General features: G+C 39.6%; 5 protein-coding genes across 6 annotated transcripts in view; 1 reads left to right on the forward strand and 4 right to left on the reverse strand.

Moving 5' to 3' along the window:
* The first annotated feature begins 5612 nt into the window (after positions 1–5612).
* On the forward strand, positions 5613–67887 carry CDC20B (cell division cycle 20B). The gene is made up of 12 exons (XM_060007042.1): positions 5613–5675; positions 5957–6019; positions 30640–30859; positions 34969–35099; positions 38299–38392; positions 45063–45179; positions 49615–49811; positions 50893–50987; positions 53012–53237; positions 61419–61544; positions 62050–62167; positions 67787–67887. Exons 1-12 carry the CDS (start codon positions 5613–5615, stop codon positions 67885–67887), a joined length of 1551 nt encoding a protein of 516 aa, XP_059863025.1.
* GPX8 (glutathione peroxidase 8 (putative)) lies at positions 12508–17207 on the reverse strand. Of its 2 annotated transcripts, XM_060007040.1 has the most exons (3): positions 17004–17207; positions 16144–16405; positions 12508–13110 (listed from the first exon to the last, which is right to left on the reverse strand). In XM_060007040.1, exons 1-3 carry the CDS (start codon positions 17205–17207, stop codon positions 12947–12949), a joined length of 630 nt encoding a protein of 209 aa, XP_059863023.1. In that variant the 3' UTR covers positions 12508–12946. The 2 variants fall into 2 exon arrangements, with proteins under 2 accessions (XP_059863023.1, XP_059863024.1); XM_060007041.1 differs by lacking the exon at positions 16144–16405.
* A 4937-nt stretch (positions 67888–72824) lies between the features above and the next one.
* On the reverse strand, positions 72825–80026 carry LOC132422241 (granzyme A). The gene is made up of 5 exons (XM_060007043.1): positions 79948–80026; positions 77227–77365; positions 75660–75801; positions 75138–75407; positions 72825–73025 (listed from the first exon to the last, which is right to left on the reverse strand). Exons 1-5 carry the CDS (start codon positions 80015–80017, stop codon positions 72864–72866), a joined length of 783 nt encoding a protein of 260 aa, XP_059863026.1. The 5' UTR covers positions 80018–80026; the 3' UTR covers positions 72825–72863.
* Positions 80027–90319: 10293 nt separating this feature from the next.
* LOC132422242 (granzyme A) lies at positions 90320–99586 on the reverse strand. The gene is made up of 5 exons (XM_060007045.1): positions 99526–99586; positions 97633–97780; positions 95550–95691; positions 91563–91835; positions 90320–90472 (listed from the first exon to the last, which is right to left on the reverse strand). Exons 1-5 carry the CDS (start codon positions 99584–99586, stop codon positions 90320–90322), a joined length of 777 nt encoding a protein of 258 aa, XP_059863028.1.
* A 43198-nt stretch (positions 99587–142784) lies between these two features.
* The window catches only part of GZMK (granzyme K), an 8418-nt gene continuing 7023 nt past the window's right edge, over positions 142785–144179 (reverse strand). The window contains exon 5 of the mRNA XM_060007046.1: positions 142785–143145. Coding sequence (XP_059863029.1) covers positions 142984–143145 — 162 coding nt within the window. The 3' untranslated portion in view covers positions 142785–142983. The remainder of the gene's footprint in view (positions 143146–144179) is intronic.

Below are 144179 nucleotides of genomic sequence, written 5' to 3' on the forward strand. Positions count from 1 at the left end.
ACACACACACACACACACACAAGCTGGAACTAAGTAGACAAACAGTACAAAAGATATGCTATGGAAACTTAGGGAAGAGAAAAGAATTCCAACTAGGAAGATCTGAGAAGGGTTTTTGGAAATGGGAACTGAAATTTCATGGATAAGATTGCCAGGAGAAGATAGGGAAAAAGAACCCAAAGGTGAGGCAGCCTTAGCAAAGGCCAGAAGGCAGGAGAGTCCTGGGCATTCCCTACATTGTGGGGGACCGGAGATGCTGGTGGGATTGTGAGAGAGGATGCAAGAAAGGTAGAGAGATGTTAAAATAATAGAGGACTTTTATGTGAGCTAGGAAGTTTAGAACTTAATTCTATGTGTAAGAAAGATCCTTTCCCAGATTTAGGGCACGGGAGAAATATGATCAGCGCAAGATCGTGCTTATTGCCTTCTATAGTTTTGTCACTGGATCTCCACTACTTTGCCTAGTGCGTGGCACTTGCTGGGTGCGAATAAACATGCTAAATGAACGGACTAGAGGAGAATAGACTGGAGGTTGAATTATCAGTTAGGTTCTTGTAATCATTGACGAAGAGGGCAGATGTAATCCGTACTACAGAGGTGAAAATGACTGTCTTTGATAGTTGGATTTGGGCACATGGGAAAGAGGAGTTAAGGCTGGCTTTGACTTTGCTGTACAAGGAAGATAAGTGATACTGGGAACAAGGTGCATGCAGAGGAATAGCTGGTTTGGGGAGAATGGGAATAGGGAAAGATTCCCAATTCTGTTTTGGATTATGTTGTATTTCAAGTGCTGGTAGGATATCTAGTAAAAGGATTATCAGGTCTAGAGCATTTATGAGCCCTCTTTTGAGGAGGGTACCATGTTCATAAGCCTGACTTCATCAGTTGTTTTATACAGATATGTACTCATTTCAGTTTGATAGTTTCCTTACATTCCTTAAAATCATGGGGAGGTAGCTTAGTACCCTATGCAAGAGCTGTACCACAGAGAAAAAGAGAAGGGGAAAATGCTTGAAGTGGTTGGAGGTGAAGTGATATGATTTTCATACTTTCAGCTGGGCAGACTTTATTCCCCATCTTCATTAATTGGGGTATGGATGGAGAAGACATTTTATTTTATTTATTTTTTTGAACAAAGTGAGGGCACATTTATTGAGAGACAAAATGAGATCTGCACAAAAGAAAAGTCATCCCACGTTCTCGGATGGGAAGAAATTATGTTACAATATGTAATTATCTCTAAATTAATATATACATTTAGTACAATTAACCTAATCTCTAATGCTCTCTAAATCTAGTTATTGAAAACTTTAGAAGTACTTCATAAGGTAAGAAGGTAATTAGAAAGTGTCAGGACAACAACCTAAAATATTTTCTAGTTATTATTGAGTTACTTACAAAGTTACCCAGACATTCTCATATCGTGAACTTCTGCTCAGTTCTGGAACTTTCTGGTGACTGTGGTGAGAGTTTTACTGCAATACCTCATAAGTTATTGGGCTCACCATATATTATTTTGTATTGGAGAAAGACATTTTAAAGGATAGACTACTTAGAAATCATTCAGTAACGGGACAATATACGTATACACAAACTACTTATAATTGATAAATAATAAGTCATGTAACCAGAGGTGACGTAGTTTATTGACTGCTCTTCTGACTGAGGCTTTTTTACGTTGCTAAAACCTTCTCAGGTTACTTTTTTATTGTCCTACTGAGTCTGAATTATAAGAGATTCACTGATTCCTTCCCCAGCGCTATTTTGAGCTATACATTCTGGGGAGCAGTCCCGCTCAGAGAGTTTATTAGTCCGGGACACGATGGTCTCCTTCCCTTCCTTTCCCCTCACTCCTCCGCAGTGAGGGAAGTCCCCCTTCATCCAGCGTCCCCACCTGTCCCACGCAGGCTGGAGCTGGATACATCCCCATCAGCTGGCGCTTTTCCCACCCACCACCCGCGGGGCACGTGCCCCGGGGACCGTTGGAGCGAACCCCAACCGTCCCTTTTGTCCAGTAAGGAGCGCGCAGGGAGGGTCGGGCTGGCGCGCGGGAGCTGGGGGCGCGAGCCGGGCTGGCTGGCGCAGGGGAGGTGGGGCGCCCGGGGGAGGTCCGGCCGGGACGCGGGACCAGCCTCCAGTCCGGCGGGAGGAGCAGCTGCCCGAGGGACGCGACAACCGACCGTTGGAGTTGGGGATGAGGGGCTCTCCGGTTTGCATTTCTGGAAAGCAACTGAAATCAGTGAAGTAGAAAAAGCAAGTTGCAAAACCGATAAGTATAGTAAGATCCCATTTATGTAGAAAGATTCACAGCGCCAAATTATCTATGTGTACGTATGTAAATGCACTGGAAGGGAGGGAGCTTACTTTGTACATTTCTGAGCTACTTAATATTATTATTATTTAGCATGAAAGTGTGATCATGTAACTGAAAAATAATCTGCATTCGGGAAGCTTGGCTATCCTTTTGCTTCCCATAGGTAGGGACCTGCTCAGACTCAGAGCACCGACAAGAGATGAGTCAGGAAAAGCTTCTTCCCACTCGCCCTTCTCTCTGCCTCACTACTCTACCTGTTTCCCCCTCACCTTCTTATTCAAAGTCTTTCCAAGTGGCCTTTGCCCTTTGCCGAGGAGTCCTCACAGCCTTTCTCATTATTATAAATCTACCTTCCAAACCCACTCTCAAAGAGGAAACATTTTGAAAACAGGTAATTACTCACAGGCACCTGAACATTTGAACTAGCCATTATTCCTAAAACATATTTGATACAAATTAAGATAAAATGTTTATAGAATATATCTTTTTTCTCCTAAACAGGTGTACCATAGTTTTTCTATTTGTATGACCACATGATGTTAATTTTTTTATTTTAAGTTTTCATTTTGAACTAACTTGACTTAGAAAAAGTTACAAAAATGGTACAAAGAATCCCATTGTATCCTTCACCCAACTTCCCTAAATATTAACACTTAACCATAATAAATGATTATATACAGGAAATTAGCATTACTATTACTCTATTAACTAATCTACAGATATTATTCACATTTCTACAATTATTCAACAAATGTCCTTTTTTTTTTCTGGTCTAGATTTCAATCCAGGATCTCATAATGCATTCAGTTGTCATGTCTACTTAGTTTCTTCTGATCTGTGACAGTTTCTCAGTGTTTCTTCATGACTGACCCTTTCGAAGAGTATTACTGGCCAATTATTTTGTGGATGTCCTTCAATTTGGGTTTGTTTAGTATTTTCATTATTCAAGTTATAATTTTTTTTTGGCAAAAATATTACAGAGGTAATATTGTACCCTTCCCAGTACATTATATCAAGAGGCACATGATGTCCGTGTGTCATTAATGGTGACCTTAATCGATTACTTTGTTAAGGTGGTGTCTGCCAGGTTTGTCCAACGAAAAGCTGTAATTTTTCTTTTTGTATTTAATCATAGGAGGCAAACATCCTCATCACATGCACACCAATTTTAGCATTCATGGTTCCTGACTGAGACAGTATGTGGTGTTTGCCAAATGGTGATTTTTCTGTTGACATTATTCTGATGTTAAATTTCAATCTGAATATTTAAATGCACAATAACTTTTAAAAGGAAGATTTTGACTAATATTTTTCTACTTTACACTAGGGGGGAAAAGGCATTTGGAGGCTGTGTGATATGCCATGGAATTAGTGGCTAAAATAGAATTGTTGAATGTATTACTTATAGATAACTGAATTCTAAATGAATAATTCACTATTCTTAGTACTTGTAAGGAACATGGGATCTGAAATCCCAATTTACATGAATTTACAAGCTCATTAATTGAATTGGTTTTTATTACTCCCATGTTTGTACCCATTCTTATAAATGGGTGAATATAAAATGGTATTTTAAATAGAACTAAGATTAGAAGTTTTTAATTTTATTTCAATGTATTGCTACTTTTAGTTGGTATTGAAAACTAATCCTTTAAATCAACAATACTTCTGACTCTCATCCAATGATATTTCACTTTACTTAGCCTCAATGTTTGCTGAAAGGATTTACTGGAAGTTGGAATGAGTATCCTTTGAATGCACTGCAAGGAAAGTGGAATTCTTGTGGGTGAAACTTAGAGGTCTTTTAATCTGAAGGTTATTTGACTAGCAAGCATTTTGATAAATCTCATTTGAAGATTAAGTTACCCTGTGCAGCATTTCCTCTAACCCTTTATCATGTAAATGGAGAACTGGCCTAAGATTGGATCTTAGCCTTGAGGCCATTTTTATTTCAGTATGAAGGAAAGCAGGAGAAATGAGTTTAGATTTTAAAACTCACTGACCATTTTGACTATCTGATATCTATTAGCCCTTCCCCCTCCCCAATGCACAAACCCACATGTTGCATTGGAGGGAAAGCAATCCAATTTCAATTGTGGGGGGGTGGTGGAGAGGAGGGAGGAGGTAATGAGGGGGGAAAAGCAGACTGCTAGACTGTCAGAGGTTTCCCAGACAGTTTCCCCCCATGCCATACGGCACAGCTCTCCTCTCCTGGCAGCTCAGGTGTGCACAGCCCAACTGGCTTATTTTCCTCCAAACCCCTCCCTCAACCCCGAATATCATCGTCTCCTTTATCACTTAGCCCCCAGTCTGCTCAGCTTTCTTGCTGGGTCTTCACTCCCTATCAGGTCCTCCCCGTCACCGGCCGTTTCACCAACTTTCACTAACCATTGTTAGGAGGGAAAGCTCAGAAGCCGAAGTGAGAGAACATGACCACTGCCAAATGGTTAGAGCAAAGAAGAATTTCTTGAATAAATATGTCAATGATTCCCCCCTTTCTCATTAGCATAGAAATCTTGCCACGTTTTCTTGTCCGTTTGAAAGTGGAGGAAGAGCTGATGACACGTTGAGGGAACACGCCTAGACTCAGTAGCTTAAGCAAAGGGTGATTAGCGTCAAAAGAGAGGAGGCCGGAGAGTTATGCACCCCTCCGATCCCTCAGAGGCAGAGGCAGGATGATGGGGTTGGAGAATGAGAAGTGGGGGCCGAGGAAAACGGAGCAGAGTTCGTTATTACAGAACATTTTTGTTTCTAAAATGAAAAGAACGTGAATTCCCAGAACCCGCTTCTTCGCCCGCCAACGGCCTTGCCTCCTGCAGCTGTCCAGCCCTCCGCTCCTGGCCCGGCTCAGGCCCGCCACCGCTCGCGGCAAAGCTTGGCGCTCCTGTGCGCGCCTCCGCGGACAAAGAGCTGGAGGCTGCGGGGCGCGGCCGCCGGCCGGGAGGGGGAGAGAGAGGGAGAGAGAGAGAGAGAGTGAGGACCCAGGCGCGCGCAGGGGGAAGCCCTCCCGGGCTCTGACGTCACCGAAGCGCCGGCCAATAAGAAGCCGGAGAGGGGGATTCCCGCTCTGGCTGCCGCCCCGCCGGCTTTTTAAACCGTACCCTGGGGAAAGCTCGCTGAGAGCGGTGGGAGGAGTGGGGAAAAATGGGAGGTTAGGAGTTAAATATGATCGTCCTGGGGGACAAGACTCCAGAGGTTTGATGATTAAGAGTCAAGACTGGCTTAGACCTGGGGGGCAAAACCAAAAGCGGTCGAGGAGAGGCTACTCTCCAGCCAGGTAGGGCAAACTCCTCCAGAGATGGAGTGGAAACTTGAGCGCACCGCCCGGAGGAGGGTCCGGACCGAAGAAGAGATCCTATGGGTGAGTAACGCCCTTTTGTTTCCTCGCCCCAACTCCCTAAAGGGACTTCTTGTCGAAGGCACCGTTTATAATACCTGTTTAGGACCAAGAGGTAGTTCAAAACTCTAAATCCTGATTTTAATTTTGAGTTGTGTAATTTAGTTATATTCTGGCGGTGCCTGTTTTCTTTCTAAGAAAAGTGAATGTAGTTTGACTAAGTAAGGATCTAGAAACATTCCACGCCTAATATTATGATTTTCCTAAACAGTTTATATTCATATATGTTGTCTGTATTTTCAAAGGAGGAGGTCATGCGGGTGCTCGCCAAAGACATGAAACAGAAGAGAGCTCAAGATTCTCCCAAGGTGAGTGTCCAGTGCTTACTCCAGTTCTCTGTCTTGAATATGACCTCGAACAAACTAATTCTTGCTAAAGATATTTGCTGGAAGTATGAATTGGTCTGAAAATACGAAAAATTTAAAAAATCTCATACTATCACTAACTACAGTCTATATATTAAAGAGTATATATTGAAACATTTTTGTAAGAAACTGAAGATCTCTGACTGACAAATAATGGTAATCATTTTAATCTGAATGTTACGTTCTAGTTTTTGCCTCTACAGCAAAAGATGAAGCTTGGGTGTGTCAGGTAGGCAGTGCATCTTTAGCTGGCTGTTATAATTTCATTTTAACAGTTGCTAGTTGCACTCCCCTCTGTTGTGTTCATAAGCTTGCCCCCCAAAGAAACGGAAATGGTGCTATCTTGTGGTCAAGAGGAGAAGTGGCATAATCTACGGCCCTTAGGTTAGTAATTTAACAGTTGATCCCATGTAGTACTTTTTCACCTTGAAAGTCCAAACCCAAAGGCCTTTAGCGTCTCTTGTAATCAGTGTAAATAATTATCAGGATTCACCTTGCTTCTCTCTAGGCTAAATAGTTCACATTCCTTTAGTCTTTACTTATAGATTTTAGTTTCAAAACCATCACCAGTTTTATAGATTTTTTTCTAGACCTTCTTTAAATTTTTCTGTATTTAATTGGTGACACAATAAATTGAACACATAACTTTCAGAATTCAATGACTAATAGCCTTTGTAGCCAGAGAAAACAAATGACATTTGACTCCTAAAATTCCCTAAATACTTTAATATTTATTTTTCCCAAACAAAGCTGAAGATTTGTCTTGCCTACCTTTTGTATCACCATGGCTCCTAGATATTTGACTACCTGATACACACAACTGGTCTTTTCGTCAGTAAATAGAAGTAATGGGAAAAGCTACAGTTATGTATAACTTTGTTAATTCACTTGTATAGCAGTATCCGAGCCTTTAATTTGTAAAACCTAAGTGGAAGTATTTTGAAAGTTTTCTTTTTAAGTTTTTGCATAGATTAAAGAAAATATTGGTTTTATTTCTTATAGTATTTTTGGAGGAACAGGTTTTGCCTGTAAGTTTTCTTTAATGTGACTATTAAGATGAAAGTTCTGCCACTGTTTCATGTTACAAATTTAGCCTCAGTGACTTTATGGGCCATGAAAAGCAGCGGTGACCTGAATCAGGTAGGCAGTGTATTGTTAGCTGGCTGCTTTGGGTCAATTCAGCAGCCACAACTACCCTGCCACTTGCTTCTGGATAAATTCTTCTTGTTAACGAAGTACACTGGTTACCTGTGTGTGATGGGTTGGCAGTGTATTGTTAGCTGGTTGAATATGTGAATGGCATCAGCTAACATGCAACTGCTATCTCATTGCATGTACAATGAACATCAGAGTATAATTAAATCTGTAAGTAATATGTGTGTATGTTTGTGTGTATGTGTACTTTTTGCCATGAACCGGGTCACTCTTTACCATAATGTTTATTACTACTTTTCAGTTATAATACAACAAACAGCTTTATAATGCTGAAGAAACTACTCCAATTAATTATTTTAAAAATTTCAGGTAATATTCTGGAGTCTCTAATACTTGTAGACAGTATTAAAGTATTTGTGAAATTATATATTTATTTTAAATATAAAATTTAGAATATAATGACAATTTGGAATGGAAAACCTAAAATGTTTCCTCAAATTTTCAACTTTCAACTAAGTCTTTAGAATTCTTTCTGGATCATTAGTTTCTTAATTTGACATTAGAGTAGGTTTCAGTTACCAAGGGTGTGTACAGCTAAAGGGAGAATTGAAGTAACTTTCCAGATGAGTCAGTCAACTAAAACATTTTCACTTGAATATCAAGAGAATTGGGGATTTTGGGGGTTAGGGGATGGGGCTAAATTGTTTGGAAGATTTGCCTTGAGTCTTCATTTTCTGTAAAATCACAGACTCATACAGTGTTTGGAAGAGAGCATGATATTTAGCTTGTGAAGGGGGAGAACTGACCGCACAATATAATTTAAAATATTTTCTCATTCCCTTGGAGGCCATTTTGACTCATGGAGCCGTGTCAGGTGTGTGCTGGGTCCCAGACACACTGTGGTTGTATAAACATTTGCAGCAAGTTCATGGAACTGACTTTGGTGGTCTGGTCAATTATTTACACCCTAAATGAGAAGTGAGAAATGTATCACATTCTCTACTGCATTGGACTATAAGTTATGGGTAAAATTAAATTCTTACCTTATTTAAATGTAAACATTTCTAGAACCATGGGTTAAAGAGGTAACTATAATTTGATTCTTACGCATATTGTTACTTTCAAATCTCATCCTCTTTTTGTTGTTGCCTAGTATCATTCCATTTCAGCATCTTTGTGTTTTAAGTATTCCTTTAATGTAAATATTGTTTTCATCTTTTTTTAAGGTTAAATTTCAACATGTTATTTTCTATAGAAAATCACTGATCTGTTGATAAAAATAAAACCTACTAAATTTAGAAGGCTTGTCCTTTGTGTTTTACTTAAAAAAATTTTTTTTAAAGAGCAAGACATAAAATGCCAACATTTATACTCAATAAAAAGAATACATAGTTCAGTTCCTATTATTGAGATGATGAGAAAGGAAAGAAAGAATCGAGTGTAGTAAAGATAAACAAGGAGGTCAATGGGTAAGGAGGTGATTAAATGTTTAAATTCAAAAAGAAAACGTTTTCGTAAGAGTGGAAGGAAAGAGAGGGATCCACACTTGGGATGTCAGAGGAAGAGAAGATGGAAGTGGGTTGAAAAAAAGAGGAGGAGGGAGGCAAAGCTGGTTGGAAGTATCTTCTCTGGGGGCAGCCACTGCTGTTCACTGGTGCTGGGGATGTAATTGCTTCCCATCACACCCTCTGGAAAATGTCCGAGTTTCTCAGTGCTCTTTAATGGCTCTCCCCCACCAGCCTCTGCCCCCAAAAGAGAATGCTTCCCTTGGCAAGGTGTGGCCTTAACCGTTCAGAGGGAGGAGGGAACAAGAAGAGTGGGAAGAAGTGTGATGTATTAGTTTCTTGGTATAACAGTTATTAGGATTTTATTATTCCCTGGGGAACATGAAGTCAAGCTGAGGGATAAATACAGAGCGTCCCCATGTTAGCTGCACCCAAACATGACATTTTTCTTTCAAAGGAACACGTTAGCAGGAATACACATGATTTTGTACAGGGATCACCCAAGACCTTCCCGCTCACATCGGGCAGTCTTGAAACAGTTAATATGTTTAAAGAAAATAAATGTAGAGAACTAGTTTTTGTTTTCCTTCTTAGACTTTGTCTCTCTCTCTCTCTCTATATATATATATATTTTTTTTTTTCTTATTTTTTACTGGAGTGTTTTCCTACTTGAAATTACCTGCAGGCAATCCAGTTACGTCGTTAGATTATAGTGTGATTATACAGTTATAATGTTAGCAGCTTTTCATAATTCAGTATAACTGCATATACATCCACATTTATATATAACCTGTCAAAATAATATATTTGTAATAAAAATAAAGAGTATATGTGATATGTTTTTGCTTTAGGTTTTTCTCTGTGGAGATCCTTATTACCGTAAGTCTGATTTTAAAAATTTTGTTGTGCTGGAGCCAGCTTGTCCTGGTCTGTGAGAATTGATTGTTAAATTTTCAGAAATTTTACAAGCCAGTTATCAAACCATTAGTAGATTAAAATTGACCATGTGGGAGCATTCACACCATAGAAATTGCAAATGCTGCAAATTGGGACGACTCCTCCAGAGATTTGGTTGTTAAACATTTACCAGTCATCACTGTATATATGCTATATATACTATAGTTATTAAGAATCATGTATATGTACATATATACATACTATAGGTATGCTATAATTAGTACGCAATTTCAAAAATGAAGTACAATTTTTTGGGAATATTTCAGGCAAATTCATATTTATTCCACTCTCCAACACTCTGTATTTTTACATCTGCCATAAGATGATGATCAGAAGTTAGTAGGAAGTACTCCTCTCCACTTCCCAAATAAAACAAACAAAAACAAACTTTGTCAATGAATTATTAACCACAGATAAAAGCATTTGATTTTGTCCCTTTCCTTTGTCAGGAGGACAACTGCTGAATACTCTTTTATGGGATGCCTACTATTTTTGTTATACTTCTCAGTTCAGGCAGTTCGTAGCAGTTTATGTCCCAGACTTTTTTTTTTTTTTTTAGCGGTACGCGGGCCTCTCACTGTTGTGGCCTCTCCCGTTGCGGAGCACAGTCTCCGGACGCGCAGGCTCAGTGTCCGGACGCGCAGGCTCAGCGGCCATAGCTCCAGGGCCCAGCTGCTCTGCGGCACGTGGGATCCTCCCGGACCGGGGCAGGAACCCGTGTCCCCTGCATCGGCAGGCGGACTCTCAACCACTGAGCCACCAGGGAAGCCCTGTCCCAGACTTCTTGATGCTGAGATAGGGAAGGTATTGTGCTTAGTTCAAGAAAAATGCATTTTTTTTCTCTGTGTGTTTGCCTGACGGTATTCATATGAGACATTTGAGGTCTGGGTGGCGGCACATCAGCAAATGGCTCTCCTCTCTTTCATCACACATAGCCTGGTTGTTACAGAACCCTGAATGGACACCTGTATGACACACTTTCAAATCCCTACCTGCCTTCCCTGCATACTCAGAGGGGCAAGAGGAGAGAATCAAGCCTAACCTAGCAGAAATTATAGGTTGAATAAGGCAACCAAGTTTGGAGATATATAAGTGAAAAACCCACTTTTTATGGCTTTGGAGAGAACTAGTGATTTGGGGCAGGATGGACACCTCAACTGCGTTCTCTGGGACAGTCCTGGTCGTCCCCCAGCTCATTACTCTCTATCTGGCAGTGGGGTGTCTACGTAACCTCTGTGGTGCTGGCAGATACACTTCTGCTCACACCCTGACTGTGAGCACATAAACACCCCAGCCGTCCTGGAGCGCTGATATGAATTCATGGAAGTCGTAAGCGGGGGTAAACAGCAAGAGTGCTCCAGAAGCAACACTTGGAGGGATTATCCTAAATAAAATTTTGCTTAGAGGCCCAGAATTCAAATTGCTAACAGGCATTTTTGGGGCAAGCTTGCAAAAGACAGATAGACTAGTGAGGTGGCTTCCATTTCTTCAACAACAATCCAGGTTAGTACTGATTCCTGATCACTTGAAAGCCCTTGGGAACTTGGAAGGGGCTTTTTGTTCACTTTGACCCCACCCCCAATTTATAGGTGAGGAAACTGAAAAGTAGTCGAGCTTGGCCCAAGGACCTGCCGCTGGTGAGAGGTAGAAGCGGGCTTTGCTCACACAGTGACCACCATTCTTTTTTTTTTTTTATGTCTTTTTTATTGTGGTAAAAGTCACATAATATAAAACATACTATTTTAACCATATTGACTGCTATTCTTGAGGTGCCTCTGCACATCCTCTTGACCTGAGGGGAACCACACCTCCACCCCCATCAGAGAGCTTACTAAATACATTCAGAGCTGGGGGTTGGACATCTATGTTGAAGTAGAAGGTATTCCGGGAAATATATTTGATTTTTTTAAGAACTTTAAACACTTTTGCAGAATTACTGAGGTGGCACTACTGATTTCACCATAAAAAAAATATCTTCACTTTCACTCATCAGGTCAGAATTGGAGAGCCAATTCACAGTTATTTAGATTGGGTCTTCCTTCTTAGCCAAATTCTACATGACTGTTTTTTCACACTGGTTTTTGGCTCCAGTATTCCTGTTTAACTCCTTTATGAAATGAATATATATTTCATGGGGCAATAATTAACCTTCATCAACTTGGCAGGTTGCTTTTTTTCCAATAATTAGAAGGCTGACAAAATGTAAAGATCAGGACTTTGGGAGAAAAGGTATGTTGTGGCTCTATCGAAAGGCTCAGTGGTTGCTGATGTTTCTAAGACTCATGTAGTTGCAATCACTCCCTTTTCTTCGTTAAGAGTTTTGACTGTTTGCAGTTGATTCTTCTTACTACAGCCATGAGAATGATGCAGCATTGAATTCTTTCCAAATGGCTAATCTAGTCTGACTAGATTAGCAACCAAAATTAACCTGTAAGGAACCTGTAAGGAATTAACCTGTAAAGAATTAACCAAAACCTGTAAGGAATTAACGTGTAACGAATTTATCAAAATTAACCTGAAGGGGAATCAAGCTGAATGATCATATACTCATGGCTTTTTTCTTACACTTGGGATTTTCACTCAAAAATACAGACTGACTCAAGTGTTAATATTCTAATTATGGAATTTGAGTTGCTTCTAGAAAATAATAAATATTGAGAAAGATGAAGGCTTTTTCAAATGTTGTGATAATGTCACTTATAAGTGACTATTTGGCCAGGTGTAGTAAAACATACCATGAACCTGTACTTAAAAAAACCCCCAAAATCCTGTACCTGAAACAAATGAAAATACATAAGGATTAGAATCTATATTTCACATTTTCAATGTTTATTTTGTTTTTTATTACATAAAAATAATCATTTATAATTAGTTACTCTGGAAATGTCACACAGTGTCTTGAATTCAAACAGTGGTCTAGTGTGTTGGCATTTCCATCAAGAATGATACTAGAAAATGTCAAGTCAGACAATAGGATATTGAAGCACATTGGTGACTGTATTCTGAATTATTTAGTGTGGTCAGATGAAGTATTTAATATATTTCATTTAGAGTCTTTGGCTACTCTTCATTTTTGCTTTAGGTAACATCTCTATCGTGGGGACATTCATTACCAGTCACTGACAAGATAACATAAAAGGAAAGTCATCCTTCAGTGCCACATTTAATTGTCAGAGTATTTAAAATGGGATCAAACCCTCACGGAGACATTTCTGTATTCTGACTATTGCCTTAGAATGATTCAATGGCATTTTCATAGATCCTCTTTCTTTTTTATGATCATTTGTCTAATCAGAGCTGCTATCTCAGGCCTGATGATTTCAATGGGTTCCTCTGGCCTCCAAGATTTCACAACTTGACCTTCAGGGTTGACCAGATACTTCCAGAAATTCCATCTTGGTTCCTTGTTTGACGAATCTAAAATATGAGAATATATTTTCATGAGTAAATTCTTTTTCAAGATTTTCATTTTTGTTAGTATCTGCATAAATTACAACTTTAGAATCAAGTTCTAGTATTGTCATCATTTCAAAAACCAAACTAAACAAAAAGCAAAACACCCAAACAAAACAACTCAAAGTTTGTGTAAACAGATTTATAGAAATACTTGGTGACTTCCCTGATGATTCTACTGACCTAGAATCAAGAAATGAAATAAATTAGTTTATTTTAGATTTGTTGATCTCCACCACAAAAAATTTACCCTGTCACTAGGTGAAAACTTTCAGTTTCTTAACATTTTTTTAAAGATAAAGTGATGTTCTAAATGTCTTTGGTAATAGGAATGTATGGATTACTTTTTATAGTAAATATATATATGTTTTTAATATTGTTGTATGTTATATAGTAAGGAATTCTAAATAATTGTAGATATCCTTTGATACATCTTAATTTAGGTAAGAAATGTAGAAGTTTTTTTCTATTTATATCATACAGGATTTGTGTGCATTATTATTGACTAACATGAGAAAAAATATAATTATTATGTGCCTAGTAATGTATGCTCAGTGCTTTAAATGGATCCTCTCCTTTAATCTTTACAGCAACCCTGTAAACATTGGATATTATTATTATCCCCATTTTGCAGATGAGACAAATGGAGGCCTGGACTCACAGTCACATGCTAGTGAGTGGTAGAGCCTGGATTGATATCTAGACCTTCCTATTTGCAGAGCTCGTGCTGTTAAAATAGGGAACATGGCAAAGCAAACAGATTTTAGGAGGAAGATGACAAATTCATTTTTGTACACAAGGAGATTCAGGTTATGTGGGACACCCAATCAGAGGAGGCTTCGGAGCTTAAGAGCAAGGGCTCACCCAGGGAAAGGGGACAGAGTAAGGAGAGCCCATGTGGATGTGGCAGAATCCTGAGGATCAGTAGCGTTAAGGGTGGAGGAAAAGAGGAACCTGCAAGGGAGGAAGAGAAGGGGCCAGAGTAGAAGTCACAGGCAGCGAGACCCCCCAGGCTCAGGAGAGTTATGGAGTGAGTCCAAACACAGTGATCTAAGAAGGAAGCAGAGACAGGGAAGTGGAGAAAACAAATGTTAACTATCCTTTCAAAAACGTTGCTGATGAGGTAGGTAGAAGGAACACACTGCCTAGAGTTTTTAAAATTGAGGGATACTTTGCTTTATGCTGGGGAAAGAACAAATGCGGGAGCACAGGTTAAAAATAATGAATGAAAAGTAGCCTAATATTTACTTATACGTGTTTTATTCTGTGTACTGTGCCAAGCATTTACACTGGTTATTTCATTTTTAATAGTGTTGCTGATTAGCTCAAACATCAGTGACTTGGTATGAACATCATATTATTAACTAAAGCCTTCTTAAAATCGCTTTGAAAAATAGCCATTTTTATGATGGAAAATGTGTTTTTAAAGATAATGCCCATCAGGGCAGGGCTCTCTCTAGTCAGTGTAACATCTTCGTGTGAATTAGAAAAAGATACCCTTCCAGGTGGGGACAGTCCCTCGGCACATACCTTGCACTTGCCTGTGTTTCAGCCCCCGTTTGCCTCCTTACTCCTGTTTAGTGGACAACCTGTACACCTGTACAGAGCCATCTTGTTTGTGAGTGCATGATCAGGTACTGTCCATTGTGGCCAGTTTTCAAAGATCTAATTTTCATTTGGCCGTCAACTTATAATCTTTGTCTCTGGAGCTTCATCTAACTTTAGTGAAACCTTAAATCACTGTTATGTTTTGATCACACAGGGTAAGTGGAGTTTCAGAAGCTTTCTTAGTGACAAAGGGGAAGAACCTAGGAGCTATTGTGCCCAAGTTTTTGCCTGCTGTAATTGAGAGATGATTACAGGGCACATGCTCTGGCTTTTTTTTTCCCGTGCACCCTGGAAATAAAAGGAATGAAGACCTCACTCTAGTTGCTATTTGTGGTGTTAGGCATTATATTGACTTTCCCTAGAAACTGAATATAATGTTTTTGGATGATTCTGATTTCATACTTAAATGAAATATTATAGGACATCATTAGCTGGTTTGTTTGATTGGAAGCTTGATTGCCTGGATGAGGTCATGGTTTTAGCAAAACTTAAATTACCCACAGTGAAAATGACTGAGGCTGTTATCTATATAAGTTAGATGAGAGGACATGAGCTGAATGTCCTTTAGAATAGTGTCTGCCACAGTGTAAGCTGTATGTGAATAAGTACTTTACTTTTATTATTAACACACTTAATCCTCCAGGCAATCTTAGGGGGTAGATACTATTGATAACGTCATTTTACAAACGAGGAAACGGGCACAGAGAAAGTATGTGCCTAATGCCACCCAGCAAAAGTAAAGGAGCAGGGGTTTCAACACAGACTGGGGCCAAAGTTTGGCTTTTAGTCACTATACTGCACCACGTTTATGCTGGAAAATCTTTAAATAGGTTTCTGTAGCTAGCTTAATTACAGAGATAGACTAACACTACCCTCCTCCAAAAAAAATCAAGATATATTGTTTTGAATTTTGCCAAAAACCACCTGGCAAACAGATATTATTTACCCTTGAGGATAATATCTTAGATAAGTAAGGCAACATAAAAATAACCACAAAGATAAGTTCAACTAATAACGCTCAGCAAAATTGATGTGGGACGTATAGCTTTAATATTGGGGAGGGATATTTGCCCACATGTTAGTTAAATGAGAATTGAAATATTTTGTGAAAATAGCCATGACCACACTTAAAGTAAATTCTTCAGGAAAATGATCATAAAAATAAAATACACTGGAGTAGATTTATTTTGCCATCCAAGATGTTAAAACATTGATTTCAGGGAAGCATAACTTATAGAAAGTCACAAAGGATGAGAATCTAGCTCTTTGATAGTTTTATAAAACTTTCCCACTAAAACATTTCAAATGAATGTATAGTCCTGGTATATTTGTTTTAAAAATGAAAAGCAATTAAAAACATTAAATTGGTGAGACAAGGTAGATATTTACCAACAAGAAATCTAAATGCAGGTTCTGCTTCAGGTCCTAGAATCTTAATCTTGTGGAAGATGGGGAACGTTACTCCGAAGTTATTTCTTGCAAAAGATACTACTTCCTTGCTTGGGTGGGGCTCCGATTCTCCAAACTGATTGCATGGAAAAGCCAAGACGCTGAAGTGGAATGGTCCAAACTCTTTGTGCAGTTCCTGCAGTGCTAAGTAATTTCTGTCTGTGAGTTGGCAGTCACTAGCCACGTTTACAACTAGTGCAACCTCCCGGAAAAAGAAAAAATCCAACCGGAAAGTGAAGCAAATAAAAGATTAAAAAAAATATTTGCAAGTAGTTAAAATCCTAAACCATTTTGGAGGAATACAACCTTTGATAGATGGTTATCTCATACTTTTAGATATACCCAATTCTGCTGAAAATCATAACATGGATGCATGAGTTAAAACTCTGAAAAATCACGACCATTGAAAAAGCCCTATGTACTCAACTAAAGTTTTTTTTTAAAAAATAAAAGATAAAATATGATTATTGATAGAGTACTTTTTAATGTTGTTAGATTATGGAATTAATACTTTCATATTCACATTATATGGAATACTCCATATTCACATTACTAACTCTAAGAATTTCCTAAGCAACTTAAAGTATTGATCCATCACTTAAAGCAAACAGTTAACATAATCAGTTATCAGTTAGAAGTATATAAACTGAGAGCTCTGATGGCTAAAGTGATATACTAATAACATTACATTGAAGACTAAATTATAATATGACCGTTTAACAGTGAAAAATGGACTATTAAGAGAATAAGCAGAGAACACGGACAAACAACAGAAATAAAAATCAGAAGATACAACTTACTTTGCCTTTAAACTTTTCCAGAGAAACCGTTCTTCCATTTGCATCTTTCACTTCAAATGTATAAAAGCTGTTGATTTTAGGTTTTAGGAATTTTAGTTGTAGAAGAAATAACATTACTGTACATAGAACCATAGACAGCAAAACTGCAAATACCTTTGCTTTGGGCCCTGAACATCTCAGAGGGTAGGCTGTGAGAGGCTCCATTTTGGATGATTCTAGAGGGAAGTCTCAGCAGGCTGGAATTCAAGGAGGAGCTGAAACTTGAAACCAGCCTAGTGTAACGGAAAGTCAGGAAGGACAGACTAGCTCCTCTCACTGCTGAGGAATAGAAAGACCTTTCTCAGATTGGGAATGGAGTGAAACTCCTGAATGAAGTAAAAAGCTCTAAAGAATATCAATGTATATATGATGTCAGTTGCAATTTTTGCTTGAAAAATCAGGACATTTTTTGGTAGTTCTTTAATATCGGCCCAACAAAGAAAATATTTCACCAGAAGATGGTGCCCTTGTAACTTGAAAGCTGTGAGGTGCTCCCAGCAATTGACTGGATGTAGGGAATTTGGTGTATAATACCCAGGAATAGTTCAGAATGTCAATTAAATTGGTCTATTAGTATGACACATGATCTATAGGAATTTAATATTATATGTGTATATATAATGCATATGGCTTAAGCATGCTATATGAGTTCAAGGAATTTATAGTGGAAAGGGCAGTGAAATTTCTGAGAAGGCTACTCGCTATGACCTTATCTAGCTAAGGCAATGCCAGGTGAATATAGTAAAAATAAATAGATTAAAAACAATGATGGCTCTAAAAAAACCCTCCTCTACCATAAAGCAAGCTATAGTTCAGTGATTTTTCAAATTTTTGATTATGATGCATAGTAAGAAATGTACTTTACAATATAGCTCAGTACATAGACAGGTGTAACTGAGACATTTCATTAAATGATACTTCCCCTTTGAACTGCGTTGCACCCTGGTCTACTGCATTTTTAAAACAGCCTGGTTCTGAACCATGAAAATGATTTCAAGGTTCACCAATGGGCTGCAAACTGTAGATAGAAAAATACTGAGCTGTATAATAAAGCAGGACTTTAATAATTAAATAAGATATTTCTACACTAAAGGCAAAAACACTCCATCCCCCATCCTACTTGGGTACATCACCTAGTTGCTTATTATCTTCATTTTTTTCTGTGGCTGTCACTTTCTACAGGAGGCCTAATTTTGTTGAAAACTTTAGGGGCAGATATGGAAAGGGAATTGAGGGCTGCATATCCTGAAATCCATGGTTCCTTTAGCCACCTTAGAAAATGCCCTGTTTAGAGCACAAAGCAAGTTTTTTTTTTAACATCTTTATTAGAGTATAATTGCTTTACAGTGACGCGTTAGTTTCTGCTTTATAACAAAGTGAATCAGCTATACATATACATATATCACCATATCTCCTCCCTCCTGCATCTCCCTGCCACCCACCCATCCCACCCCTCTAGGTGGTCACAAAGCACAGAGCTGATCTCCCTGTGCTATGAGGCTGCTTCCCACTAGCTAATGATTTTACATTTGGTAGTGTTTATATGTCCATGCCACTCTCTCACTTTTTCCCAGCTTACCCTTCCCCCTCCCCGTGTCCTCAAGTCCGTTCTCTAGTAAGTCTGCATCTTTATTTCTGACCTGCCCCTAGGTTCTTCATAACCATTTTTTTTTTTTAGATTCCATATATATGTGTTAGCATACGGTATTTGTTTTTCTCTTTCTGACTTACTTCACTCTGTATGACAGAATCTAGGTCCATCCACCTCACTACAGATAACTCAGTTTCGTTTCTTTTTATGGCTGAGTAATATTCCATTGTATATATGTGCCACATCTTCTTTATCCATTCATCTGTCGATGGACACTTAGGTTGCTTCCATGTCCTGGCTATTGTAAATAGAGCTGCAATGAACATTGTGGTACATGACTCTTTTTGAATTATGGTTTTCTCAGGATATATGCTCAGTAGTGGGGTTGCTGGGTCATATGGTAGTTATATTTTTAGTTTTTTAAGGAACCTTCATACTGTTCTCCACAGTGGCTGTATCAATTTACATTCCCACCAACAGTGCAAGAGGGTTCCCTTTTCTCCACACCCTCTCCAGCATTTATTGTTTGTAGATTTTTCGATGATGGCCATTCTGCCTGGTGTGAGGTGATACCTCATTGTAGTTTTTTTTTTTTTTTTGGTACGCGGGCCTCTGACTGTTGTGGTTTCTCCCGTTGCGGAGCACAGACTCTGGATGTGCAGGCTCAGCGGCCATGGGTCACAGGCCTAGCCACTCTGCGGCATGTGGGATCTTCCCGGACTGGGGCACGAACCTGTGTCCCCTGCATTGGCAGGCAGACTCTCAACCACTGTGCCACCAGGGAAGCCCCTCATTGTAGTTTTGATTTGCAGTTTTCTAATTATTAGTGATGTTGAGCATCTTTTCATGTGTTTGTTGGCAATCTGTATATCTTTTCTGGAGAAATGTCTGTTTAGGTCTTCTGCCCATTTTTGGATTGGGTTGTTTTTTGATTTGAGCTGCAGGAGCTGCTTGTATATTCTGGAGATTAATCCTTTGTCAGTTGCTTCATTTGCAAATATTTTCTCCCACTCTGAGGGTTGTCTTTTCGTCTTGTTTATGGTTTCCTTTGCTGTGCAAAAGCTTTAAAGTTTCATTAGGTCCCATTTGCTTATTTTTGTTTCCATTTCTCTAGGAGGTGGGTCAAAAATGATCTTGCTGTGATTTATGTCATGGAGTGCTCTGCCTATGTTTTCCTCTAAGAGTTTGATAGTATCTGGCCTTACATTTAGGTCTTTAATCCATTTTGAGTTTATTTCTGTGTATGGTGTTAGGGAGTGTTCTAATTTCACTCTTTTACATGTAGCTGTCCAGTTTTCCCAGCACCACTTATTGAAGAGGCTGTCTGTTCTCAATTGTATATTCTTGCCTCCTTTATCAAATATAAGGTGACCATATGTGTGTGAGTTTATCTCTGGGCTTTCTATCCTGTTCCATTGATCTATATTTCTGTTTTTGTGCCAGTACCATACTGTCTTGATTACTGTAGCTTTGTAGTATAGTCTGAAGTCCAGGTGCCTGATTCCTCCAGCTCCATTTTTCTTTCTCAAGATTGCTTTGGCTATTCAGGGTCTTTTGTGTTTCCATACAAATTGTGAAATTTTTTGTTCTAGGACACATAGCAGGTTTTGAATGAAGGTACTTTGTTCCGCTAGGGCCTGACTGTTGGTGTTGTGGTAAGTTTCCAGAAAGTGCTAGAAAAGTGCACAGAATGATCTGAGAAGCTGTGAGAGTCCCTTCCCATCATCGTTAGGTATTTGGAGCTTTAGAGGACATGCTAAGGAGGCTATCAGCCCTGCTCTGGTCCCTGCTCCTGGGGTATGTGTTTGGAGGTAGCTGAGCAAAGCCCACGGCTTAAGCACATAAACCTGTCAGAGAACATAAACCACTTCACTCCCACTCTTGGGACCTGATAAGAATGGATACAAAAGAAAACTATTCTCTTGTAAATATAATTTCTAGTAAAAACTAGAAATACTAATACAAAATGTATTATAGCACTTCTTAACTGTGATAACTTTACTTTGGTGCTCTCTAGCTGAGTTGTTGAAAGAGACAAAGTGCCTGTGTTTATATTACCTCCGAACACTGCTACGTAGCTTAAATTCTCTGCCCTTGCTCCTCCAAGTCAGGTCCTTGTCTGCAGCACTGCCATCGCTTGGGTGCTTGTTAGAAACACAGCCTTTCAGGCCCCATCCCAGCCTTTTTTGAATCAAAATCTGCATTTTTACAAGATACCCTCATGACTCAAAGGCACATTTAAGTCTGAGAAATTAGACCTCAATCTTTTTCTGGTTTGCAGAGTAACAAGCTTCTTTGGTTTCCCTTTATCTTCCACAGTAGATGTGTTTCGTGTCTCTGTGTCTACACTAGCTACTTTAACTCCCCAGGCTGTTTAAGCAAATAGCTTTAAAAGTTAATTCATAGAACCTGTTGTAATTTGAACCATGTAAACTCATTCCATTATAACTGTGCTTTGAGGGAGGAGACAGAGGGATAACTCTGGAAGGGATGTTGACTGACCATCTCCCAGGCAGGACTCCATAGGGTGATATTATTTTGATAAAATCATTATGCTAGCTTCTAGTCCATTGTTTTCTATGAATCTCCCATTGAGTGATCCAGAGCTGAAAGGACTTGAGAAGGCCAATATTATGCTATATGAACTTACGAGAGATTGCTGTATAAGCATGCCAGTTTTTACAACCAGAAATAAAACAATTGTGCAGACCTGATGTTTCCTGTTCGTTTGACCAGAAAATTCACTCTATATGAAAACTACTTGGAAAGCTTAAGTAAGTCTCTTATCAAGGACGAAATCAGATCAGAGCCAGTTTGTTAATTTTATAATTCTTAAGGCTTAGGAGCATGAGATATAAATATAAACATATGTGTATATATATATCTATGATATCTAAATATCCATACAGGCCCATTAACCAAACATTTAAGACAGTAGTTTGGAGAACACCCACCCTAGACAGTGGTGACCACAGATAGATTTTGGACCTTGCTAGAGTCTTTCTCTGTATATATTTGATTTCATCATCTCTCAGCTTTCTGGGGATCATCATCATTGCTTACATGTTCTGTCTATACTAAGACCATCCTCAGATTATAAATAAATCCACATTGCAAATTACTCTGCTTAGGGGATCATATGTTAGAAAACCCACCAGTTCTCTTTCAGAAGCTCTAGGAAGGCTTCCTAAAGGAGGGGAAGACATTGATGAGGTAGAAGGTCAAGGTTAAGGGAAGCTACTGGGTCAAAAGTGGGATAAAGCAGTGGACTCAGTCAACCAACTAAGGCACTGCAGAAGATACAATAAAGTGTAAGTGATGTAAGCAGCCTCACACAAGTATGAAATCAAGCTTGGAGACAAAACACACATGAAACAAGGGAACAATTATAAGGCAGCAAATAACCAAGTGCTAAAGAAATGACATGTTGGTAAGAGCTTTGTACTACCCATGATTCTAAACAAATAACATGTTTGTAGAAAGCTATTTTTAATATTTAGTATATAAATATGCATATATTTATATTACAGGGGATCGAGTGTAGTATAAAGCTCTTTACAGACATTATGTAACAATTCTTTGAAATATGAAGAAGTTAATAACTCACCCAGGATCACAGAACTAGTAAGTGGGACAACCAAGACTAGAGTTTAGGACTTTCAACTTTATAACCGAAATTATTTTAATGACATTAAACTATTTCTCTGTGATAGACAAAATATGTTTACTTAGAAGAAAATGTGATATGTGAGATTGCTGTAGTACTCTGGTGAAGGGGTTTTATTCATCACTAGATATTTAGATTTTTTTAAAGATTTTTTTTTTAATGTGGTACATTGTTTTTTAAAAGTCTTTATTGAATTTGTTACAATACTGCTTCTGTTTTATGTTTTGATTTTTTTGTTTGAGAGGCATGTGGGATCTTAGCTCCCCCACCAGGGATGGAACCCGCACCCCCTGCACTGGAAGGTGAAGTCTTAACCACTGGACCGCCAAGGAAGTCCCGACATTTAGTTTTATAAGAAATCACTGTAAGGGTCTGAAGAGGGGAGGGAATGGAGAACAACAAACAAAACCTTGGCCACGTGTACTGAAGTTATGTGGAAGGGGTCAGAGCCTGCAGAGCAACAAGTCAAGCTGAGAGATGATAGTGTACTTAACGAAGGCAACCTTGATGAGGGAGATAGAAAGGGAGGGGTAGATGCTAAAGACACTCTGGAGCCCCCAGTGGCAGGTGTTGGCAATGCAGAATAAAGGATATCTGACCTTGATTGTTTTTGCTTGGGTTGTATTGCTCCCTAGGATGAGGGGGCATTGGAAGTTAAAAAATGAGACGGTAGATATTTTGTTCTTCACGATCAATTTTAAATAATATTTAGACCCTGATTTCGAAATGTCCTGTGGACAGAATGCTGCCGTGTTGGGCTGCTGCTGGTGGGGCAGGTGGGAAGGGCAGACATTCAGAGGCTAAGGAAGAGGGGTTGGTGGGATATGCCTGAGAGCTAAGGACCATCTTTGTTACTTTTGTCTCTGCCATAAGGTTCTAGAAAGACCCTGGCATCACCAGCATGTCTTTCCTTGGAATGTCTAGGTTTTTCCCACCCACTGAATATTTGTGTGTCAGATTATTTATCACTAGATATATATTTGTTTCTGTTTTCCCAGTTGTTTCATTTTGTTACTTCCTGACCTTATTTTTAACCTCTCTAGGTTCCTTTCTATTTATTTTTTGGCCCCGGTGCCCTGAATTCCTCCCGATTTAGTGTCAATATGTTGTGAACTCTAAAGGTAAACAAGGCACACTGATGTGCTTGGAGTATCAAGTCATTCATCCCTTTTCCCTTCTTTGTCTTATTTTCCTTATCTCCCTCTTCCTCTCTATTAATAAATACTTGAGTCATTTAAAACTATGCGACAGGCATTTCCTCAGCAGGAGATAGATCCTGGAACAGAAGTTTAAAAACATTGAAGATGAAATACCACAACCTACAGCAGTGTTTCCTAAGCTGTAGTTATTTGCATACTGCCTCAGTGATTTGCCCTGTCTGCATACCATTTGTTAGTTACTTAACTTTTTTTGTCCAAATCGAGTCACTTATTTTACTCAAATTAATTTTTATAAGGGAAAATTTTCTATCAACAATGAAAAATTTAAAACATTAAAAAATGCACGTTAAAATACATAACTATTAAAAAATGTTCCTCTGTGCCATTACAGACCATATGTCCTTAGTGGAGGGGCTGACTGAGAACAATATATTCAAAATGTTACGAACAATTGCGTTCTAACTCTTTGAACGTTCTTTGTGTTGAATACAGACTTGCCTCTTCCTATGCATTGATCCTAGTTTTGTCATAGGGAGCAACACAAAATAAGTTTTGCTTTTTTGTCATAAATTGCTTCTCTTTAAAGAAGACAGTTCCTTTTGGGTCTCCTTTCCTCTGGACTAGATGCCCCAGGTGCCCTCACTCCATTCACGTGTGGCTCTTTTACTGTGTGTTCCCTGCCTTCCTATCACTGCAGTCTCTTTCCTCCAAATAAAATCAAGTTTTGAATCCTGGCTTGTCCATCTCCTTCCGAAAGAACAGTTCTGAGACTGGCCACGGTTCTCCAGATGAGTTTTGACCGGTGCAGAGATAATCAGATTTTGCTTGCTTTTCTTCTGGACACTGTTTTTCTCTTAACAAGGCCTAGAATTGTACTACTTAAAAAAAAAGGAATTGCATTATACTGTTGACTCGTATTCTGGATGTGGCTGTCTAATACTGCCCATCATTTTCACTTCTTATCAGTTCTTTCCCATGTTAGGCCTGTGCTGTGAAAAAAATCTAAATGGGAAAAATGTTCACATATTCTTATTGAATTGAATTTTGCTGATTTTGGTCTTTGTCCCAGACTTTATTCTGAATCCTACTCTGTCCTTTAATATTTTAACTCTCTTCTCACCTTAGGAAAAACCATTTCGATAAATAAATTTCCATTCAAACTACTGATAACAAACTCAACAGCATTAGGCCAGGGACAGAACCCCTTCTGTACATCACAGGTGGATTCATTCAGGCCAACATGGATCCAGTAAGACTCGTGTGATCCAGGCCACTGGTGACAAAAGCTACTTATTTCTAGTTACTTGTTCTTCCTATTGGAAAACCATGGAGAACACTTGTCTATCTAAATTTGAGGGGGGGAGGGCATTTTCTCACTTGTCATCATAGATCACTAATCAGTATCCATTCTGGAAGTGTCGTCAGTGTTCTGAGGTTTCATTTATCTGGTCCCAGAGACTTGAACTTATTTAAATTGCCCAGATGAATATCTATTGCTTAATTAAAACTCACTCTCCAGTTTCTGCAGAAATGTTTATTATGTCCTGTCCAATTTGACAATCATTCTTCTTAATGGAAAAGAAAGAAAGAAAATAGCTTATTTCCTTGCCTCTGAATTCTTTCTTAAATCCCTTGTGGTTTTTTAGGATTCACTGCCTCTGAGGGAAGAGATTCATTCATTTATTCATGAGCTCCTAGATGCCCTAAATGTCTTATAATCTGAGGATAGTAAGAGAAAATACAAAGTCTCTGGTCTTAATGAATTGATAATATAGTAGAAGGACATAAAAATAATCAGAAAAGTGGAAAATAAGCCATCTTAGTCTTTGTGGGCTGCTGTAACAAAATACCATAGACTGGGTAGCTTATAAACAACAGAAATTTATTTCTCACAGTTCTGGAGGCTAGAAGTCTGAGGTCAGGGTCCCAGCATGGTCGGTTGAAGGCTGTTTTCTGGGCTGCAGACTTCTTGTTGTACCCTCACATGATAGAAGGGGCTTGAGAGCTCTGTGGGGCCTCTTTTATAAGGGCACTAATCCCATTCATTAGGGCTCTGCCCTCATGACCTAATCACTTCCCAAAGGCCCCACCTACTCACACCATTACCTTTAAGGGTTAGGATTTCAACATGATTTTTTTGTGGGGGGAGGAGGGACACAAGCATTGAGACTACAGCATGAGCAGAGGTGCTAAAAGCACGGGGACTGAATCACTTTGTGAGTTTAAACCTTGGGTTACCCTGGTTGGTTTTGAGGCTGTGCACTGCATGCTCCAGGGGCTGCCATTCATAAAGGCAATGTTGTGTACAATTGTGTGCAGTGGTCTGAATCCTGGATCCGCTACTTATCAGCGCTATATCTTTTCTCAAGTTATCCTTGTTCAAACCTATTAACCTTCACTTTCTGACTCTGGAGAATGGGGGATATAATTGTACCTATCTCATAGGGTTGTGATGAAGTTTAAATAAAAACCCTCTAATACATTTATCTCAGTGCTTGGCACTTATTGAGTGCTTGATAAATGCTGTTATTATTAATAAAATGTGACCAGGCTCTATTGGAAGCACACATAGTGAGCTATAGAAGCACAGGAGTGCTGTGTATTAGTGTCCAATGACTGATGTAACAAATTACCACAAATTTGGAGGCTTAAAACAGGACACATTTATTCTCTCACAATTATGGAGGTTAGAGGTCCAAAATCAGTTTCCCTGGCATAAGGCAAGAAATCAGCAGGGGAGGCTTTAGGGGAGAAGCCATTCCTTGCTTTTTCCCGTTTCTGGTGAACCAGCATTTCTTGGTTGTGCATTACCCCAGTCTCTGTCTCTGTGGTCACATTTCCTTCTCCTCCTCTGTGTGTAGTCAAATCTCCCTCTGCCTCCTTCTAGAAGGACATGTTATTTCATTTAGGGGTTACCCAGATAATCCAAGATGTTCTCCCCATCTCAAGATTCTTAACTTAAACACATCTGCGAAAGCCCTTTGCCATAGAAAGTAACATTCATAGGTTCTAGGGATTAGGATATGGATATCTTATGGGGCCATTATTGTATTAGGATTTCTCTAGAGAAACAGAATGAATAGGATATATAGATATAGACAGAGATATAGTTATAGGTATAGATATAGACATAGATATAGATAAGAGGCTCATGAGGTTATGGAAGCTAAATCACACAACCCTGACATTTGCAAGCTGGAGAACCAGGAAAGCTGGTGGTATGATTCAGTCCAAGTCCAAAGGCCCGAGAACTGGGGGACTGCTGTTGTATGTTAAGGAGTCTGAAGATCTGTGGACCAGGAGCTCTGATGTCTGAGGCCAGGAAAAGATGGATGTCTCAGTTCACAAAGGGAGAGAATTTGCCCTTCCTTTGCCTTTTTGTTCCATTTGGGGCCCTGGTGGTTTGGATGGTGCCCACCCATATTTGTGAAGGTGGATCTCTTTACTCAGTCTACTGAATCAAATGCTTCCAGAAACACCCTCACAGACACATCCAGAAATTACATTTTATGAGCTATCTGGGCATCTCTTAGCTCAATCAAGTTGATGCATAATATTAACCATCACAATTATATAGCCCACCACAGGCTGCCCAACCCAGTTTAGAATGCGGAGGAAAGGAATGTCAGAGACACTTTCCTGAAGGAGTTGGTGGCTGACCCCAGCCATGAGGGTGGGCTAGAGAACTGCTGAAGAGCATCCCAGGTGGGGAAACCGTATGGAGAGAGTGACAGTGGACAAGCCAGAGAAACATGGCTCATTGTCAGTTCAGTGTGAAATTTTTAAATCATTTTTCTTAGCTGACACATCAAATTCTTTATTTTCCCTCTTTTAAACTCAGGATTATTTTGTTTTTAAATGTATATTTAAATTTGGGACTCCAGGAAAACCTTGATCAAGAGTATCATGTTTGTTGCAAGTTAAATATATCTTCAAATATGGTGGCTGCTCCCTTTCTTGCTGCCTAGAAGGGTGAGGGCTGCTTCGCTGGTGTTTGCAGAGGTTGCAGACCTAGCCCAGCCCACAGCCTAAATGGGGCCCACAGACATGCTTTGCTTAATCCCACGCGTTTTAAAATTTTTGAATCACTTGAAAACTTTGAAAAGTAGGGAAATTGATAGGAAAAGTCTCAATTTATAACTTCTGTTAAAACATGGGACAACGTACCCCTCTGACTATCTTTCTTGCTGAAACACGAGCATTCTGATCAGAGAGAGATTCCCACCACCCAGTCTCCTTCTGACTGGGGCTGAGTCTCTCCAGTCTTTGAGCTGGATCTGTGGTTTCCTTGTCTGAGAGAAACCAAGAAGTAGGAGATGAAAGTCTGAGTGGGCCACATTTCTCCCTCCAGGCCCACTTCTGCCAGCTCCTTCCCTGCTGCTCCCTTGTCTGGGCTTCTGAGGATGAGACGCCAGATTTACGTTTCCAGGGCTCTATCTTTCCCGCTTTTCAGCTTTTCCTGTTCCTACTCAAAAACAAGAACAAGGGTAGAACAATCGAAAGGCAAAAAAATTGACCCCAAACAACACTGTTCACAACAGCAAAGGCCTCGGGCTCCTGACTTCTCTTTTTCTGGAGAAGGTGCCCTTTTTGGTGCAGTTTCTGGAGGAAAACAGAGTAGCAGTAGGGGAGAGATCTCCACCCACCAGCTGGAGTGGCTGCAGGCCACCAGGTGATCACCTTACACACACTTACTAAAAAACCCAAACAAAACCAATATTCACTGCCTTAATGTTCTGGCATATTTCCTTCCTATCTTTCATTTATAGATAGGAAGTAAGACCACATTGGAATACTCTTTTATGGTGTCCATTTTTCACTTGGTAGTATAGTATAAGCATTTTTGTGTTTTATTGAATTTAATTCTATCTTTAAAGATTTTTAAATTGAGGTGAAATCATAAAAATTAAAAAACATGAAATTAAACATAAACATTTTCAAGTGAAAAATTCAATGGCCTTTAGTACATTCACAGTGTTGTACAACCACCACCTCTATCTCATTCCAAAATATTTTCATCATCCCAAAAGAAGACTCAAAAAAAAAAAAAAAAAGACTCCGTACCCATTAGGCAGTTTCTCCCCATTTCCTCCTTCCCCCAATCCATGGAAACTACTGATCTGTGTTCTGCCTCTATGGAGTTACCTATTCTGGATATTTCATATACATGGAATCATACAATATGTGACTTCTTTTGTGTCTGCTTCTTTCACTTTTCATAATATTTTCAAGGTTTATCCACATTATAGCATTTTATTAGTACTTCATTCCTTTTTATAGCTGAGTAATATTCATATACACATTGTTATACAGGCATATATATACTCCATTGCACACATACATTCCCCCTCAATTTGTTTATCCATTTCCACCTCTGGCTATTATAAATAATGCTGCTGTGAACATCTGTGTACCTGTAGTTGAGTGCCTGTTTTCATTTCTTTGGGGTATATACCTAAGAGTTGAATTGCTGGTCATATGGTAATTCGAGGTTTAAATTTTTTTTTTTTTTTTTTGCGGTACGCAGGCCTCTCACTGTTGTGGCCTCTCCCGTTGCGGAGCACAGGCTCCGCACGCGCAGGCTCAGCGGCCATGGCTCACGGGCCCAGCTGCTCTGCGGCACGTGGGATCCTCCCGGACCGGGGCACGAACCCGTGTCCCCTGCATCGGCAGGCAGACTCTCAACCACTGCGCCACCAGGGAAGCCCGAGGTTTAAATTTTTGAGGAACTGCCAAACTTTTTCCACAGCAGCTGCACCATTTTGCATTCTCATAAGCAATGTACAGAGGTTCTGATTTCTCCACATCCTCACCAATAGTTGTTATAGATAGGTCGACTGATTGACTATAGCCTTCTTAGTGGGTATGAAGTGGTGCTTCATTGTGGTTTTGATTTCATTTCCCTAATTTCTAATGGCTGCAGAGTATTCCCTTTTATGGATGCCACATAGTTTACCTAGTCAATTCTCCACTGGTAAACACTGAGTCCCTCTCATCTTTTTGCCCTTACATATATACTTCAGTACACACCCTCACGTTCTCAGTTGAAAGCATGGACTGTGGAGTCAGACAGATGAGTTTAGGGTATAGCATCTCCGTTTACTCCTAGTGTGGTCTTAGGCAATTCACTTAACTTCTAAATCTCAGTTTCTTCATTGGTAAAATGGGAATAAATAACAGACCTGCTTCACCAAGTGTTTCAGAGGATTAAATATGAATGTGCATAAAGCCATTAACATATGGGTTTGTATGTGGTATGCAATCAATAGTTGCTGGAATCTTTGATTTCTTCCTTAAATTCTTAGAGATGACATTGCTGGGTCAGTACAGGTTAGGCACATATTTGAGGGCTTTTGACACACATTGCCAAATTGTCCTTTCCAGATACTAATTGACATTCCACCAGCACTATATGCCAGTGTTTGTTTCTAGAACCTTCAACATTGGGAATTGTCATTTAAAAAATCATTGCTAACATCTCAATATTGTTTTAAATTTGCATTTTTGATTATTAATGAGCTTGAATATATTTGGGGCATTTATATATCTCTTTAATGTATTGTCTTTTTATGTCCCATGCTCACTTTTCTCTTGGGATGATAAACTTGTCTAAATTTCTATAAGAGCCCTTTATACAAAGATATTAACCTAACATGCCTGTCATTTTGTTAAAAAATAATTCATTTTCTGTTTGTCATTTGCATTTTAATTTCACATAACTACATGGCATGGCTCACCACTAAAGGATCTGTAAATACCAAACTCTTGGTGTTTCTCAGAGGGGATGGACAGAAGTTGAGCAAGTTAGGCCTCAGTTTTCCCATCTGAAAAATGGGATTGGACTAGAAAATTGCTATTTATTTACAGACTTTATGATATTTTATGCTTTTATGAAATTTTATGATTTTATATTAACATCTTCTATGATCAGTATATAGTGTTATTCAACTTCATATTTTATATTTGTATGTAATAGTAATAAGCATAAACATAATTACTCCTGAAACTGCTTTGGAATGTCTTCAGACCCTTGAGCAGAGGCTCTAAGTGTGGTATATATATATATACATACATATATAAAATGTACTAGGTGAGTTGTTTATAATTCTCTTTTAAGGAATTTTAACTTTTGTATCATTGAGGCTACTATAAATCATGTATCTGTTTGTTGTTAAATAGGTATTTGATGCAGTTAATCCAACATACTCTAACTTCAAGAGCAACTTTGCGAAGAGGCTATCGGCTGAAGTTCCTGTTGCCAGTAGCCCAATTACCACAAGATGGCGGCAAAGCCAAACCAGGGATGTGGCAGCCCATTCCTTTGGGGGAGAGCATTCAACAGCTGACCTCCCAGAAACTGTGCTGAAGATAACTCCTGAGAAAGAGACCTTGATTCCAGGTGAGGTAATAAAAATGCCACAGGCCAGTTTTGAAATCTTAAAAAAAAGATGTATTCCTGAGAGAATCTTTGTCTTACAGAAATATCTGATGTCACATTTAGTCAGCTGCTTTTCTCTTTTTCTCCCTTTGAATAAGAAATTTCCAGGGGCAGGGGGAAGGGGAGGCCTGAAACAAAACCAGAAGAAAGTATGTTGTATTTTAAGTGTGTCTCTGAGATTTGCATTGGTAGATTATTGCTTTTGTAAAGACTTTAAGTATGTATAAATATGTGTATGTATACATATGTATACACACAAATATGTTTCTCTTATGTTTTGTAAAGTATAGAGTTTTTGATGACTCTTCAATTTTGAAGATTCCTTGTCTACAACAGTCAGGAAAAAGATGTATTAGTAATGAAATAATTAGGTATGAAATAGAAGAAAAAGATGAAAACAGGAGAGGATGAGTGGAAGAGAAAGAAAAGGAAGGAAGAGGAGAGAGATGGAGAGTACAGAGGAGACAGAGAGAGAGAGAGGAGGAATAAGAAGAAGAAAGAAGAGAAGAGATGAGGGGAGTGGAGGGAAACAAGAAGAGAGGGAAAGAGGGAAGAGGGAAGCAAAGAGAAGGAAAGATGAGAGTGGGACAGTCTAATGCCTGCCTGGGACAGAGATGGGGAATGGGCAGCAAAGCTGTGATCTGGTGGGCAGGGATCCAGGATTAACCTGTCAAAGCTTTGAAACACAAGCTCTCCTTCTAAAATATGTCTCATTAGCACAACTTAAAAAAAAATGTTCCCAGCTTTATTGAGATTTATTTATTTTGGCTGTGCTGGGTCTTTGTTGTGGCATGGGTTGTGGCATGTGGACTCTTAGTTGTGGCATGCATGCAGGATCTAGTTCCCGGACCAGGGATCAAACCCGGGCCCCCTGCATTGGGAGTGCTGAGTCTCACCCACTGGACCACCAGGGAAGTCCCAGTTGAGAAATAGTTGACATATAATACTGTGTGGGTTTAAGGTGTATGACATGATGACACAATGCACTTATGTATTGCAAAGTGATTACCACAATAGAGTTAGTTAACATTGCCATCACGTCACATAATTACCATTTTTTTTGTGGTGAGAACATTTAAGATCTATTCTCTTAACAGTTTTCAAGTGTATAATACAGTATTGTTAACAATAATCATCATGTTATACATTAGATCCCCAGAGTTTATTCATTTTCTAATGGGAAATTTGTGCCCTTTGACTGATACCTCCCCATTTTCCCCACCCGCTAGCGCCTGGCAACCACCATTCTACTCTCTCTTTCTCTGAGTACGGCTTTTTTAGACTCCAGGTATAAGTGATATCATACAGTATTTGTCTTTCTCTGTCTGACTATTTCACTTAGCATAATGCCTTCAGGGTCTATCCATGTTGTTGAAAATGGCAGGATTTCCTTCTTTCTCATGGCTGAATAATATTTCATTGTATGTTTATGTACCCCATCTTCTTTGTCCATCCTGTTGATGAACACTTAGGTTGTTTCCATATCTTGGCTACTGTGGATATCTCTTCAAGATCCTATTTTCATTTCCTTTGGATAAGTACCCAGAAGTGGAATTGCTGGATCATTGCTGATAGTTCTATTTTTATGTTTCTGAGGAACCTCCATACTGTTTTCCATAGTGACTGCATGAATTTACATTCCCACCAATAGGAGCACAACCTGTTTTTTTTTTTTTTAACATCTTTATTGGGGTATAATTACTTTACAATGGTGTGTTAGTTTCTGCTTTATAACAAAGTGAATCAGTCATACATAAACATATGTTCCCATATGTCTTCCCTGTTGCAGCACAACCTTTTTTATTCCCATCCTTCAGAAGCAAAACTTGACACTTAGTGATTTAATTTCTGTTCTTCCTTTTTAAAATCCTAGGCAATGTAATTCATTGTCTTATCAGCATGTTTAAGACAAATGGTAACTTACTGCTACTCTTTTCTCAATGACATTAGACACAGTGAGGCACCATAGTCCTGCAGATGGAAAGGGAGCTCAAATCATTTTTTTTTTTTTGATAGGTAAGAAGTGGATTTATTTAGAGAGAAACACACTCCACAGACAGAGTGTGGGCCATCTCAGAGGTGAGAAAGGCCTCAAATCATTTTTAAACCAATGAAATTTTCCTGTAATAGTAAGTATCAACACAGAAAATAGCTGATTGAAACAGTAGGAGATAAAGGGTTGTAAGAACGGTCATTCTTATGGCTATCTTCTGAAAGATGTTTTAATTGAGGGGTGATTTTAATGCTAATTGTATCAAGGAATTTCTGGCTAAAATTAAGGCTCCCTTTTCCTTCATAGTTCCTTAATTAATTAATTATTTTCAAATAAAGCATTGCATGAGAAATTCAGAATTCTAAGAGAGATTATCAGTCAAAATAATTTTACAAGAAAGTATATTTCATTTTCTATTAAGTTAATACTGCATATTAATCAGAAACATTGGTTTCTCAATGTTTTGCTGGTGGGGTTTCTTTCTTTTTGTTCCAGAAGGGTGAACACTGAAGACCCTCCCATCCTAAAAGGGATGTTTGCAGAGAGGTTCATTTGCAGTCATGCTCTGTGAACAAAACCTGAGAGGTCCTGGATTCCTTAGGCTGGTGGACCTGACCTCTTTGTTGATAACTGGGGTGATTGTCAGTACTAGCATCCAACTGTAACGTTTTATTTCTCATTTGAGGTTCAGAGAGACAGCTTCTTCTCCTCTTTACTTGTCTACAAATAGGACAAAACAAGGATGCATAATTTTGCAAGACAAAGAGTAAGATGTAAAACGTTGCAGAAGGGGCTTCCCTGGTGGCACAGTGGTTGAGAATCCTCCTGCCAATGCAGGGGACACGGGTTCAATCCCTGGTCCGGGAAGATCCCACATGCTGCGGGGCAACTAAGCCTGTGCTCCACAACTACTGAGCCCGCAAGCCACAAGTACTGAGCCTGTGTGCTGCAACTACTGAAGCCCGTGCGCCTAGAGCCCGTGCTCCACAGCAAGGGAAGCCACTGCAATGAGAAGTCCGTGCACCGCAACGAAGAGTAACCCCCCCTTGCCACAACTAGAGAAAGCCCGCACGCAGCAACGAAGACCCAGCACATCCAAAAATAAATAAATAAATAAAATACATTAAAATAAAAAAGCCTTTAAAAAAAATAAAACTTTGCAGAACATTTCATGTTTTCATCCCTCTTTCCTCCTTGAAATTAGATTTTGGATTCCTCCTTCCTCTTAGACTTTGGATAGCCCAGAAATTGAGGTGTTGGGCTCTAGGAACATTAGTGACAGTTTATCTAGCACACATTTGTCCAAATGAAGAAGGGATTGTCATATTGCAAAAGGCCAAGTTACTTAATCTAGTGGTCCCTTGGTTCCGCTGATGAACAAGTGATATAGCAGATATTTAGCTTTAGAAGATGACTTGTCAAAGTTTTCAGTGCAGTTAAGTATGGTAAAGGGCTTTCTCAGTTGTGAGAAGAGAATAGAAATGGACAGTAACAATGTAAATAACGTTGACTCTTCCATGACTGTAACTTAGGAAGTATTTTACTAAAGTCATCTCAAACTAGCTTTACATCTTTGTGCAATAGGAAGAGGGAGAGGCAAAGTGATTTGCTTATGATCATGTAGTGAACGTCAATGATTGGAAAGCAAGCATCCCATAGTGTTTTCCTGGCAGGATGATCACAGCCTGGGCAAACCAGGTATGCTTCGCTCCATCATTTTAAACTATTGAACTGTTTGTATCCATTCTTCAAATCTGCAAATGTGTCCTTTCCAGGCAGACATAAAGCATTTCTGCTGCTGCTGCTGTTGGGGTCAGGTCTTTAATCTTAGCATTTCCTCCCGGTTTTGGAAGCCATTGAGGCACTTTCTTACCCAGCGTTCACTTATGAACCCAGTGCTCTGCATAGGCCCTGTGCTGCCCTCTCCACCCCATCCCACCCAGGATTTTGCAGAGACCAGGGCCTGTATCTTCACATTCTGTTCTATGGTACATGCCAAGGGCTGACCTCCAACCAAAGGTTTAAAAGATTATATTGTTTTAAAAACCAAATTCAAAGCTAAATTTTCTTCTGGCAGGATCCTACAAAGAGCCACTGAAGACCCCCAACAAAGGAAGTTTTGAAACAAATAGCTCTGCTCTCCATTTTTGCAAGGCACCCCATGCACTGGACGGAGGCAAGAGGAAAACTGTTGCCTCAAAAGGCCAGGTAGGTAAAGAGGGAAAACTGAAGATCCCACATCTTGAGAAGCTCAGACAACTGAGTCCCAAATGTGAGGTAAGAGCTGGCTTAGCTGCTATGACAAATCAGTAAGAAAATGATGGGTTCCTAATAGAAAAAAATGAGTCTGTGAAGGACATGAAAAGAGGCATTTCCAAAAAGAAATAGAATACCTGGCAAATACACAAAAAAGTGTTTAATTAGCATCAGTCAAAAAAGTGAAAATGAGACTAATCATCAACAAGGTAAAGACTAAAAATAGAATAAAATTATACGTACTATGGTATGTTTCCTCTCAGCCCAAAGGTCTCTTGTACGATCATTTCCCAACTATTTGGAAAGTATGTGGTGACTTGGTCTGCCCTTTGGGGTGTCTCAGGATCAGTTTGACTCTTCGTCTATAAGATGGTCTTTTAAATATTTCCCTTATGTCTTTGTTGTTTTTTAGTTTCTCTACTAAGTTAATTTAATTCTTTTAAGTATCTTATTTATTATGGTTTTAAGATCATAGGAGTCTGCCCTAAATCCTTTGTGCACATTAAATATCAGTAGCATGTTTTTAGGTTTATCAAATCGCATGAAGAGCCTCTGAAGAAATCAATGTTTCATTTAGAAAACTTTGAACTAGGAATGTCATAGATTCTCAATTTAGGCAAAGCTACTACTCATTGAGTGTGTGCTTCCTGTGTTTGGCATATATATCTTGCTGGAGGAACAATAAAATATTGTGAATGTAAATTTTAATTATTTGAACTCATATGCAGTTGGAAACAAATGTTATTAGAGCAGGTCTTTTGCTGGGTGCTTATTGTTGGGTAAGGGTTTGGGGTGGGTGGATGGCCAAGGGGTTCTATTGAGGTAACTATGGGTGCTGTTGAGCTCATGCCCAGGCCCAGCTATTAACACACCTGTCCTTTCCACCCTCTAGTGCTGTTTGGAGTTTTTACTGCCCTGGCCATCACAACTTCCCTTTTCCTTCCCCTTGTGCTGTCTGGTAACTCGTGGCAGCAAAGTTGGTGGCTCTGTCTGTGGGGTCACGATGGTGTTGGCAAGTTACTATTGTTATAGCAATTGTTATCCAGCCAGAACATCATCCCAGCATCACTGAAGAACCTGGGCAGGGAATAATGGAAGCCTTTTTACTACTTTATGTAGAGCATTTGTTGTCACGACTAATTGGAAGTCAAACATCAGCAAGAACGGTGCAGATATAAAGTGAGGTCTTTTATGTTGACAGTAAACGTGTGTCTTCATGTGGTCCTTAGAGATCACCTGGGGGGTGTTTCCGCAATGAGACCTGCCTAACTCTAGAGATTTCAGAATTCTCATATCCAGTCGGCTCTATGCCAAGTTGCTCATTAAAGTATTGGGTTGGCCCAAAAGTTCGTTTGGGTTTTTCCATAAGATCTTACAGGAAAACCCGAATGAACTTCTTGGCCAACCCAATAATAAGTGGATCTCACCTAGGGAAGAGTATCCCCGGGTATACTGAGCACACTGTCTGGGCAATGCCTTGGTCAGCTTTGAGGTAACTATGGGATTCTGAAGAAGTGAATCTGTGAAGAGTTACATTGAGCTATTGACCATCAGGTCATTGTAGGAATGTTATTTTATACCACTGCTTCTCAAAGGAGGGCTACTTTGCTCCCCAGGGGACATTTGGCAAAGTCTGAGAACATCTTTTTTTTTTTTGTGGTACGTGGGCCTCTCACTGTTGTGGCCTCTCCCGTTGCGGAGCACAGGCTCCGGACGCGCAGGCTCAGCGGCCATGGCTCACGGGCCCAGCTGCTCTGCGGCACGTGAGATCTTCCCGGACCGGGGCACGAACCTGTGTCCCCTGCATCAGCAGGCGTATTCTTAACCACTGCGCCACCAGGGAAGCCCTGAAGACATTTTTGATTATCACAACCAGGGATAGGTATCTAGTAGACCACAATAATGCATTACCTGCCAATAGTTCTGAAGTTGTGAAGCCCTGCTTTATAATTAATTGTTTTACTTTGAATATCTAAAAACCCATGATTCATTGACTGGCAGTGCCTATTATGTGATACAATATCTGGGAAGAAACCCAAAATATCAAAATGATGCTCAGCAGAGAGACTTCTGTCTGAATTATGGTGATCCAGTGATTAAATGTATTGTTGTGAAAGAGGTAAAAGAGAATCTTCTCTGTTTTAACTCTTTACTATTGTATTTCTAGAATAAGTACTTTTCCTTCCCTTTTTACTAATTTGCCCATCTGTTTTTGATTGGAGCTGGAAGTAAGAACATCAGGAGTGCTCTTTTTATACTGGCCCAGAGAGATAGCAATCAGAGTTTTGTGCTCATGGAAATTTAGGCAATTTACTTAAGCTGTCTCTGACTTGATAGTCCCAGTTCTCATGGGTAAAGGTGTTAGTGGAAAAGGACCTTTAAGATAATAAGTTTAATCCCAACATATTACAGATGAGGAAAATTGAGGTCCAGAGAAAATCTCAGTAACAGACTGAGAGACCATCTCTGGGTTGGATGCTGAGAGGCACCCTTTGAAATAAATCTTTCTTGGGGAAAGCATTCTTACTAATACTCAACTTTATTGTTTTTTTTTTCGGTACGCGGGCCTCTCACTGTTGTGGTCTCTCCCGTTGTGGAGCACAGGCTCCGGACACGCAGGCTCAGCGGCCATGGCTAACGGGCCCAGCTGCTCTGCGGCACGTGGGATCTTCCCGGACCGGGGCACGAACCCGTGTCCCCCTGCATCAGCAGGCGGACTCTCAACCACTGCACCACCAGGGAAGCCCTCAACTTTATTGTTTTGAGGAGGTCTTTTAATTTCAGAGAGTACTAGAAATACGACATTTCAGTTCTTGCAGGCTTTGATGATGTCACTGGCATATGGTTGGTTTGTGGGCTAAAAGGATTTTTAGACCAGAAGAATAAAAGAGGATTTTATTGTAGCTGAGTGATACCCTCCCTCTGGAGTTGTTGGGGAGATAAGAAATAATATAGCAGTAAAAGGTTCAGCACTGTGTTTATTACACAGTGGTTAGCTAATAAATAATGGCAATTATTCTAGTTTTGGTTTCGGTAATGTGTAGACTTTGAACTTTGTAGTGAATTAGCAGCTTTAATTCTATACCATGCAACACATCTGAGATGTACACATATGTTTCTAAATAAGTAATCTCTTTGTGTCTGTTTTCAGAAATGCTTAAACCAGCTATTATCGACCCAGAAAGTAGCTCAGCAGATTAATGAGAAAATGCAGCTCTGCGAGCAATCCCAATGCATTTGGAAAGGTATGGACCAAAGATTTTCTGTTTGTCCTTCTTTCCTACCCTCCTCTCTCCCTGCCTCCTTCATTTCTTCCTTATCTTAAAATATTTTATTTTTATATTTATTAGAACAAACTCAACATAATTGTAAAATGTAGATAATTCTCGTGATCCTCTGTCTTAACCATCCCTACCAACACTTCCTATTTCCCAGAGGCAACCACCCTTAGCTCTTCCAGCTATACCCCCTGCTATTTACATCTATGTTCTAAATAATGTTTGTAAACTGCTTTTTTTTTTTTTTACAATTTTAGACTTTATCACAACTTTCTAGCATAGTAAGCACTTAGCTCTCCTCCTGTTTCATTCACCTCCCTCAGTCTATTTATATTACACTTTTAAAGAGTAAAATTAGTATTTAACATTTACATCATATTACTATAAAACTATTATTTCCTGTCAAGCCAAATAGTGTACTATAACTATGCCTCTTTTCTAGTATAACCTTTTTTTCCTAGACTTAAAAAGTTGCTTTATATTTTCATTTATTAGATACCTGTGAAATTATGACTGTTTTCCCTAAATGCTCCCATGTTTTGTTCCACAGCCATCAATAACATTTTCCACGTACCCACCCACATCAGTTCTTGTTTTCCTTGGTGGCCTCCTACCCAGAGCCTGCTGAACACGCTGCTCTCTTGGCCAGTCCCACAGTTGTGATTCTGGGACTCTCTTCTCTGATGTTAGATCCGCTATTTCCAGGCAGCCATGTTGTGCTCCTTCTGGGTTTGCTGGTCTGAAAGTGTGCTTACTCTACTTTTACACTTGATTCATAGTTTGGCTGGCTACAGATTCTAGTTTCACTCAGAATTTTGTGAATAAAGGTATTGCTTTATTGCTTTCTGGCATCCACTGTTGCTGCTGAGAAGTTATATGATGTTGTGACTTCCTGTCCTTTGTATGCCACCTGCTTTTTCTCTCTGAATGCACATAGAAAAATCTCTTATTAGTGTTTTAAAATTTCATGATGATAAAGCTTCGTGCAGAATAAAAAAAAAAAAAAACCTCATTATAACTGACAAGCCCACCGGTAGATCTTTTCAGTCTTGGAGACCTATGTCTTTTAATTCTTGGAAAGTTTCTTGAAATATTCTTTAGTAATTTCTTCACCTTTGTTTCTTTCTTTCTGAAATGTTGACCATAATTGTTGGTCCTTCTGGATTAGTTCTCTTATTTTTTTCTATTCTATTTTTCATCTCACTTTTTCTTCTACTTTGTAGGTGGTTACCTCATTCTGTCCACTAGCCTTGAGATTAAAGTTTTTATTTTGGCTATCCTAGTTTTTATTTTAAAGTTTCTTAGACACTGTCAGGCCTCTCTTTCTCTCTCTCTCTCCCCTATACCCCTTCCTCCCTCCCTCCCTCCCTTCCTCCCTTCCTCCCTCCCTTCCTTCCTTCCTTCCTTCCTTCCTTCCTTCCTTCCTTCCTTCCTTCCTTCCTTCCTTCCTTCCTTCCTTCCTTCTCTCTTTCTCTCTTTCCAGCATCCTGTTCATGCTTCATGTATATACTATTTTCTCTTATTTCTCTGAAAAAATTTCACATACAGTTTTGGAAGGATTGCTCTTCTTCCTGAATTGTCTTTCTTTGCTTAGCTCCTCCCACAGTAGTTTTGGTTTCCCTCTTTCAGAGTGAAGAAAGCTTCAGTGAAGCTTCCTGAAATGTGTGGTGTTCTGGAAATAGCACTAAGGTAAAGACCTGTGACCTGCCAAATTCACTATGACAATTTTCACTCTATCTGTTTTTGCTGGTGCTCTTGAGTTAAGAGGCTGTCATTTTTTTGGTTTATTCAGGGAGTAAACATCTGGTTTCTTTTGACATGTGCACATGTGTGTATGTACAGGGTGTTTGTGTGTGTGTGTGAACTTGACAGTCTTAAAACCAAACTCATCTCATTCTAAACCTTCCCTGTGCCTCTGAGCCCTGACCCCTTGTGGGGTTTCTGCAAGACAAATCAGCTTGCTTCTCTTCACCACGGCCCCTCTATAGGCACTTGAGGGTCATTTCTTATGTTCCTCCTGGTCAGTTATCAAATCTTTATCAGTTTTGCAGAAAATTACTATAATGTCTTCGTACTGCTATTTCACTCCCATACTCTTTGTTCTTATATCTTCACACCTTAAAAAAGTCATTTGCTGTCATTCTAGTGAGGTTGAAAATAGGAGGCAGAGGAAATACACTTATGTGGCCATTCTTCGGACTTGACTTGCAAGTCTGTTGCTCTGCTTTAGATAGATGACTTTGGTGGCAGCACTGAGGAAGATTTGAAGGGGCGGGCTGTTGGAAGCAGAGTCTAATTGAAAGGAATGTTCTATGAAGGGCTCTGTTCTTAATTCTTTTAAGGGGATTTAAAGTGTGAAACAGATTCCACATAAGCCAGGTAACTACTCTTAGGCATGTGGATCACTGGGACAAATTTTATCCAGGTGCTGTGCATATGAAGTATTTCTTCATGCCTCACCCATATTTGCTAAGACTCTGAAACCTCACAGTAGGCACCTCCTGTGCCTTGTAAGTATACCTATCGGGGCCAAAGCTGGTAGAAATCTTTGGGTGGTGATGTCATGTGTGCATCAGGGCGACTCTGCAGCCATGCAGTGGGGAGATATTGCTACTGTGGCAGTTTCTAGAAGGTCCTCCTTCCATGCTGCATTCAGTGCTCCCAAAGTCAAATTTACCCTGCACCCCATGTGTTCTCCTTCCTACTTCCTCTTTCCATCTTGGAAGCCTTTGTGTCATTCATGAGATTGTTATCATAGTTGGAAAATAATTGATTAGGAGCCTAGCTCTGTGAGAGAAACTTAAGAGAACTAGTGGTTCAACTCATAAATGCCAAGGAAACTTGCCTGTTAAATTTCCCTCTGGGATAAGATAACTTTGTGCATGTGTATTTTTCATGCCTCTGTTTCCCAGCAGTATAAAAGGGACAAAAACAGAGTTAGATGCATAAAAATAGGCACAAAAAGTTTCAGGCCTGCTGAATATTCTTTTGGGAGGTTTGGGAATGTACAGTTGGATGAATGATTGAAACTTATCCTTTACTTCTTTATTTTAGAGTTATAATTTCTTAAAAGCAAAATAAAATATCTGGGGACACGTCTTACCTTAGCTCTCCCATTTCTTCTGATCTGATCAGCAACAAGTTTGTGTTTCTGTAACATGCTGAAGATATGATGTAGAATAGAAATTGTATATTCTATAAAGGCAGAAAGAATGTACCTGTATTATTTTGTTATCCTAGGAAATCTATCTATCTCTGTATATCTATGTATTTATCTATCTGTCTACAATCTATCCATCCATCCATCCTATTTTTTAGGAAGTTTTGATTCACAGCAAAATTGAACAGAAAATACAGAGAGTGCTCCTATATCCCTGCCCCAACACATGCACAACTTCCCCCGCTATCAACATCCCACACTAGAATAGTACATTTGTTATCATCAATGAACGTACATTGACACACTGTTATTGCCCAAAGTCCATAGTTTACATTAGCTTTCACTCTTTGTGTTGAGTATTCTGTGGATTTTGACAAATGTGTAATGACACGTAGCCACCGTTATAACAGCACGTAGAGTAGTTTCACTGTTCTAAAAATCCTTTGTACTTCACGTATTCATCTCTCCCTCTTCCTCTAACCCTGGCAAACTTTTCACTGTATCCATAGTTTTGCCTTTCCTAGAATGTCATTTAGTTGGAATCATACAGTGTGTAGCCTTTTCAGATTGGCTTCTTTCATTTAGTAATATGCGTTTAAGTGTCCTCCATGTCTTCTCATGGCTTCATAGCTCATTTCTTTTTAGCACTAAATGATATTCTGTTGTCTGGATGTACCACAGTTTATTTATCCATTCACCTATTCAAAGACATCTTGGTTGCTTCCAAGTTTTGGCAATTATGAATAAAGCTGCTATAAACATCTGTGTGAAGGTTTCTCTGTGGACATAAGCTTTCTACTCACTTGGGTAAATACCAAGGAGTGCGTTTTCTGGATTGTATGATAAGAGCATATTTAGTTTCATATGAAACCTCCAAACTGTCTTCCAAAGTGGCTGTACCATTTTGCATTCCCACCAGCAATGAATGAAAGCTCCTGTTGCTCCACATCCTTGCCAGAATTTGGTGTTTGTCAGTGTTTTGGATTTTGGCCATTCTAACAGATGTGCAGTGGTGTCTCATTATTGTTTTAACTTGCAATTCTCTAATGAAATATGATGTTGAGCACATTTTCTTATGCTTATTTGCCATCTTCTTTGGTGAGGTGTCCAGATCTTTTGCCCATTTTTAAATTGAGTTTTTTGTTTTCTTATTGTTGAGGTTTAAGAGTTTCTTTGTATGTTTTGGATAACAGTCCTTTATCACATATGTCTTTTGCAAATATTTTTTCTCAGTCTGTGGTTTATCTTCTCATTCTTTAGATATGTCTTTTGCAGAGCAGAAGTTTCTAATTTTAATGAAGTCCAGCATATCAGTGATTTCTTTCATGGATCATGCTTTTGGTGTTGTATTTAAAAAGTCACTGCCAGGGAATTCCCTGGCGGTCCAGTGAATTAGGACTCAGTGCTTTCACTGCCATGGGCCCGGGTTCAATCCCTGGTCGGGGAACTAAGATCCTGTAAGCTGTGTGGTGTGGCCAAAAAAAAAAAAAAAAAAAAAGTCACTGCCAAAACCAAGGACATCTAGATTTTCTCCTGTGTTATTTTCTAGGAGTTTTATAGCTTTGTGTTTTACTTTTAGGTCCACGATCCATTGTGAGTTAGTTTTGAGAAGGGTATAAGGTCTGTGTTTAGATACATTTTTTTAAATTGAAGTATAGTTGATTTATAACATTGTGTTAGTTTCAGGTGTACAGCAAAGTGATTTGATTATTTTTTTTTTCCAGATTGCGTGTGGATGTCCAGTTGTTCCAACACCATTTGTTGAAAAAACTAACTTTTCTCCATTGTATTGCCTTTACTCCTTTGTCAAAGATCCGTTGACTGTATTCGTGGGGCTCTATTTCTGGGCTCTCTATTCTGTTCCATTGCTCTATTTGTCTGTTCTTTTGCCAGTACTACACTGTCTTGATTACTGTAGCTTTTTAGTGAGTCTTAAAGTTAGATAGTGTAGGTCCTTCAGCTTGGTTCTTCTCCTTCAATATTGTGTTGACTTTTCTCCATATACGCTTTTAAAATCAGCTTGTCAGTGTCCACAAAATACCTTGTTGGGATTTTAACTGGTATAGCACTGAATCTATAAATCAAGGTGGAAAGAGCTAACATGTTAATAATACTGTACCTGGAATACATGTACCTGGAATATGTCTTCATTTATTTAGCTTTTCTTTGATTAGAGTTTTATAGTTTTCCTCATATAGATCTTGTACATATTTTGTTAGATTTATACCTAAGTTTTTCATTTTTGAGGTACTTATATAAATGGTATTGTGCTTTTAATTTTAAATTCCAATTGCTTATTGCTGGTATATAAGAAAGCAGTTGACTTTTGTATATTAATCTTATATCTTTCTATAATCACTCATTAGTTCCAGGAGTTTTTTGTTGATTCTTTGGGTATTGCTTTTTTTTTTTTTAATATAGAACATTATGTTAGCTTCAGGTGTGCAATGTAATGATATATTTGTATATATTGCAAAATGATCACCACAATAAGTTTAGTTTACAACTGTCATCAGATATAGTTACAGAATTTTTTTCTTGTGTTGAGAACTTTTAAGATCTACTTTTTAAGCAACTTTCGAAGATGCTGTACATGCTGTACATTAAATTCTCATGACATTTATTTTGTAACTGGAAGTTTGTACTTGATTTTTTTTTGAACCTTTATCAGCAGTGCTTGAGTATGTATTTCTAGTAACCTTGTAGTTCTGCCCACAACTGCAGGTTTTCATAGCTAACGTTGCAACTATGAGTAACAATCTGGCTTCTTGGTATAGCATTGTGAAGCTCTCATTCTTTTATTAGAAACCATGTGGTCCTAGGACCACAAGTTACCTGGGTGGGGCTCATTTCCTGTTGATCATGTCATTCTCAGTTTGATTACAAGCCAAGTGGTTGGAAAGATGAAAAGACAGTGGCTTATGGTTTAGGCTTAGTGGGGTCATTTGATGAGAAGTAAAACTGAGCACAGGATAGAACCTTGAATTCAGATAGTCATGGGTAACACTAGCCAAAAGTAACTCTGTGTGCTCTGGTACAGAAACAGAGAGAGAAAGAGCCAAAATCAATGACTCAACAGTCTTATTGACAAAGACTCAGAGTAGGGCTTAGGTCTATTAGATAATTGTTGATGTTATAGATACATGGATATGTGAACATTACTTTGGTTTTAAAATCTCAAGTGACAGAATAAATATTCAAAGCATGATGTAGTGTCTCTGTGTGCTCCCCGCAAAATCTGTCATTACATTTAGGCCTGGTATTCATGTGCTTTTTATTAGAAAATGTCAATGAATATTTTTTAAAAAATTGTTTAAATTAATACTGAAGTCTTTTTCTTCCTTTCCTCCCCCTGCAACTTATAATTCAATTTTATCATGATGACCACTTTGTTTTTCACCCACTTATCTCTTAATACCTGCAAGGATAAAGATTTTGTTTTCAGGATTATAGTGTAGAACTGTTCATTTCTTGTAGGCTGCAGTGATGGAGTCAGAGATGAATACTTCCACATTCAAAGGTTCAGTGATATAAACTATTCCATACTCCAACCAGAGGTGAAGATTCATCTTACCGCTCTTCGAAATGACTATTGTAAGTTATTGCTTAGATCATGAATTGAAAAGTTGAAATGACAAAATGTATTCTGTGCTCTGGCATAAACTTGAAATTTTATTCTGGAAGAACCAGATGGCCTTGTGCCTCATGCTTAAATGGTGTACCATCCAAATATGGTTAATATAGTGGTTTTTTCATTGTGGAATTTTCATGTTCAAGAATGGGTATTGTTGGTCTTGGTGAGGCACAAGAACTACACATTATGTTTTACTGTATTAGAATGAAGTGTATACTACCAAACGTAAAATAGATAGCTAGTGGGAAGTAGATGCATAGCACAGGGAGATCAGCTAGGTGGTTTGTGACCACCTAGAGGGGTGGGATAGGGAGGGTGGGAGGGAGGGAGACGCAAGAGGGAAGAGATATGGGAATATATGTATATGTATAACTGATTCACTTTGTTATAAAGCAGAAACTAACAAGCCATTGTAAAGCAACTATACTCCAATAAAGATGTTAAAAAAAAGAATGAAGTGTATAAATGGTGGCCTGTTCTTATTCTTATATATTATTTATTTATTTATTTATTTACACTCACAACTTTTATTTTTTATTAAAAATTTTTTTTTATTGGAATATAGTTGATTTACAATGTTGTGTTAGTTTCAGGTGTAGAGCAAAGTGAATCTGTTATACATATACATATATCCATTCTTTTTGCTTATATTTTAAACATGGATAAATCTTGTCAAACAACCACATTGGCTCTTTGTCTCTAGCTTCTTCTTATGTCACTAGCTTGTGATCTAGTTGGGAAGATGGGACTAACCCACATTGACCTGCTACCAACATGCCAATGTAGAGTATAAATAATAAATTGTGGGGTTTAAGGAGTTATAAGGACTATAAGTAGTTTGCTGATCTTTGGATTTGTTCAGAAAGGTTTTGTGGAGACATTCAGACTTGAGATGGATCTTAAAAGATGAGTAGGACTTGGAGGAGTGGAAGAGAGAAGACAGAGCATCTTCAGTGGTGTTAACAGCATGAACAAAGGCAGGATGTTGGTAATTCATGGTAATTAATGGCAATGAAGAGGATACACTAGGGACTAGTGAATAGGAGGTGGATGCAGATTATGGATATATTTCAAATCCTGATGTAGATTTTTAGATTTGTTGTGGGAATTCTCAACTAGGAGAGATATCAAAGGAAAATTCATGGCAGAGTATGCAGAATGCATTTAGCAGGAGAGCTACCAAAAAGTAAGGGACTGTTTTCTCTCCATGAGGAAAACTATATGGGAAGAGGGACAAGTTTAAGATTATTCCACGTTTTGAAGCAGGGGAAGGATGGTGTCACTGAGAAGACAAGTTAGCAGGAGAAGTCATGTGAGGAGGGAAGATTATTCTTGCAATATTACACTTGAAGAGACAGTGAGATATACAAGATTTTCTGGCAGGTTATTAGAAATGAGGTTTGTAGTTGAAAGAGGGGAAAGGCTAGAGTGTAGGTCAGATGAGTATGATTGAAGTTGAGAGCCCTGGTGAGCTCTCCTGGTGAGGGAGAAAGGAGCAGAGGGAAGAGGTCTGCTTCTCGGGAGCATTCACAGAGAGGAATGAGCAGGAAAAAGCAAAATCATTAAAGGGAACAGTTCTCCTACCATTCTCCTCCTATACCTTTAAGAGAATTTATTGCCATGACTAATAAAAATTGAAGAATTCATTTCAATAGATGTTTAAAAAGCACAACACTCATGTTAAAAAAAAGCAAACAAAAACCTTTTGTGCCTACTTCCCCTTCAGGCCATAACCCCTTTTGTCTCCTCCCTTTGACAGCAAAACTTGTCAAAAGATGTCTATATTCACAATTTCTTATTTCTCTCCCCATCGTCTTTGAATCTGCTTTAGTCAGTTCTTAAATCTCACCATTCCACTGAAACTGCCCTTCCAAACATCACCCAAAACTCTTCATTTCTAAATCCAGCAGTCACTTCTTGGAGCTCATTTACTTAACTCTATCAGCCACATTGGAGACAGTTGGTCACTCCCTCCTGCTTGATATTGCACTGTCTTGGTTTGCCTCCTAGCTTTCTGTTCACTCTTTCTTAGTCTTTTTTTTGCTGGTTTCTCTTCCTCTTCTATCTCTCTGCCTCCTAAATTTTGGAATGCACCAAGTCTCATTCCTTGGACATCTTTTCTTTTTGACTTCTATTCTATTTTAGTTGATCTATTGGCTTTCTGGCTATATCTCCTTGTATTATGTTTTTAGTTGTAGCTCTAGGGATTGCAATGCAATCTAAACTTTCTCAGTCTACTTAGAATTACTATTGCATATTTCACACAATATGTAAAAATCTTGCAGTCATATGTGTCTCCCCAGCCCCCAACTTTTTTGGGAGAGTTACTTTAGTTGTCTATGTTTTAAATCTACATGCATTGAAAACTCCACCATCGTTAAGTTTTACTTTAAAAAGCCATACGTATTTGTGTTTTAAATATTTTAAGAGAGAAAAAATTGTCCTTTATATTTACCCAAATATTTACCAATTACAACATTCTCCTTCATTCCTGAAGATCCAAATTTCCCTCTTATATAATTTCCTTTCAGTCAAAACTTCTGTTAGTATTTCTTGCAGATCAGGTCTGTTGGTAAAGACTTCTCTTACCCTTATCATGATATTTTTGCTTGATGTAGAATTCCGGGTTGTCAGATGTATTTTTTCAGCACTTTAAAGATGTTCCACTGACTTCTGGCCTCTATGGTTTCTGGTGAGAACTCCTTTGAAACCTTGCTCTCTTGCTTCCAAGACCTGACTCCAATTACACATATGTTAGATCTGTGGATATTATCCCACAAATCCCTGAGGTTCTGTCCATTTCTTTAACATTTTTTTCCCTTCATATTCTTTATTTTATTTAATTAATTTATTTTTTAAATGTTTTTATTGGAGTATAACTGCTTTACAATGGTGTGTTAGTTTCTGCTTTATAACAAAGTGAATCAGTTATACATATACATATATCCCCATATTTCTTCCCTCTTGCATCTCCCTCCCTCCCACCCTCCCTATCCCACCCTTCTAGCTGGTCACAAAGCACTGAGCTGATCTCCCTGTGCTATGCGACTGCTTCCCACTAGCTATCTATTTTACATTTCCTCCATGTTCTTTAGATTGGATAATTTGAGCTTTCCCTGCACTTACAAGATTTGGGGTTAGGCTGAGATGTGTGTGGGTTTATACACTCACAATTAGAGGATGCCTTTCTGTGGCTCCCCTCCCATCCCTCCCAGGCTTTCTCCTCACACTTTGGCCATTTCAGCCTCCTTTCTCTGGTTTCTTTGACTAGCGACATGGTGGGCTTTCTGTCAGAGTCTGAGCTGCTGGTGTTACTCCATGATTGGGGCCCACCCTCAGGGTAAAGCTGTGTGAAGAAAAAAATGGAAAACTCACCCCTGGGCAGGTTGCTTCTCCAAGTTTTCACTCCCTTACATGGTTTACCTGCTTTTGCTGATTTTCCAGAGTTCTCAGGTATTTGTTTTTTGAATTTTGTTCAGAGTTTGTAGTTTGCATCAGTGGGAAGGATGAGTTATAGGGGATTAGACTGCTCTAGTGAAACTGGTGTGCTTCATAGTTTTGTACTGATATGTGTCAATCAGGATAGGAGTTTCTGTCTTATAAGAAATAAGATAGGGTACAGTTTAGTATGTGGTCATACAAATATGGTTTCTCTGAGCAATCATATGATTTTTATAGAGTAAGATAGAGAATACTACTAAGAACTTCTAGATATAATAAATAAGCCAGAGATCACCTCTTCTAGATATACTGTAATTGGGTTGCCTTTTGATTAGCAATGATGGTGTCATCTCCCATATGTATATTCTAGGTCTGAGGATGTCTCCATAAGAATTACATGCTTTTAAATTTTAATGATCTGTTAGATGAAATCCATTTATATTTATAATGGTAGATGAAACTGCCAAGTTTTCTAAATGCCTCTAAGTAAGTATATAAGAGCATAAATGGTAAGTGTTATTGCTTATTACACTGTGTATCTTTTTTTTTTTTTTTTTTTTTTTGTGGTACACAGGCCTCTCACTGTTGTGGCCTCTCCCGTTGCGGAGCACAGGCTCCGGACGCGCAGGCTCAGCGGCCATGGCTCACTGGCCCAGCCGCTCCGCGGCATGTGGGATCTTCCCAGACCGGGGCACGAACCCGTGTCCCCTGCATTGGCAGGCGGACTCTCAACCACTGCGCCACCAGGGAAGCCCTACACTGTGTATCTTGATACAAGATTCTATTCCAACTTTCATTTTTGAACTTCTCATGGTCTACTTGGATCCATGATTCTGTTTTCCAGCCGACCATAGGGAAGTTATCAATCTTTCTCCTCTACCTATAAATAAAGTTATTTGAAAATATTTTTATTTGACTGTATAATCACCCTAATTTGAAATGCTTTTCTTATAGATCTGAATATCCTAGACTGGAACTTGCATAATCTTGTTGCTATAGCCCTTGTATCTTCTGTATACATCTGGAATGGGGATAATCACAATAGGATTGAAAATATAGACTTAAGTGTCACTTGTAACTATATATCTTCTGTGTCCTGGACAAAAGAGGGAACCTGCCTGGCAGTTGGCACCAGCGAGGGAGAAGTGCAAGTACTGGTCAGCTTTTTCTTTCTCATAATGTGTTCTGTATAGTTGCTAGATAACTGAGATTGACTTTTAATAACAGCTTATTATAAAATAAAGAAACTATAGTAGATGTGGTACTTGAAGCTATGAGGAGTAAGAGGATATACCATTTTGGGTCTTTTCTGAATGGTGTTTAATGAGGATGTAGGGGTACTCTGCTTAGTTTTTTCACACAAGCTTTCTTTCTGTCACATTTCCTTTTTCCCCCTCCGTTCTTTCTCTCGGACTAAAGTTGGACTTAGGAGATCCCCAGTTTTAGGACTTTGGAGAGAAGAAAACAACCTTCCAGTCTTCCTTTCTCACCTTAAGCCATGATCAGGAGTAGAGTTACTTAAAATGAGTGAATTTTTTTTCTAATAGGCTCTCTGAAATGGGAGCTTACCAAGTTTCCATCAATCTATCTAATTTCTCATGTACCGTTATTGTTATTGTTATTTATTAGCAATAGTGTAAACAGTATCGCTCAGGTGTTCAATGACTTTGGAGGGCCACAGATGGCTCTACTGTTTTCTCATCTCTGTAATGATACTGGATACTATGAGGGTTATGTCGTGATTTCTTCTTATGCCAAAGTTCTCATTCCTAATATGGGTCAGAATATCATTGATAGCTGGCAGAAAAGGAGTCTCTTAGCAGGAAATAGAATTCCTGACTTTACAAAGTGTCTAGGCACTCAAATTTTATTTGTTGATAACTATAGGTGAATTTCCAGGTTTGGAATTCCCACAGTTTGAAGGAACTAGAAGTGTCATAGTGATTCTTAACCCTTTGCAGCCCACTGACTTCACCTGGAGAACTTTAAAATAAATGCCATATCCCCAGGCTCTTACTCCCACCATTAAATCAGAATGGCTAGCACCCATAGCCTGCTCCCTCAATGATCCTAATATGCAGACAGCATTGAAAACTGCTGACTAGGGTTAGAGGTGCTGAACTTTCACTTAGCATAAGGACTGGCTATATCAACACTAGTTGGCTATCAGGCCTTTGAGAAGACCGTGGGTTGTGAAAATGCTACATAACCATGCTTGTTCATTTTTTTCAGTTATGGGATGTGGTCACTAAAAAGCGACAGAGAAATATGCTTGGTCATTTGTCAGTAGTTGGGGCTCTAAGCTGGAATAACTACATCCTTAGCAGGTGAGTAGTGTCTTACTGGAACCAATTATATTTGCATCACCAATTGACTATGGGTGCTGAGTGAACAGAACTGCAATATTTAAAACCAAAACCAAAGTAAAACAAAGCAGACATGATTAGTAACAGTTATGATTCTACCTGTCAGGTATTCAGACCTGGTGCTATAAGCAGTCCAGTGGCCGCGTGTACCATGGTGGCTCTGTGCCTAAAGCATGTACTCATACTGAGATGTGACGTTCAGGATTCATTAGATTGTTCAGATAAAATGTAAAACTCTGTTTAAGCAAAAAGTTTCTCTGTACCAAGTAATACCTACTAGAGGGATATTTTTTTGAAATGGGTATTTATTGATATCAGTATCACTAATTTGGAATATGTTAAGCTTTCTGGGGGGCACATTTCCAATTCACAGACCCACAGAGGTTAGAGCTGGAAGGAACCTCATAGATTAACCAGTTCAGTGATTCTCAGACTTGAGAGTGTGTCAGAATCCCTGGAGGGCTCCTCAAAACCCAGATTGCTGCTCTCACTCTGGGAATTTCTGATTCAGTAGGTCTGAGGTGTGCTGATAATATGCATTTCTAATTTCCCAAGTGATGCTGACACTTTATCACTTTTGAGAACTACTGATTTAGTCATCTAACTGCTTCTTTTTGACCAGGAACGTTAAGCGACTTGTCCCTGTGAGCCTACATAATTGGTCTAAATACGTATTTAATAACAGTCATTCATCTTCATACTGTATTTCTTAAAGTAGATTTAAATTTAAATAAAATTTGAAGCCTTTTACAATTTCTTTAAGTAGCACAGATGTAAATTTGGTATTTTAATACCTTGTGATTATAGGCCAGACTTAAAACTACTTAAGCAAATTGCTCTTATATAGACCTAAATATTTACCCTGTGAAGTTGTTGTACTCTGGTCAATTCTATACTCGAGTTCCTTTTACAATCTATTTACATTGCTTAAGTTTAGTTTCATTATCCATGAGGAACATGAACAAACACTTTCTTATAATCATAGCAGCTAACATTTTAGAATACTCTGTGCCAGGCAATGTGCTAACTCTTTAGGTGTGTAATCACGTTTTAATCCCTGCAATGACATTATAAAGTGGTTTATATCCCCCCACCCTCTTCTTCTGAGGAGTAGACTGAGACACCAGCCTGAGGTCACATGGTTAACGTAAGGGGAAGAGTCAGGCTTCGAACCAGGTGGTCTGGCCACAGAGTCCATACTGTTCATCAAAATGCTATCTGGGCTGTGCCTAAGTTGTTTTTAAAAATCTGATACTGCGCTTTGAGAAACTTCAGAAATAATTGTAGGCAGTTATTTACTTTCTCCTTGGAGAAAACTAGTCCAGAAAGAGTTCATTATCTTTGTGAGACAGGACCCTTATCATCATTTGGATCCAAATCACTGAGAGTGGAGACATTATCCAGTGATTTTGAATCATATTGCAGTTTGCTGTGACATTCAGATAGTTTTATATTCTTTTTAGATATTAGTAGCATGAGCAAACTAATAGTAGATCTGTAGATTAATAGAAAAAGGAAATAATACATTTTTATGTCTAACACATATATCATACACATATGCCATTTCATTAAGATAATATGAAATATTCTGAATTCCAGAAAAGTAATATTTCCTGGGTTCAGTACATAAACTACTATCTGGGAAAATATGATAATCTTCTAAATTTATTTTTTCCATGCCTGCATTAAAGCCATTAAAGTTAAAGCCATTAACTTTAAAGCATCATATTAAAGCCATTAGAGTTATCTTTCAAAATATATCTTTTAAATATCCAGTTTTGAAACTCTGCCAAGCACATCTATTTCACTTGTGGGAAGAATCACCCAGGCAGAATACTCCATCCTTATTAACTCAAGAAATGTCTATGTTTTGAATCTGTCCTAAGGGGTCTTTCAGGAGTTTGAACAATACTTTCTGCATAATGCTTATGCAGCATTAGGGCTCAAGTTTTCTGTCCTAAACCTGCCCCTTTACCTCTGGGCAGTGGGTCGAGACTGGGCCGTGTTTATCATCACGATGTTCGGGTAGCCCAGCACCATGTTGGAATTCTTCACCACAAGCAAGCTGTGTGTGCCCTGAAGTGGTCGCCGGGTGGCAGGCTGCTTTCCAGTGGCTGTAGTGACGGACTGCTGACTATATGGCCCCATGATCCAGGTGTGAATGCACAGGGTCACCCGCTAAACGTCATACCCCAACCTACAGCAGTCAAGGTAATAAATCCAACAGTTTTGAAAGGTGTGCTTGCGCTGGAGGTTAGTTAAGCATGGGGCATCTGGTGTAAAGTTAGTTAACATATAGTTTTGCTGAAGTGACAAGACAAAAGATCTGCAGAGAGCTGTTACCTGGAAAGAGCTGCTTACATTCTTCGATGTCTTATCAGAAATACATTGAATTGAACTAAGAGTTTCTGGAGACCTGGGCAAGCCAAACCTTGTGGCAGCTACTACCTGGGGAATCATAAGAACAGTCACTAGTGTAAATACTTTCACACTCACCACCGACTAGCCAACTAGTATAGCAGGAGCAGCAGCAGACTCAGAGGTTGACGTCTGTGTGATTTCTCTCATGATGGAGATTCTAGTTTTGCCAAAACAGCGTGTTTATAGTAAAAGCTAACTGGAAGTAGGGTATTGAAGAAAATGATTGCTAATAAACACAAAGATACTCTCTAAAAAACATAAAAATATTCTATGATGAAACTGGGATCCATGGGCTCAGGAGAATTTCTCAGCCTTTTCAAATTGTATGCAAAATTTTGTGTTTACTGAAATAACCCTCTTATCCAGCCCAGTCAGGGGTGTAGCTGAATGGTTATTTAAAAAAGACTACTAAGGTAGGTAACCATAAGATATGATACATTATTTTATTATCTCTTATGGTTTCTGGGGGTCAGACTTTGGGAAGGGCTCTTCTCAGCAGTTCTGGCTCAGGGTCTCTCATGGGGTTGTAGTCAGACAGTGACTGAAGCTAAAAGTGCTGGGAGCTGGCGCAGCTGTTGGCTGGCTAGTCATCCTTCCCTCTTCATGTGGTCTCAGAGCTTCTCCACATTGGGTCACTTTGGGCTTCCTCACAACATGGCAGTCTTAAGAGAGTTGGACTTTGTGGCTCAGGGCAACAGGGCCAGTGCTTCAGAGAACAAGGTGAAAGCGGCATCACCTTTTATAACTAATTCCACAAGTGACGCAGTGACACTGTTGGTGCATTCTGTTGTTTGTAAGCCAGTCACAGCCCTCCCAGATTCAAAGGGAGTAGAATGAGATTCCACATATTGATGGAGGATGTTGGTAAAGGGTATGTGGGATGGGAGATTAATTTTTAACTCCAATTAAGCTTAAACTCAGGATGAGATTAATGTACTCATTTGATGCTGGTGTTATAAAAAGTTACAACTATTTGAAACCTATATCAGCACTTCTGAAGCTTGGAATTTACCTAAAAAAATAATATATGAGAAACAAAAGACATATGCCAGAATGTATTTATTATAGTATTCTTTTTTAAAATTTTTAAATTTTATTTATTTTTTATACAGCAGTTTCTTATTAGTCATCAATTTTATACACATCAGTGTATACATGTCAATCCTAATCTCCCAATTCATGACACCCCCCCACCCCCAATTTCCCCCCTTGGTGTCCTTACGTTTGTTCTCTACATCTGTGTCTCTATTTCTGCCCTGCAAACCAGTTCATCTGTACCATTTTTCTAGGTTCCACATAAATGTGTTAATATATGATATTTGTTTTTCTCTTTCTGACTTACTTCACTCTGTATACAGTCTCTAGATCCATCCACGTCTCCACAAATGACCCAGTTTCGTTCCTTTTTATGGCTGAGTAATATTCCATTCTATATATGTACCACATCTTCTTTATCCATTCCTCTGTTGATGGGCATTTAGGTTGCTTCCATGACCTGGTTATTGTAAATAGTGCTGCAATGAAGGTTGGGGTGCATGTGTCTTTTAGAATTATGGTTTTCTCTGGGTATATGCCCAGGAGTGGGATTGCTGGGTCATATGGTACTTCTATTTTTAGTTTTTTTAAGGAACGTCCATACTGTTCTCCATAGTGGCTGTATCAATTTACATTTCCACCAACAGTCCAAGAGGGTTCTCTTTCCTCCACACCCTCTCCAGCATTTGTTGTCTGTAGATTTTCTGATGATGGCTATTCTGACTGGTGTGAGGTGATACCTCATCGTAGTTTTGATTTACATTTCTCTAATAATTAGTGATGTTGAGCAGTTTTCATGTGCTTCTTGGCCATCTGTATGTCTTCTTTGGAGAAATGTCTATTTAGATCTTCTGCCCATTTTGGGATTGGATTGTTTGTTTTTTTAATATTGAGCTGCATGAGCAGTTTATATATTTTGGAGGTTAATCCTTTGTCCATTGATTTGTTTGCAAATATTTTCTCCCATTCTGAGGGCTGTCTTTTCATCTTGTTTGTAGTTTCCTTTGATTTGCAAAAGCTTTTAAGTTTCATTAGGTCCCATTTGTTTATTTTTGTTTTAATTTCCATTACTCTAGGACATGGATCAGAAAAGATCTTTCTGTAATTTATGTCAAAGAGTGTTCTTCCTATGTTTTCCTTTAAGAGTTTTATAGTGTCCGGTCTTACATTTAGGCCTCTAATCCATTTTGATTTTATTTTTGTGTATGGTGTTAGGGAGTGTTCTAATTTCATTCCTTTACATGTGGCTGTCCAGTTTTCCCAGCACCACTTATTGAAGAGTCTGTCTTTTCTCCATTGTATATCCTTGCCAACTTTGTCATAGCTTAGTTGACCATAGGTGCGTGGGTTTATCTCTGGACTTTCTATCCTGTTCCATTTACCTATATATCTGTTTTTGTGTCAGTACCATATTGTCTTCATTACTGTAGCTTTGTAGTATAGTCTGAAGTGAGGGAGTCTGATTCCTCCAGCTCCATCTTTTTCCCTCAAGACTGCTTTGGCAATTCGGGGTCTTTTGTGCCTCAATACAAATTTTTTTTTTTTCCATACAAATTTTAAGATTTTTTTCTTCTAGTTCTGTAAAAAATACCACTGGTAATTTCATAGGGATTGCACTGAATCTGTAGATTGCTTTGGGTAATATAGTCATTTTCACAATATTGATTCTTCCAATCCAAGAACATGGTATATCTCTCCATCTGTTTGTATCATCTTTAATTTCTTTCATCAGTGTCTTATAGTTTTCTGCATACAGGTCTTTTGTCTCCTTATGTACATTTATTCCTAGTTATTTTATTCTTTTTGTTGCAATGGTAAATGGGAGTGTTTCCTTAATTTCTCTTTTAGATATTTCATCATTAGTGTATAGGAATGCAAGAGATTTCTGTGCATTAAGTTTGTATCCTGCTACTTTACCAAATTCATTGATTAGCTGTAGTAGTTTCCTGGTGGCATCTTTAGGATTCTCTATGTATAGTATCATGTCACCTGCAAACAGTGACAGCTTTACTTCTTCTTTTCTGATTTGTATTCCTTTTATTTCTTTTTCTTCTCTGATTACCATGGCTAGGACTTCCAAAACTACGTTGAATAATAGTGGCAAGAGTGGACAACTTTGTCTTGTTCCTGGTCTTAGAGGAAATGCTTTCAGTTTTTCACCATTGAGAATGATGTTTGTTGTAGGTTTGTTATATATGGCCTTTATTATGTTGAGGTAGGTTCCCTCTGTGCCCGGTTTCTGGAGAGTTTTTATCATAAATGGGTGTTGAATTTTGTCAAAAGCTTTTTATGCATCTATTGGGATGAGCATATGGTTTTTATTCTTCAATTTGTTAATATGGTGTACCACATTGATTTATTTGTGTACATTGAAGAATGCTTGTATCCCTGGGATAAATCCCACTTGATCATGGTGTATGATCTTTTTAATGTCTTGTTGGATTCTGTTTGCTTGTATTTTATTGAGGATTTTTGAATCTATATTCATCAGTGATATTGGTCTGTAGTTTTCTTTTTTTGTAGTATTTTTGTCTGGTTTTGGTATCAGGGTGATGGTGGCCTCATAGAATGAGTTTGGGAGTGTTCCTTTCTCTGCAATTTTTTGGAAGAGTTTGAGAAGGATGGGTATTAGTTCTTCTCTAAATGTTTGATGGAATTCGCCTGTGAAGCCATCTGGTCCTGGACTTTCATTTGTTGGAAGATTTTAAATCAGTTTCAATTTCATTACTTGTGATTGGTCTGTTCATATTTTCTGTTTCTTCCTGGTTCAGTCTTGGAGGGATATACCTTTCTAAGAATTTGTCCATTTCTTCCAGGTTGTCCTTTTTATTGGCATAGTGTTGCTTGTAGTAGTCTCTTAGGATGCTTTGTATTTCTGCGGTGTCCATTGTAACTTCTCCTTTTTCATTTCTAATTTTTTTGATTTGAGTCCTCTCCGTCTTTTTCGTGATGAGTCTGGCTAAAGGTTTCTCAATTTTGTTTATCTTCTCAAAGAACCATCTTTTAGTTTTATTGATCTTTGCTATTGTTTTCTTTCATTTATTTCTGCTCTGATCTTTATGATTTCTTTCCTTCTACTAACTTTGGGTTTTGTTTGTTCTTCTTTCTCTAGTTCCTTCAGGTGTAAGGTTAGATTGTTTATTTGAGATTTTTCTTGTTTCTTGAGGTGTGCTTGTATTGCTATAAACTTCCCTCTTAGAACAGTTTTTGCTGCGTCCCATAGGTTTTGGATTGTTGTATTTTCGTTGTAATTTTTCTCTAGGTATATTTTGATTTCCTCTTTGTTATTCAGTGATCTCTTGCTTATTTAATAATGTATTGTTTAGCCTCCATGTGTTTGTGTTTTTTACGTTTTTTTCCCTGAATTGATTTCTAATCTCATAGCATTGTGGTTGGAAAAGATGCTTGATATGATTTCAATTTTCTTAAATTTACTGAAGCTTGATTTGTGAACCAAGATGTGATCTATCCTGGAGAATGTTCCGTGTGCACTTGAGAAGAAAGTGTAATCTGCTCTTTTTGGATGAAATGTCCTATAAATATCAATTAAATCTATCTGGTCTATTATGTCATTTAAAGCTTGTGTTTCCTTATTAATTTTCTGTGTGGGTGATCTGTCCATTGGTGTAAGTGAGGTGTTAAAGTCCCCCACAATTGTTGTGTTACTGTCGATTTCCTCTTTTATAGATGTTAGCAGTTGCCTTATGTATTGAGGTGCACCTATGTTGGGTGCATATATATTTACAATTGTTATATCTTCTTCTTGGATTGATCCCTTGATCATTATGTAGTGTCCTTCCTTTTCTCTTGTAACATTCTTTATTTTAACGTCTATTTTATCTGATATGAGTATTGCTACTCCAGGTTTCTTTTGATTTCCATTTGCATGGAATATCTTCTTCTATCCCCTCACTTTCAGTCTGTATGTGTCCCTAGGTCTGAATTGGGTCTCTTGTAGACAGTATATATATGGGTGTTGTTTTTGTATCCATTCAGCAAGGCTGTGTCTTTTGGTTGGAGCATTTAATCCATTCATGTTTAAGGTAATTATCAATATGTATGTTCCTCTTACAATTTTCTTAATTGTTATGTGTCTGTTTTTGTAGGTCCTTTTCTTCTCTTGTGTTTCCCACTTAGAGAAGTTCCTTTAGCATTTGTTTTCGAGCTGGTTTGGTGTGCTGAATTCTCTTAGCTTTTGCTTGTTCATAAAGCTTCTGATTTCTCCGTTGAATATGAATGAGATCCTTGATGGGTAGAGTAATCTTGGCTGTAGGTTATTCCCTTTCATCACTTTAAATATATTGTGCCATGTGCCACTCCCTTCTGGCTTGTAGAGTTTCTGCTGAGAAATCAGCTGTTAACCTTATGGGAGTTCCCTTGTATGTTATTTGTCATTTTTCCCTTGTTGCTTTCAATAATTTTTCTTTGTCTTTAATTTTTGTCAGTTTGATTACTCTGTGTCTCAGCATGTTTCCCCTTGGGTTTGTGCTGCCTGGGGCTCTCTGTGCTTCCTGGACTTGGGTGGCTATTTCCTTTCCCATGTTAGGGAATTTTCGACTATAATCTCTTCAAATATTTTCTCGGGTCTTTCTCTCTCTCTTCTCCTTCTTGGACCCCTATAATGCAAATGTTGTTTAACTTTGTCCCAGAGATCTCTTAGGCTGTCTTCATTTCTTTTCATTCTTTTCTCTGTATCCTGTTCCACAGCAGTGAATTCCACCATTCTGTCTTCCAGGTCACTTATAGGTTCTTCTGTCTCAGTTATTCTGCTATTGATTCCTTGTAGTGTATTTTTCATTTCAGTTATTGTATTGTTCTTCTCTGTTTGTTTGTTCCTTAATTCTTATAGGTGTTTGTTCCTTAATAATTCTGGGTCTTTGTTAAACATTTCTTGAATCTTCTCGATCTTTGCCTCCATTCTTTTTCCAAGGTCCTGGATCATCTTCACTATCATTATTCTGAAAAATTTTTTCTGGTTGCCTATCTCTACTTCATTTTGTTGTTTTTCTGGGGTTTTATCTTGTTCCTTCATCTGGTACATAATCCTCTGCCTTTTCATTTTGTCTATCTTTCTGTGAATTTGGTTTTGTTCCACAGGCTGCAGAATTGTAGCTTTTCTTGCTTCTGCTGTCTGCCCTCTGATGGATGAGGCTATCTAAGAGGCTTGTGCAAGCTTCCTGATGGGAGGGACTGGTGGTGGGTAGAGCTGGGTGTTGCTCTGGTGGGCAGAGCTCAGTAAAACTTTAATCCGCTTGTCTGCTGATGGGTGGGGCTGGGTTCCCTCCCTGATGGTTGTTTGGCCTGAGGCAACCCAACACTGGAGCCTACCTGGCTCTTTGGTGGGGCTAATGGCCAACTCTGGGAGGGCTCATGCCAAGGAGTACTTCCCAGAACTTCTGCTGCCACTGTCCTTGTCCCCGTGGTGAGCCACAGCCACCCCCTGCCTCTACAGGAGACCCTCCAACACTAGCAGGTAGGTCTGGTTCAATCTCCTATGGGGTCACTGCTCCTTCCCCTGGGTCCCGATGCGCACACTACTTAGTGTGTGCCCTCCAAGAGTGGAGTCTCTGTGTCCCCCAGTCCTGTCAAAGTCCTGCAATCAAATCCCACTAGCCTTCAAAGTCTGATTCTCTAGGAATTCCTCCTCCCATTGCCAGACCCGCAGGTTAGGAAGCCTGACCTGGGGCTCAGAACCTTCACTCCAGTGGGTTGACTTCTGTGGTATAAGTGTTCTGCAGTTTGTGAGTCAACCCCCTAGCAGCTATGGGATTTCATTTTACTGTGATTGCGCCCCTCGTACCATCTCATTGTAGTTTCTCCTTTGTCTTTGGATGTGGGGTATCTTTTTGGTGAGTTCCAATGTCTTCCTATCGATGATTGTTCATCAGTTAGTTGTGAGTCCAGTGCTCTCACAAGAGGGAGTGAGCACACATCCTTCTGCTCCACCATCTTGAACCCTATTAAAGTATTCTTTATAAAAACAAACAACAAAAACACAATCCCCCCAAATCCACTTCTTTTCAAAAAACTCAGCCCAAGCCAATGCAAACCAAACCAAAATAAGATAAAAAATCAACCTGAGTCCAGAATTAGAACAAACATTAATTAGAGTATAATAACGTGATGGAATATTGTGGGATTACTAAAAATGATAACTATGAAAAATAAACATGGAAAGCCATATAATAAGTGAAAACAACAGAAAAATAAAATAGTATATACATCATGCTTAGTACTTTATAAAATACTTTTACATATAGAAGATAATATGTAAAAATGAGAATAGTTGCCAGGATGATTGATAAGGATATACAGATAAATATGACTGAAATATTTGTTAAAATGTTTTTTAAAGTTACTGTTATTAGTCATTTCAATTATCAGTATAAATATTAAATTCTGTTTTTCAGAATTAACAATAACAATTTATAACTAAAGAAAAGGCAATTTTATTTTCTAAAATGTATTAAGATTTGAAATACATCAGATTTTCTTGTGTTGTGAACAAGCATGTATAGCTCTCCATTCTTTTCTATTCCCTCTCTGACCTAGAACCTAAGGACACAGGTAGACAAACCAGAGGAAGACTGTATTTTATAACCAGATGCTAGGGGCACATGTCAACTCTTCCAGCAGCAGATTTTTGCCCCAGAGGATGTGTTGAATGAAGTTTTTCAAACATATTATTGTGTGGTTTTTCTATGTTTAAAATATTTGCAATTGTTATCTAAATTTGAAGAAGGCACCAATATGTGATTTCTAGTCCCTGAGAAGTAATCTCTGGAGAGTAAAGTAGCTCTTGCCTTTGGATCAGAGGTCCTGGAAATCTGCCACAGGGACAGAGCTCTGGAGCTTCTGCTTATATGCGTGCAGCTCATTCATGATTTCACCTTCTCCAAAGCTGACCTGCCTGTGTAATTATTTGGAACTTTAAAGGCCATGGATTGGTGTCCCTGGCAGTCTGAAATCCTCGCTGTTGGAGGAGGAATGAAGGATGGACACTTACACATCCTGGACATCAATACTGAGCAGAGCATCCAGACCCCAAGCACAAACTCACAGGTAAATGTCTCTCAGGGAGTTTACCTTCATTCTGGTCTTCCAGAATCTTGTGAAAATAACTTATGATAGAGCATAGGACCCAAACACACCTCTCTTTACCTGCTAAGTCTACAGGAATTTCAGTTCTTAAGAGTTTCTTTTTGTAAAACCTTCTTCATCTGTGAGTTGAAAGTTAATTTAACTTGTGTGTCCTTTCTTTTTCATTTCCCTTCTTTCTCAGCACTGCTTTGACTGAGAAACTTGAGAGTAGTCTGACTGTTCCTGGACAGTGATCATAGCCCACTTCAGTTCATAGGTTCATTGTGCCTAAGCCTATTTGTATATTTAGTCTTTTGTTGCCTTGGGATAAACTTTCCTAGAACTAACATAATTCCTCTAATAACCTAACCCCACGTATGGACTGGAGGATAGACGTGGACAGAGCACACTGCCTAGAATCAGTTTAAAATGCATTCAGTGAATCAGAAATTGCCGTAATTCTATATTTTGGGGGTCATTATTACAGATTTGTTCCCTAGTCTGGCTACCTAAGACAAAGGAGATCGCAACTGGTCAAGGGTCTCCTAAGAATGATGTGACTGTGTGGTCCTGTCCTGCTCTGGCCAGGTCACGTGGGTTTTTTGGTAAGTAAATAGGTAAGTAAAATTCCATGTCCCTATTGCAAAGTGAGCTGCTACTGGTGGAAAAGTCCATGAATGGAAGACTTTCTCCTTCTGGTTCTTTGAAGTATATATTTTATCAGAGGAAAAAGCCCTACACCCACCACACCTCTGGTGTGAGTGTTTCTGAATTTGATTGTTCGTCACTTATAACTGTCATGTCTTCTTGCATTCGTGTATGCAGTGATGATTGTGGACAGTTTTCAAAATGTGTTTCCGAACTCTGGAGTTAGCATTATGACTCATCTTACCCTATTTTGCAGAAGAACCAGCAGAGCTGAAATGTGTGGGAGATAAGGAAGTATGAAAAGGGCGAGACATTGTTGTATGTGGGGAGACCATTCCAGACTGTGAGACTCTGGGGAGCCTCTGCCCTTTCAAGGCAGACTGCTGTTCTTTGTCAGAGTAGTTCTGTAAATGTTTACTGGTTACTTCTTGAGAGCAAGACCCCATGATGGAGAACAAGACCCGGGCCTTGTCCTCAAGAACCTTAAATGCTCTTTGGTGCAATCTGAAATGTTAAAGGGGGCTTAGGGAAATAGGGAGACAGAAGTGTTGGCTAATGAAGGAACAGAGCACTGGCATCCAGTCTCTTGTAGACCTCTGATTACATATTCTATCTTCTTCCTCTTGCCACTCAACTTGTCTTCTGGTCATCCCTGGAAGTTATTTATTCAACATTTATTTATTTAGCATCTACTATGTGCCAGGCACTTTTTATGGCACTGGGAATACACAGGTGAACCAGACAGACAATATCCTTGCCCTCATGGAGCTCACACTTTTGTGGGAGCAGACAGACAAAAACCAAATATATACAATATTAGGTAGTGATAATACCATGACTCTCTTTGGAGAGTCTGAGAATGTTATTGGCCACAACAAAACACCCTTAACAGAAAGACTTCCTGCTTCTGCGGTCAGGCTGGCTGGAGCTCAGGTTAGCCTCAAAATGAGTATATATCCTTCAGCTGTTATACTGTGTGACTAGGTGAATAAAAATACAGGCACACTATGGAGAACAGTATGTAGGTTCCTTAAAAAATTAAAATAGAACTACCATACAACCCAGCAATCCCTCTACTGGGCATATACCCTGAGAAAACCATAATTCAAAAAGAGTCATGTACCACAATGTTCATTGCAGCTCTATTTACAATAGCCAGGACATGGAAGCAACCTAAGTGTCCATTGACAGTTGAATGGATAAAGAAGATGTGGCACATATACACAATGGAGTATTACTCAGCCATAAGAAGAAATGAAATTGAGTTATTTGTAGTGAGGTGGATGGATCTAGAGTCTGTCATACAGAGTGAAGTAAGTCAGAAAGAGAAAAACAAATACCATATGCTAACACATATATATGGAATCTTTAAAAAAAAAGGTTCTGAAGAACCTAGGGACAGGTCGGGAATAAAGACGCAGACCTACTAGAGAATGGACTTGAGGACATGGGGAGGGGGAAGGGTAAGCTGGGAAAAAGTGAGAGAGTGGCATGGACATATAAACACTACCAAATGTAAAATAGATAGCTAGTGGGAAGCAGCCGCGTAGCACAGGGAGATCAGCTCGGTGCTTTGTGACCACCTAGAGGGGTAGGATAGGGAGGGTGGCAAGGAGATGCAAGAGAGAGGAGATATGGGGATATATGTATATGTATAGCTGATTCACTTTGTTATAAAGCTGAAACTAATGCGTCATTGTAAAGCAATTATACTCCAATAAAGACGTTAAAAAAAAAAATACAGGCAGCTCTTGACAGAGCCACTTCAGTACCAGCAAGAGTGCAGGAGAAGCATGAGTTGGTCCTTTGCATATATTTAATCACAATTCACCAGACCTTTTCAGTTTAGACAAACACTTAAAATCAAGCCTCAAAACCCAGTTCTTTACAAAATTATAATTCCAGCAGCTAGATAGGTCCATCAGCTAGGTGGGAGTACTGATAGATACTTGAACCATTTGCTGATGCTTAGAATAAGGAATGTACTTAGTGCGTTTTTGTTTCTCTGTCCTTAATAAGTTATACTTTTCTAGTTTTAATGACTTGTGAATTTTTTTCATTGATATTAGAGAGCTATCCAAAGGTACATTTAACCTTTTCTCCTTCCTTTAAAATGCTTTTGGCTGGAGAAGTTGCAGTTAATTTTGAACTTTTAGACACTAATTTTCATCTCTAACTCAGTAGTTTCTGCTGTGTACGAGATTTCCCCAAAGTGTTTAGCAGGAAGATTGTTTTACAAACACACATCATGTGGTCAGATAAATTTGGAAATTCTGGGTTAAACAAGAACAGTTTTTCCTTCCTAAGAATGTCTCAAAGCCTTTGATACGTTATGTGTTTTGGGAATCTCCAAGAGGAGTTACAGCATTCTCTGTTTCCCAAATTCATCTGGGAAATCTTTGTATGGGAGCATCTTGGGGTTCTTGCTTGGTGAACATGCTTCAGGGGGCACTGCCACATGGCATGGGGCTGCTGAGGTCTTCAGCTTCTATGTGTTTTTACTGTCTGTCAATGTTTCCATTGTGGGTCAAGATCAGCACTGAAAAAAAAAAAAGAAATAGAATGGTATAGAATGGAAAAATGGAAAAGTAGGTATTATTTTGTGAATAACTTTTGTCATCGTTATCAGTACATTTGCATGTCCATGTATGGGGTCACTGCATAGAATGTAGTTTTGACAATGAGTTGTGGTCATAAAGCTGGAAAAAAGCTGTTCTAGATTGTGGTCATGCCCTTAGTAAGTCTCACCCTGTTACCCACAGTCATAATTCTCTGGGGGAAAATTTTAGTTAAAGAGGTCTCACCCACCTGACTACAGAAGAAAGATACCTTATAATTCCCCCTCCTATCCACCCCCCCCGAGAGTTGTAATTTCCAAGGTTTGAAACAGCGGTAGGTAACTTTCTAGTCTATAAGTGAGATCTGGCCTTTGACTGGGTTTCATCAGTCCATTGCACATACGTCAGTATGTGGTCTCATTTATGGATGCAGCTGCATAAAGAAAACCAAACTTTGAATGCTTTCAGTGACAGTACTCTTGGCACGTGGAGATGTAAATCCTAAAAGAGGACCTTCATCTGAGATAAGGTGGCATTTCTCACTATCTAGTAAACTAAGATTGTCACTAATGTGAAAAATGTATTTCAAGAATGTTTTTGTTTCCATCCAAATGCCATATTCCTAACAAGTTCTAGAAGCAGCTCTCCATTTTTTAAGTCAAGATATTTTTCAAAGCCTGCTCTACAAAACATGTGGGATTTTTTCCCTGTTATTCCTTTTTCCACTTTCTCTTCCTCCTTCCTCTTCATCTTAACACATCATAATAAAGAATGAAAGAGTATTTATCACTGATTATATTTATTGAATAGGTTTAATTTTAAAGCATTGGTTTAATGATCTATATTTTCCTAACTAAATTAAGTTGCTTTTCATTTATATGGCTCAAATTAAAAAAATTTTAATTTTTAAAAACTAATGGATACTGGCCTTCATTAGAAAAAGAGATTCTTCTTTGCATTGGATTTGGAGCGTGGTAAACAGTTAAAGCATTGAATTGGATTCTAGTTCTGGCTCTGCCATTAATCAGCTGTGTGACCTTAAACAAATTGCTCGATATTCTTAAATTTTTTCTTCATCTGTAAAATAAGAAGACGGCATTATATCTATAAATTTAAACATTTTTAATGCACCAACATGCCTAGGGCCAATCCCATGTCTCCTTGGTGGTGTGTCTGTGCACGTGTGTATGTGTATGTGCGTGTGTGTGTGCATGAAGGAGAGCATTGGGAGTTATGTGTTTAGATGGAAAAAGCCCCAAGTATCTAAGAAATGTCTCCTTTGGGAGTGGGATAGTGTATCTGCACTCCTGGCTGTTGAGAATCTTGTGTCAGAGAACAAGATTATTTCTGAAATTCCAGCTCTCAATTGAGTTGTAAGCAGTACTCCTCCTATGAGGGGGTGGCCACCCACCTCATTTGATTTTAGTTGTGCCTCCAAATACCTACCCAGTCAAAAACATATCCAACCTCTTTTTTCCTCTCATCTTCCCAGTCCCAGCTTTCTTTCACGGAGTCAGCTTTGTGGATTTTGGCCTGAAGTTTTTGATCGTGAAAGTTACTGTTGGATTAGGATAGATTTGGAAAGTATTTTCCAAGGAACCCTAGTAGTTTGAGATGTTCAAGTCAAAAGGACTCTGGTGAAATAAGTTTCAGAAATGCTGCCTATTATAGCCTCTTCTTCCAAATATTTCTAATGCATATAGCAGTTTTGAAATAAGGAATCCTGTATAATTTTCTTAACTTGGAGCTTCCAAATTAATGTGAACATTAAAGACTCTTTTCATTTTTAATACCTATCAACCTCGTATAGAACTATTGTTCCACACAGTGTTCTTTGAGAAATGATCAGATAGATAATAGAAAGAGGGTATTGTCTTCAGAATTCCATATGAAAGACTCATGTATGTTTTGTGAGACAGATTTTTGGGTCCTTTTCCATTAAGCTGCATCAGTTTATTTGATTAGTTTTTTTTTTTTTTTTTTTTTTTTTTTTTTGCGGTACGCGGGCCTCTCAACATTGTGGCCTCTCCTGTTGCGGAGCACAGGCTCCGGACACGCAGGCTCAGCGGCCATGACTCACGGGCCCAGCTGCTCCGCAGCATGTGGAATCCTCCCAGACCGGGGCACGAACCTGCATCCCCTGCATCGGCAGGCGGACTCTCAACCACTGCGCCACCAGGGAAGCCCTTGATTAGTTTCTTGAAACCAAGATCCCAAAAGGATGACTTTCAGGGAAGGATAAGAAGAGAGATAGAGTGTGTGGTAGGAGCACAGCCATGGTAATCCCTGGGTGTTGGTGGGTTAGAGAAGATAGAACTAATAATGGTATAAGGCATGAGGGGTGTGGTAAGCTAAAAACTGGTCCACGTCAAAGCTATCCACGTCAAATCCCAGAAACCTGTGAGTGTGACTTTATTTGGTGAAAGGGTCTTTGCAGATGTAATTAAGTTGAAGATTTTGAGATGAGATCATTCTGGATTATCAAGATGGGCCCTAAATGTAATGCCAAGTGTCCTTATAAGAGGCACACAGAGAACAGACACACAGAATCAGAGATGATGTGCCCACAGAAGCAGCGATTAGAGTGATGTGGCTACAATTTGCGGATGGCCAATGACTGCCAGAAAGTAGAAGAGGCAGGGAATAGAATCTCCCCTGCTTGCCAAATCCTTGATTTTGGACTTCTGGTCTGTGAGAGAATAAATTTCCGTTGTCTTTAGCTGTGCAGTTTGTGGTAATTTATTACAGCAGCCTTAGGGAACCAAAACAAGGGGGAAGAGCTCTGAAGGGCAACAGTGAAGCAAAACCTTAGCCACTTTAGGGTGTTACCCAGAGCCCTCCCTGACTGGTGTTTTCCATGGTAAAGGCGCAGTGGGAGCACCAGCCCTGAATGTGGCAGGGGTTTGGAGAAGCCCTTTATCCTGGATGGGATTCCTGGCCCCAGCTTAGGTTGCTTCCCTGTCCTCAGCAACAGCCCTTGACATGTGGAACGTGAGCTGCCTGTCCTTCTTCCCACAGGCCACCGAGGCAGAGTGCTGCACCTGGCTTTGAGTCCAGACCAGACCCGGGTTTTTTCTGCCGCAGCTGATGGCACGGCCTGTGTGTGGAGTTGCTGCTAGTCACTCAGCCCCTCTCAGCTTCAGCTTCCTGATTTCTATGTGAGAATAATGATGTTGGCCTTGCCTTCTCCATGGTGGTGTCCTGAGGCTCAAACAAGATGACGTGCTTTTCCTGAGGTGAATGCCTGTTCTCCCGACCTTCCTTCTCAGGTTACTTCACTTGCTCTGCTTCGTTCCATTGCATTTCCCAGACACCGTCTCTGACTCTATGCTTCTCTCTCTGATTTCCCCCTCCTCTTCCCCTTTTCTTCTTCTTCTCTCTCTGTCTTTTCCTCGTTAGAGGTGCATTTTCACTGCTATAGTCACAAGACTATCTACAGCAAAGATTTCTAAACGCTTCTTTGTCACTCGGCTTTTCTCCCAAGCTCCAGCCTCATACTTGTCTGTCTCTGGATATTTCTTTTCTGAGATACTTTTTTTGTCTTTAGCTCAAACTCAATACATTAAAAACACAACTTATTCACTTGAAAAACATTGATTAAAGTGCTACTCTATGTTAAGCATGCGTATTATTTCCTCTCAAAAAGAGGACTTCTGTGGGACTCCCTTTTCTCTTATCATGGTGTCATCTTTATCCTGGTCCTCCCATTACTCAGGGAGCCTCCTGGTTGTTCAGTTTGCCCCTTGTTCTCTGTTTGTTGTTTTACCCTTGTAATGTCCTGCATACCTGATGACCAGTTTGTAGTAATTGCCTTCTAACTGGCTTCCTGTCTTTATTCTTCATGGGTCTCCACGTTACTGCTAGGTTACATTTCTAAAAGCATCGTGCTGGTCCTCCCGTCCCCTGCTCATAGACTCTCAATGACTCCCATGACCTAACCCCCCAGGCCTCCACCTCGGAGTCCTGAGCCCAGAACCTGAAGTTGGGGACCTGTACCAGTTATGGCTCAGCCATAAACTTGCTGAGTGACCTTGGATATGTCACAGCATTTGCAAGAATAGGAATTTGGATTTGATAGCTGCTAAGGTTTCTTCAAGCTTGATCAGGCCACTGTTCTATCTTTTTTTTTTTGGGGGGTACGCGGGCCTCTCACTGTTGTGGCCTCTCCCGTTGCGGAGCACAGGCTCCGGACGCGCAGGCTTAGCGGCCATGGCTCGCGGGCCCAGCCGCTCTGCGGCATGTGGGATCTTCCCAGACCGGGACACGAACCTGTGTCCCCTGCATCGGCAGGCGGACTCTCAACCACTGCGCCACCAGGGAAGCCCCACTGTTCTGTCTTTTTAACGTTAATCCTCACTCCTTCCTGTGTTAACCCTGGGCTAAGTCTTGTGATTTCCTGCCTTATGCTTTTGTTAGACCTCTTCTTTCTAGTCTGGAATTCCTGCTCCTCTCTTCTTTTGCTTTGCACCTTCACATAAGTCCTGACCTCTCCAGGAAGTGTTTTGAAATGATGTTACCTGGCTTTAACTCTTGACATCAGTCTGTATCACCTACTTTGTGTTAATATAACTATTCTAGTTGTTTTAAAAAAATCTTTTGTTACTATGTGAATCTTTGTTTATTTAAGTTTTAACATGCTTATTTCTTCCGGACAATTCGATTGAGGAGTTGAGGGATATTGGCCTTGCCTTCTCCATGGTGTTGTCATGAGGCTCAAACAAGATGACGTGCTTTTTAGTGTCAAGATGTTATATTTTTTAGTGTCCTTTGGAATGTTTTGCATGTGTCAGCTAACATATGTTGATTAATTTATTTGCTTTGTCATAATAGTTTTTACCAATACATACACACTCCCGTAATACCCCTCCTCAAAAAAAAAAAAAAAAACCAAATAAAAGCCTTGATAATTGAAAAGTGGAATAGTAAATACAAGGGGTGTTAGGACTCTCCTGACACGTTGCCATACATTCTGTTCTTTTCCCTGTTTTTAAACTCAGAAAATCTGCTTGGTAGTGCTAGTAATTTTTACCTTATAAAATTTTAGGTCACCAAAAGCTGCAAATATGCTACATTCCCGCAATACACACTCTTCTTCTTTAAGAAAATGGGTTTCATTTGATCTTCTTCTTATTTAGCCAGGTATAAACTACAAGAAAAAGTTTAGCAGGGAAAGGAGCAAAATGGTGAGGCCACTTCCAGTGTCCCCCACCATTCTGACGTGGTTACTTCAATCTTAACAATCTCATGGCACTATGACATGACCAAAGATCACTTCTCTCAATTAATACTGGTGTGTGAACTAGGCTCTCATTTAAGAAAAATAGCAATTTATCTTTTACTACTGTTAGTTTTGGTGGAAGTCTGGAATATGGTTTCAGTAAAGAAAAAAATGAACTTACAGATAATACACAAAACAGAAGCCTCTGCTACAAAAATTTTGTGATATAAAACTTTTATTGACTAATAAGTCATATAAAGCACATAAATCTTAAGTGTACAGCTCAGTGAGTGTTTAATTTATGAATAAGATCAAGATCATATGAATAAATCATCCAGATCAAGATGTGAACATTTCTTTCACCCCCAAAGACTACTTTGTGTCCACTCAGTCAATACCCCTCCATTATTCTGACCTCGGTCACCATGAATTAGTTTTGCCTCATGCCAACCTTCAGATAAATGTAATCATATCGTAAATATTCTTTCTTTCTTTCTTTCTTTTTTTTTTTGGTCTGGTTTCTTTTACTCAACCTTAGATTTGTAAGAGTAATTCATATTGTTGCATTCATGCATGACACAGGCATGTAGTTTGGTCTTTTTCACTGCTGTGTAATATTCCATTGTATATACAACAATTGTTTATCCATTTTATTATGAATGGATATTTGAGTTATTTTCAATTTTGACTTTTAAGAATAGAGCTGCTATGGACATCCTCAAACACGTATTTGGTGGAAAAAAAGCCCTCATTTCTGTTTGGTATATACCCAGGAGTAGAATTGTTAGGTCATAGCATATGTGTTCATTCAGTTTTAATAGACACTGCCACTTTTCCTAAGAAAAGCTCTACCAATTTACACTTCTACCAGCAATGAACAAGGGTTTCATACAACTCTTTTTAAGTGGACTTCAAAATCTGTAATAAATGTTGCCAGTAGGGAATACGCCATCCATCCTCTTATTGCTATTAAAATCCTAATTAGGGATTATAGCAGGCATCTAAAATATCCTCTTAGAGCATCTCTTTTAGATATCAGCATGAGACTTCACTTTCTAATATAGGGGTTCTCATCCCCAGCTGCATATTAAAATCATTGGGGAGCTTATAAAAAGAATACTTTGTCTTGGTTCTCATCAAGTTAAATAAAAATTTCTAAGGGTGAGACCTGAGCATTGGTCATTTGAAAGAGCCTGGTAAGTCTAATGGGCAGCCATGGTTGAAAACCAAAGGACCAGTATTCTGGTCAGTCTTTAAGCTATGTTCCTTCATTTGTTTTAAGAAGCTGTCTCTTAGTGTTGCTGTATGTTCTTAGTTTGGATATACCGTGTGTGTGTGTATGTATATGTTTATGTATGTATACATGCACACACATATAAGATTTATATTCCAAAGGGAACTGATGGAAATCAGAGGAATCTGTTCACATAATCTCATCTTCAAGTGGCTACTGGACTGATGACTATCCACTAAGTTCAATACGCTGAATAAGTATCTTGAGTTTTTTCCCAAAGGAAAATTTCAGGCCACGATTCAACACTCACTCCCTAGTATGAGATGGCAGTCACTGTAACCACCATGTTGATTAGACCTACCCAGACTCAATGACAAGGGGAACCAAGAAATCACCTAGATAATCCAAGGCTTAAATTCAAACTACTGAGAAAGGAGGCTGACTTTCCTTGTATCCTTTTTTTGGCTAGCTAAGTGCCTCATTAATATCCCCTAGAATTTTAATTTCTGTTTCTCACCTGCCTTTGGAGAATACTGTAAGGCATTTTCTGTTTCTACTTCTCCCATCGACTCAGGTTCTTACATATAAATCTGAATAGCAGGTGTTGATGTGGAACAATGGCCTTTGAAGGGCAAACATTTCCTTTTAATCCAAACGCTCCAGACTGGCTGTCTCTGTTTCTTGCAGAATTGCTGAGCCCTTCACTGTACTTGTTACTAGACAGACTGACCTTAGTGTCCCTCCTGCTGGGCCCCACTGAATTAGTGAAGTGAATATTTCAAGCCAAGTTTGCATGTCACTTGTCACATGGATGACACAGGTGACATTGGTCCCTGATCTCTCCTTTGCATTATCCGCAAGGTCTCTATATTACTCTGGTTCACTTTGCTGGTGGAGATCTGCCTGCTAAAGTTATAGGAGAGCAACAAGTACAGTGATACAAATTGATTTTATTTATGATAAAATTAAGACATGACAGCAGTGGGCATATACCTGGAGAAAACCATAATTCAGAAAGATACATGCACCTCAGTGTTCATTGCAGCATTGCTTACAATAGCCAGGACATGGAAGCAACCTAAATGGCCATCAACAGAGGAATGGAGAAAGAAGATGTGGTACACATATACAGTGGAATATTACTCAGCCATAAAAGGAACAAAATAATGCTTTGCAGCAACATGGATGGACCTAGAGATTGTTGTACTGAGTGAAGTAAGTCAGACACAGAAAGACAAATATCATATGATATCGCTTATATGTGGAATCTTAAAAAAAAAAGAGTACAAATGAACTTATTTACAAAACAGAAGTAGAGTCATGGATAAAGAAAACAAACTTATGGTTACCAGGGGATAAGGGGCAGGAGGGATAAATCAGGAGATTGGGACTGACGTATACACACTACTATATATAAAACAGATAACTAATAAGAATCTGCTGTATAGTACAGGGAACTCTACTCAGTACTCTGTAATGGCCTATATGGGAAAAGAATCTAAAAAAAAGGAGTGAATATATGTATATGAATAACTGATTCACTTTGCTGTATACCTGAAACTAATACATCATTGTAAATCAACTATACTCTAATAAAAATTTTAAAAAAAGAAGTAACAGCAAATGAAATGAAATACGGTTATCTAAACTGCATGTTTCATAGTCTTAGCTATCCAGCTGAGGTGTTTCTTTGAGAGAAGAGTATAGACGCCAGGTCCTCGAGGGTCTCCGCATTTCCCTGGAAGGCCAAAGGAAGTGATGCCTCTGAAAATGCCTTCACATATCAAAGGGCTTCCAGAATCTCCCTGGGGGAAAACAAGAGGAATGATGAAGACCAGCACCAAATATGACCACTAGCAGAATGGAAGAAATTCCATTTAATGTGGAGCCTTTAAGGTGAAGTTAAGACCAACCCTGACTTACTTGACAATTAGTGCTTAAAAAACCCAAATGTTTGGGAATATTCAATAATATGTTCAAATTGGTTTTCTCGATTTGTTTATGAAGCAGTGAAAATTGAAATGAAACTTGTATTATTTGTGTAATCCACTAACGTTGAGACAAATTCTCTGCTTTAGAAACTCTCCTGTTTGTCATTTTCTCAGAATGTTTAATAATCGCTCAAGGGATAAAATAGTCAAATGCAGATTGGCCACTGAGGCAAAGAATAAAAGCCATGTTTTCTAGTTCCTCCAGCAGATAATTGTCTCTCCAAAGGAACAAAACCGAAGCAACCTTTTCCTTCCCCTTCTCAAATAGACAGAAATTGCTACCTCGAGTCTCCTTTTTTTTTTTTAATGAGAAAGAAACATTTAATGAAATAAGTTATACAACAGTATCTCTAAAGAGCGTATTGAATGTGAAAGACTGAAAATAAAATTCAACTCATCAATACAGTAATCACTGAAGAGAAAATTACATTTTAAAACTTGCGTTATTAATCTGCCAGTCTATCACCCTATATAGTATCAATGAACATTAAAATTAGACCTTGGAGGCCAATTCCTTCAAACTCCCACAAACACCATTCTTTTCTAGCAAACATCGTTCATTCAGTCAATACTTATGGAGCATCTACCATGTGCCATGTAGTCTTCTAGACACTAGGACTAAATCAGTGAACAACATAGACAAAAAGAAAAAAAAATAGACAAAAAAGTACTGCTCTCGTGGAATTTACGTTACTCTTTGATTTTCCTCCCGAGTCTCCTTAGAGCATCTGATGCTAGATGGATGCTCCCGGAAGTCAGTGATAACACTTTGGTACTGCCTGGTTCCACTAGGAGGGAGCCTTCAGTTAGCTGTAAATCATGCTTTATTCTTGTGCGTGAGCCACCCAATATGCGACCTTGTATTCTCTCAAGGAACTTTAGAATCAGCATATTTAAATGTATTTAAGGTCTAGAGACCAGCTTGGCTGTTTCGGCTTTAGGGAGGATGGGTGGTGCCAGATGAAGGGCTGTTGAGGCTTGTACACAGAGTTCTGCAAATGCAAGGCTCTGAGGGCTCAGCTCCATCCCAGTGAAGTGAGAAGTGACAAACCAGTGCTCAGAGCTTAAACCTTTGTCAAGGGTTCTTCTACTCCTATCTTTAAGCGGAGCCCAGTCCCAGCCCTTCTCAGGGCATATGGTAGGCAGGCTTGTGTGTACTTTGGAGTGGATCATGCTTGGAAGTTGTTTCCAGGGGTTGAGCTCAGCTCTAGGAAGCTATGGGGTTTACCCCGGAGATCTTGAGTCTGTCTTGGGAATGCAGGCATTTCAGACTTACCTGGTTAAATGGCAGAGGAATTTTTGGGGGGTGATCAGATGGGGAAAACGTACTGAAGGCCCTAGAGGAACCCTGACTTCAGCTCTCCTCAGTGTTATATATTTTTCAGTTTAGATCTATATATGTTAATATGAAAAATGAGAAAAAATAGCTTCTTAGTGGTTTTCGATATAAAATCAAGAAGATGTAGTAGTTCAACCCAGGCACTAGCGTGGTTTATGATGAACAACTCACCTGAGCTGAGAACATTAATTAATTTGACTGGAGCTTTATCAAACTTTTTTTTTTTTTCTTTTTCTTTTCTTTTTTTTTTTTTTTTTTTGCGGTACGCGGGCCTCTCACTGTTGTGAGAGGCCTCTCCCTTGCAGAGCACAGGCTCCGGACGCGCAGGCTCAGCGGCCATGGCTCACGGGCCCAGCCGCTCCGCGGCACGTGGGATCTTCCTGGACCAGGGCACAAACCCGTGTCCCCTGCATCGGCAGGCGGACTCTCAACCACTGCGCCACCAGGGAAGCCCTATCAAACTTCTTTTTAAAAGCACTAGGACGCTGTAGAAGCCAGTGTCATGACAAGGCAAAGAGTGACTTCACGTTCTCTGCATCTGCATGAGTTAACCCAACAGCTAGAGTTTGGGATCTTATTTTACTTACATTGCAGGAATCTCTTCCACCTTTGAGGCTTCCGGCACAAATCATATTCAGTCCAATCACAGGGTTATAATTATAGTGGCTTTGATCGTTGCAGATTTTTCTGTCTATGACGGTGACATTGACCTCTCTCAAAACATCAGACCGAGGTGAATTATTGTGAAACCTACCCCACCCTGCAACTCGACACATAGTTCCAGGTTTCACATCATCCCCCAATTTAGGGAGAGTAAGGATAGCCACGTTTTTATTAATTGTTGCTTTTTTGTTCAGCTGTTGGAAGACAAGCAAAAAGTTAACAGAATGAGATAGTTAAGAATTTCATCCAATAAAAATGAATTAAAAAAAATAAAAATTGCACATTTTTATTTAAATTCTAGCTGAACCCTCAGGGACCCCCACCCCCCACCCCCTTACGCAGCTACAGTCTGTAGTTATCGGGGCACTGAGAAAGGTTTCCATGTAGGTGGCCAGACTGTAGGAGCTTCTATACTTTCAATCAAAAGTATAATCAAAGGTTCGTACCTGTAGAAGTTTAAGATCACCCTCATGCGTGTCCTGGTCATAGCATGGATAGGAAAACACTTTCTTAACAAACATGATCTGTTTTTCAGGCTCTTTCTTGGTTATTGAGTGAGCCCCAAGAACGATCTGGGATCTTCTGTTCCTGAAAACAGACACAACACCGTTAATTTGGTTTACTCTTTAAATCAGAAGCTGAGCATATTATGTGCTGATCAGTTTCATTGTCCCATTTGTAAATACGCTTGCTGTGAAAATACTTGTTTGTGGCTCAGAAAAAAATGTTTACTTTAAAGAATAAAAAGTGAATTGTTTATGAATTTATCATTACCATTATCATCATGATCACCTGCAGCTTATTTATAACAAGCTAAACTAGTTTCACTGAAAAACAAATGATAAGAGAATTCCATGGCAGCTAAGCCAAGTCTTGGGATCTTTGCTGGGGTTTTACTGCCATCCCCTCAACCTTCCTTTGGTTGTCATAGAGAATCAGGTTGCAGATGACTGGAAAACAGAGATCTCAGTAGTCTAGAGACAAAAGCAAAAGACACTCGATAGTTGTAGACTAATGCACTGAAGAAATCTTTGTAAGAGAACAGCAGACTTAAATGGGAAAACTTTCAGAGATAGATCGCTTAGTGGAAGACCCTATTTGCATGGCATTGAGTGTGTGTTTGAGGGGATGGTGGTCTGCAGGAGGGTCCCAGCATTCTTTCCTCTTATTACTCCATGCTAAAGGTTCATTTTGGTTAATAAAAATCAAGATCCTCTCTGATGCATTAATGATGAAGGCCATTATCACTCACATCTTAGTGTATAAACTACACCAACCATATATTCACATCTCTGTTTTTCCATTACACAGCTGATATTAGTCTCACTTAAGACATTAGAACAGTGCTTTCAGTAGACTATACTTTGATGATGAAATGTTCTATAAATCTGCACTGTCCAATACGGAGCCCCGTGTAGGCTACTGAGGACTTGAAATGTGGCCAGTGAGACCGAGGACCTAAATTTGTAATTTGATTTAACTTTAATTAATGTAAATGTATATAGCCATAGGTAATTACATAGCCAACATGATAGTGGCTATCATAATAGACAGCCCAGGTTTAGAAGCTTGATTTAGGGAGCGGAGAAAAGACCAGCCCTGGAAGAGGTTTGAAGGCAGTGGTTGACGGTGGTTAAGAGATGGCTGAAGGCGTGAGAAGTTCATAAGAAAAACAGGAAGGCATTCAAAAGAAGCTTTCTCTGATTGACAGTGGTGCTCAGGCCCCTGAGAGGACACTGAAATTTTCACCCTTCCGCACCATCATGAAGTCAAGATCAGAAGCATCTAGGGAAGCTCTAGGGGAGATCTTCCGGAAGAGCTCTGGTTGCTGCTTCCTCATTGGTCGGATTCTTTGGGGCCGAGCCTGGGCTCAACTCCCTTTTGGGGTAAAGCAATTTGTCAAAGATGTAAGCGATGTAAAGATCCTGTGGCTTTAGTGGTATTTACTGTCTTCATTAATATTCCCCCAAGTTAGAATATCTCCACAAATATTTTTTAAACCCAAGCACTTACACGTTACAGTGAGCTGCAGTCAATACCCAGTCTCTTGCAATCAAAGCCCCGGCACAGATACTTTTGTCTTGAAGTAGCACCATGTAGGGTCTTGAATGAGGAGTCACTTCATTTCCTCCAATAATTTTTACACAGAGATCTGTTAAAAAGAAAAAGACAAGTCATATCAGTGACCCCTCCAAAGAGTTCTACCTAAAGCCATGTTTCTAAGACTAGACATGCATTTCCCACTTAGAGAGGAGGGGAGATGAGGGCATCCTCCCCATCTTCATGTGGATTTCAGATATCTGAATGTAAATCCCATTCCTGTTGGACTTTCTGAGAAGGTCCTGCTCTTTCATCCACAGAAACCATGCCTTTGGTCGTTCCAGGGATTATCAGGCTGGAAATCTGTCACAACCGCTGACCTCAGGCCTCAGGGCTTGCAAAGGCAGACAACTGTGCATGGGTTTATACCAGTAACACAAGGAGCCGCTGGTGATGATGACAACCTTGAGTGCTCTCCCACACCTCTCCCTTTCTGGCTAAGTATTAATTTGGGGAAGCAGAGTGGCTTTTAGAAGCTTGAAAACCACCCTTTTTGCCCCAAGCCCTTGCAAAACCCCATAGCTTACAAACTGATATTAGTACCTTTTAGCTGTGACCCTTCCCTTGAGTTCTTTGGTCATTGTGAGACTTTTGCTTATTGAAATTTGCACTCTTCTCATTCATAAATTGAGAGAATAATATCTTTTGCAACTGAAGCTCCCCTTCAATCTCCAGACTGAACCACATGGTTTAATTTAAGCCCTTTTCCAATGAAGAGAGGAGAGAAGATGCTATAGGGAGAGAATTCTGCCTTAGTAAAATTTCTTTGGTGATAGAACAAGAGTAGAGATTCACTATTAGCGAACAGTGAGACCAAAGCACGAGGCAAACCATACATGTTGGTTGAGAGGATCTTGTGCCCGTGTGATATACTCTCAGCATCACCTTCCTACACCAGACATTCTTGGGTTCTCCCCAAACGTTTCTCCTGACCATTGGCTGGGACTCAGGTTTGCTTCAATAGGGCACAGTGCCTGTTACTCCATTATTAAAGCTAACTCATTGCCAGATTTACAATGAGGGGTAAATGATGAGAGTGGGGGAAGGGGAAGTGGGTTTCCAGAAGGGAGTTGGGAAGGAGAAGTCCTAGACTCTAGAAGTAAAAAGGTAAGGAACTTAGAGAAACCAAGAGAACTTCACCCACATCTCAATTTTCCTGGGGTGTATCACAAATAGATGGATTTCAAAGATGCATCTTTGGACCGTCTGGGCTGCAGAAATCATAAACTCAGTATAATAGTTCATTTTGCAGAGTCCTGTGTTTGGTGAGCACAAATACCACCTCAGAAAAAGTCCCCATATCCCACAACCTAGGATTCGGGAATAGGATTTAGAGCAGGTGAGAAGCTTTTAAAACTAGCAATTCTTGGTTCCCACCCAGAATCACAATAAATTAAAATCACTGGGACTGGGATATCAGCATTGTTTCAAACCCTCCAGAGGATTCTAATGTGTAGAAGGATTGAGACCTCCCATCCAGAGCATCAAGTCTTGCTTTGCTATGTCTGTTCCTTTTAGGGACCCACATTGCTCTCTCTGCCCACAGGAAACAAAGAGTAAGTTGCTTTTGTTGTTTCCTTTGAAGAAAAGATAAGATTGGATTTTTAAAATCTGCTCTGTTTTCACTGTTGTGGAGGATTTGACATGCCTGAACATAGTCGTGCTATGCCCTACTTATAGTACTCTGCCCACCCTTTTGTTTCTAATGCCCTGTAACCTTATTATTTCTAAAACTTTTAGGTACAAGATAAACTAGAGAACTTCCTTGGGAATTTTTGGTAAGATAGGTTGTTGCATCAGCATCTGCCCACCACTTCCATCTCCAAAAGCTGCCACGATGTGGGGAAAACCCATGGCTGCTCCACATTTGTCCAGCACAGTTCAGCCTAGCCCCAGAGTGCTTTTCACTGCCTAGAAAGTTTTTAAGGAACATCTAGAGCTACCCCGGGGCTATTACCCTTCTAGTGATAATCCCATGACTTTTGCAGCATTTCAAACTGATGCATGTGCAACTAACACAAAACCAGGCAAGTTGGTTACTACTTAGTACATCAAAGAATACGCTTAATACAAAATACTATAGCACTTCCAAAGAGTCAATGCGGGGATGCTCCCAATGTCCTAATGTATTCCCAAGGACACACTAACCTAGAGAAATAATGATAAATATTCGAATCATTCCTGATTCTTGGGGTGTGTCTAGGTCAGGTTTAAAAAATATATATTTATTTATTTATTATTGAAGTATAGTCGGTTTTGTCATTAAAGCTATCTATGCATTTTCTGCAGCAAGAAAGGCTGAGGCATCACTATTCCTTCCCTGAAAGGTCCTATTTGTTTTCCTAACTTAAGAACTTTTTGTTTGTTTGTTTACTTGTTTTTACAGTGTCCTTTTTGACAGTTTTCAAGCCCCAAGTTGGCAGCACTGGTGGTTCTATTATCTTTTGTAAAGGAATTGTAAAGAAGAAAGAAGGTTGTTTTTCTTTCTAAAATAAAGATATATGTAGAATCCAAGAAAGAATGTTAAGGCTTGCGAGAAAAAAATCTCCTCTTAGTACACTTAGCTAATACTGCCAAAGAGTCTGCTCCATTTTGCTTAATTGCTATAATGGAAATGACAAGAATCAGTCTTACCTTCAGGAATTAGAAGGAGGAAAATGACCATTGAGAGAGTGGCTGCCAGGAAGGTAGAGGAGTTCCTCATTGTGGCTGGTGTCCCTACGTCAATCAATGTGAAAATCTGTTTTCAGTTCTTGATTGGCTCTTATTTATATATCGAGAGTACAAAGGATGTGGTTTCCTTTCTTTTCTTTCTTTCCAATTTCAAAGTTGAGTATCAGGAAAAAGAAAAAACAAGCCACAAGTGAGAACAGTGAGTAATCACTCATCTGCGGGCATGCTTTCCTTGGCTAGGATTGCCGAGGGGATAGGGTTGTAATTCTACAGAGTGGGTGGGGACAACGGGCCCTCGTTGCCATCAGAACATAGTATACAAGAAGAGACTCCAAATGTTTCAGCTGAGATTTCGTGGATTCTGGTTTTCATCAGCAGCAACATTATCTTTTCTATCCACAAATGAAAGCTCTTTAAAGACTTAAATCAGAGATTTAAAATTGGTAACCTAAAAGTTGGTCACCAACCAAGTGTCTTTCTAGTCATCTCCTTGGATTTTGTAAGGATTAATCAGCTAAGGGCACGTGGAAATATAGGATGGAGGCTTATTTATTCATAAGCTCCTGCTTGGATTTTCCTTCCCCACTTTGTGGAGGGTAACATATTGTGTCCCTGTCTGGAGTTCGGCAGGTGGGGACAGAGGCTGGTGCAGTAGGGAGGGTTAGCTCTCTCCAGTCCCCTGATTGGGCTTCCCCTGATCATTTGATTTTACAGCTTTAGACATATGGAAGTATCTCTGAGTTGCTCCTTCCTTCCTCCCTTCCTGTCTCTCCCTCCTATCCTTCCTTTCTTCCTTCCTTCCTTCTTTCTGGATTTAGCTAAGAAAGGAAAATGGGTGTCAGACATGGCTACTTTGTTTCAGTAAGGAAAATATCTCACTCTAAGAATGATCATCCTCAGTCCCTGAACAAACAGTATTCAGTGTGCTTTCTATTAGAAATGTCTTTAGCTCTTTTTCTGAGCTGAGGATGTGGTCTTTATTATATGACATGTATATGGTCATAGGTTTGATCAGGGTGTTTGGTGTTAACCAGCCATCCCCAGAATTAACACCCTGATGACTTCAGACTCAGAAGTTGCTTTTTCAGAAATCACATGACCTTGGAAGGAAGCCCTACTGAGATACCTGTGTTTCCTTTTCCCAGATATTACTAGGGTATCAAAGATGAATCATTTTCAGTAAAGCAGTGGGATACCCTGCTTCTGTTTTTGGTGAATAATTTTAGTGCAGACTTTAAAAAAAATCAAATTTTAATTGACTACAGCTACTGAAAATTTCCTAAAGGAAACATTGATAATTCTGTTTCTTTTTATGTGACTATGGTTACCTTTCCTAGACTCATGTTGACTTTTAACAGCTTTCTGAGATATAATTTACATACCATCAAGTTCACTCATTTGAAGTGTATAATTCAATGGCTTTTAGTGTATTTCTAGAGTTGTGTAACCATCACCATAATCTGATTCTAGTACGTTTTTATCATTCCCCAAAGAAGCCTCATAGTTATTAGCAGTCACTCAGCATTACCCTCCTTCCCCCACTCCCCTGCCCTAGACAACCTCTAATCCACTTTCTGTCTCCTTAGACTTGCCTATTTTGGACATTTCATATAAATGGAATCATAGAATATGTGGTCTTTTGTGACTGATTTCTTTCACTTAGCATAATGCTTTTGAGGTTCATCCATATTATAGCATGTATGAGTGTTTTATTCCTTTTTATTGCCAAATAATATTCCATCATATGGAAATATCACATTTTATTTACCATTTCAGCAGGTGATATACATTTGGGTTGTTTCTACTTTTTACCTATTATGAATAATGCTGCTATGAACATTTATGTATGAATTTTTGGGTGGACATACGTTTTCACTTGGGGTGTGGGCATAAACCTAGGAGCAGGATTACTGGGTCATATTGTAGCTACGTTTAACATCTTGAGGAACTTCTAAACTATTTTCCAAAGTGGCTGCATCATTTTACATTCCCATCAACAATGAAGGTTCCAGGTTTCTAAATTATTGCCAGTGCTTTCTATTAGTATTATTTTTTATAATTGCTATTCTAGTGGGTGTGAAGCAGTTTCTTATTGTGGTTTTGATTTGCACTTCTATAATGACTAATGACTAATGTTGAGTTTCTTTTAATGGGCTTCCTAGCTATTTGTATATCTTATTTGGAGAAATGGCTATTCAAAAATGTTGCTTGTTTTTTGACTGACTTATTAGTCTTTTTATTATTGAGTTGTAAGTGTTCTTTATATGTTCTGGATATGAGCCCCTTATAAAATAAATGATTTCCAAATATTTTCTCCCAGTCTGTGGGTTGTCTTTTATTTCTCTTGATGGTGTCTTTTGGAAGCACAAAAGTTTTAAATCTTGATGAAGTCCAACTTATCCGTCTCTTTTATCACTTGTGCCTTTAGTTTCACATCTGAAAAATCACTGACTAATCCAAGATCACAGAGATTTACTCTTAGATTTTCTTCTAAGAGTGTTACAGTTTTAGTACTTACATTTAGGTCGCCTTTTTAATTAAATTTTTGTCTGGTTCAAACTAATTTTTGTGTGTGGTTTGAGGTAGGGGTCCAACTTCATTCTCTTGCATGTGGATATTCATTTGTCCCAGAATTATTTCTTAAAAAGACTATTCTTTCCCAAGGAATTGTCTTGATCCCTTTGTCAAAAATCAGTTTGCCATAAACGTTAGAGTTTATTTCTGGACTCTCAGTTTATAACATTATCTGTCTTTATGTCAGTACCGTATTGGCGTATGTCCTTATGCCAGTGCCATACTATCTTAATTACTGAGGCTTTGTAGAAAGTTTTGAAATTGAAAGGTGTGTGTCCACTAACTTTCCCACTAACTTTGTTCATTCTAACAATCTTTTTCAAGATGTTTTGACTGTAAAGTATAAATTCTAAAAATTGTGTATTAAGGCTGTTTATTTATGTTCTTGGGAAACATTTTAATTTATTCCAGCTGTGAGTGAGCCATTGCACTATTGTAAGCCAGTAGTTCTCAAAGTGTGGTTGGTGAACCCCTAGGGGTTCCTGAAACCTTTTCAGGGGTCTGCAAGATTAAAATTATTTTCATAATAATATTAAGGTGTTGGTTTTTCATCTGTGTTGACATCTTCACTGATGTCACAAAGGGAAGGACAGATAAAACTGCTGGTGCCTTAGCACAAATCAGCAGTAGCACCAAACTGTACTAGCAGTCACTGTATTCCTCATTGTCAGACACTCTCAGAAGAGAAAACCAGTTTCAACTAAGAATTTCTTTGACAGCTAATGGGAACATACTGTATAGCTTCGGGAAGGCTACCTAATGCACTGTGGTAACCTAAATGGGAGGGAACTCCAAAAGGGAAGGGATATCTGCATGTGTATGGCTGATTCATTTTGTTGTGCAGTGGAGGCTAACACAACATTGTAAAGCAACCATACTGCAATAAAAATTAAAAAAAAAAAGAATGTCTTTGATGAGACAGTAGAAACAGGAAAATTAAAAAAAAATGTAACACATCTTTACCCTGTAGTAAATGTCTCTTTAATATTCTCTGTGATGTGGGAACTGTGCAAAATATGCATGAAACACGTTGGTTACACATGAAAGTACAATGGTTGCTTTGGAGAAAGGCACTGGTGCAATTGGTTGAGTTGTGAACTTATCTATCTCTTTCATGGAATACTATTTTTATTTGAAAGAATGCTAACAGACAAAATATGATTATTCAGACTTGGGTATTTGACAGACATTTTCTCAAACATGAATGAAGTGAGCCTGTTGCTTTAGAGAAAACAACTGACAATGTGTTGCTAATGATAAAATTAGAGCTTTCAAGTGAAAATTAGAATTTTGGGAACACTTGTGTCTGCTATCACAAGCTTGACATCTTCCAAACACTTAAGGACTTTCCCAATGAGATGGTAGTGACATTAACAAATGTATTTTAAAACATACTGTGCAATGAATGTGCCAACAATTGGAAAATCTACATAACCCAATGAATTGATATTTTTCAAGAAAGCAATGCATGCTGTTACATGCACTTGTATTTGAATTTGCTGTCCTCTTTCCATGGTCATAGAGGAGTGAATCAGCTATTGGGGAAAAGGCCTGGAATCATACTGATTGATACATTACATAAATATTTATTGAATGCCTCTCAGGTGCCAGACACAGTGTAAATGCTGGGGATAAGAAGCAAAGGTGAATAAAACACATTTAATCTTTGCCATTATGGAGCATAGAGTCTACTAAGGAAGACATGTGAAATGATTTTAAATTGTTGTAAGTAACATAAAGGAAAAAAATTGGGTGCCGAAATGGAGAATACTAAGGGACGGTCTGTCTCAGAGAAGATGAGCAGCTGACGTTAAAGCCCAGAACTGCCGGATGAAAGGGTGCCAACCTGAGAAAACCTAGTTTATGGGGAGTGAGTGTGTGTGCAGGTGTGAATGTGAGTGCCTGTGGGGATGGGGACGTATGTGAGAGTGTATGTGTGAGGGCAGGTGGGTGCTCACAAAGTGCATGTGTGTGTGTGTGTATGTGTGGAACTGAGAGAAGAATATTGGCACAGCCAGAGTGGAGTGAGTGAGGCAGAGACTCCAGCTCGAGCAGGGCCTTGTACACCATGGGAAGTTCAGATCTGTTCTCAATGTCTGTGAAAAGGCCTCTGTTAGAGGACATTCTATTTACACACTTTTGGAACAGGGTGATGTTCTTGTCCTCTCCGCTCATGACAGATTGAGGAAACCAAGGCCCAGAGAGCTTGAATGGTTTCTTCAGAGTCCTGGGGTGTGTCAGAGGCAGAGTGAGATCAGGAGCTCTGTCCCAGGTTCACTGCTCTTCTTACTCTGCCAGTCAGGGCTGCAGACAAATCGCTTCTGTAGCTGGGTTTCTGCTTAGAGAAGGTACAGTTCTTTTTGTACAAGTTGTCTCAGTGTTCTCAGTGGGGGAGATTGCTCAGGGCTGAGTGCCTTGTAGGTAACAAGCATTCAATATTTGGAATTGTCTCATTGGATACACAGAAATGTCTATTTCTACATATTTTAAAGAAGAGATAATAGACTTGGAGAGGGAAGGAGCAGGAAAACTGACATTTCGGAAAGTATTTTCTTGTAAGTCAGGCTTCTGAACTGCTCCAGGCTTCAGCATCCTTCTCTACATAGTGAGGGAGAGAGTTGGACTAAGTGCTCTTTGGAGCCCTTCTAGGCTTAACAGTCAGTGAATATACAAGGCCAGGGTGTGGGTTTCTGAAACCACTGTTTTGATCACTTGGGGTTCTTTCAGCATGGGCTTTATGCACGCTGGGTTTCAGTGAGTGGAGGTTGCTGGGTGTGCCTTCCAGGCACTGTACTTTGAACAACATGGGTTTAAATTTCGAGCGTCCACTTATCCATAGATTTTTTTTTCCCACTAAATAAGCACTACAGTGCTACTTGATCCTAGGTTGGTTCAATCCGCAGGTTCGGAACCATGGATATGGAGGGCCAACTATAAAGTTATACATGGATTTTTCGGCTGTCCACAGGGTCAGTGCCCCTAACCTCTGCTGTTGTTCAAGGGTCAACTATATAAATGAAGGTCAGGGGGAGGGGGAGGGAGCATGAATTGGATGTGTGTGCAATGCGATTTTAAGCAGGGAAATTTAGGAAGGTGTGTTGAGAAGGTGACACTTTAGCAAAGATTTGGAGGATGGTAGGGTGCTAGTCATGAAGATATTGGGGGGGAACTTTCCAGGAACAGGGGAAAAGCCCTAAGTGGGTTCCTGGTGAGTATGAGGAAGGGCAGGAAGGCCAGCATGGCTCGAGAGAGGAGATTGAGGCGAGCACAGAAGGAAATGAAGTCAGGGGAATGCTGGAGACAAAACTGTGAGGGCCTCATGGGACCTTGACCCCAACAGAAACAGGAGCCATTGCTGGGCTTTGAGCAGGGGACAGACATGAGCTGAAGTGTCTGAACAGGATCACCTTGGCTGCCGTTCAGGGAGCAGACTGAATGCGGCCAAGGGAGGAAGCGGGGAGGTTAGGAGGTGATTGCAGTGATTTAGGACGGAGAGGATGGTGGGCTGGACCCAGCAGGTAGCAGCAGAGGTCATAAGATACAGTCTGATTCTGGATATATTTTGAAGGTAGGGCAGGTAATATTCCCTTGCAGAATGGATGTGCAGTGAAAGAAAAAGAGAAGAGTCCAAAAGACTCCAGAATTTTTGGTCTGAGCAACGGGGAGGTTGGAGGATGGAGCTGCCATGAAATAATGGGGAAGTCTAGAGTTGACGCAAGTTTGGAAGGGAAGATATGAGGCTGCTCCAGACAGGTTGCGTTTCAGATGTCTGCTAGACACCCAAGTGGAGCTTCAGAGTAAGGCAGCTGGCTCTAGCAGCCTGAAGTTAGGGAGATGTCTGCGCTAAAGACAGATCAGGAATTATCAGCGTGTAGATGGCGCACCATCTCCAGAGTCATAGAACCTAAATGCCATGGGAGAGGGAGTGAGGATGGAGCAGAAAAGTCCCGGGATTTAGCTGCGGGTCACCCCAGCATGAAGAGGTAGAAGAGAAGAGGAGCTCCAGCAACGGGGCCTGAGGAGGAGGGACCTGTGAAGCGGGAGGAGGGCCAGAAGGCGGCGTGCTGGAAACCAAGTGAAGACAGTGCTTCAAAGAGGAGGAAGAGGGTTTCCCTGGTGGCGCAGTGGTTGAGAGTCCGCCTGCCGATGCAGGGGACACGGGTTCATGCCCCGGTCCGGGAAGATCCCACATGCCGCAGAGCGGCTGGGCCCGTGAGCCATGGCCACTGAGCCTGCACGTCCGTCCGGAGTCTGTGCTCCGCAACGGGAGAGGCCACAACAGAGAGAGGCCCGCCTACCGAAAAAAAGAGGAGGAAGAGTTCCACTGTGTCAAATACTGCTGGGAAGGCAAGTGAAAGGGGACTGAAAACTGACCATTGGGTTTAACAAAATGAAGCCCTCGACGAGCCATTTCTGTAGAGTGTGGGGCAAAAGCCATATTGCAGTTTCAGAGAGAATGGAAGGAGAGAAATGGGAGTATAGACATCTCATTTGAGGAGTTTTGACATAGAGCAAAACAGAGAAATGGGGGAAATGCCTGGAGAAGGAGTCTCGTTTTCTTTTTTTAAGCTGGGGAGGGTAGAAGCATGTTTATATGCTTATGGGAATGGAAAAAATTGGGGATGAGGTGGCGGGCTGGGGAGGGATGCAGAATTGCTGGAGCTGATGTCTTTGAGTTGGTGAGAGGCACTCCTTAAAATCCATGTTGCAGTTTGCTCTTTGCTGAAGCTCTGGAGGCCTAACCCTCGTACCCAAACTTGGAGGAGAGTAATGTTTAAAATGGAGAGCAGATTTAGCACACTATCGTGTGACAGAAGAATGGCATTTTTCACTTGCTCTGGGCACGTCTTCTCTCCTCGCAAGACACATCAGCTTGAAGGCAGAAGATTGCTTGGTTAGATAGGATTTTATAACTCCCCTAACTCCTACCCCGAATCTGAAATCACATTTCCTTCCAGTAAGACTTTTGCCTTGCTGATCTAGTGCTGTCTCTCTCAAAGGAGCTGACATCAGGCCTCCAGAATCAGCATACCGTAATTCTGCAACAATAAGCACTGACAAATGATTCATCGTTATCTCTCCTTTTTCAGAAAGTGGTCTGTCTCTCCTGTCTCTTTTCCTCAGACATACTGGTGATAACAGAGAGGATTAGATTACAACAGAATAGCTTTCTTCAGCTATTTCTCAATCTCTAGGATGCCCTTTGGAGATACTGTCTGATTTGTTCTTCTCAAGTCTATTTAGCGGGCTCTTGACAACTCCCTCCCTTTGGGTGGGATGCTTGGGTAACCCCTGTGCACCCGTTGAAAGTTGCTGCTTCTAGTTTCATTCTTAGAAGACAGCTCTTTTTTTTTTTTTTAAATTGAGATATAATTCACATAGCATAAACCTGGCCATTTTAAAGTGTACAATTCAATGGTTTTTCGTATATGCACAGGTTTGTGCACCCATAACCATAATCTAATTCCCAAAGATGTTCATCACTCCAAAAAAGGAAACCCCATAACCATTAGCAGCCACTCCCCAACCCCCACTTCCTTCTACCCCTTGGCAAATACCCATTTACTTTCTGTCAATAAATTTGCTTACTCTGGACGTTTCCTTTAAATGGAATCATACATGTGGCCTTTTCTGTCTGGCTTCTTTCACTTAGAATAGTGTTTTTAAGCTTTAGCTGTGTTCAGCCATGTTCGTACATGATACCATGTATCAGTACTTCATTTCCTTTTATGGCTGAATAACATTCCATTGTATAGACATACTACATTTTGTTTATCTGTTCATTAGTTGTAGACTTTGGGTTGTTTCTACTTTTTGGTTATTATGAACGATGTTGCTATAAACATTCATATACAAGCTTTTGTGAGGACACGGATTTTTGCATGTGCCCAGGAGTGGGATTGCTGTGTCATATGTTAACACAATGTCTAACCTTTTGAGGAACAGCCAAACTTTTCCACAGTGTCTGTGCCATTTCACATTCCCATCAGTGTTGTACGAGGGTTTCTCTACATCCTCGCCAACACTTGTTATTGTCTGTTTTTTGATGACAGCCATCCTAGGAGGTGTGAGCTAGGAGGACGGGACCACTCAACTTCAGATTTTGGGGGCACCTCCCATTAGACCCTTTTATGTTACTGTTTACAGATGTGAAAATGGAGGCACAGACTAATTCCCTGCTCAAGGTCTTATACTGTCCAGTGATGGAATTGGTGTCTGACTTGTGGACCAGTGATTCTTTCCACCAGGCTGTTGTGATGTCTGTGGCATTCTAGTCAGGAATCTGAAATTTTTATTGGTCTGTCTAAATACAGGGAAGATCTCAGCAGGAAGGCTCTGAGGGCTAATTGTGAGGTCTGCTGGGAGTGTGAAATATTATTTATCTTTTCCCCCATCACCTTCCCAACACAGTAGACAGCCTTACTCTGTTATGTGTTCTTCAGAACCTGAAGCATATGTCCTCTTATTTATGGATTTCTCCTAGTTTTCTACTAGACTTCAAATATTTTGAGGGCAGTGGTCATGTCTCAGTATTTATAAATCTGGACGTAATGCCTGGTACATGGTGGGCCCTCAGGAAATGTTTGAGGAATTAAATTGGATAAATCACCCAGGATTATTAGAGAATGAGTTTATTATAAATCAACTCTTTGGAGAAAAACACAACAAAGAGATGAGATACAAATGGTAGGTGATAAAAAAGCCACTTTCCTTTATTACATATCACAATCTATTAAGAATAACATAGAACTAGACACAGACGTAGAGAACGGACATGTGGACATAGTGGGGAAGGGTAAGCTGGGACAAAGTGAGAGAGTGGCATGGATATATATACCCTGCCATGTGTAAATAGGTAGCTAGTGGGAAGCAGCCTCATAGCACAGGGAGCTCAGCTTGGCGCTCCGTGATGATTGAGAGGGGTGGGATGCTGGTGGTGGGAGGGAGGCTCAAGAAGGAGGGGATATGTGTATACATACAGCTGATTCACTTTGTTGTACAGCAGAAACTAACACAACATTGTCAAGCAATTATACTCCCCCCAAAAAAGAATAACATAGAATGAAGCTTAGTGCTTGCATGTATAAATTGATTAGCTAAGGCAAAATACATATCAAGATACTGGCTGGACTGTGGCCTATTGGTCTATGAAATTTTAGTCTACTTATAATTAATAAATGATGCAATTGTCCTGAACTATCTCTAACCTCAAATTCCAAATTTTCCAACTATCTAAAACACACATTTCATCTTTCCCACTGTATTTATAATTAGAATTTTTGTAAAAAGTTAAACTATACAGAAGCATAGAGTAGGAAGTGAAAAATCCCTCTTTATCTCTGTCCTTATTCCAACATGGAATAGAATATCAGGCTCTAAATTCCTAAGGCCACAAATATTTTGTAGTTTCATTTGGAAGAAAGAAGAATATTCTAAATTTCCCTGAGACTGACTTCCTTTTACGGATGAACACAAAAGTGACAATCCTCAAATTCTGAATAAAACAGAGAATCACTGAACTGGGGAACTTTTTCTCAAGGGACATCTCTTGCCATGGATAGAGAACATGTGATGAATCAGTCTTCACTAGTCGTGGAAGAGTGAAGGCAGGAGGTTATTTCTTTCATTGCTAATTTTATTTCAGACAGACTGTCATTTGTACACGAGGTTAAGAGGGTTGTGAGGTGTTTCTTCAGATAGGTCAAGTTAAAACACCCTTTACTTGGTTACCTCAATTTTCTACTTTGAAGAAGAAATGTTATATTGCTCCTGCAATGGTTTTCTTTATCCAGTTGAGGTATTTTTTGGTAAGGAGAATGTAGATGCCAGGTTTCTGGGGGTTACCACACTTCCCAAAGGAAGTGACACCTCTGAAAACGTTATCACATATCAGAGGACTTCCAGAATCCCCCTGGAAAAGAAAGTCATATGTTTTAAACAAGAGTGCTTTCCAAAGATATTTACTTACCTTTTTAGTCATTCATTTATTCACTCATTCGCTCACACATTGTTTCTCTCTTTCCTTTTTAAAGGCTAATTTTATATCTCTTTTTATTAATTGTCTGCCCTCAGCATCAATTAACACCGATTTGTTTATATTTTCCGATCATTTTCATTTTGCAAAAGGCAATTCTGGAGAAGATGTACAAACTCATTTTCATCAGTAAAACAAAGAAAGAATAACAAAGGAAGCCTTTAAAATAATTGTGAAAATAATTGTCTCCTTCAGTTGACCTGTATCCCCTTTTCTTGGTCAGTAGATGTTAGCGGAAAAAACTGAATGTAGGCGCTGCCTGAAGGCATGAGATGGGATCTGAGCTACTCCCTGCTCTGAAGGAGGACATGGGTTAAGCCGTCTCAGACCAAGGAGTACTTGTGATAGTTCAAACAATTTTTAGGGATCTTTTCCAGTTTTCAACAGCCCTCATTTCATATTCTCTCTGACCTTGCAAACCACTTCTGGATCATGAGTTCCAAATAGGGCCAAACCGTAGTCAAGCACATGGAGAGGCAGAACAACACAGGAGTTGGGAATCAGATGGCCCCAGTCTAAGTCCAGGTCCTCCCCACTGACAGTCGAGTTATCTAACTTGGGGAAGTAACTTTCTAAGCCTTAATTTCCCTATCTGTAAAATAGAGTTGGTAATAATAGTGTCTATCCCATGGGGCTATTTGAGGATCAAGTGGCATAGAGTATAGGACTTGATATAGTTCCTGCCATCTGATAAATGCCCGCTGATGTGACCAGTTCTGAGAGGGCTGAAAAGCATCGATAAGCGGTGGTTAAATGGGATCCTGATTATTAGGAACGAGAGAAGTTTCCCTGGGCAGAATGTTTCCCTTGAGACAAAGGAGCACACACCAGCCCAGTGTCAAGCTGACGTTCTTGCAGGCCTCACACGTAAGAAGTAATAATGACAGTCCGCCATCTTGTTCCTAGGCACTCTATTTAGCCTGATTTCCTATAGCCCCCAAACCGTTAAAATTTTTAATTTACTTACTTCACATGAATCATCTTCACCTTTTCTACCACCAGCACAGATCATACTGAGATCAATAACTGGGTTAAAATTATAGTGCTGGGCATCATTGCATATTTTCCTATCTATCACAGTAATGTTGGCTTCTCTCAAGGCACTTGAAATTTTGCACGTGTCTTTTCTGGTGCTTCCCCATCCTGCCACATGACACTTGGTGTGGGGTTTGACATCGTCTCCTGTTTTCGGTAGCCGAAGTATTCCTACAGCTTTGGTCATAGTTGCTTTACCATCCAGCTAGAAAAGAGACAGGAGATGCAGTTTTAGGGAAGGACAACAGTAACCAAACCCAGAAAACAGCGCTGACTGAAATAGATATCTTGCTTATTTAGCGTGTTCTTACGAAGGACGTGGCCGAAGTCCTGTTCCAACCTAATTGACCATCAGTTACTGATTTTTTAAAAGTCATGGCACACCTTTTCATGCATGTTTTGCTAGGCTAGTCTAGATAAACTTCAGTCCAGTTGACCTGTCAGTGATGAAATTATGTTGGTGGTGGCTGACAGCTCTGTGGTTGAAAAGCTGTATTGGAGAGTGCCATCATTATTTTATTCAGGTGGTCTTAGGTTTGTGAACTGACTGGTACTGAGACCAATGGAAGGAAGCCAGGGCTCCAGGTGCAGTGGGGCGGGGTGGGAAAAGGGCCAGTGTCCTCATTTTCCACGTGGAAATGTGGCTTCCCCGCTTCTGAGCAGGTGCTAACCAGCCTAACTGCCTTTGGGGGCTCACCCACGCTCTGCCCTTTTCTTTGACTCACTAAAGCTCTCTTCTTGGCTCACCACCTTGCTTTCTCTCTTTCTGAAAAGTCAAGGCAAGGAGAGCAGGGAGTGTGATCAAGGTTGAGTAGAGGGTAGAGGAAGATAATTCTACTTCTTTCTTTTCTTCTTGCCTCAAGCTGTAGGGAGTCCTGGTGTTACAGACCTTCTAAAAACATAAGAGCACAGCAGCAAAGGCCACTGTCACATTCCTATCATTGCATTGCTTTCAGGCTCCACTTCCTGACATTAGACAGTTCCCACTTCCTCAGTGCCCACTCTGAGTTGCTGGTGTGCCCAACCCTTACCCTGCTAGCATTTAGAAAGTGAGATGGCCGTAGTCTAAAATCTCTCCATAGAACATGACTTCAAATGCCTACACGCAACGTCTCTCCTTCTCTCCTACTCATGCTTTCTCACAGCCTTCATGCTTGTTATCTGGTTGGATGGACAAGGAGACAGGAGAACCCCCAGAAAGGACTTCAGGTCTGAATGAATGGATCAGAATTGGAGTCGGGATGCATATGTTTGTAAGTAGCTCTCCTGGGGTCAGGCACACACAGCAGTGATGAGCACATCGGTAGGTTTTAACCGTGGAAGGTTGACCGCCCGGAGGTCCTGATGCCCTCTTCATGAGTTCTCTAGCAACATCACCCCACTGGCCACAGTGTCAGAGGTGAGGGGGAGTTTCCTGACTTTACTTCAAGACCAAGAACCCCTCGTACCCCCTACTCACCCCACACTATTGTAAAGGTAAGAGTTTTAGTTCCTGAAGGAGACTTGACAACTGCTACCACTTTCTTGAAACCTGAGCGCAGAATCTCTTCTCTTGATGACCTTTGCCACTGTCTGGCTTAATTCCATCCCTTATCCAAAATTATTCAGGAAATATTTATGGAGGGTCTGCTATGTACTAGGAACTATACTACCTGGTACAGGGCATACAAATAAAAAGACAAAAATATCTGTTCTTTGAAGCTTACATTCCAGCGAGGGGGGCAGACAAACAAACTAAGGTACATCAGAAGTGCGTGCTGTCCATCATCGGATGCATGGATAAAGAAGATGTGGCACATATATACAATGGAATATTACTCAGCCATAAAAAGAAACGAAATTGAGTTATTTGTAGTGAGGTGGATGGACCTAGAGTCTGTCATAGAGTGAAGTAAGTCAGAAAGAGAAAGACAAATACGGTATGCTAACACATATATATGGAATTTAAGGAAAAAAAATGTCATGAAGAACATAGGGGTAAGACGGGAATAAAGACACAGACCTACTAGAAAATGGACTTGAGGATATGGGGAGCGGGAAAGGTAAGCTGTGACAAAGTGAGAGAGTGGCATGGACATATATACACTACCAAATGTAAAACAGATAGCTAGTGGGAAGCAGCCGCATAGCACAGGGAGATCAACTCGGTGCTTTGTGCTTTGTGACGGCCTGGAGGGGTGGGATAGGGAGGGTGGGAGGGAGACGCAAGAGGGAAGAGATGTGGGAACATATGTATATGTATAACTGATTCACTTTGTTATAAAGCAGAAACTAACACACCATTGTAAAGCAATTATACTCCAATAAAGATGTTAAAAAAAAAAAAAAAGAAGCGCGTGCTGTGGAGAAACAGCGCAGGAGGGAAGTAGGCCAAGGAGTGCCCTCTACTGGACAGGGGAGGGAATTGCCTTTCCCTGCCCAGGGAGCGGGACTGGAGGGAATTAGAGTATGGGAGAGGAGGATTGACCCGAGAGAGAGGCCCAGCCTGAGAGTCTCAAGGCAGATAGTATGGGGGTCACTGATAAGTACTGGGGAGCAGGGAATGTGGGGAGTTTGCCGGAAACACATGGCACTCTAGGACCCTGTCTTTACTCCTACTGATGAGGGTGTGTGGATCCCCTGAGCATCCTCTTGACTCCTGCTAGGGAAGCTCCTCATCAAGCCCCTTTGGACAAGCGTGAACCTCAGCTCACACTCTGCCTTCCAGTTCTGCCTTTTCTGTTATACTTTCTGCACAGCAGCCAGATAATCCTTCTAAAAACAAGTCTGATCATGTCACTGCCCAGCTTAAAACACTTTCCCATTTCCTTCCCCATAAAGTTCAAACTTCTTCCCATGGTTCACAATATGTGGGTCTCCGCTTTCTCAGATCTCATGATAACTTCCCTTTCTTCCCTTCTTCTTCCAAATGCATTTTCCAGAAAGACTCCTCTTATACACACTGCTCTTCCTGCCCGAAAGGCCCTTTCCTCCTTCTTTCCTACTAACCCCTGCATCTTCTCTAAGAAAGCTTCCCTGACCCCCTGGACACACCATGTGCTCCCGTAGAGTCCCCGTCTTAGTCATCTCCATCACCGATGAGTCACATACCACCAGATCAGAGCTGTTGATGTATTTGTCTGTCTCTCCCACTAGACTGTGAACACTTTGAGAACAGAACCTATTTATCTTATGAGGAAGAGAAAAGCTTACTGGCACTCACAGCTGGGCCACGATTTTTCCTGTTGATCATGAACACTTGTCATAGAGCACCAATATCAGACAGGGTGAGCCTCAAGAAGGGAGCAAAACCCAGGCCACTCTGCAGTCAGGTTTGAGTACAGGCAAAAGCAAGGTCATTGTGCCCACCACAAAAATGACCAAGCGCCCCCTATCGGCTAAAACGAGTGATTGCTGCTTCTTATCAATCACAGATTTAGCCTCCTAGATAAGTAAGATTCACTGAGATACTCAGTCATAGAATTACCCCACTTCCTGACAACAGTCAGTTCAGAGCAAACTCCTACTTCCTAGAACCCTCCCCCTCATCTGACAAATCCTAGGATAAGCCCCATCTAACACTCTCTTACTGAGCCACCCTATGGCTCCTCATGGTGTACAGTCTCCCTTGCTGAGCAAGAATCAATAAATGCAATGTGGTTTGTCTGCAGTTGAGTTGCTGGTGGCATTACCACTTTGGATTGACAGGTCTTACCACAGTAGGACTTCTGTCAATATCTGTTAAATTGAACTGAATTCCAAGAGGGTGAACATCTGTACAATTGCGCTGGGTCCCATCTGTACTTCTTACCCTTACATCCTGGCATTAGCCAACCACTGGCTATGAGGCCAGTGTGTAAAAACTAGTTTCAAGTTAAACTGATCAAATTTCAAAATTTTGCAATTTCAAAATAGTTATTGAAAAAAACGCCATATTTACCTGAAGGAGTTGAAGATCCCCTTCAAATGTCTGTGGATTGAAGCATGGATGGGGAATTGCCTTTTTAATGGAAAATACTTGGTCATATTTCTCTTTATGGGAGGTAGAGTGGGCCCCAAGAATAACTCGAGGATTGCCTTTCCTGGAAAAAAACAAGGACGATGTATCATTTTTGTGAGAGAATAGATGAAATTAAGCATGAACTTATTAAATCTGACCAGTTATTTCAGATGGTTTCCTATTTATAAACAAGCACAGCAAGGCAGGGGGGAATTTATGAGGTTTTTTTCTTTTGGTGTTTTAGTTACTTTTTATTTGTTTATTTATTTATTTTGCGGTACGCGGGCCTCTCACTGTTGTGGCCTCTCCCGTTGCGGAGCACAAGCTCCGGACGCGCGGGCTCAGCGGCCATGGCTCACGGGCCCAGCCGCTCCGCGGCATGTGGGATCTTCCTGGACCAAGGCACGAACCCGTGTCCCCTGCACCTGTTTTAGTTATTTTTACCTAAAACTCCCAAGACGTGTTATCTTAGGTGCTTCAGCTTCACATCTTTTCAAGGAAGAAGCAACAGGAGAGAAATCCCAGGTCTTCCGGCAGAGGCAAGAGCGTTGGTTGGCAAGGCCTGGAGAGGTATGCTTGGGTGCTGACCAAAGAGGACTGCTGCAGGAAGAGGAGCTGCCAGTGTCTCCATCTGCCTTGGATTTGTGGAATCAACACCTAATGGAAGAGACTCAACCCAAGACCTAGAGACTAAACCTAAGAGTGAGAGCAGAGGTAGTGGGTTTGCTTTTCTGTGTTTCAGGGAGACCGTGTACCTTGCTTAAGTCTTCAAAGATGACAAAGATGGGGCTTCCCTGGTGGCGCAGTGGTTGAGAGTACACCTGCTGATGCAGGGGGCATGGGCTCGTGCCCCGGTCCGGGAAGATCCCACATGCCGCGGAGCGGCTGGGCCCGTGAGCCATGGCTGCTGAGCCTGCGCGTCCGGACCCTGTGCTCTGCAACGGGAGAGGCCACAACAGTGAGAGGCCCGCGTACCAGAAAAAAAAAAAAAAAGATGACAAAGATGGAAAAGAGTCAGGCTTTTAATAGGTAAGACTGAAGAAATGAATCAACTTTATAGTGAAATTTTAAAGCTGAATCTAAACACACACACACACAGGAGCAAATAAACTGCTAGCCGCCAAGTCTAGTTTGTGAACCTAATGATAGCTAATCTGGGAGAGGTGGGTGCAAGCATTTCTTGATTTGCCGGACAGACTTTGCACCAAGTGGGTCTGTTAATCAAAAGTGCCAGTGGTGATCTTCACAGTGTACATTGGGCTGAATTTCCTACTTGATAAATTCTCATTTGATACAACAACGTAATGCAGATCTCTTTTGATCTTCTTTGTGGGAAGCTAGTTTTTAAGTCTCTTCTTTTATTCATGCAATTTATGCAAAAGTGAGCAGGGAAATAGTAGGTACCAACAACAGGTACTGTTAAAGAAAACAGCAGCATATCCTTGTGATAAACGTTATTTTGACTTTCAAATCACAATTAGGAAAAACATTAGTTTGAACCATAGGAAATGGCTATTTTGTAAAGTCAAACAGTTAAATATCAGTAATTTCTTATGGTTCAATCTAATATGTAGCAACATGGGACAAAACTAATTATATAATAGTAAGTAAATCGCTTGTAATCATAGAGAACACTTAACTTGCTCAACTGTGTAAAATATACTTATGGAAAAAGCCTGCAACTAAATATAGCAAAATATTAACAGTGATTGTGTGAAGTTGATAAGATTATGAGTGCTATTTCTCACCATTTTTTTCAAAATGTTGATAATATTGGTATTTATAGCAAAAAATATTTTTAAATAATATGAGAAAATGGTCATGTATTTCAATTTTATTCTATAGGATCTGGCCTTTGCTTATAGAGATAAAGTTAATAATAGTACATATCAGTGAATGTGCTTGTGTACTTTCTTCTCCATCCCTAGCTAATTTTGGTTTTGGACTTCATTTTCACAGCCCCTGTCCCCCCCACCCCACCCCGCAAACTGCCTGAGAATGAGAGGAGCTCAGAATTACTTACAGGTCACAGTGAGCAGCTGTTAACACCCAGTTTTCTTTGATCAAAGCCCCTGCACAGACTTTCAGCCCTTTGATTAGAGCCATGTAGCGTCTTGTGTGAGGTGGTACTTCTTTTCCTCTTATAATTCCCTCACAGGATACTGGAAAAACTAAAAGAGTGATCCAGAGTGAAATCCTATCTTACCAAGTCATGCTTCCTCTGAAAAGTTCTGATATAATGAATAGATCGAGATCGAGTACATAGATGTGCACTCTGCGTCAGGGAGAGAAGATCAAAGCAGTCCAGGTGGCACAGAGTTTTTAAAATTTTCCATGACAGCTCTGTATAATAGCATCTTGAACTTAAACAATCTTCTCTTCCTCAAGAATGCAAAACACCTTTAACATAATGTCTGTCTCCTTCCTACCTCTAGGAGGTAGAAAATGTCAGGCAATAGAGTCTCTTTTCTTAAAGCTCAAAAAGCAAAAAGGTTAAAGACTTAACATCACACAGTAAAAGCAGATTGGGGAGAAACCCCATTCTCCTGTTTCTGCCTTTACTAGTCTGTTCACTTCCTATTACAGGCTGCAGTTTCTCAGTCTTGGGTGGGACACTGTGTTATTGATCTTAAAAATCTCACAGTGTTCCATGGTGAGATTATTATTTGGAATGATGGTTTGGTAAGTTATATTAAATTCAGAGAAAAAAAATCAACAACTATAGTAGCAATAATAATGAAAGCATCTATGATTTACCAGGCACCGGTTAGTTTCAGACACTGGTTCTGATGTTTGCTACAATGCAAGGTGGGTGTTATTATTCCCATGTAGAGATAAGGAACATGAAGTTTAGACAGGGCAATCACCTCGCCCAAGTTTGCACAACTAATAAATAGCAAAGCAGTCTTCTAATACAGTTCCGCATCATGAAAAATCATATCCTTTCCATTGTGATGTACTGTTTGCCTAAAGTAGTGGCTCTGTACCTTTGTTAGTTTTGAAATATAGAGCCATTTGAGAATCTGATATAATACAGACACACAGATGCATGTAAATATTTGCATACAGTTTTGGGAGAGTCACAGACTTCTTGATGCCCATCCATGGCCTTGAAGGAGCTCATGGATCCCACATTAAGAATCCCAGCTCTGAAGGTATCATTGAGCTATAAGATATCATAGTGTGTGGTTAAGAACCTGAACTCTGGGTTCAAATCCCAGCCCTACTACTTACTAGTTGATGACTTTAGTAAATGGACTTAACCTCTCTGTGCCTTGGTTTCCTCATATATGAAATGGGCTGATAACAATGATACTTAAGAAGAGTATAAGTAAACCACATAGAATACTGCTATACTTCATTGTAAGTTTTATGCAGTGTTGGTGCGCGCGCGCGTGTGCGCGCACACACACACACACACACACACACACACTTCATTAGAGTATTTTACATTGATGTTATTGCTTTCTTCACCACCCCCACTGCTGGAAATAGGCACTCACAAATACCTTCTGAAAACCAAAGTTTTAAGGTTTATCTGAGAGCTATGACTACTCAGTTGTATCTGTATGACTGAGCCCTCCAGTTAATAAGTAATCTATCCATCCCCAATTTAATGGCTTTGTTGGTTTTTCACTTGAAGGTTGAGCTCTGTAGATCTGGCCTGAATTTATGATAACCTCCAGATATAGTTAATGCTTTCATATTTTTGCTGTAGACACAATAGAGTATGTTTTCATCTTAAAAAGCCAATATACCATTTAGATAGCAAAGAAAAAACGTAACATGAAAAATTATTGGAAATTAAGTTGTGATTTCTTTTTCCCTTTTACACAATATTAAACAAAAATTAAAGCAATATAAAAGTCTATTTTCTTATAAGCAAAACTAAAAAGCATATGGAAATATGTCTTACCTCCAGGAATTAGAAGGAGACACATGCCAGTGGGAAAAGAGAAAAGGAAAGGAATTTTCATGGCTTCTGTTACTCACATATGGAGACTATTTAGTTTCAGGTACTGGCTTAGTAATATATAATGAAACACAAAGGATGTGGGTTCTTTCTTTTTATCTTTCTCTGCTATGTGGCTAAAGAGTTTGGTATTTTATTACTGGAAAACATAGCTTTATTTTAGAGATGGTGTGGTTACTTATTTGTTTCACATTTCCTTCAGGGTTAGACCTTTCCTACCTTAAAGGGTAAATGTGAAGCCATGGGGACTGTTTCATTTTTATTTATTATTATTATTTTTAATACATCTTTATTGGAGCATAATTGCCTCACAATAATGTGTTAGTTTCTGTTGCACAACGAAGCAAATCAGCCATGGGGACTATTTTATTTTATTTTTTTTTTATTTTTTTATTTTTTTTTTTTTTTGCGGTATGCGGGCCTCTCACTGTTGTGGCCTCTCCTGTTGTGGAGCACAGGCTCTGAGCGCGCAGGCTCAATGGCCATGGCTCATGGGCCCAGCCGCTCCGCGGCATGTGGGATCTTCCCAGACCGGGGCATGAACCCGTGTCCCCTGCATCGGCAGGCAGACTCTCAACCACTGCACCACCAGGGAAGCCCCATGGGGACTATTTTAAATTAAGAACATTAAATAGAAAATTGCTCTTCTTTGGCAACTTTTTCACTTTCAAATATGAGTTTATTTAAAAATCTGAGAATTCAAGTCTGTATAAGAAATTATTTTGAAATAGCATCTTTAAACCTATTCTAGTGGCGGAAAGGACAGATATTTGATGCATCCATTGTTGAGATTGCTGGGTAATCATCAAGGGAAAACTGAAGTTAGATTCTTTTTTTTTTTGTTTTGTTTATTTTTTTTTTATTATTATTATTTTTTAACATCTTTATTGGGGTACAATTGCTTTACAATGGTGTGTTAGTTTCTGCTTTATAACAAAGTGAATCAGTTATACATATACATATGTTCCCATATCTCTTCCCTCTTGTGTCTCCCTCCCTCCCACCCTCCCTATCCCACCCCTCCAGGCTGTCACAAAGCACCGAGCCAATATCCCTGTGCCATGCGGCTGCTTCCCACTAGCTATCTACCTTACTAGGTTTGTTAGTGTGTATATGTCCATGACTCTCTCTCGTCCCGTCACAGCTCACCCTTCCCCCTCCCCATAACCTCAAGTCCGTTCTCTAGGAGGTCTGCATCTTTATTCCTGCCTTACCCCTAGGTTCTTCATGACATTTTTTTTTTCTTAAATTCCATATATATGTGTTAGCATACGGTATTTGTCTTTTTCTTTCTGACTTACTTCACTGTGTATGACAGACTCTAGGTCTATCCACCTCATTACAAATAGCTCAATTTCGTTTCTTTTTATGGCTGAGTAATATTCCATTGTATATATGTGCCACATCTTCTTTATCCATTCATCCGATGATGGGCACTTAGGTTGTTTCCATCTCCGGGCTATTGTAAATAGAGCTGCAATGAACATTTTGGTACATGACTCTTTTTGAATTTCGGTTTTCTCAGGGTATATGCCCAGTAGTGGGATTGCTGGGTCATATGGTAGTTCTATTTGTAGTTTTTTAAGGAACCTCCATACTGTTCTCCATAGTGGCTGAACCAATTCACATTCCCACCAGCAGTGCAAGAGGGTTCCCTTTTCTCCACACCCTCTCCAGCATTTATTGTTTCTAGATTTTTTGATGATGGCCATTCTGACTGGTGTGAGATGATATCTCATTGTAGTTTTGATTTGCATTTCTCTAATGATTAATGATGTTGAGCATTCTTTCATGTGTTTGTTGGCAGTCTGTATATCTTCTTTGGAGAAATGTCTATTTAGGTCTTCTGCCCATTTTTGGATTGGGTTGTTTGTTTTTTTGTTATTGAGCTGCATGAGCTGCTTGTAAATTTTGGAGATTAATCCTTTGTCGGTTGCTTCATTTGCAAATATTTTCTCCCATTCTGAGGGTTGTCTTTTGGTCTTGTTTATGGTTTCCTTTGCTGTGCAAAAGCTTTGAAGTTTCATTAGGTCCCATTTGTTTATTTTTGTTTTTATTTCCATTACTCTAGGAGGTGGGTCAGAAAGAATCTTGCTGTGATTTATGTCATAGAGTGTTCTGCCTATGTTTCCCTCTAAGAGTTTGATAGTTTCTGGCCTTATATTTAGGTCTTTAATCCATTTTGAGCTTATTTTTGTGTATGGTGTTAGGGAGTGATCTAATCTCATACTTTTACATGTACCTGTCCAGTTTTCCCAGCACCACTTATTGAAGAGGCTGTCCTTTCTCCACTGTACATTCCTGCCACCTTTATCAAAGATAAGGTGTCCATATGTGCATGGGTTTATCTCTGGGCTTTCTATCCTGTTCCATTGATCTATCTTTCTGTTTTTGTGCCAGTACCATACCGTCTTGATAACTGTAGCTTTGTAGTATAGTCTGAAGTCAGGGAGCCTGATTCCTCCAGTTCCTTTTTTTGTTCTCAAGATTGCTTTGGCTATTCGGGGTCTTTTGTGTTTCCATACAAATTGCGAAACTTTTTGTTCTAGTTCTGTGAAAAATGCCAGTGGTAGTTTGATAGGGATTGCATTGAATCTATAGATTGCTTTGGGTAGTAGAATCATTTTCACAATGTTGATTCTTCCAATCCAAGAACATGGTATATGTCTCCATCTATTTGTATCATCTTTAATTTCTTTCATCAGTGTCTTATAATTTTCTGCATACAGGTCTTTTGTCTCCTTAGGTAGGTTTATTCCTAGATATTTTATTCTTTTTGTTGCAATGGTAAATGGGAGTGTTTTCTTGATTTCACTTTCAGATTTTTCATCATTAGTATATAGGAATGCCAGAGATTTCTGTGCATTAATTTTGTATCCTGCCACTTTACCTGAAGTTAGATTCTTAAAGCACACCATTCAACTATAAAAGCACTAACTGAATATACAGATATTCACACACATGTAAAAATGAGAAAGGGACTTTGAGATATGACATCAAAGGCAGAATTTGTAAGAGATTGATAGATTCAATGATGTAAAATTGAACTTTCTGTACCTTAACACAGCAAACACAAAGCCAAATTGCAAACATTTTCAATCTATGTGACACAAATGGATATTTTTATAAAGCAATAAGAAAATATGAACACCTGAAAAGAAAAATGGTCAGAGAATTTGAACAAGTAATTTACAAAAGAAGAAATAAAAATGGCTCCTATCTTCCTAACCTATGGAGGAATGCATAATCACATAGCACAAGTTATCTGTAATAAAAATGCAATTTAAAACATTTAGGTACTATTTTTGCCTGTCAAATTACTAAAAATTAAAAAACACACAAAAAATACTCTCTGTTGTTGGAAATTCTCATGTGTTGATGGTATTTCAAACTGCTGCTATCTTTTTGGAAGGCAATACATATGAAAGGGTTGTTAAATTTTGCATGATCTTTGACCCAACAAGTCATGTTTATGATTCATAATTTAAAAAATTGTGAAATTTAGCAATAAGGAGTTCCATTGCATTATTGTTCCTAATGAGAAAAAGTTGAAAATAATCTAAATGCCCCCAAGTAAGGAATTAGGTAAGCCTATTAGTTTCCCATTGCTGCTGTAACAAATTACTGCAAACTTAGTGGCTTAGAACAACACAAATTTATTATTTTACAGTTCTGTAGGTCAGAAGTCTGATGTGGGTCTCCCTGGGCTAAAACCAAGGTATTAGCAGGGCTGCATTCATTTCTGCAGGTTCTAAGGGAAAATCCATTTCCTTGCCTTTTCCAGCTTCTAAAGGCTGCCAGCATTCCTTGGCTTTTGGCCCCCTTCCAGCTTCAAAGGCATCAATGGCTGGTGGAGTCTTTCTCATTCTGACACTGACTTTCCTTCTGCCTGCTACTTCCACATTTAAGGACTCCTGTGATTACATTGGGCTCACTCTGATAATCTCCCTATTTTAATGTGAGCTGATTAGCAACCTTAGTTTCATCTACAACCTCATTTCCTCTTTGCCAAGTAAACTAAGATTCATAGACTCTAGAGATTAAGATGTGGGCAGCTTTGGGTGGGTGGGAACATTATTCTGCATATCATAGTAAGTAAATTATAATTCATTAGTACAACCATTCTGTGCAACCACTAAATAGCATGGAAAGTGATCACAAAAATGTTGCTGTATCAGACACCTCTTGTGTGTCACCACAGATCCCCTTGGCCTCATGTAATCCATGGACCTTGGGACTTCCCTGGTGGTCCAGCGGCCAAGACTCCATGCTCCCAATGCAGGGGGCCCAGGTTTGATCCCTGGTCAGGGAACTAGATCCCTCATGCATGCTGCAACTAAAGATCCTGCATGCCGCAACTGAAGATCCTGCGTGACGCAACTAAGACCTGGTGCAGCCAAATAAATAGATAAATAAATAAATATTTAAAAAAATCCATGGACCTTGGCCACTTGTTCTTCTCCACTTACTCTGTGGAGACCAATTCTGCATGGCCTTGTACCATATTGGGCACCACCTGACAGCACCTTGCCTCATGCCTGCATGATACAGCTTTTGCCTCCACCACTGGACTCCACTGCTGCTGCTGAGATCTAGGGTATGATGCAGAAATGTAGGGGAATTCAAGCCTTTTAGGGAAATCTATTGATTAGTAGGAGATGGAATCTAGTTGATAAATAAGCTATTCTTTGAAGCCCTAATTCTTAGAGTTCTTGGAAGATAGTCTGAGCAATAAGTTGTGCCTGATGCCAAGAGGTTTCCTGTTCAGCCATGCACCTTTGTATTGTGCTTCTCCTCAACACTCCTCTTTTCTCCCTTCACACCACCTGCTACCCCCTTCTCAAGTATTTTGATCTCTAAGACAGTGGTAGAACATAACTTCTCCCCTCCGGGAGCTCATGCTGACAGTTGGGAGTGGCACTAGGAGTTGGGAGTGACCTTGTAAATTAGACCCACAAAGTAGGATTTGGAGTTGAATGACTCACTGAACTGAAACACTGGGGACTCCATTGGTGGTGGTAAGTGGTGAGAGTGCAGGGGCAGTGGGCTTTTTTGCTTCTCCTACCCTGTGATGTGGGATCTGGGTAGCCCTGTCCCCTGCCTTCCAGTGAAGAAGGACACGTGTGGGAACGGGATTTCCCTGAAGTAGGTCAGGTGGCAAAGTGGTAATTGTAACTTTTTTGATTTTCTGAGCTTTGGACTTAGAGTGAGCGTTGAGTGAACTCTTAGAGTGAGAAGAGACCTTTATGAGGTTCCCACCAAATCTTTCTGGTTATAGTTCGGTCATTTAGATGTGGTCTAGGGTCAGAGGTTTCTATGAAGCGACAAACTATTTTCCTCCCCCATTCCGCAACCCCCAGCTTTGCATCTCATGTCACCCCACTAGATCACTCACCACCTCACTGTTGCTGCATCTACTGCGACCACTGGGACAGTCCCCTTCGTTTCATTTTTTTTAAACCACTTTATTGAGATATAATTTATATATCATGCAATTCACCCATTTAAAATGTACAATTCAATGGTTCTTGATATGTAGCTATTAATTCTTAAAATTGTGGTTTTATATATATATATATATAGATCATAAAATTTGCCATTTAACCATTTAAAATATACAATTCAGTGGCATTAATTATATTCACAATGTTGTGCACCTACTACCACTGTCTATTTTCAAAACTTTTTAGCCATCTTAAACAGAAACTTTGTAATCATTAAGCAATAACTCCCCATCTCCCTTTCCTTCCAGCCTCCAGCAGCTTCTAATCTACCCTCTGTCTCTATGAAATTGCCTATTCTCAATACTTTATGTAAGTGAAGTCTTATAATATTTGTCCTTTTGCTTGTGTTATTTCAATTAGCATAATGTCTTCAAGGTTATTTCAGTTGTAGCAAGTATCAGAATTTCATTCCTTGCTATGGCTGAAAAATATTTCATTGTACTTATATGCCACATTTTGTTTATCCATTCATTGGCTGATTGACTTTCGGGTTGTCTCCACCTTTTGGCTATTGTGCCTAATGCTGCAATGAACATTGGTGTAAAAATATCTGTTTGAATCCCTGCTTTTTGGTTATATACCTAGGAGTAGAACTGCTCGGTCATATGATAATCTATGTTAAGCTTTTTGAGGAATCCCTTTATTTGACAACTTTAGATCCTAGCTTCCTGTTACTTTCTCTACTCCTACTTACGTCTTAATTCTTGGGACTTTCAGTATACAAGTAGTTGGTCCTTGCAGCACTCTAGCTGCAGACTTCTGGTTTCTGTTTAGGATGTAGAAAGTTGGAAAGAGTGCTAATTCCACATTTATAACAAAGAAAAATCTGGATAATCTACAAAATCATAATTTTTCTTTAACTTCTCAGACTTGAGGCTGCAGGTCAAACAAGTAGGCTGAAATCTAAGGGAAGACAGGTACCTCCAGGGAGGACCTGCTTACCTGGAGAAAGGCATGATCGGAAGAGGTGCTGGACATCATAGAAGCTGATCGGAAGAGTTCAGGTAAGTTTTAAAATGAATCCCTAAGGGCTGAGTGTGGCTTAGCATAAAAATATAGCACCCCTGGGAGCTACAGACATAAGGAGAATTGACACTAGCTGGCAGGCTTTTCTCCATGGACCTCACCAGGAGAAAGCTGGGGGCAAGACAGTGACTGGAACGAGCCTCCCCTTTGGTGCAGGGGACAAGAGCAGCCACCTCTGCAGGCAGGGCACAAAGCTCTGCCAGGATGCTTTGCCCCTACCTTCTTCACAGAGCAAAAGCCCTAAGTTTCTGAGGAAAGGGCAGCAAACACTCTCACCCTCAGGGTCGAGGTGAAGACACATTGTAGCTAGAAGAAGGGAAGAGAAAAAAACCAACCCTCTGTTTCTGAGGGAGAGGCAGGGAAAGAGCCTCTGCCACTAGGGCAGAGATAGGATCACTGAGATGGTCCCACACCTGAGACTAAGGCACACTACGCCTGCCTAGGACTGGGCCTGAATATGGACAACAGAAAATGTCTCCCCACTTCCCACTCCAAGGATAGCAAGAACTGAGTAACAAATAACAATAGTCTACTACTAGGTGGAGGCAAAAATGAGGGGAGAAAATATCTTTGAGGTTTAGGGACACAGGCAAAGCCTAAGGCTGAAGTGGAACAGAACATTGAGAAATGCTCTCTGGAAACCGAAACCCAGCCAGAAGTATGAGGTAATGCCAGAGGCATTTCTAGCCTGAGGTGTCCTGAGGGTACCTGTAGCAACAATAAATGCAAACCCAGATCAGCTCCTCACTAGACTGACTCAATTCCTCACAGTAGAGGCCTAGAAAAAGAAGAGTTATTCACATATCCAGACATGAAACTGTTTACCTCAGTGTTAGTAAACACTGCAAATTATGAGACCCACAAAGAAGCAAAGAAAACAGCACACAGTCAAGAGACAAAGCAATCAACAGAATCAGACTCAGATATGACTTGGAGGTTAGAGTTATCAGAAAGAGAGCTGAAATAATTATAACTATTATGTTAAAGTCTCTAGTGGAAAAGATGGGCAACTGTATGACCATAGGAAGGCTATCAGCAGAGAGATGGAAACTAAGAAGGGACCAAACAGAAATGATGGAAATGAAAAATATGATGAAAGACTAATCACTTTGATGGGCTCATTGGGAGACTTTACTCAGCTGAGAAAATAGGGAACTTAAAGATAAGCAATCAAAATTGTCTAAACTGAAGCACAAAGAGAAAAATGAAAAAAGAAACAAATTAACCCAGAGCAGGCCATGCAAGACCTGTGAGACCATATCAAACTAACAGTCATGTAATTGGAATCCAAATAAGAAGAGAGGCAAGGCGGCAGAAGAAATACTTGAAGAGGTAATTAATAGGATTAGATTTAACCCTGGTGAAGGCATGAAAGTCTTTGCACTTTTCTTTGTTAGTCTGAGCCTACATTTGCAATCTGATTCTTTGTTTTACTGATCTGGACTATGTGGACCCACTTAACCGTGAAATATCCATTCACTTATTCATTCAATTTAAGATACGTATAAAGTACCTACCATGAGCTAGATCCGGGAGTTACTGTCTGAATGGATCTTATGGCCTAAATAGAGACTTAGAAATACTAATGTCTGGTGCTGTGGTCAGTGAGAAGAGCAGGATTTTGGAAATGAGAGAGCCCTGCCTCTAAACCCTGGCCCTGTCATTTAACATCCACATCCTTTCTGAGCACAATGGTACCTAGCTTATTGGGCTGTTGAAAGGACTGCTGTAAAGTAATGGTTCTCGCTCTGAGACACTTAGTCTGGGGTGATCCCAGGCATTTCTCCCAAAGTTTCCCAGGTGATTATAAAGCAGTAGTCAGCGTGGAGAAGTGCTGGGGTAAAGTGTTACCTGGCACATAGACGGCACTCAGCAATGTTGGTGCACCTCCTGGACTAACCTGGAATCACCTGCAGTTCACATTCCTGGCCAGCTGCAGCCCGGAGGGCAAGGCTGATTTCTTCTTTATTGTGACTGGGGTGGGGATTGGATGGAGTCAGAAGGAAGAAAGTCTGCTGCCAGTGAGTCAGAGACTGACTGGGCTGTAGCTGCCTGAGACTTGTTTCCCAGGAACATAGGGGGTTAGAATTTTATAATCCCTCCTCCCCAGCCTCTCTCAGCAACTAGAGACCAAGGACTTTAGTTCAAGGCAACACACTTCTGCAGTTTACTCTCGGCCACAGCATAGGTAGCACCTTTCTCTTGTTTCTCCGAAATTTAATCCAGTCTTTCCTCTCACTCAAAACAACCAGGTGCTTGTTTTATTTTTTGTGAAAACACATACTTTAGATGATGGTATAAATATACCTTTCATTAAGAATCTGCCTGCCAATGCAGGGGACCTGGGTTCAAGCCCTGGTCCGGGAAGATCCCACCTGCCGTGGAGCAACTAAACCCGTGCACCACAACTACTGAGCCTGAGCTCTAGAGCCAGTGAGCCACAGCTACTGGAGCCAGCGTGCCTAGAGACGTGCTCTACAACAAGAGAAGCCACTGCAGTGAGATGCCCGTGCACCGCAATGAAGAGTAGGCTCTGCTCACCACAACTAGAGAAAACCCGAGTGCAGCAATGAAGCTGCATAGCCAAAAAAAAAAAAAAAAAAAAATCTAATCCTTTAAAAAAAAACCTTCCTTTCAAAAGTCTTTGAATTGGCAAAAGTTGATAATTAACTGGTGATGGGGGCTGGGTGATAGATATATAGGGATTCATATATATTATTCTTTATACTTTGGGACATTACAAAATAAAGTCCTTGTTGGCTTTCCTGTGCTTTCTGTATTATTTGACAGAAGAAGAGTGACCTTTTAGTATATTCTTGCCATTCATAGGGAGAGGTATTGTTGAACTTGGCCAGTTTACCAAATATCCCGTATCAACAGTCCAGAAGAATTTGGCTAATTATGAGTTATAATGTAAAAAAACTTTAAACTCCTTTTTAATGTATTTTAAATGTTTATTCTGTTTTTATTTGGATTTTTTGAGTTTTTTATTGATAATCTGTGAGATAACTGATCTTTTATTTTTGATCTGGGTGAATTTGAAGAGATGTATAGTATATTTGACTTTTTATAGCTTCATAGAGAGCAATATAGACACAGTTATGTGGCCAGAAACTGAACCATAACTTGAAAGCACAGCTGTTGGGCAGGGAGTGGTAGCTCCCTAGCTGTTTGAGTTAGACACACCCCATCCTACTAGAGTAAATGTTCAGAGGATGAAGACCACATTGATTTTGGAGGAGAATAGAGCTAGTTACTGGGGCGCTCCTGTGGGCACTAAGTAATTTCAGTTATTGTTTTTGCTTTGTCCACCAGGCCACTTTATTAGATCAGATTAAATTATCTCTCAAGAAGGTGTTTGAGGGTAAATGGAGAATGAGATCTCTTTATCTTCTTAATTGACATCTGGAAAGGGATGGGATTGGGGTCCCAGGGTGCCCTGGGGCAGTGGGATGTGGGGTGAGGTGTAGGGGGATGGTGTGGAGTGAAAGTGTGTGTATATGTATGTGTGTGCTGTAAGCTGACCAATTGTCAAAACAAAGGCTTCATTAGGATGTGTTTAGTTGAAATGAAGAATTTCAACTAAGCTGAGAAAATAATAAAAGAGGTAGTTTTACTAAGATGTTAAACAGGAATATCTCCAGAGTGGCACCATTTGTTGTTGTGAAAGAGGAATTGTTTATTCTTAATCTACAGATGAGGAAACTGAAGTTCAGGTGGGTAAATAACTTGACCAAAGTTGCACCACTAATAGCTGATAAATCAGAATTTGAGCCCAGTACTGCCTGACCCAAAAACTGACCAATGCCCTTAAAGTTTGGTGAGTTGTTGGATCAGAGACTTGATAAGACACTTGCCTATCTAAGGTTGTGTTCCTAATACTGTGCCTTTTGTCCATCTATATCCCTTTTGTAAAGGATCTTACTGTTTTTGAAACCTCCAAATGAGAGGGACTTTTGGCCCCTTTGCTAGCCTGTGTCCTCCAGAAGACCACTCAGGTATGAGCTAAATTTCCTGCCTATGTACTCGCAGGACTTGTCCAGCTGACCTGGAGCAAGGTGACTCCCCCAGTCTTCCACTCTTCTCAGACCGTACGAGGAACATGGGTGGAAGGAGAGGCTCCGGGCTCTGCAGATCCACCCCAGACTTTGCAGTGACTCCTGAAGGATTTAGTCACAGACTGTCTTCAGGCCAGACGCTCTCCCCAGAAGGAAGGCCAGCTTCATCTCTAATTTGGTGGCAACATTTTTAAAGAGTAAGATGGAACAGCAGTTATCATATAGCCGAGCTACAAGAAAGAACTAATCTTCTTTAATAATATCTAACATACAAGTAGAAGACAGCCACTGTGATTATCTCTTGCAGTTTTGTCAACTATCCACTTTATACATGGGGAAACTGATGAGTAGGGAGGTTAAGTAACACAGCTCACTGACTGTGCACCTAGAATGCAAATCCAGGCTGTCTCCAGAGCCCATTCCGTTAATCACTGTGTAGTAGCAATGTCTGTGTAACAGTGATGTCTGAAACTAGTTCCTTAAAATGAGGGAGCTGGTCAACCCAAGTCAGCCTGGGTTTACAAAGGGTGGGAAGCTGCAGGGAATCTGGATCTTTGCCCTGACTCTCTCAGTGCCCTGTGGATTGCCCCCACTCTAATCCATTTATTTACTTGGCAGCTACAATTTCTGTCTCTTTCGTGGGAGGATAGTTAGACATGAAGTCCTGGCACTGCCTCAGAGACTAGGTGAATGACTTGCAAAAATTTGTTTGCAGAATGTCATCTTGGACAAATACATACCAAGCTACAATTTCTTTGTCACCATTTTCCACAAAGTGTGGGAATCTATGAGGAAGTGTGGAGGGGACCTTGGGGCTCAGGGGAGTAGGGAGAACCTCTGGTGGTGAATGGCTGGACAACTGCCCGGGGGCCTGCGAGTAGCCTGACTTTCTGCTTCTTGGGGTAACTCCCCAACAGTTTGGCATATAGGAGAGTTTCCATAGAGCGACTTGATTCCTGGGCCTAGTTATAGCTGAGTGACAACACACTGGGGAGGACAACAGCTGTTTTATTTATTTATTTTTTAACATCTTTATTGCAGGATAATTGCTTTACATTGTTGTGTTAGTTGCTGCTGTATAACAAAGTTAATCAGCTATACATATACATATATCCCCATATCCCCTGCCTCTTACGTCTCCCTCCCACCCTCCCTATCCCACCCCTCTAGGTAGTCAGAAATCACTGAGCTGATCTCCCTGTGCTATGCAGCTGCTTCCCACTAGCTATCTATTTTACATTTGGTAGTATATATATGTCCATGCCACTCTCTCACTTTGTCTCAGCTTACACTTCCCACTTCCCATGTCCTCAATCCATTCTCTATGTCTGTGTCTTTATTCCTGTCCTGCCCCTAGGTTCTTCAGAACCATTTTTTCTTTTTTCTTTTTAGATTCCATATATATGTGTTAGCATACAGTATTTGTTTTCTCTTTCTGACTTACTTCACTCTGTATGACAGACTCTAGGTCCATCCACGTCACTACAAATAACTCAATTTCATTTCTTTTTATGGCTGAGTAATATTCCATTGTATATATGTGCCACATCTTCTTTCTCCATTCATCTGTTGTTGGACACTTAGGTTGCTTCCATGTCCTGGCTATTGTAAATAGAGCTGCAATGAACATTGTGGTACATGACTCTTTTTGAATTATGGTTTTCTCAGGGTATATGCCCAGTAGTGGGATTGCTGGGTCATATGGTAGTTCTTTTTTTAGTTTTTTAAGGAACCTCCATACTGTTCTCCATAGTGGCTGTATCAATTTACATTCCCACCAACAGTGCAAGAGGGCTCCCTTTCTCCACACCCTCTCCAGCATTTATTGTTTGTAGATTTTTTGATGATGGCCATTCTGCCTGGTGTGAGGTGATACCTCATTGTAGTTTTGATTTGCATTTCTCTAAAGATTAGTGATGTTGAGCATCCTTTCATGTGTTTGTTGGCAATCTGTATATCATCTATGGAGAAATGTCTATTTAGGTCTTCTGCCCATTTTTGGATTGGGTTGTTTGTTTTTTTGATATTGAGCTGCATGAGCTGCTTGTAAATTTTGGAGATTAATTCTTTGTCAGTTGCTTCATTTGCAAATATTTTCTCCCATTCTGAGGATTGTCTTTTCGTTTTGTTTATGGTTTCATTTGCTATGCAAAAGCTTTTAAGTTTCATTAGGTCCCATTTATTTATTTTTGTTTTTATTTCAATTTCTTTAGGAGACGGGTCAAAAACGATATAGCTGTGATTTATGTCATAGAGTGTTCTGCCTATGTTTTCCTCTAAGAGTTTTATAGTGTCTGACCTTACATTTAGGTCTTTAATCCACTTTGAGTTTGTTTCTGTGTATGGTGTTAGGGAGTGTTCTAATTTCATTCTTTCACATGTAGCTGTCCAGTTTTCCCAGCACCACTTATCAAACAAGTTGTCTTTTCTTCATTGTATATTCTTGCCTCCTTTATCAAAGATAAGGTGACCATATGTGTGTGGGTTTATCTCTGGGCTTTCTATCCTGTTCCTCTGATCTATATTTCTGTTTTTGTGCCAGTACCTTACTGTCTTGGTTACTGTAGTTTTGTAGTATAGTCTGAAGTCAGGGAGTCTGATTCCTCCAGTTCCGTTTTCTTTCTCAAGATTGCTTTGGCTTTTTGGGGTCTTTTGTGTTTCCATACAAATTGTGAAATTTTCTGTTCTAGTTCTGTGAAAAAATGCCATTGGTAGTTTGATAGGGATTGTATTGAATCTGTAGATTGCTTTGGGTATTAGAGTCATTTTCACAATGTTGATTCTTCCAATACAAGAACATGGTATATGTCTTATCTGTTCGTATCATCTTTAATTTCTTTCATCAGTGTCTTATAGTTTTCTGCATACAGGTCTTTTGTCTCCTTAGGTAGGTTTATTCCTAGGTATTTTATTCTTTTTGTTGCAATGGTAAATGGGAGTGTTTCCTTAATTTCTCTTTCAGATATTTCATCATTAGTGTATAGGAATTCCAGAGATTTCTGTGCATTAATTTTGTATCCTGCTACTGTACCAAATTCATTGATTAACTCTAGCAGTTTTCTGGTGGCATCTATAGGATTTTTAATGTATAGTATCATGTCATCTGGAAACCATGACAGTTTTACTTCTTCTTTTCCAATTTGTATTCCTTTTATTTCTTTTTTGTCTTTGACTGCTGTGGCTTAAACTTCCAAAACAATGTTGAATAATAGTAGTGAGAGTGGGCAACATTGTCTTGTTCCTGATCTTAGTGGAAATGGTTTCAGTTTTTCACCACTGAGAATGATGTTGTCTGTGGGTTTGTCATATATGGCCTTTATTATGTTGAGGTAAGTTCCCTCTATGCCTACTTTCTGGAGAGTTTTTATCATAAATGGATGTTGAATTTTGTCAAAAGCTTTCTCTGCATCTATTGAGATTATCATATGGTTTTTATCCTTCAATTCATTAATATGATGTATCACATTGATTAACTTGTATATATTGAAGAATCCTCAAATTCCTGGGATAAACCCCACTTGATCATGGTGTATGATCCTTTTAATGTGCTGCTGGATTCTGTTTGCTAGTGTTTTGTTGAGGATTTTTGCATCTATGTTCATCAGTGCTATTGGTCTGTAGTTTTATTTTTTTGTGACGTCTTTGTCTAGTTTTGGTATCAGGGTGATGGTGGCCTCGTAGAATGAGTTGGGGAGTGTTCCTCCCTCTGCTATATTTTGGAAGACTTTGAGAAGGATAGGTGTTATCTCTTCTCTAAATGTTTGCTAGAATTCGCCTGTGAAGCCATCTCATGCTGGGTTTTTGTTTGTTGGAAGATTTTTAATCACAGTTTCAATTTCAATGTTTGTGATTGGTCTGTTCATATTTTGTATTTCTTCCTGATTCAGTCTCGGAAGGTTGTGCATTTCTAAGAATTTGTCCATTTTACTGGCATAGAGTTGCTTGTAGTAATCTCTCATGATCTTTTGTATTTCTGCAGTGTCAGTTGTTACTTCTCCTTTTTCATTTCTAATTCTGTTGATTTGAGTTTTCTCCCTTTTATTCTTGATGAATCTGGCTAATGGTTTATCAGTTTTGTTTATCTTCTCAAAGCACAAGCTTCTATTTTATTGATCTTTGCTATTGTTTCCTTTATTTCTTTTTAATTTATTTCTGATCTGATCTTCATGATTCCTTTCCTTCTGCTAACTTTGGGGTTTTTTTATTCTTCTTTCTTTAATTGCTTTAGGTCTAAGGTTAGGTTGTTTATTTGAGATTTTTCTTGTTTCTTGAGGTAGGATTGTGTTGCTATAAGCTTACCTCTTAGAACTGCTTGTGCTGCATCCCATAGGTTTTGGTTCATTGTGTTTTTATTGTCATTTGTTTCTTGGTATTTTTTGATTTCCTCTATGATTTCTTCAGTGATCTCTTGGTTATTTAGTAGTGTATTGTTTAGCCTCCATGTGTTTGTATTTTTTACAGATTTTTTTCCTGTAATTGATGTCTAGTCTTATAGTGTTATGGTCAGAAAAGATACTTGATACAATTTCAGTTTTCTTAAATTTATCAAGGCTTGATTTGTGACCCAGGATATGATCTATCCTGGAGAATGTTCCATGAGCACTTCAGAACAAAGTGTATTCTGTTGATTTTGGATGGAATGTCCTATAAATATTAATTAAATCTATCTTGTTAAATGTATCATTTAAAGCTTGTGTTTCCTTATTTATTTTCATTTTGGATGATCTGTCCATTGGTGAAAATGGGGTGTTAAATTCCCCTACTATGATTGTGCTACTCTCCATTTCCCCTTTTATGGCTGTTAGTATTTGCCTTATGTATTGAGGTGCTCCTATGTTGGGTGCATAAATATTTACAATTGTTATATCTTCTTCTTGGATTGATCCCTTGATCATTATGTAGTGTCCTTCTTTGTCTCTTGTAAGAGTCTTTATCTTAAAGTCTATTTTGTCTGATGTGAGAATTGCTACTCCAGCTTTCTTTTGATTTCCATTTGCATGGAATATCTTCTCTGTCCCCTCACTTTCAGTCTGTATGTGTCCCTAGGTCTGAAGTGGGTCTCTTGTAGACAGCATATATACGGGTCTTGTTTTTGTATGCATTCAGCCAGTCTATGTCTTTTGGTTGCATCATTTAATCCATTTACATTTAAGGTAATTATCGATATGAATGTTCCTATTACCATTTTCTTAATTGTTTTGGGTTTATTATTGTAGGTTTTTTCCTTCTCTTTTGTTTCCTGCCTAGAGAAGTTCCTTTAGCATTTGTTGTCGAGCTGGTTTGGTGGTGCTGAATTCTCTTAGCTTTTGCTTGTCTGTAAAAGTTTTAATTTCTCTGTCATATCTGAATGAGATCCTTGCTGGGTAGAGTAATCTTGTTTGTAGGTTTCTCCCCTTCATCACTTTAAATATGTCCTGCCACTCCCTTCTGGCTAGCAGAGTTTCTGCTGAAAGATCAACTGTTAACCTTATGGGGATTCCATTGTATGTTATTTGTTGCTTCTCCTTGCTGCTTTTTTTCTTTGTATTTAATTTTTGATAGTTTGATTAATATGTGTCTTGGCGTGTTTCTCCTTGGATTTATTCTGTATGGGACTCTCTGCGCTTCCTGGACTTGATTGACTATTTCCTTTCCCATATTAGGGAAGTTTTCAACTATAATCTCTTCAAATATTTTCTCAGCCCCTTTCTTTTTCTCTTCTTCTTCTGGGACCCCTAAAATTCGAATGTTGGTGCATTTAATGTTGTCCCAGAGGTCTCTGAGACTGTCCTCAATTCTTTTTTGTTTATTCTGCTGTGCGGTAGTTATTTCCACTATTTTATCTTCCAGGTCACTTATCTGTTCTTCTGCCTAAGTTATTCTGCTATTGATTCCTTCTAGAGAATTTTAAATTTCATTTATTGTGTTGTTCATCATTGTTTGTTTGCAATTTAGTTCTTCTAGGTCCTTGTTAAACATTTCTTGTATTTTCTCCATCCTGTTTCCAAGATTTTGGATCATCTTTACTATCATTCCTCTGAATTCTTTTTCAGGCAGACTGCCTATTTCCTCTTCATTTATTGGTCTGGTGGGTTTTTACCTTGCTCCTTCATCTGCTGCATATTTCTCTGTCTTCTAATTATGCTTAACTTACTGTGTTTGGGGTTTCCTTTTCACAGCCCGCAGGTTCAAAGCCTGCAGCCCCCAGGCTATGAACCTGCAGCTACCCATTGTTTTTGGTGTCCGCCCCCAGTGGGTAAGGTTGGTTCAGTGGGTTGTGTCGGCTTCCTGGTGGAGGGGACTGGTGCCTGTGTCCTGGTGGATGAGGCTGGATCTTGTCTTTCTGGTGGGCAGGACTGCGTCTGGTGGTGTGTTCTGGGGTGTCTGTGAACTTATTATGATTTCAGGTAGCCTCTCTGCTAATGGGTGGGGTTGTGTTCCTGTCTTGCTAGTTGTTTGGCATGGGGTGTCCAGGACTGGAGCTTGCTGGTCGTTGTGTGGAGCTGGGTCTTAGCGTTGAAATGGAGATCTCTGGGAGAGCTCTTGCTGACTGATATTACGTGGAGTCAGGAGGTCTCTGGTGGTCCAGTGTCCTGAACTCGGCTCTCCCCCCTCAGAGACTCAGGCCTGACACCTGGCTGGAGCACCAAGACCCTGTCAGACACACGGTTGGAGAAGAATCATGGAGTCCCTCCAATCTGGTTTTCCTTTCTCCCTCTGTCTTATGGTGCTCTGGGTAGTTTGCCCATCTAAGATCCCTGCGTCTTACGGCTGCTTTAATCACCGAAGCTTCTGAGGTAATTGCAGCAGTGGATGTTTCAGGGTAAGGGAGACACCTACTGTTCATTTTGAGGAAGACAGCTAACTTTAGTCCTTTGAATCCAATGTCGTGTGTGTGTGTGTGTGTGTGTGTGTGTGTGTGTGTGTGTGTGTGTTCGTGTGTGTGTGTGTGTGTGTGTGTGTGTTTGTTAGTGGGAGGGATTTGTAATCACAATGCCTGGTGGTGGGAGTAGTGAGGTGGTGGCAGGGTTATTTAGAGAGTTCTAGAATGTCAGAGCTGAAAGAGTTCTTGGAGATCATGTTCTAGAGCTGTGCTGTCCAATATGGCAGCCATTACCACATATAGCTGTTTAAATTTAAATTAAATTGATTAAAATTTAAAATCCAGTTTCTTGGTCTCAGTAGCCACATTTTAGATGTTCACTATTCACATATGGTTGGTGGTTACCATATTGGGTAGCACAGATATAGAACATTCCATCCTCTTAGAAAGTTCTGTTGGACAGTGGTGTTCTAGAATCTTCTGGACAAATCCCTTGGTTTTTGTTTTGTTTTGTTTTTGAACAAGAAATAAACTTTTATTGTGTCATCAACAAGGTTTGAGATCATTTGTTACTGCAGCATGACTTAGCCTAAGCTGGCTAAAACAGTTGAAAATTTTAATAATGAAATAAAAATAGATGTATATAAAAGTACAGGTAAATTCTTCTTTTCTCAAACACTTCAAAGTACAATGTCTTAATATAAAATGTCTTAATAAAAAATAAAATGTCTTAATATAAAAAAATATATATATATTTTCTCTATATATATTTTCTATATTTTCTCGAGCCGCTGCCGTGCCTGCGCTTGGCACTTTGGAGTCACACTGTCGAGCTGGAGCCCGCACTTGCACATAAATGGGGCCACCTGGCCCCACGGCATCGGCCCTTTTAACTAGGAGCCGGCATCGCCGGGCTGCCAGTGGGTGAGGCACTGCAGCGACTCAGGCCTCAGCCCTTAAAGCCAAGGTTGAGATTTCTTTGGGATATGTTGGGGATCCTGCAGTCTCTGTTACTTAGTGTCCTGCATATCCTGTGCCTTTGCTGTAAGTTTGAGTGTCCTCTCTTTGTGCCCTCCCCTTGTTTTGAAAATGAGGAAACTGAAGCTCAGAGAAGGGGCTTACCCAACTGGTTCCTACTAGAGCTGGGACCAGGACTCGGGTTATTGGCACTTCTCGCCTGGTGCCACCAAGGTGCTTCCTACTTAATTTTATGGCACTGTGCCAGGTATGGGGGGTAATGAACGGTACAATTCTGACCTCTTGCCCTCCTAGAGATCATAGTCCCAGTACATGGGCTACACCAGTGTTTTTCAGATATCTTATTTTTTAGCAGGGAAGCTTCTATTCTCCATGAAATCTTCTGTGGAAAACTACAATATAAAATAGATGAAAACCAGAGCTGCTCTTGCTGAAGCACAATGTGAGTATATGTATATGTGTGTGGCTCCCAAGGCCTTGCCGTCCCAGTCTCCTCCTCGTGGCCCCTTCACCTTCTTGGAACTATAGGGCTCCAGGGAAGAGCTGGAAAGTTGTGGTCTATACTCAGGCTCCTTAACTGGAGGAATCTGGGCTCTCAGATTTGCAGTGACTGTAAGGCATGGGGATGGGGGTGTGCAGAGGGGGCCATGGGAATTATTGCTTGTCTCGTGCTTCAGAGGCTCAAGGGGGTAGAGACAGAGGTTTGACGATGATGACATGTCTTCCCATTATAGCCTGTATTTCTTGCAGAGGTGTGGAGGGGCAAGGCACGGCCAGAAATATGGGCATTTGAGAAAGAAGTGGTTCGTGGCACAGCTTTTCCCAGACTTGTTGGGCTTTTCTTGTAGGATTTCATGCTTGCATTCATTCATTGGTTTACTCATGCATTTGTGGGATATTTACTGACTTCCTATTATGGGAAACATGCTGACCTAATGTTCTGTGTGGAATGGGTACTAAGGTAAATCAGATAGAGACCTTGTCTTAAAGCAAGTTAGAGTCTAGTAAGGGAGATAAGGTAGAAATATCAATATCTAAAATACAAGGTAGAAAATGCCAAATGCAAAGACCTGAGAACTGCTAAAGCATTATGGAATTCTGGAAGAGGAAGAAATTACCTCTAATTAGCCATTGGGCAAGGGATTGTGGAGGAGAGGATTGGATTTGGATGTACAGAGGTTGGGGAGAGAGGGCAGAATTGTCTCTTTCCTCTGAAGGGAGGCTCGTGCACACATGCAGGGATGTGGGAAAGTGTCTGGGGCACAGCAAGCAATTCAGTTTGGTGGGAGCATGAGGTTACTTAAAGCGATTTGGAGGCTTTTGTCTCATCCACCACCTACACCTTTAAGAACATACTATCATATGGAAGACAGTAGCAGGCCTAAATCTTGCCTCCATTAGTGCTAAAGAGAAAGGAGTTAGGGACAAAAGCTACCTCCATCCTGGAGTCTTTAGGATCCTGCCGAGGAGAGAAGCCTGCCAAAAGACTAACTTGAAAACTGCCTTCCTTGACGGCTTCCTAAGCAGATTCTGACAACCATTCTAAAGGGGACGGGCAACTCAGGTCTCCACACAGACACCGCTGGTAGTTCCCTGCTGCCAACTCTTCCTGAGTATTGAAAGTTCCTGGTTTCATGAGTTGGCTCCTTTGCACAAACCCTAGCAACACACAACTGTAAGTGAACTGTATCTTGGAGAAAGAGCTGAAGTGAAAGCATTCCATTTTTTGGATCTAGCACTGCCTTTATTCTGGCATGAGGAAGACCTTTGGAGTGTACACATTTAGAGAAAGGATGGGAAGAACATCAGAGGGCCCTGGAGTGGCTTTTGCTAAAATATTTTCACAGGCTCTAGATGTTAATTTCCAGAAATTAAGTATATACAGCTTGGAAGATGTTGAGAAAATTAATGAACATCTTTGAAAAATTCATCCATATTGCTGCATAGAATAGTAGTTCACTTTTTTATTTTAAAAAAATTAAAAAATTTTGCAGGATTTAAAATAATTGTGGTAAAATATACATAAAATAACATTTACCATTATAACCATTTTTAAGTGTTCAGTTCAGTGGTATTAAGTATGTTCACATTGTTCTGCAACCTTCAGTAACACCATCTTCAGAACTTTCTCCATCTTCCCAAACTGAAACGCTGTGCCCATTAAATAGTAACTCCCCATTCCTCCCTCCCCTGGTCTCTGGAAACCACTGGTCTACTTTCTGCCTCTATGAATGTGACTACTCTAGGTACCCCATATAAGTTGAACCAGACAGAATTTATTCTTTTGTGACTCGCTTATTTCACTTCACATAATGTTTTCAAGGTTTTTCCATGTTGTAGCTTGTGTCAGAATTTCCTTCCTTTATAAGGCTGGATAATATTCCTTTATATGTATATACCACATTTTGTTTCCCTATTCATCCATTGATGGACACTTGGGCTGTTGTGAACATGGGTGTATAAATATCTGTTTGAGGCCCTGCTTTCAATTATTTTGGGTATATACCCAGAAGTGGAATTGCTGGATCATATGGATAATTCTATTTTTAATTTTTTGAGGAACTGCTATACTGTTTTCCATAGCAACTGCTTTTTACATTCCCACCAGCAATGCACAAGTGTTCCAATTTCTTCATATCCTTATCAACACTTGCTATTTTCTGTTTTTTTATGTTAACTACCATAATGGAGGTGAAGTGAATGAATGCCTTTTGAATAATAATAATTTACTTAGCTTTCCACAACATTGATTACAAAACAATTTAATGCATCTCTTTCACCAGGTACCTATTCTAAGTTTCACATGGATGTTACACTGACTGACTTCCTTCTGAAACTTGGACAATTATATTTGTATTTCTCAAAGCAAATAGAAAAACAATGCCATAGAAATGTGATGAGATATCACATAGTTACTGTGTCTGATGCTCTTGGGCCCTGCAGGACTTCCTATTCATGTTCTCTAACCGAAAACCTCCAACCACAGGCATCTACAGATCTTTGCCTGTGAGGTTTCTCTAGCTGTTGGCGCCCTCTCAGCCTATGAACAGGGCAGCCTGGAGGTGTTGGGGAATTAACACCCCCTGGAAACTGTTCTCAACCCATGACTGATGGCGGTTGGTGTAGAAATATCCCAACTGCTTCCCTCCTTGGTTGAGCTAACTCTGAGGCTTGATCCACACTGTCTTCCAAAGGTCCCCAGTGCGTGTTGAGCCCTGGTTGCCCACAGTGATAGCCTGCTCATTGGCATTCTTCCCTGTCTCACTTCCTTGGTTTTCTGAGTGCTTCTTGGAATCACCTCCTAAAGAAGCTATTTGCATTCACATCTGTCTCAGCGTCTGCTTCTGGAGGAACCCAGCCTACGACAGTCATTACAATGATGGATGACCAGGTGGACTTTGTTGTTACATGATAAACAGTTTATAAAATAGTGATACATGAAAAGACTATAACTAGATTAAAATTATGCTTGTGTGAAAATAAACTTCAGAACTGGTTATACATTTATATAAACAGGGGGGTTTTTTTGGTGGACGTATTCTATGTGTGTTTTCCTTGTGAAGTTATTTACATATGTAATAAAAAAATTTCCTTGAACATTTCAAGGTTTTGATCATCCTGCTATATACAAGATTTGAAAATGTCTTGTCTCTATTATCCTTAGAATACAACCTGTGTCTTTCACAGATGTCTTAGGTTATCTTTAATGGTTCAGATTCCTCCAATGTCCTACCTTGGAAAGATGGCTTCATGCTTGTTCCTGGGTATATTATTGTTTCCAGCTATTCTTAATCTTAAAAGGTGAGTGGAACTTGAAGTTCTATTTTCCTTGCTTTACATATGTAGAGAAATATTTATTGCCTTTTCTTTTTGTGCTGAGAGTCTCATTTGTGAACTTTCACCCCATCAAGTCTAATGGGATATATTTAACATTTTGTTTGATCGGCCATTCTTTGAATTCCCTATTTCCAAATATTACTTTCATGAGTGTCAAGAAGGAAGATGATTTAAAGATTCCTGGGCAAATTACTTCTAGTTAAGTGAGAACATGATTTGCCATAAGTTGCATACTCTGTATGTCTTAAGTGAGGATTTATGTGGAACATGAAAAGTATGTGGTCAAGGAGTTGTTTTTAATTTTTTGAGTGCTACTGGCAGTCTAACTGTTTCACCACAGACTCACTAAAATTTTTTTATTTCAGATGAAATTTATAGCCAGGAGCTCAAGGAAGGGGATCCTGTCCAGGGGAAAAAGGCAGACTCTGAGGAGGTAACTTCTGATGAGAAATACAATTTCCCCTAAAGCTTTGGGGCCAGATGAAGGTTAGATTTAGTTGGTGGTCAAGAATCCTACAAACCAATCTGAAGATTTTCTCAGAGAAGGTGAACCCATCATAAGTGAGGCCATTAACAATTTAAGGAGAAACTGACCTTAGTGTGGTATTTGGTTGTTACAAAACAGGTGGTAGTAAATTGATTTTCCTTAATAATTTATGGAGGATTGGAGGTGAGGTCTACAATTTATAAACTCCTGTAACTCTTCCAGCAATATAAATATTCCTAAGAAGCCCTTCCTTAGAACTCTGGACAATGCAGCAAGGCACTGAATTCCCATAGGGTATGTTCATATTGCTTGGCAATTCCTTCTTTAGATAGGTCTCTCTGCATCGGAGCACTGAGCTTGCTTCTGAAGGATGGGAGAACCAACGGCCAGTGAGTGAGCACCAGATACCATTGTGTATCTGCTTGGTACTGTGTTGGACACTGGGGACACATCCCTGAACAAAAATCCTCAAGGGCAGGGATTATCCATATCTTTGATCTTTAATTGCTCCAGCGCATCCTGCTGATTTCTACATGTGTCCGACTGCCTCTGTGATCTTGGGAGCAGCATTAAATTTAATATAGAGTTTGTTGGCAGTGAAGTGGTGTTAAACCACCATTTTATCTTCTTTAACTACTGTCTTCCCCCATGCATCTCCTGTCCCCCATTCATGTTGTCTTTGAGACACAGATAAAACTGTAAAGATGGCGCCTATTATATTTTATTATAATGGAAGCATATGGAAGACTGGGTTAGGCCTTTGATATATTCCGTAGAGGGCTCAGTAGAGGAGAGAAATCACAATCTGACAAAGCATTAAGTAAAACGATATAACAAACCTATTCTGACATAGCATAAGTAAAAAACAAAAACAAAAACAAATGCTTACCTCCTTGGATATTTTATCTCTTTGTAAAATGCCCATCCTTTTACAATTTCACCTTTCAGTCAATATTTGTCCATAAAAGAAAACACTGGCTCAAAAGGATACTGGTTCTGGCTTATACCAGCTCACAAGAGCCAATTGTTAAATTATCAGGAAAGTTGCAAGCCAGTTGTTAAACACAGGCAATATTAAAAATTAAATTAGATAAACTTGCAATTAAATAAATTATATAAAATAAAGATAATACTCTAAACTCATCACTTAATCATTTTACGGTGTTCTATTAATATCTGTGCTTTTGAGATATTTTATTTCAGTCATATCTGTGCTATATAAGGATGGATTACTGTGCATCTCTTCCCAACTCCATGTTCAGTGATGTCACATTGGTTGTTTGAAATCAGCTATGGTGGATTATTTATACCACAGAAATTGGCAAACACTATAAATTAGGGCTTTTCCCCTTAAGGGCCATCCTGTTGCTAATCATTTACCAGTACACCACTGACTCAGTGCTTTCAAGGGCATTGCACTTACATCACACTTTCAGTGAGACCTGGGGGTCATCTCAAAGACTGAAGCATCACCTCAGCATTTGGTAGGGTCTCTTTCCTCCTCTGCAGGCAGACCAGCACACTGAGACACACAGGAAGTGGTGTATCCGGGACGCTGGCACAGTGTAACTGGCACTGACTGACTCAAAGAAGTTTTCTCTCTACATTGAAGATGTGGCCCATGGCCAGTTTTAGGTTAGGCTGAGAGACATGGCCATCAAAACTCTTGTGGGTTCACTTGCCAAGCAGCAATCTTGCTGGACACTGTGCTTTTTACTTTCTCAGTTTTTCCTCTAGAATTGTGAAGTTTGAGTGCATTCAGTGGATGCTGTGTAATGGACTATCATCATTTTTGAAGCAACATGTGTGACTGCCCATGTTTAGTGATCACATGACTTAGCTCTGTCTTGGTCACTTGGCCAGTCACTCCCTGGCAAAAGATACTTCTGCCTCTTCCCAATTCTCTGGGTCTCCACTTGCAGGCTTCTTAACAGGTAGCACCATTGGAGTGTTCAGTTTCTAAAGTTTCCTCTCATACTATTCATGGTGTCTGACTAAATCTGCCTAGTCCTCCACACATTTTTTCAGAATCCTCCCCTTCCCCTTTAGTAAACATAGTATAGATTTTGAGGTCAGTCCAACATGGTGCAGATGCCAGCTCTGTTATTTACTGGCTATTACTATTGGCTGTTATTGCTGTCATCACCCCTAAGTCTAAGTTTACTCAACTATACAATGGGTGTGGACCAAATAACTCTTTGGTCTCACTTGTTTGAGTATATAAAGGAGATTATATTAAATCTGCTACTGGGTGAATGTTCCCACTTGGTGAGAGCAGGACCTCCACTTCTTTTCAAGGTTCTGGGGGATTGACTGGCAGGTGTCGCCTCATCAGGTCCCACTACATCGTGTCTTTGCAGTCACCTGGGGGAAAACTGCCTCTTTGCTAAGCCTCTAGCTACTGTGCCTGTAGTTCTGGATGCCCCTCCCCAGCTCCTCCTATTGCTGCCCTTTTATTTCTCTGGGCCACAAGTAAACATATCCTTTCCCTTAATTCCTCATAGAACTGCTTGGCCAGGCTGTATCTTTTAAAAGATATTATTGATGACTCAAGGGTAAGAAAAAGGAATTATAACATGAAGAGTGATTATCAACTAGCTACTGGGTGTGGCTTCCCTTGGGACCCGCAGGCCCAGGATCTTCTGCCTTGGTCTCCACTTAGACCCCAGCCTGATGCCCTGGAGAAGGGGCTAGTGTACCCCTCCCCACGTCTGAGACAGAGGAAGAATTAGTGAACTAAAATATGGAACAATAGAAATTGCCCAATATGAACAGTAGAGAGAAAATTACCTGGAAAAAAAAAAAAAAAAAAAAGAACAGAGCCTGAAGAACCTGTGGAACCATAATGAAAGATCTAACATTCATGTCATAGGAGTTCTGGAGAAAGGAGAAAGTGGGCCTGAAAAAGTACTCAAAGAAATAATGGCTTGAATGCTTCCCAAATTTGCCAAAAGACATGAATCTAAAGCCGAGTAAATCCTAACCAGGATAAATCCAAAGAAGTCCACACCAAGATACATCATAGTCAAACTTCTAAAACTACAGACAAAGCAAAAATCTTGAAAACAGTGAGAGAGAACTGACACCTTACCTTTAGGGGAAAAAACAGTTCAAATGACAGATGATTTCTCATCAGAAACCATGGAGGTCACACAACATTTTTCAAATGCTGAATAAAAGAAAAATTGTCAACCCAGAATCCTATATCCAGTGAAAATATCTTTCATGAATGAAGAAGAAATCAAGACATTTTAAGATGAAGAAAAACTAAGAGTTTGTTCTCTGTTGATCCACTCTAAAAGAATGTCTAGAGGAAGTCCTCTCAAGAGAAAGGAAATGATAAAAGAAGGAATCTTGGAACATCAAGATGGAAGAAAGAACATAGCAAGCAAAAATATGGATAAATACCATATATTTTCCTTATCTTGAGTCTTCTAAATTATGAGCTTGGACACTCAACTACATATATTATATATCTATTGTCATAAGTTAGAAGTTGAGCTTAATGCTCTGGGAAAACTTTTTGTAAATTCTGTTCTGTTTTGTTTTTGTTTTTCCCCCTCAAAGCATGGACAGTAAACTTGATCTAATAGGAGTGAAGTTTGTGGTCCTGCCTTAAGGTCAAAGGGTCATGAAACAGACCACAGTAGGGAACAGCCAGTCCAGGAGAGGCCCCAACAGCAATGTTGATTGTTGTCAGAGGGCCATATCCTCCCCCTTGATTACAGCTGCTGCTTCTGTAGCCTGTCAGATGAACATGCTGTTCCAGCCAAAGCCCATCAGTTTCAGGCCCACTTCCTTTATATATGGACCTCCCACTAGGAATAAAATTAAGTTTGGAGCCTTCATTTAAGGTCTTCCTTCCAGCCTTAATATCCTTATTTTCTTACTTTCTTGATCTTTTGTTTTTAGGGCAGCAGCGACATAAATAAACTTCATGGGAAATTGTTTCTGAGGCTTCAACTTGCTGGCAGACACAAATGGACCACTAATTGGTTGAGAGACACACAGCAGTCCTCTCTCTTTGGGATATGATTGTGGCAATGCCTGGGGAACCTGGAATTGACAAACTGTTGATGGAAATGTGCTTTGGCTGCATAAAGAGAGTAATTCATAACAAGCAAGTATGGGAGGAGACTCAGTTCTGCCGCATCTGAAGGGGAAGTGTGTTTTGCCATCCATGTAGTGCAGCCTGCATAAGTTTTGCTTGACAAAAACTGTGACTCTGGCCTTTTGTGACATGATCTATGATCTGCCTCACACCTATTTTCCACTCTAATCACCTTTTTCTCCTATCCCATACTCCTCCCACATGGAGCTAATTGCTGTTCCCTTCACTTTCATGCCTCTGTGTCTTTGTTCATGCCGTTTATTTCGCCTGTAATGAATTTTCCCTCTTATCCATCTTGAAAGTTCCTACTCATTCTTTAATCTAGTCCAACAGCTTCTTCTGTGGAGACTTCCCTAAATCTACTCCACCCTTACCTGCACCCCATTCCAATGAATTGCTTTCTCCTGGGTCTCCTATAGCACTTTGTACAGATCCCTATTATAGTCTGCGTTACTTTGTTTTGTCTCCTCTATTGGACTGTGAAAGTGAGATCTTGTTCATCCTTGTAACTTCAGGGACTGATTCAGTGTTGAACGTGTGGTAAGAGCTCAATAAATTCTCACTGAATTAACAAACAAATGGATGAGAATACGTACAATGTCACAGTGATAAAACACTGCCTAACACATCAGTTTTAAAAAAGAGGGAATAAAAAAGTGCACTTCTGGGAAGACACAGTATCTACTTTATCCTATTCCTTCTTGGATATTATATAAAAAATAAGCATAAAAAGAGTCTGAAAGTTGGAGAAAAGAAGGCAGACTGGTTAGGACCTGGGGATCCAAGGAACTCAGGGGTGAGTTCTTCAGGTTTGCTTTCTGCCTTTCATACCCCAGACTTATAGCTGAGGAAGCTGGCAACCTGGAAATACCAATACCAAGAAAGCCCCAGTAAAAGCCTGCTCTCTCTAGTCAGACAGCCAGGAAAGGAGCAGCCTAGAAAGACAGAAAACTTTTAGACAATAACTACTCTACTCCAGCCAACCTCCACAAAAAAACCTCTGGGGCCCCTGCCATGCCAGCAGAAACCAGGTGGGAATCTGGTTTGTAATAAGTTTTCTCAAGTCCCCCCACTTGGGGGTGTGGGGGGGTGACAACAGAGAAAGCTGAGTAGGGAGCTGACACTTCATTCCCACTGAGAGGTAATGAGTCGCCTGTGCCCACATGGTATAAGTAGAGGGCATGTGGGGGGGCACTAATGAGGTACTCCAAACCCTCCCAGTCAGACAGATATCAGTGGAGGCCTGGTGGGAAGCCAGAACTGCACCCTCTGCCCAGCAGTAATGGAGGGCTCCCTTGCTCAGGGATCAGTGAAGGCTAAGTGGGAAACCTGGACTTCCTCCTCCATGTGCCAGGAATGAGGTGGCATCTTCTCTCTTCTCATTGGAGCAGTGTCAGAGGAAGACAGCTAAAGACGAAGGTTAAAATCAGGTTTGCTACCCAGGAACTTTTTGGTTTGCACCGAAGAGAGGTATTTCCTGTTAAAACCCTGGATTCATTTACTTATTCAGCAGATGTTGACTGAAAACCTACCACACGTCAGGGTCATTGTGCGGCACTGAGGATAAAATTCAGAGCAAGACAGACATAGATATGATCTCTGCCAACCAAGAACTTACATTCTAGCAGGGAACACAGACTTCACAGAAACAAATGAATTATAGCATGATAAAATAATTAAAGAGCTATTAAATAGTAACAGTATAATGAGAGAACCACATCATCATTAACCTTTTGGTGGTGCCTGCTGTATACATGTACAACTACCTAGGAGCCGGACTCTTCTCTTCCACACTGGTTACCAACACCTCCAACCTCTTGGTCAAAAATTGAGTTTGGGCCAATTCAAAAATTGGCCCAGAAGGTAAACCCAAGGTTCTATGATTCACTGAGAGTATCTTTTAAAAAATACATCCTCATGATGAAGTAGCTAGGAGACGTTTTTAAATTCACAGTACTTTAAGATAAAGAGTCTTTGAGTATGTAAAATATTCACTAACCTATAGGATTAGTGCTTGCCTCACCAACATTTCCCAACTTTTATTCACGAAATTAACTGGTATATTTGTAGATTTTACACATGAATGATTGTGCTTTTTACTCAGCAAACATTCATTGAGCATCTATTTTGTGTCAGACTCTGTACCAGGCCTTAGGGACACAAAGATAAGGAAGATACAGAGGGTTGAGAATAGAGGTAAGGAGAATTTCTCCCTCAACTCTCTACGTGTGAATCTTACAAGAAAAAAATTTAAAAAAACAGTAAAGAGAGACATCCTATTTATTGCAGCATTATTTGGAATTGAAAAAGATTAGAAATAATCCAAAGGTCCATCAGTAGATGACTGGTTGAATAAATTATTGGTATATCTATACAATGGTGTACCATGTAGCTGTAAAAGAAGTGAGAAATATTTCTGTATAATTCTATGGTGTAATCTTTAGAATACAGTGTTAACTTAAAAGCAAAGGGAGTGAAGCATGTAAAGTATGCTATCATATAAAAATAGAAGTTTTAATAAGAACATAGTTACTTATTAGAAAGGAAAGGAATAAGACTCTGATCAAAGCTATACTTCTCTGAATATTTCTTGTTTTGTAGACTAGACTTTGAAACCACATAAATGTTTCACATAATTGAAAACAAAGTTCAATTAAAAAACTAATTTCTAACAATTGAAAGCATTAAGAAACAAATAAGCCTGTGTGTCAAGTTGGTTGCATAACCACACAAATAAAAACTCTTCTAAGTGTCTGTATAATACAGGATTTTGTCAGTAAATTCTTAGTGAGATATACCCTAAAGGGAAAAAAGCCCTGCAAAATAAACACACCTCTCCAAAACAAAACCAAAAAACCCTTAAACTGTTTTTAGTAACAATATTTTTGGTGATATTGTTGATGTTATCCTTATGTGTGTATTTTGTGAAAGAGCAAATGTGTGTGTTTTTTATCATTGAGAGCTGGGATTTCAGCATGAGAAAAAGGAGCTATGAATGCAAGAATGAGATTAAGTACATACCCTGTGGACCTGAGTTCAAGTAGTTAGTATTAGTGTGAACTGGTTATGTGTTTTCTTAAAACAAACAAGCAAACAAACAAATTCCTTTCCTGTCTGTGTCCACCGAAAAGGCCTAGAAATGATGACTGATCCACTAGCCAGGAACACTCTAGTGAATGAATGGATATAGGCAATGATCAATAACTGCTAACATTACAACAAGAAAGACAGACAGGTATTTTGTGTTCCTAATAGAAATAGAAACTGAACCTTAATCTGATCAAGCCTCTAGATCTTACTACCAGTTCATAGAAAATAGAATGGAGAGAGGAACATGTTAAATGACACTATGGAAATGCAATAATCAAAAAACACTCTGGGAAACTGTATTGGAAAAATGGCCCAGTTTCTTCAACAAATAAATTACAAGGGAAAAAAAGTGATGGCAGGAAAACTATATATTTAAAGAGACTGAAGAGACATATTCATCAATTTCAATATATGGACCCTATTTGGATACTGACTTGAATAATTTACTTGTTTAAAAAACTAGACAATTGGTGAAACTTGAACATTGACTGGACATTGTTTGATATTAATGAATTAATGTTAAATTTTAAAATATTCTAATTAAAAAGTTTTAAAAACCACAATAATAGTTACCCTTTTAAAAAGAGACCTTGTCTTTTAGAGATACATATTGAAATATTTATAGGTGACATGATATAGATGCGGATTTGCTTCAAAATATTCCGGAGTTGGGGAGACTGAATAGGATGGACGTGAAATAAGATTAGCCATGAATTGAAAATTGTTGAAGCTGGGTGGTGGGTTCACAGGGACTCATTATAGCATTCTCTCTACTTTTGCATATGTTTGAAAGTTTTCATAATAGAAGGTTAATAACAAAAAATGACAACCTACTTAACATAAGGTTTACTTTCTAAGTTCATTTAGGCTTGGTTTGACCATGTTTAGGGTCTGTCATCTGGTTCCCGTTTCCTCAGATACCAACAAATATTATTATAAAAACAAAAATGACTTTGTGTAGATACTTTTTCTGTGTGCTCCCCTAATGTAAGAAAAATTGGGGGCTGCCAAACCTGTGAAACTGAGACTGGAGTAAGGAGCCTCGTATGGTTGCTGACTTGCTCTTGAGGGTTCTGCTTCTTCCACTTGGTCTCTGATACTGATACCCACCAGCCATCTGTGGCTGTGGCTTGGAAATGATGTGGCAACTGAAAAGGAGGGAAGTCCAACAGCAGGACTGTGGCAATTGCTCAATAATGAAGAGCATAAAATATTGCCCCCGTGTAGCATAGTAATTGAGAAACATTTTTGAATCTAGGGTCATGGGTTTTGGGGGCTATTAGAACCTTATAGCTTTTCTAGTCCAAATCATTTGTGGCAAATGAAAAAATGAAAGCCCAGAGACATGAAGTGACTTGGTCAAGGTTGCAGAGCTCACGGAGGAGTTGGGATCAGAGCCCATATTTTGCCAGTTTCCAGAGTTCAGTGCCCTTTCCTCCACACTGCATCTGGAGTGGGTAGGACCTTGATTTGTTTCTTTGGTCTTGGTCTGAACTCCCTATAATTGATACACTAGTTCTCTGGAGCAACATTCTATTGCAATGTGGAATTTTCTGTTCTTCCAGTACAAGGGGAAAGGGGCTAGTAAAGTGTGTGTTGGTGGGGAGGGGAGTGTGTGACTTTAAAATAGTTAGCATATGCATCGCAGGGAGATCAGCTTGGTGCTTTGTGACCACCTAGAGGGGTAGGATAGGGAGGATGGGAGGGAGATGCAAGAGGGAGGGGATATGGGGATATATATGTATACATACAGCTGATTCACTTTGTTATACAGCAGAAACTAACACAACATTGTAAAGCAATTATACTCCGATAAAGATGTTAAAGAAAATAAAATAAAATAGTTAGCATAATTGGCTGAAGGAAACTCCTTAGGGGGAGTTGTGACTCATGCTTGGTAGTGAAGGAAGCTGCATATCAGAGCATGAGTTTGTACTTGCCAGATCCCAAGGAAGGAGTTTATAGGACAAGTGGGCTCTGGAGTCAGATAATCTGAGACTGAATCCATGCTCTACAGGTTTCTAGCTGTGTGACCTTATACAAGTTATCAATCTCTGTATCGAATCTATAAAATGAGGATAATTATAGCAACATCATGGTGTCATTGTGAAAATTTAATGAGTCAGTACAAGTAAAACTCTTAGACCAAGGCCTGGGGCCGTTCAGTCAGTGTTGGCCATGACCTAAGACTGAATGCAAGTAGCAGTCATTGGGCATAACCAGCAGGACCTACATAGGAGATCATTAGGTATCTTGGTAATTTCAAATAGGGCCTGCTTGCTGAAACTACTTGTTAGGATATTAAAAGTCTCCTTCAATCTAGAGCTGAAAAAGTGCCTGAAAGTCTCAGCCCTGGTGAATGAAGTTAAAGACTATGTTACAATCAATTGTTATCTAGAAGTAGTAAGTGTAATCACATAACTCATTAACACTTCATCATCAATTCACTCATCATCTGAGAGAGCTAGTCAGTTAGCCAAGCTTTTATGGTAGGAAGCACAGTCAAGAACAGTATTGAGGGGGTCTGATGAGTACTTCCAAAGAAGTTATAGCAGACACTGTTGGCGCCCATATCCCCCTAGCTTTCACCTCTGTACACTGAAGGCTGCTTGCTCAGAAACCTTGAACTCTGTCTCAGGGTGCTTTATTTTCTAGCTGTGGGAGTACATTCAGCCCATGAGCAGGGCAAGCTGAAAGTGCAGGAATATTAATGACCCTGGAGTGACTCTCTATCAATGATAGTGGGGGAGTTGGTGGCTAATATCCCAGCTTCCTATCCCCTTAGGTGGAATAACTCTGAGGTGTGTTCTATACTGTCTCCCAGTTTCCCCATAGGATTGAGTTCCATTGCCCATAGTGGTAACAAGCATGAAAAGTACCCTTTACTGGTTTTTCATTCTCTCCCTTCTTACTCTTCTGCTCTCCTATTGGTTTCTCGGTGTGCCTCATAACTAGGCTACCTGCACACTAAAATTCTGGTATCAGTTTCAATGTGTGTATGTGGAGGTCTCCCCATACCACCAAGCAATGCTTTGGTACCAGCTGGGGTGTGCTACAATTTAACTCAATTCTGATAGTATCTACCTATCAGAGATAGCGTCAGGTTCCACAGGTTAAGGGCTCAGTCCCGTAAGACTGCTCCCACTTCAGATGCCAATTGAAAGTCTAGGTTGTTACCTGTGTTTTTGACCTACTGGCTATAAATCAGAGTTTCCCATGACTCCCTTAATTAATTTGTGAGAGCGGCTCATAGAACTCAGGAAACCCTTGTACTCACCAAATTATGGATTTATTACGAAGGATACTAAAGGGTACGAATCAACAGTCAGATGAAGAGATACATAGGGCGAGGTCCTGCACAAAGAAGCTTCTGTCCCCATAGAGTTTGGGCCTGGAATGCTGGCATATGGAAGGGCTCTGCTTCACCAACCTGGAAGATCTCTGAACCACCTCCTTTTAGGTTTTTATGGAGGCTTCATTACATAGGCATGATTGATTAAATCATTGGCCATTGGTGATTGATTCAACTTCTAGCCCCTCTCCCCTCCCCAGAAATCAGGGAGCAGAACTGAAAGTTCCAACCCTCTATTAATGGTTGGTTCCCCTGGCAACCAGACCCCAAACCTTTGGTACTTTCCAAAAGTCATCTCATTAACATAAACTCAGTTGTGGTGGAAAGGGGCTTGTTATGAGTAACAAGACACCCATTTCAGCTTTATGGCTCTGAAGCAATTTCAGGAACTGAAGACAGGAAACCAAATATTATTAAAAAAAAGGATGCTCCCATTGCTCTTATCACTCAGGAAATTCCAAGGCTTTGGGGAGCTGTGAGCCAGGAACCATGGACAAAGACCAAACATATATGAGAAATATATCTTGGTCATCTGAGTGACCAAATATATATTTCTTATAAACCACAATATCTCACATTGAAATCTATATTGCAGGATCTGCTTTGGCGGAAGCCCAAACCAAGATAGCAGACTTCGAGTATTTGGTTGGGTTCCCCCATGCCTCTTGTTCTTTCTGCCTCTCTCTATTCTCCACATCTCCAACTGCAATTCTTACCTCCAAATTTAGGGGCTATTTTTCTGATGTACCTACTAATATTTCTATGGCAATCTCCCTGGGGTAAGTAAGGAATAGGTATTCAGAATTAATAGTATCACAGAACCCTCCTGATATAAGTGAGCCACATAGAATGACACTTGGGAAGGGGAAAAATGTCAAAAAACCACTTCTCTGTAGAGCTCAGGACTTCAACCTTCTTTGACAACCAATTCCTAAATGAAATCAGGTTATTCAGGTTTGGGCTGGAGGCAAGTTATTTGACCTCTCTTGCATCAATACCACCATCAATAAGATTTGCAGGTTGTATCCATTCTCAGACTTACTGACCCAGATGGTACTATAATGATTACATCAAGTTCATCAGGCTCCTTTGAAAGTATAGTTTTATACAGAATTGGAAAATATTAACATTTCTAAATCCTTTAAGTATATGATGAACTGAAGAGAACATGCATCTTATGAAAATTAATGAAATAATTTACCACTTAAATTTCAATATTGCTAAAAGCTAAGTGGTATTTAGACAATGATGACAAGGCCAAAACAAGTAACTTTGAAAGTAATCTCTTTCAGGCCAGGAATACTAATTATTTTTATAACCTATTTTCCCTTCTTACAAAGTAAGGACAGTGCTTACCAAGTCTTATATAAAGAATAGCTCAGTGAAATTTCAAATTAATAATAATATTCAATGTTTATATAGTATTTTTTTTACCATAGTGCTCCAAGAATTATCAAATAATCATGGAACTTTCTAAGTCACCTACTTTACTCCCAGTACCATTTTACCCCTTGCCTTTATAAAAAATTTTTAAAATGACTTCAAGCATATGATAATTATATTCTTAAATGGTTCCGGAAGTAGAGATTTATTAATTCATCATTCATTTTTTCAATCAATCATCCATCAATATAATAAATTCTTCCATTTATCCATCCATTCATCCACCCACTCATTCCTCTATTTACAACTTTTTATTAAGCAACCACCACATGCCAGGTCCTATGGTAAGTTCTGGCTATACAGTGGTGATCAAAACAGATCTGGGTCCCAGCTCTTATGGAGCTAGTGGTATAGTGAATTCTACAGCTTAAATTCTAATAAGATTTCTGTGATTATACTGTTTCTTTCTAAAATAATTTGTGAAATATGCTTTTCTTAATTAAGAGTCAGACAGTTAATTTGAGGTATAATACTTTCAACTACACAGATGTAAAGGTAAGAACACTTGGAAAGAGAATGGAGACCTCGTCTAACTACAACTGAGTTCAACAAACCCAGACCTGTATTCTGTGCAGGTTAATGTGGTTAGATCACACTATGAGGTATACCAGTCCCTTGCTTGGCAAAGCAAGGCAGTGGCCCATGGAAATCAATATATTAGCCCACTTCTGTTTTAATGTTGTTTTGTTGAGTTGGTTTTTGTTTGTTTTTGTTTGTTGGTTGGTTTTTTTTAATGATTAAGAGAACAGAGGTTGCAGGCAAGGCTAAAGTTTGTGATGGTTCTATCCTAGAATTTCCATGTCAAGTTGGGGTTCACAAATGTTTCTTCTGTTCCCTGGTCATGGAAGCTTCTAAAAGGGCAGATAAATAATCATTCCTGACTGACAGGGCAAGCTGAATCATCTCTTGCTGAAATGGAACGTTTCTTCCAGAGATGTATCGGCTCACACTGCTTAGTCTTAGATGTCTCTACGGTTAGGTTAGGTCCTGAGAGAGCTGAGTTCTCAAAAAGAGCAAATGAGTTCACCTTTATTTTCATTGACATGACTTTACTACAGAAATTCCTGTAGCGTTTGTTCTTTTTATCTGGTCGGAGGTGGGTAGTACAGATCTGGTGATCTACCTTGGGAAATTGTTGACAAAATACTAGTGAATCAGGCCTCATCTGTACAGGACAAGAGTGTTAGAACAAATTGTCCTGCAAGGATTCTGAATGACCCGCACTTGACTTAGCTTTCTGTTCCCATGTTCCTGTTTCCATTAGAACAACTTTTGTCTTAAAGTTGTTTTGTACCTGTCTCCATTATGACTATTCTATGCATGTCACCTTTATAATAATTTTTGGAGCATAATATATTTGTGTATTTACATGTTCATATTTGCTCGCTAGTCCATGGGTTCCTATAGGGCAGGAATTGTCTTTTCTTCTTGGTATTTCCAGGGACCAGCTCAGTAAATAGAGGTGCTTGATAAGTGCTTGTTATATGAATGAATGAATGAATGAATGAATGAGGGAATCTCTCTGGATGCTCAATAGTGAGGACTCAGAAGTCTATCTGGATTGGTTGTTAATGTGGTCACTCTTTGCACTGTTGACTGGTCTGACCACATGTGGGTCTGCTTTGGTTTTCTACAACATTGCTAATATTCAGGGTATTACTATATCCAACGTTCTTCCAATGGAATTGCTTTTGTAGTTTGGATGGAAAAGCTGCTATATTATTTCAAATGATTGTGAAATAGTAAAACAAATAATAACCTCAAGTGCCAGAGAACATTATTTTCATGGAGCTTTACAAAAAACAGTTCTACAAGATCCACTTACAAAATATACACAAAAGGAGAAAATAGTGTTACAGGCTACTGAGTACCATGTATTATTTTTATAACAGGAACAAGAATGTTTGCCATGCAGCAGTATGTGGTTAAGATAAAAATATCTTTTCAAGTTAAGTGAGGGCATTTTCTCCATGTTAAGCCACAGGATGAAACAATGAGAAGGAAGTGATTTATTGATTATAACATTTAAAGGTTACTTTTCTGAATCAATTCTTATTTAAATAGGGCCTGGTAGAAAGCTAAAACCATTTTGGATTTTGGAGGATCTGGGCATAAGGGCATAAAGACATATGCTTGCCATTGTTTGGAGCATATATGAGGGATAGAAATTTTAGATTTCTGATTTTATCTATTAGGATTAGGCAGGGTTGTATATAACAGAAAGTTCCGAATAATAATGGATTAAACATATAAATGTTTGTTTTCTTTCATATAAAAGAAGTTCTCAGGTAAGAGTACAGGATTAGTATAGAGATTCCCCTCTGCTTCATTGTCACTAACACTTGGCTTCTATTCAAGTTTGCCACATGGTTCCAGCATTTTTGCTGGAGTTCTAGCCATCACATCTACAATCCAGACAGTAGGAAGGAGGAAAGGGAAAAGGGCACTCCTTCCTGCTGAATCAGCTCTCTTTAAAGGAACTTCCTGGCTAAAAGTTTATCAATTTTGTTTATCTCTTCTAAGAACCAGGTTTTAGTTTCATTGATCTTTTGTATTTTTTTTTAGTCTCTATTTCATTTATTTCTGCTCTGATCTTCATGATTTCTATCCTTCTACTAACTTTGGGTTTTGTTTGTTCTTTCTCTAGCTGCTTTAGGTGTAAGTTTGGGTTATTTATTTGAGATTTTTCTTGCTTCCTGAAGTAAGCTTCTCTCACTATAAACTTCCCACTTAGAACTGCTTTTGTGGTGTCCCGTGGGTTTTGGATGGAAAAGCTTCTGCACAGCAAAGGAAATCATAAACAAAATGAAAAGACAACCTACAGAATGGGAGAAAATATATGCAAACAATGCTATCGACAAGGGATTAATTTCCAAAATAAACATACAGCTTAATATCAAAAAAACCCCAAACCAATCAAAAAATGGGCAGGAGACCTAAACAGACCTTTCTCCAAAGAAGACATAAAGATGGCCAACAGGCACATGATGCTCCTAATCAGTAATTATTAGAGAAATGCAAATCAAAACCACAATGAGGTATTACCTCACACAAGCCAGAATGACCATCATTAAAATGTCTACAGTTAATAAATGTTAGAGAGGGTGTGGAGAAAAAGGAACACCCTTACACTATTGGTGGGATTGTAAATTGGTGCAGCCACTATGAAGAACAGTATGGAGGTTCCTCAAAAAACTAGACTTACCATATGATTGAGCAATTCTACTCCTGGGCATATATCCAGAAAAGACAAAAACTCTAATTTGAAAAGATACGGGCACCCCAATGTTCATAGCAGCACTATTTACAATAGCCAAGACATGGAAGCAACCTAAATGTCCATCAACAGATGAATGGATAAAGAAGATCTGGTATATATATATACAATGGAATATTACTCAGCCATAAAAAAGAATGAAACAATGCCATTTGCAGCAACATGGATGGATCGAAAGATGATCATATTAAGTGAAGTAAGTCAGACAGAGAAAGACAAATATCATATGATATCACTTATATTTGGAATCTAAAAAAAATGATACAAATGAACTTTTTTACAAACCAGAAATGAACTCACAGACACAGAAAATAAACTTATGGTAATCAAAGGGGAAAGGGAGGGAGGGATAAATTAGTAGTTTGGGATTAACAGTTACACACTGCGATATATAAAATAGATAACAAGGACCTACTGTATAACACAGGGAACTATATTCAGTGTCTTGTAATAACCTATAATGGAAAAGAATCTATATATATGTGTGTGTGTGTGACCGCATGCACATATGTATGTATAGCTCAATCACTTTGCTGTACACCTGAAACTAACACAAATTGTAAACCAACTATACTTCAATTTTAAAAAATTTAAATAAAAAAAAATAAAGGAACTTCTTGGAAGCTCCCAGCCAATGATTTTCACTTACATCTCCTTGACCATTACTAGCAGTGAGAGAGGCTGGAAAAGACCATCTTTTAGCTGTGTACATTTGTGACTCCAAATAAAATGTGAGTTTTGTTAACAGGGAAGACAGAGATGGCTGTTGAGTAGCAAACCAGCAGGCCCTGCTATGAAGGAAACAGATAAAACACAGCTAAAAAACCCATAATACTTCTTGGAGTTATTGGATGATCAGAGTACCAATGGGGATATGCATGTATAAATACTCCAGATATGAGCACATTTTATGCCCGTGACCAGAGCAGGGATGGCAGAGTACTCTTTAGGAGAAAAGTAGGTTGTTGATCTGTTTAAAAGTCTCATGTGGTAGTTAAAATTCATCATGTTGCTGAATTTATCAAGGTTCAGAGTTGACCTTCATTACTGTAGAGATTGAAACTTGATTTTTTTTTTTAGCACACTAGAGTAGATTTGAGTCTTAAAGAGAAATTCAAATTACCCCAACTTAAAGGTAAAGAAAAAAAATCATAGATGTAGAGAAGCAAAACGTTTATTATTTTGCAATGAGAAGTAACTGTCAGGGGGAGCAAAATGCTCACCGAGGATTGCTTGGTGAGCGTGGAATTAGAAAAAGACCAGATAACTCCTCTGAATGTCTAAGGGAATCAGGCTAAAGGCAGGATGGGCTTGCTGTGGGATCAGAAGGCAGGTTGAAGGGCTCACTTCCCCTCTTTCCCCGTCAGCTCTTGTTAGACCTCTGCCTGTGTTGTCTCCTCTTCCCTGTATCCACGGATGTCCTCCTCCCCTTCTGACTGGGACACTCTTCAGAGTTGTTAACTTTCAAGCAGATTACAGCCTATCTTGTAAGCTTGGGAACTTCACTGTCTCTACCCCAATATGTATGGAGTTTAAATTTTAACTCTCAGAGGGCAGTTTAATTCTACTTACTTCTAAGTTCTCAGGAGATGCCTCAGTATAAGCCCCATAGGCTGCCTCTAATAAGCTGTTATATAGACATTTATGGTTAAAACCACAAAATGAACATGACGCTTTCATGGTAGAGGATAAAAGGTGATGAGGACGGTTTGTAAGTCTGGAGTTGACTGATATGACTTAGCAAAAAGACTGAAGAAGTTAACATTTGTAAACAGGAAGTCAGTGTGTGAAAACCTGAAACCAGGGTTGAATCATCCAAGACTCGAGGAACCCAACTGTTCAGCCAGCATGACTTGGTACTCAAAGAACTCTTAAGACAACGTATGGGCAGCTTTCATGTGTGTCTCAGTAATCTTGTGGTGTCTCAGTAATCTTGTGGAAGTGTAAGCTTTTTGAGAGATCTGAGTACATTGTGCTTGGACAGTCTGCTTTCTCCCTCATCACGTGTGTGTCCTTTCCCAAACTGAGAGCTTAGTCAAAGAGGAAGAGGGGCCCTGATTGATTGAGAGCAGTTCTTTAGTGAGATACTTTCTGAAACAATCAAGCTCTGAAGCACTGTAGTTCTAATCATTTCAGCGTGAGCTGGGATTTATTTTGTGTAAAAACTACAAGAGAGACTAACTCTGCTACCTAGTTCTAGGCTGGTTTAGTTGCTCACCTGAATTAATATTGATCTGTTTCAGGCATTATATTTGGACCTAATTGTTTTCAGTGCTGTCACTTTTTATTAAAACTGGATGGACGTGAAACATGAAGCCTTTTTCTGTGTCTGTGAGGAAGGAAAATATGCTCTGTCTACAGTCATGAAGAAGGGAGGAGGTGGGATAATTCAGAATGACAACAGTTCCCCTAAAACCTTGGAGCAGTTAAAAAAATTTTCTTTTAATTAAAAAAATTTAAATTGAAGTATAGGAGCAGTTTTAAAGTCTGTTTATTTGCCTCATTTTTGACTCTCAACTTGTCTTTGAGGCCACAGATGGAATCAAATAAGCTCTCAAAGACAGAACTCCCCAAACTAAAATGCTATATTATTTTAGGCTATTTTGGAAAGATTTTGGTATGTTTAATAAAATAGTACTTCCCTGAAAGGATCAGGGATACTGTTCAATTGCAGCCTCCATCATCAGCTGCTTTTCAAAATAAACTGTTTATTTTCCAGTTTCAGAGTCACCAGACCTTCCATAGCTGTTGACAGAAGCTTCCTCTTTGGCAATCTGATCTGGTTGGACTATTGGATGTGAACAGCATGGAGCCTAAAATCAAAACACAGCTCTCAGGTTTTAGTGACAAATTTTCAGGATACTCACCAACTGCAATCCGAAGAAATCTCAACAGTCCTTTTGTTACATTAAAGAGACTTGCAACAATATGTTCCATGGATTTGAAATTTAGATGAGATAATTATTTTTTTAATGGTGAGTCCAGAGTTTCTACAATTCCTCCACCCCTTTTTTTCTTATGAAGTATAGTCTTGGATTTCTCGGTCATAATCAGTATATTTTTAATGAATCAAAATGACACAAAATGGAATATTTAGAAATTTTTTATTACTTTATTCTCAAAGCAGTTCTATACTTTTAATTAGGTTGCTTTTTAATGCAGTGCTTCCATTTGGCTAAGTATTCATAGTAGAATAGTGCTGGTTAATGGCTTCTAAAAGCCATGACAACAAACAAACAAACAAACATAAAAGAATCCTTTTCTATATGAATGTAACAAAACTCAATGGTGGTACTTGGAAATAAGTGGTATTTTTCTCCTGAAACCCAAATTAAATATAAAGGCTGAGATGAACCTTTTGGTTTCTGACCATTGAAGGAGAAGCCTGAAATGATGCTACTGTCCTCCACCACCACCCACTCAAATTAGAAAGAGTTACCAATCTAATCACTGGACCACCACAGTCAAGGACAGCTGAGACCCTAAAGTGCCCCTACTGAATTGCACTTTGGTCTTCTGTTGTCAGTTCACACTGAAGGATTTATAAAAAACAATGCCAAGAACTTACTGTTCTTTTTTGTAATATGTTATTAAGGATGTTCATTATCAGTGGCTTTTGGATTTGAGTGTTTATCAGAATCAACTGTATTGCTTTTAAACAATGCAGGTTTCCAGGCCCACCTCAAGCCTATTCAATCTGAATTTCTAGGCAAGGACTCAGAACAATCTATATTCCAAACAGTCTTCTCAGGTGATCCTGATACCTTTGGTAGGGACATAGGAACCATGGCACAGTGTCCTTCTTAAGAGGATCACGGAAGAAAGTTCTGTTTAGTTTTAGTTCTAACACCAGTGGCCCTACTTCTGGGAAAATAGTTTATTTTTATTTCCTGGATACTGTAATTCATGTAACTGATTCTGTTGATCTTTTTGCATTGACTCATATGAAACATAGAGCCAAATATGGCTCCTTCTAGCAAAAGTGTAGGGAGAAGGCTTCCCTGGTGGCGCAGTGGTTGAGAGTCTGCCTGCCGATGTGGGGGACACGGGTTCATGCCCCGGTCCGGGAAGATCCCACATGCCATGGAGCGGCTAGGCCCATGAGCCATGGCCGCTGAGCCTGCGCGTCTGAAGCCTGTGCTCTGCAACGGGAGAGGCCACAACAGTGAGAGGCCCGCGTACCGCAAAAAAAAAAAAAGTGTAGGGAGAAAATTATGGCACTTTGGGTGTTAACAGCATTCCTATCTTCATCTAATCTCTCTTACTCTCATTTCCTCCTTGCCTCAATTTCTTCACCAAATTATTATTTATTTTAATTAATTAAATGTATTTATTCATTTATTTACCATTTGACTCTCTTCACCCATTTTTCTTACTCCTCATCCCCCACCTCTGGAAACCACCAATCTAATCTGTTCTCTGTATCTAAGAGCTTTTTTCTTTTTTCTTAAAGACTCCACATATAAGAGAGGTCATTTGGTATTTGTCTTTCTCTGTCTGACTTATTTCACTTAGCATAATGCCCTTGAGGTCCATCTATGTTTTTTGCAAATGGCAAGATTTCATTCTTTCTTATGGTTGAATAATATTCCTCTGTGTGTGTGTGTGTGTGTGTGTGTGTGTGTGTGTGTGTGTATACACCAGTTTCTTTATTCATCATTCATCAATAGACACTTAAGTTGTTTTCCATATCTTGGCTATTGTAAATAGTTCTGCATGAACATGGGGGTGCATATGTTTTTTTGAGTTAGTGTTTTCATTTTCTTCAGACAAATATCCAGAAGTGAAATTGCTGGATCACATTGTATTTTTATTAATTTTTTGAGGAAAAATTGTTTTTAATTTCATGTATTGTTTTATTGCAGGTATTTTTGTATTTTGCTTTAAATCCTGTTTGGAACAAAATGTGACATAAAAAAATAATAAGTGCTATCTAAATATTTGTATAAACCTTGATGATTTTTTCTTTTCTTTTTTTTATGATTTTTTCTTAACTTGAGTTAGGGTGCTTGAATTTAGTGTTTCTTATTTTAAAAATACAGCTTAGGGTGATCCAGCAGAAATCACAACATAAACCTAGTTAAAGGGGTGATGCCATTACTGTCTTGTTTAATCACCTTTTTACCCTTTTGGGGGAGAGTGTGTGGAGTTGGGGGATATATCATTCCCTGTATCTTATTTCCATACAAGACAAGCAGATAGTCTTCGAAATTTTATTCAGAATAAGATCAGCAGAGTAGAAATACATCAGTGGTACATGTGAAAAAGAACTTGATTCCTTAACAAAATCAGTCCTAATGGGTCAGGAGTGGACCCTAACTATGCTCCACTTAAGCTATATTCAACTACCTCTGAAGATAAGTTGGCCTGTGGAACATATTATGAAACAAAAACAAAAACAGGCAACTGGTAGAGCTAAGAAAATCATGTGTCGTCTTAGTTTGCATGAGATGGGGCCAAGATGCTTTTGATCCAAGCCTGGTATTTCCAGGTTAATAGGATGTAGATTCCAGGTTTCTTGGCATCACCACATTTACGACCTCCAGAGACTAGGGCATGGAAGGCACCTTTGCAGATCAAGGGGCCCCCTGAGTCACCCTGGAAAGAAGAAAACGGGAAGATGCTTGGTAAGTAGCTGTTGAACTTTTTCAACCATCAGCTGTTAGTTACTCAAAGGATTATTATCTGGGTCCTTGGTTTCTTTGTGTCCTGCAGAGTGCCTGATACAGCCCCTGACGCAGTATAGATTCTCTGTGTCTCTGTCTCCATCCAGGACCATGGTTCTGTCCATCTGTCTGTCTGCCTCTCTTTGTCCATGTCCCTGTCTCTGTCTAAGACTATGTATATTTACATCCTTTGGTAATCAGTGACTGCTGAACTTTATTCATGAAGAAATGGGTAGGCATAAAGTTTGAAATAACCCACGGAAATAAAAGAAATTTTCAAAATTATGAATTCCATTTTGGTGCTCATGGATTTGAAATCAAGTTGCCATTGAGACTGGTAGAAAAGAGCAATGTATTAAAGTAAATGTCTTGGTGGCAGGTACTCTATCTTCTCTATTATTCTTTTCTATCATCATATGATTGAATGTGGGGCTCTGCACATACCCAACACTTTGTAAATACTTGCTCAATGAACTGATTCTTGAGGACTCACTCTGACAACAAAACAATAAACAAAAATTCTGTCAAGGAAAGTGACAAGGTGATAGAGGGGGAAGCCTGGCCTTTCAGATAAGGAGCTAGCTTTCAAATCTAAAGAGCAGTCTTTGCCTCTGCTGCCAATCACATCAAAAACTGCAGTACTTTGTGCTTGGTTGGCTGTGAAAATAGAGGCTGAGGGGGTTGATGATCTTGGGGCACCGCAGTTACACATGATCTTTGTCATCATCATACCCTCCCCTTGATAATGCTTAATATAGTATAATGTGAATATTATATTGTATTTTTAAAAAAATTAGTAATCCATCTGTGCTAGGTAGCCTTCATCACCTGTAAACATGATCACCTATTTTTTTTTTTACTACCTCAGGAAACAGAAGATTTTGAAAAGCATGACTGTTGTTCCTTTTAGTCAGTTAGCAGTTAGTCAACATTATTTAAGAAACACATAATATACATTTGAGCTTT

Source organism: Delphinus delphis, chromosome 3 (genome assembly GCF_949987515.2).
Source record: "Delphinus delphis chromosome 3, mDelDel1.2, whole genome shotgun sequence".
Taxonomy (NCBI): Eukaryota; Metazoa; Chordata; class Mammalia; order Artiodactyla; family Delphinidae; genus Delphinus; species Delphinus delphis.

What these genes read in the sequence shown, in the direction of transcription:
- LOC132422242 (XM_060007045.1), bottom strand. Translation starts at nt 99,586, where the DNA reads ATGAAAATTCCTTTCCTTTTCTCTTTTCCCACTGGCATGTGTCTCCTT. An exon ending in TCTCCTTCTAATTCCTGGAG is followed by an intron (nt 97,781 to 99,525) that starts GTAAGACATATT and finishes TCACTCTTTTAG; the next exon opens with TTTTTCCAGTATCCTGTGAG. An exon ending in ACAGCTGCTCACTGTGACCT is followed by an intron (nt 95,692 to 97,632) that starts GTAAGTAATTCT and finishes GTTTTTTTCCAG; the next exon opens with GAAAGGCAATCCTCGAGTTA.
- CDC20B (XM_060007042.1), top strand. Translation starts at nt 5,613, where the DNA reads ATGGAGTGGAAACTTGAGCGCACCGCCCGGAGGAGGGTCCGGACCGAA. An exon ending in GAAAGAGACCTTGATTCCAG is followed by an intron (nt 30,860 to 34,968) that starts GTGAGGTAATAA and finishes TTCTTCTGGCAG; the next exon opens with GATCCTACAAAGAGCCACTG. An exon ending in CCCCAAGCACAAACTCACAG is followed by an intron (nt 61,545 to 62,049) that starts GTAAATGTCTCT and finishes TCATTATTACAG; the next exon opens with ATTTGTTCCCTAGTCTGGCT.
- LOC132422241 (XM_060007043.1), bottom strand. Translation starts at nt 80,017, where the DNA reads ATGAGGAACTCCTCTACCTTCCTGGCAGCCACTCTCTCAATGGTCATT. An exon ending in ACTGCAGCTCACTGTAACGT is followed by an intron (nt 75,802 to 77,226) that starts GTAAGTGCTTGG and finishes GTCTGTTTTCAG; the next exon opens with GAACAGAAGATCCCAGATCG. An exon ending in GTGATCTTAAACTTCTACAG is followed by an intron (nt 75,408 to 75,659) that starts GTACGAACCTTT and finishes GTCTTCCAACAG; the next exon opens with CTGAACAAAAAAGCAACAAT.
- GPX8 (XM_060007040.1), bottom strand. Translation starts at nt 17,207, where the DNA reads ATGGAGCCTCTCACAGCCTACCCTCTGAGATGTTCAGGGCCCAAAGCA. An exon ending in TGGAAAAGTTTAAAGGCAAA is followed by an intron (nt 16,406 to 17,003) that starts GTAAGTTGTATC and finishes TTTTTCCGGGAG; the next exon opens with GTTGCACTAGTTGTAAACGT. An exon ending in TGCATTTAGATTTCTTGTTG is followed by an intron (nt 13,111 to 16,143) that starts GTAAATATCTAC and finishes CTCATATTTTAG; the next exon opens with ATTCGTCAAACAAGGAACCA.